This window comes from Gymnoscopelus braueri (assembly GCF_963280865.1).
Source record: "Gymnoscopelus braueri genome assembly, chromosome: 1".
Lineage (NCBI taxonomy): Eukaryota > Metazoa > Chordata > Actinopteri > Myctophiformes > Myctophidae > Gymnoscopelus > Gymnoscopelus braueri.
In genome coordinates this window covers 40,590,535-40,696,794 of record NC_137603.1, presented here as the reverse complement: position 1 = coordinate 40,696,794, position 106,260 = coordinate 40,590,535, and the positions used below count along the sequence as shown (strand labels likewise).

General features: G+C 40.0%; 9 protein-coding genes across 12 annotated transcripts in view; 3 read left to right on the top strand and 6 right to left on the bottom strand.

Annotated features, from left to right (window-relative positions):
- Positions 1-6,933: 6,933 nt before the first annotated feature.
- rasl12 (RAS-like, family 12) lies at positions 6,934-11,245 on the bottom strand. 2 transcript variants are annotated; one of them, XM_080430789.1, is made up of 6 exons: positions 11,050-11,245; positions 10,262-10,375; positions 9,411-9,467; positions 9,213-9,286; positions 8,476-8,666; positions 6,934-8,077 (listed from the first exon to the last, which is right to left on the bottom strand). In XM_080430789.1, the coding sequence occupies exons 2-6, from the start codon at positions 10,365-10,367 to the stop codon at positions 7,735-7,737; spliced, it is 771 nt and encodes a 256-aa protein (XP_080286915.1). In that variant the 5' UTR covers positions 10,368-10,375; positions 11,050-11,245; the 3' UTR covers positions 6,934-7,734. The 2 variants fall into 2 exon arrangements, with proteins under 2 accessions (XP_080286915.1, XP_080286916.1); XM_080430790.1 differs by having other exon boundaries at positions 10,262-10,368.
- A 2,030-nt stretch (positions 11,246-13,275) lies between these two features.
- On the top strand, positions 13,276-15,781 carry kbtbd13a (kelch repeat and BTB domain containing 13a). The gene has a single exon (XM_080430745.1). The coding sequence runs from the start codon at positions 13,428-13,430 to the stop codon at positions 14,943-14,945; it is 1,518 nt and encodes a 505-aa protein (XP_080286871.1). The 5' UTR covers positions 13,276-13,427; the 3' UTR covers positions 14,946-15,781.
- A 691-nt stretch (positions 15,782-16,472) lies between these two features.
- Positions 16,473-22,004, bottom strand: ubap1lb (ubiquitin associated protein 1-like b; the record flags this gene model as incomplete). Its single annotated transcript, XM_080433130.1, has 5 exons — positions 16,473-16,613; positions 16,740-16,841; positions 18,172-18,384; positions 19,725-20,336; positions 21,873-22,004. The coding sequence occupies 5 exons, from the start codon at positions 22,002-22,004 to the stop codon at positions 16,473-16,475; spliced, it is 1,200 nt and encodes a 399-aa protein (XP_080289256.1).
- A 2,597-nt stretch (positions 22,005-24,601) lies between these two features.
- Positions 24,602-29,613, bottom strand: pdcd7 (programmed cell death 7). Its single transcript, XM_080427989.1, has 6 exons — positions 29,390-29,613; positions 27,765-28,960; positions 27,368-27,506; positions 26,097-26,327; positions 25,427-25,514; positions 24,602-25,064 (listed from the first exon to the last, which is right to left on the bottom strand). The coding sequence occupies exons 2-6, from the start codon at positions 28,935-28,937 to the stop codon at positions 24,926-24,928; spliced, it is 1,770 nt and encodes a 589-aa protein (XP_080284115.1). The 5' UTR covers positions 28,938-28,960; positions 29,390-29,613; the 3' UTR covers positions 24,602-24,925.
- A 1,672-nt stretch (positions 29,614-31,285) lies between these two features.
- clpxa (caseinolytic mitochondrial matrix peptidase chaperone subunit Xa) lies at positions 31,286-43,011 on the bottom strand. The gene is made up of 13 exons (XM_080429561.1): positions 42,677-43,011; positions 40,356-40,507; positions 39,925-40,024; positions 39,077-39,231; positions 38,193-38,355; positions 36,233-36,406; positions 34,997-35,161; positions 34,702-34,790; positions 34,067-34,231; positions 33,679-33,966; positions 33,496-33,588; positions 33,298-33,404; positions 31,286-32,958 (listed from the first exon to the last, which is right to left on the bottom strand). The coding sequence occupies exons 1-13, from the start codon at positions 42,738-42,740 to the stop codon at positions 32,868-32,870; spliced, it is 1,806 nt and encodes a 601-aa protein (XP_080285687.1). The 5' UTR covers positions 42,741-43,011; the 3' UTR covers positions 31,286-32,867.
- A 7,670-nt stretch (positions 43,012-50,681) lies between these two features.
- On the top strand, positions 50,682-61,379 carry spg21 (SPG21 abhydrolase domain containing, maspardin). Its single transcript, XM_080431334.1, has 9 exons — positions 50,682-50,795; positions 52,766-52,830; positions 54,236-54,397; positions 57,046-57,126; positions 57,248-57,393; positions 57,530-57,638; positions 58,797-58,904; positions 59,722-59,862; positions 60,692-61,379. Exons 2-9 carry the CDS (start codon positions 52,768-52,770, stop codon positions 60,809-60,811), a joined length of 930 nt encoding a protein of 309 aa, XP_080287460.1. The 5' UTR covers positions 50,682-50,795; positions 52,766-52,767; the 3' UTR covers positions 60,812-61,379.
- Positions 61,380-61,513: 134 nt separating this feature from the next.
- Positions 61,514-76,037, bottom strand: ankdd1a (ankyrin repeat and death domain containing 1A). Of its 2 annotated transcripts, XM_080431318.1 has the most exons (16): positions 75,962-76,037; positions 75,317-75,507; positions 73,918-74,021; positions 73,154-73,252; positions 72,613-72,711; positions 72,218-72,322; positions 68,895-68,993; positions 68,574-68,672; positions 68,236-68,334; positions 67,978-68,076; positions 66,361-66,459; positions 65,841-65,939; positions 65,107-65,202; positions 64,800-65,001; positions 63,911-64,042; positions 61,514-63,718 (listed from the first exon to the last, which is right to left on the bottom strand). In XM_080431318.1, the coding sequence occupies exons 2-16, from the start codon at positions 75,348-75,350 to the stop codon at positions 63,657-63,659; spliced, it is 1,527 nt and encodes a 508-aa protein (XP_080287444.1). In that variant the 5' UTR covers positions 75,351-75,507; positions 75,962-76,037; the 3' UTR covers positions 61,514-63,656. The 2 variants fall into 2 exon arrangements, with proteins under 2 accessions (XP_080287444.1, XP_080287445.1); XM_080431319.1 differs by lacking the exon at positions 68,895-68,993.
- A 4,576-nt stretch (positions 76,038-80,613) lies between these two features.
- plekho2 (pleckstrin homology domain containing, family O member 2) lies at positions 80,614-96,973 on the bottom strand. The gene is made up of 7 exons (XM_080426595.1): positions 96,695-96,973; positions 89,882-90,031; positions 89,243-89,362; positions 85,027-85,131; positions 84,491-84,589; positions 84,036-84,338; positions 80,614-83,652 (listed from the first exon to the last, which is right to left on the bottom strand). Exons 1-7 carry the CDS (start codon positions 96,701-96,703, stop codon positions 82,189-82,191), a joined length of 2,250 nt encoding a protein of 749 aa, XP_080282721.1. The 5' UTR covers positions 96,704-96,973; the 3' UTR covers positions 80,614-82,188.
- A 7,875-nt stretch (positions 96,974-104,848) lies between these two features.
- Positions 104,849-106,260, top strand: part of pcsk6 (proprotein convertase subtilisin/kexin type 6) — a 57,006-nt gene continuing 55,594 nt past the window's right edge. For both annotated transcript variants that reach the window (XM_080428345.1, XM_080428344.1), the window contains exon 1: positions 104,849-105,265. In XM_080428345.1, the coding sequence (XP_080284471.1) occupies positions 105,101-105,265 (165 nt within the window). In that variant the 5' untranslated portion in view covers positions 104,849-105,100. The remainder of the gene's footprint in view (positions 105,266-106,260) is intronic.

Genomic DNA, 106,260 nt, shown 5'->3' with positions numbered 1-106,260 from the left:
TCGCATGCGCATGCGCGCACACACACACACACACGCAAGCGCGTGTGTGTGTGTGTGTGTGTGTGTGTGTGTGTGTGTGTGTGTGTGTGTGTGTGTGTGTGTGTGTGAGAGAGGAAATTAATTTGCATAGTTTGTGAAGTCACATAACCTCTATATTCTTTGTACTGTGTTATCGTCTATGCATGTGCAATTGTATGTAGAAGTTGAATGTGATCCTTTACAAATCTACAAAAACTGATTTATCTGACTAAATTTGAATATATCTGATCTTTGCTTCAGGAAAACTGAGGTCAGACCAAACCTTAATAAATAACTATAAACACAACACTTGAAGAAAAGACACAAAAATAATCTACTCTTTGAAATGATTCAGAGGTTATTAACCTCTCACTTTAAAAGCATACCTGCACCATAAAAATACAATCTCTTTTAACTGGCCAATATTACAACATTCCACATCTGCCAGGTTTTTGACCGATGAGTCACAAACTTTTTTCTGAACAGTCGATGCAATGTCACACCAAGGCTGACTAAACAGTAACCCAGCAACACAGGTCAAAGACCTTGCCATAGCTACAAGAATTGCTTTCCCTTCAAAAAGTACAGTCCAGTAGTGAGTCTCTTTATACCCATTAGTCTCAGTTTAGTAGCCTATAAAGCAGGCTATATTGTGATAGAATAAACAGAAGATGTGAAATAAAAACAGACCTTGCCCTACGTATATTTACAAAGATCCCCCATGTGTGAGACATATGCCTCTGCAATTGTTTCCAGGTGATACTTTCATTTCACAAATGTTTAACCACTTAAGCCCTATATACTTTGTACTAGCACATTTACAAGATCACAACACGATGCAATGTCAGCTTGAGCAATTTTTTATTTTATTTATCTATTTGAATTTGTTTTCTATTCATTTTCATTTATTTATTTCCGCCTATAATGATATGCCAAAAATAGCAACGCCAGGGTTAATGTGGTTAATGACACACACTGTAGAATAATAATGCATGTCTTTGCCAAGTATAGGGAGGTAAATGAAAATGAAACAGTCTCCTCCCACATGAACTTTGGAAAGCTTTCTCAGAGTTACGTATGTGTTTGACAGGTATGGTTATTCTCTTTGCGACTCTGGGTGGTTCTCTCCTCATCGTAATCAGGCAGTAAGAAAGCTCCACATCAGTGAGTAAACCTACTCTACATTGAATTGAATACATTTGAATGACTATTGATTCTTGATGGACAATAGATAAAAAAGTCAAATACAAAGTGTAATGTGATGTTCAAAATTAAAATGTATTGTGCACGCATGTTTTAATATGGTTTACTTACCGTGTTTATTGTAAATCCAATTGTAAAAGATAATATATGATAAAGATAACTTAGTCCATATGAATTCGTTTTTGATTAATTGTTTTTTACTTCTTTTTTTAACTGAGCTCATTGATGATTTGTCGTGGTCATTTTATATAACATAATATCTAACAGCAATCAAATTAGGAATTTTGGGTTAGGGGTTAAGTTTTTGCCTAACAAGTGTGGAAATAGCTCCTTTGTCTCCAATCCTCTTCAGACATGTTGCGTGCCTGGATCTCACTGTTACTCCTCTTGCCAGGTAAAGTACACGCTTCACTCAGATAAACTGAAGCAGATTAATTTACCACTCTCAGTGCTACTACGGTCAGAAGAAAGTCTGAAACATAACTCTCACAATGCTTGCAGGGGCAAGCAGCTTCATGATCTACAACACCCATCACAGCCTGTGCTTGGAGGACTCTTCTGTGTCAGGTTTAGTCCAGCTGAAGAACTGTAACCTGGATTCAGAACTTCAACAGTGGGTCTGGACGACCCAGAGAATGTTGAAATGTGTAAGCACATCCAGGTGCCTGTCAACTCATCACACAGACCACGTCCAATCCATGCCCTGTGATGCACAAGAAGACGGGGTTGAAGGGCTGATTTGGGATTGCGAGGGGGACAGACTCATCAGCCAGAACCGATCTCTGGAACTGTCCACAAATGGGAAGCGTCTGTCTCTGTCCCACAAGAGCAAAGAGACAAAGTGGAGATCTGTGGAGGAGGGAGATATTTGTAAAGAAAATCTCAGTAAGTCAATATGGTTTCTAATTTTGTTATTCCATTCCAATGAATGAATCAACATTTCAGCAGCCTGCAGAACTTTACAGAATTTGTTTTCATTGATGTCCATTTGATTTTGAGATTTGAGACATAAAGGAATGTCCTCAGCAAACATAGTCTATATGTTTGTGGTGACATCAAGCAGTTAAATAGAAATCAGAGAAAGGTTTCTGCACTTTTGGCACTGGCATTTAATATATGGGTATAGACATTTCTGTAGCATGTAAGGTATAAATATATAAAAATCTAATATATACCAGCTTTTGCCTCATGGCATTGACCCCTTAAGCTTAACACCACTGATAACCTTGACCCTGTGAATGATGGAAACATTGTAGCGCTTTTGGTAAAGGTGAAGGTACAGGACCATTTACCTACTGTATGAGTGACAGTGTCCTGTGTTGTAATTTGTCTTGTGTGTGCACTGGCCACGGCCTCTGACAGGATCCAAACGGGCATCCAACGAGCCTGAAGAGTTTGAGGTGAAGACAGCGGAGCAGAGAGCAGGACCTGCAGCCATGACAGACGAGCAGAGAGAGTTTCTCCGCTGGTACTATCGCACTGAAGATCGTAAGTGCTGTTTACTGTCTGCTGTTGTAAATCAAAGGATAGCTTTAGAAATGATCCACTGTCATAACTAAGTTATACACAACAGTGTTCATTTTAGAAAAATAGGCTCTTACAGGATAAAAAATCTAACAATGGTGTGGCTTCCCTGTGTAATCTGTAGCTATGGATAGCTGTTTACTAGTTGTGTAGTCTCACGTTGCCAGACGATCTGGGTTCCCCACCTATACCGATATGTCTGGGAAATCTAAACCCAAGGTAGTTTCTGGAACAGCGGCGAGAATGGCTGCTAACAAATCCACGCCCTCTGCTCAACCCATCATATCATCCCCGTCCCAATATGAAGGACCACCCTAGAGATGTTGGATTTGTTCTGCAATGCAGTTTTTTTTAACTCTATGGTTCAACCAAGTTAATGAAAGTTGAGAGGTTGTCATCAGTCTTTAGCTGAGAGAAGCATTTAGAGACTGACTTATACTAGGTGTGCAGTTTGTGAATGAAGCATCAAAGATGTACTAACTTGAGCATTGTGTGCAAACATTGATCACAATACATTTGGCCATAGTTTGGCCTTAGCTGTATGCACATAGCAGCGTGAGATGAGCTGTGATTGGCATAGCAGCATCATCTGAGCTTTATGGTCTGCTTTGATTGGTCTACTTTTGTGGGGACAGAGATAGCTAGAGAAACAGACAAGACACAAATCCTGTTCTTTTAGTTGGCCCATTTGGCACCATGCAATTAAAAATGTATTGCTCTTTGCACCTATTGCACATTGACCTGGAAGGGGTCTCCATGCACTTTTGTGATCCTTCCCAATGTTTCTTCCTTTCTTTCCCCCAAGCCCTTTGACACTGTAACAGTGATTCAGGGATATACAGTAAAGTTAAGTTTAGTATTGTGTTCTTCTTTTTTTGTTTTTCTTTTTTTGACATAATGTACAAAGAGATTCAATGGATGAAGGCTCAACATTCTGCAGGAGTTTGTTCTCATTTACACAGTCAGTTTTAAGACGGGTGAAAGACCTTTCTTTGGGTGGAACTGAATCACACCCTCCAACTCAAACCATAAAAGGACACATTTATAGAGTAGCATTTTGCTGAGATTCATATGGCAGTAAACTTTTACTCCCTCCAGCTAGTAAAGAATTGCTTAATTGAACACTTGGGTCAGGCTCAAATGTCTTTGATTACCTCATAAATGTCCTGCTGCACTTTTAATTTAAGATGCTATGATAAGATGTACTTCTTCAATGGCATGTGGTCTTCTCCCTGTCATAGCAACCCCATGGAAGTTTGCAATGCTGGCGTTATCCTTTGCTTGCCTCCTCATTGGCTTTCTGCTGCTGGGAATGGGCTCCATGTCCAACAAGTAAGTACTCTCTGTCAGAACAAGTCACACAACATTATATTTTCATAGAAGTAATACATTTATGTTCGAGCTGGAGGATCAGGAGATCAAAATGAATATGACATTTGTTGTCAGTGTTGGGGGTTACACATTACATAACGTCGCTGTCAGGCAGAAACCAGCAATTTCCATTTTTCCTTTTTTATTGAATAATATAGAAATAAATAAATCAGTGCTAACACCCTTTACGCCTGGAGTTTTACAAATATTGAACCAATGAAAAGTATTAAAAGGCGCTTCTGACTAAACCTCCTAACTCCATTGGATCCTCAAACTGTCGGACAAACCATCTAACACCAACTTTGGAGTTAGTTGTTGTCATTGATTAGGATGACGAAGTCTCCACATTAATGGTCAAAAACCTCCAAACTGAGCTGTGTATTTGGTAAAGTGATGATAATATAAGGACACATTCAAGTATCTGACAATGTATTAAGTCACCATACCAACTTTGATGAGGCAGTGTTGTGTCGTTCTAAAACATGTTTTCTTTTTTTTCCTGAAAAGTTTATATTTTAGAGATTTTAGATAAGCAATGTGTTACATAATAACTTTCATGAGTATCAAAGTAATATATTTCTGCTGTTGGGCATAAATCAGCTATGTCCAAAATATCACCTTTTCAGGAAATGAAAAAAAAAAAAAAACACGTTTTTAGAACAACACAATACTGCCTCATCAACGTTGGTATGGTGACTTTATACATTGTCAGATGTAATGTGCCCTTATATTATCATCACTTTACCCAAATACAGCTCAAGTGGAGTTAGGAGGTTTTTGACCATTAATGTGGAATTCGGAATTCCAAAGTCAGACGGAAAAACAACTATCTCCAAAGTTGGAGTTAGGTGGCTTGACCGGCAGTTTTAGAATCCAAGGAGATTTAGTCAGAAGCGCTGTAAAGAGCCATTATGACTTGTTGTTTCTCATTTTGATGAGGTCACTGCAGGACATGGTCAAGGCCAAGGTTGCCAGGGTTACAGGGTGTTTAACCCCAGGCGCAGGTGTTGCCAGTGGCAGAGGCAAACAGCTTTTGACTGTGTCATGGGGGGCTGGTGATCTGTAAGCGTTTGACTGTTTATATATGTTTAATTGATATTGTATGCTGAAGTAACTGACAACTACTAGGCTACAGATAATAGATATAGTTTGTTTTGGATCTCAGTTATTGAGCACACATCAAGAACTTCCTCTGCAACCAGTATTACCTAAGTATATGACTTGGGCAGTACAAGCGCTTTTTAATACTTTTCATTGGTTCAATATTTGTCAAACCCACACACACACAAAGGGTGCAGCACTGATTTATAAAAATAAATAAAAAGAGTTTGGTGGTTTCTGCCCAACAGCGATAATATCATGTTAACTAAAGTGTATAATATTATTAGTTACTATGTAAAGTTATGCAATACAAATACAATCAATTAGCTATTAATTTTTCAAAAGAATATAAACTGCACCTATAGAGGGTGCTGCAGCTTTGGAGTTGTTTTGTGATATTGAAACTTAGGCTGCTAAAAAGCATTTCAATACCAATAACAATTATTGTGGCATTTTTCTCTATTTGCTGTAGTCTACCCTCTTGAGTGTTTTGGGATGTAACACAAAATATAACACATTACTGAACACATAAAGTAATATTGTAACCTCATTACTTTTAATTGAAAGTAATATGAAATAATATACTATATTGCATTTTGAAAGTAACTTCCCCAACACTGTCCCACACCAATTCTGATATACTGTATAACCAGTTCTGTATCCTATTACCTACAGGAACAGAAAGAAGATAGCAAAGTACAAGGCAGCAGCTATATTGGCTCAAAAACCAGAGGCTGAAGAACTACAGGTCATTACAGAGGTTACAGACCACAAAGAGGTCGATGCAGTCAACAGTGCTGAAGCTCAGGCCCCCAGCGCACAAGACATGGAGGTGCAGGAAAATAAGGCATCACTGGTAAACGGGGAGGCTGAGGCATTCAAACCCGGGGACATTGTGGTGACATGGAAGGACGGGAATGTGTCTAACCTCTACTCAGATTCTGCTGCAGAACTGGAGGAAGAACAGATAGAACAGAAGGTGGAGGAAGAAAAAGAGGAGGTGGAGTCAGCAGCTGAGACTGATGCACAGGTTAAAGCAGAATAAACAGGTGGCATTACGGCATGAATGAACAGATAAATACAGATTCTATGGTACTGCTTCTCTGGAAACTCCCCTCATCATGTGTGCCAACTTAAAGGAGTAGTTCACCCAAAACAAATCTTATTTTCTATTAATTACACACCCCATAAAGCCTTGAATTCATGGACATTTTTTTGTTTTTGGGTTAGGTCAATAAGACTCAATGGAGACTCTTTCAGTCTCCAACCAGAGACTCCGCTGGTCATCAAATTATTGGCTTAGGCGACAAAAACAAAAAAAGATCTAAAACAATTCAAGGCTTCATGGAGTGTGTAATTGATAGAAAATAAGTCATTTTGGGGGTGAACTACTCCTTAACTCCTCCCTAATTTATACGCCTGCAGTGTCACTCTCGGATCTGTTCATGTTTGTATGGAAGACTCCTATTCAAAGATACAGAATTGTTAACAAATAACTTCCCCCATTGTGCCAATGCTGTTTCATTTCACTTGTTCATGAAACAGTCATTTATATTTTATTGCTATTTGAGAAACACAATATTACATTAAACCATGTTGTTACAACAACACAAGTTTCACAAAATGTGCAAGAAATGAAACTTAGTTGATGTGTATTGCAATGATCTTTTGTGGTTATTCAGTTCTAGAAGACTAAAAGTATTAATGAACAGGCTTTTTAAAAGATTTGTATCCATCATTCCATATGTTCGTTTATTTTTTTTGTTAAACTGTATACAGAATCAGTATAAAAGAATGTTTAATACCCAAATGGGAATAAACTTAATATCAAGAGATCACTTGTCTGAGATTTTAATTGTGCAATAACTCATGTAGAGTACACTATCATATATTTACTGTATTTAAGAAAATGCAATATATAAAAAGTTATTGTGCATTCTAAGGTAGATGTACTGTATGTTTGTAGTTATTCTAAGAACTCAGCTTTGGTACACTTCACAGAAGTTGCAGTGCTTTTCTTTTAAATGTTGGCTTTACCTAGACACACCACGTTAAGTGTTTTAAAACTACAGTGAATATACTAATACCTGGTGATTGTAATCACTCCAGTGATAAGGGTGATGGCATACTGTATACAGTGTCCCTATAATTTACAGTATATATAGTATGGTATTGTACACTTTAGCAATGCTTTATCAAATACACTTTCAGTGTTCCTCCATCAGAGTAGTATGACTGTTTTTGTTTCGTTTGACCCATTTTTTGTCTTTACCTTTACAGTTCCATTTGTACACTTTCAGAGCTAAAATAAACACTGGATTTTACTGTGCAATCACAGTAGTTTTGGTCCAATTGTAAATACATCTAAAGGCACATCCAAACTTATTCTCAGTCTTTAATGGTGTAGTCCTCCTCGCATCCTGAAACATTTCCTGTAGTTCTTTTGTCTCCTCCTTACGGTCTCACTCAGTCTATTTTTGTTTACATTGTGTTTTGACTTTGTTGGCAAGGGACTAATCAGAAGATCTTAAAACCCTTGAGCAGTGTGAGTGTCGGGGCCCGACGTTTGCTCTGGGCCCTTGAGGACTTAACAGTGACCAGCTTGGCGGTAGTGGGGGCTGGCAGCTCCTTGTAGCATGGCGTGGTGAAGGAAGGAGCTGAGGAGATGCTGATATGGGGTTTGTCCTCGCTGATGTAGAGGGGTCGTAATGGAAGATTCCTCTCTCCTTCTCGCCTTGCCTCCCTTACTGCCTGATGGAAGATGTGCTGCACTGACAGGAAGTCCAGGCAGGCCGACACCTCATAGAACACACAGCCAAAACGAGAGGCGAGGGCCGAGCCGTCTGTCTTGCTCACTTGCCTGAAAAAACATGTGTGAATAGCCTTTCATGCGCAGTAAAAGATTGATGATGAAGAGGTTTCGCCACTTCTTCAGCACACTTTGTACAGACAGTAGTATAATTAAGTAATGGGACATCATAATAATTCATTTGAGCCAAATAGGGTCTGGATCTCTATGTGAAGCTATGGACATGTGTTGAAACGTGCACACACACACACACACACACACACACACACACACACACACACACACACACACACACACACACACACACACACACACACACACACACACACACACACACACACACACACACACACACACACACACACACACACACACACACACACACACACACACACACACACACACACACACACACACACACACACACACACACACACACACACACACACCTGTATCTCTCCATGTCCAGCTTGTTTCCCAGCAGGATGATGGGAGTTTCAGGCTGGAGAGTTCTGGTGTGAAGGGTCACTGTCTCCAGATACTGCTGGCATCCTTCAAAGCTCTGCCTGTTATCTATGCTGTAGACCACCAGGAAAACACTGGCCCAGGACAGGTACCGCTCACTGTTCACAGGACCATGCTGGGATTACAAAGCAAAGACAATGGATGGACTGACTGCAAGGATGGACCGACTGTTCTGACTGCAACTCCCCAATTCTCACGCCCAATTTTCCACCGTAATCTGAAGACTCACCTCCTCAGACTCCACCTCACCCCCTAGCACCTAGTCTCCTATAGTTTCAATGTACAGATTGTTATTTAGATACAACCCGATTGTTTAGAATGCTAAGTTCATGGTTTACCTGGTATCCTAGTTTCTTGAGACTGTTCTCTCTGCATTCTATGTATGTGATTATTTACCTTGCTTACTGTAAGTCGCTCTGGATAAGAGCATCTGCTAAATACCTAAATTGGAAATTGGAAATCGCATCCTAAAGCGGCATCCTAATGCACTGCGTCATCATCGAAAGTAGCTGACCTACAAGCTCACAACGCATCACGAATGTGATACGTTGTGAGCTTGTAACTCTGCTATTTTTGGAGTGTAAATGAGGCATTAGCCAAACGTACCGTCTTTGCCATTATGTTAATGCACTGTCTAAAAAGAATAATTTATCAATCATACCTGGTCAGCAGTGTCCATCACCTTCACCACAATTGGCTGTTGGTCCACAATCTCCTCAGATGAGTAGATATCCTCTAGATGGCAGCCGTATGAAAGCCATATAACAGCAACTTCATTACACGCTCATTGTCATGAATATCCAGTCTCTTTTTCCATAAAATCGAATTGACAATTCATCAAAGACAACAAGAATCTCACCGAGATTGGGGTCATATTCACTGATGAATCGCTTTGTAAGGAACTTTACAGTCAGTGCTGCAGAAGAAGAGAAAGGCTTCCTGTTTAGAACGCTGTCATACAGTGTCCTCAAATGCAGGGTCTCCAGAGAGGCCATGAGAAAACTACTCTCATGTAAACACTCCCAAGACATTTATCATAGGACATTTGTCATCAGATCTCTGACATAACAAATACTAAAAACATAACCAAATCTGGGATATGTATATCTAGTTCAAGGTAGGAACAGGCCTATAAAATGAATTGGAATGATATAATACCAGGTTAATGAAAGAAAAGTGGGAACCAATGGCAGGAATGTATAATCTTAATAGTCAATACAAATTAAACGGGTTGTAAATGTTTGTTTGTTTGTTTATTTGTTTTTGTTAAAAATGTGTTAAGTAGCATACATTGTCATCATAATATTTGTTAAGAGGGGTCTCCCCATCTCTCCTGCTCTTTAGTAAACAACACAAAATACATGTTCATGTTAGGATACCAATTTCTTCGGATCAGGAGAAAGAACTCATACAAGAGACAGGATAAACAAAAAACTGAAAGTAATGGAGGGGGGAGACAAATTTGGAATTTAACCAATATAAAATCTATCTCCTGATTGGATGAAATTTGTGACCCAGCTAAAAAGATATTTTCTGTTTTTAAAGTGCTGGAGAGATGGGGAGACCCTTATTATGTTTTGACATATGACATAACAAAAAAGATCTATCAGAATATAGAGCTTTAACCTTTTAAAACGTTTTGTTTTGACCAAAAATATCACTTTCAGCACCTTCAGCACCAACGTATTGCATATCACAAATAGAACCAACCTGATTTTCCTGAGCCCATCACACCTAGAATCACCACTTTGCACTCAGGCTGGATCCTCTCTGGGACTAAATGACAGGTCTTTGCTTTCCTTAACATCAGAGACATCCTATTGGCTTAGGAGACACACATCAGTTCAATTGAATTCACCACGCTTAACTTCATGTCTGCTTGGCATCTATGTTGGTTCAGTAGACCAGTGGTGTGAAGTAACTGAGTACATTTACTCAAGTACTGTACTCAAGTACAATTTTGAGGTATTTTTACTTTACTGGAGTATTTCCAATTTTCAATACTTGTACTTACTACTCCACTCCACTACATCTCAGAGTCAAATATTGTACTTTTTACTCCACTACAATTATTTAAAAAAAACTTTAGTTACTACTTAATTTGTAGATTTTTATTATAATTACAAAAAATACAGTAACCACTACCTAGCACTTCTTCAGCCCTGGCTATTTCAGCCATTTGAAAATAGCCGACCTACAAGCTCACAATCAACGCATTGTGAGCTTGTAGATCTTTCAAAACATTTGAAAACTTGTGAAATGGGACACTCTGCATAATGAGTACTTTTACTTTTGGTACTTTAAGTACATTTTGATACCAATACTTTTGTACTTTTACGAGTACATTTTTAATTCCCGGCTTTTACTTGTAACAGAGTATTTCTACATTGCAGTAGGTATTGATACTTTCACTTAAGTAAAAAATATTGAGTACCCTTTCCACCACTGAAAGTAAGATAGTAATGAATCTTCACAATGTCGACAAATGATATACGTACAGGTATGTTGAAAGGACGACACAGGTTGGCTGCCCTCAGGACGAAGTCGTGGTCGAGCTGTGAAATATATGATCCGTCAACTCATCTTATCTTAGGCTTCCGAAAATAGAACTATTACAAATCCTGCAGCCACGATCAAGTTAGTCCAGAACAGATGTTCATCATGACGATCCGAGGAGGAAGGAAACAGCTGGAGTTGTGGTGCCCTGGCAGTGACTGAAACACTGAGAGGCTGCAGAGAAACACTGGCTTCTGTTAGCCCAGTGGTTCTCAACATGTGGGTCGGGACCCCCAGGGGAGTCCTCACATGATTTTGGGGGGAGTCCCCAGATGACAGTGAAGTGACAATTTAAGGACCTTTAAGTCCTTTTTTAATACCTAAAAAAAAGAAAGAAAATAAAAAAATACTAATCTTAATTTTAATTTTAATTACATTACTGCATCAAAAGTAATGAACAAACTATATTATAAAAACTGGTCAAACGTTGGCCAAATTGTCAAATAATATAAGAAAGAGGGGAAATTGTGAAAATCGCAGTAGTACAAGCTCACAAGGGAAGGCGTTGTGAGCTTGTAGATCTGCTATTTTCACAAGTTTTATCTGTGGAACCGAGTCAAATGTAATGCCTCAACAACTCTTATACATTCAAGTGCTTAACAGGGTTTGGGGTCACGGCCTGAAAAGGTTGAGAACCACTGCGTAGGCCTAATCTACCACATGATTGATTGGCCATCTCCATTTATGGGAAGGGACATAACTACACATTTTAACTAAACCTTCATCACATCAGTGGTGGAAAAAGTAGGCCTACTCACATTTTGTGAGTATCGATACCACAATGTAGAAATACTCTGTTAAAAGTAAAAGTAAAAAAATTCAAAATTTACTTTTACTTACTAAAAAGTACAAAAGTATCGGTATCAAAATGTACTTAAAGTACCAAAAGTAGAAAGTACTCATTATGTAGAATGTCCCATTTTGCAAGTTTTCAAATGTGTTTGTATGTGTAAAAATCTTTTGAAAATAGCAGATCTACAAGTTCACAATACGTCGCATCGACGCATTGTGAGCTTGTAGATCAGCTATTTTCAAATGGCCAAAATGTATATAGGGCTGAAGTGGTTAATGTATGTTTTGTAATAATAATCCAAATCTACAAAGTAACTTAGTAACTAGTAACTAAGCTTTTCAAAAAATTGTAGTGGAGTCAAAAGTAGCTACAATATTTGTCTCTGAGATGTAGTGGAATAGAAGTAAAAGTACAGAAAATTGGAAATACTTCAGTAAAATGTACTTATTTACTGTACACCATTGCATTTTAGCTAAACCTTCATCACATTCACACGTGGCTGAGTGTAGGCTAAAAGAAACACATACTGTAGCAAATGATGGATCTTAAAAATCTCGACACCTATATTAATATCTGTGGAAAAATAGCCACCCTTTATAACTTGAGTCATATCACTCTTTAAATGCTTATTTGTATTTACTAATGCCAAATATAAATCCCTATTTAATAATTTCACAACTGTAAAATAATAATAATAAATAAAGGGAAATTAGCAGATCTACATGCTCACAACTCCCATGTTCTAGGTTCTAGCTCAATGGTCTATGTGTTGTGAGCTTGTAGAGCTTCTATTTTCACATTTTTGAAAAGCTGTGAAAACATTTTAAAATTACAAAAGGAAAAGAAAACAACATTACATTAAAAATGTTCACCTATAGCCTAAAGACAATCTTTTGGAATCATCATGGAAGCTGTGTTGCTGGTGTGGCTTCACCTTTGTTGGCACCCATGATTGGTTGGTCAGCTGCCATATAACGCCTAAAGATAAGGTTTTAGTCTGTACTGATTGGTCAACTGGTAAAAAAAAATTAAAAAAAGAATAAAAAAGAAAAGCTGATTCATCTCTGATTTAAAAAAGAAGAAGCTTGGCTGTTGAAATATTGAGAACAACCTATTGTTATAGGTCGATATTTTTAGATGTCCAAGGACAAATCCCGGTATTCTCAGCTGGGATTGCACTGGCCACAAACAAAGAGCCATAAATCATCAGCACATTAAGTGTACAATGCCTCCACCCCTGTCATATTCCATCTCCTCTTTCAGTAGTTCAACTCTGGTGTCTGCCTTGACTGCATGTCATCATAATGTACAACTGTGCTATGTATAGACCAGTCTATTCTAGTAGCTGTGAAAACAAATAGAAACAGTCGATACAGTTAAGCCTACATCTGCTCTGAACTGGCAGCATTCAAGCTGGTTGCCAGTGATGCCCGAAGAACATATTATGGATATTTCTAGGATTTAGATTTTCTTCAAGTTATTATTCATCTCTGGGTGTGTTTTGTGTGTGTGTTTGGCTGCATTGTAATGAAGATCTTTGCCTGTGAAGTGATGGAGGTGAGCAGCTGTCCGGGCTCAGAGGCTGGCAGCGAGGATCCGGAGCTCTGCAAGGCACTGAACTCACTAGAGAGGGACAGCCTGAGAGTGAAAGTGGACGATAGCATTTTTGTCGTGGATAAAACCCTCCTCAGTGAAAGCTGCGAGTACTTCCGAGCTCTTTTCCAGTCAGGAATGAAGGAGTGCCACCAAGAGGAGATCCATTTGAGGAGCGTGGGTGCCTTGGGGTTTCTTATTGTGCTCCGTGTTCTGCACGGCGAGCGGCCCATCCTGGGCAGTGACGAGATTGTGCAAGCCATCGAGTGTGCTGCTTTTCTCCAAGTCCAAGCTCTCACAAAGCACCTGATCAACAGCATCAACTCTGACAACTGTCTACTCATGCTCCACACAGCAGCCACCTACGGTGTGTGGGAGCTCTCCCACAATGCTGCTTTATTCGTCAGAGACATGTACTCCGACCTGCAAGAGCATGTTCACGCCTTACCTAGAGAGCTGGTTGAATACATCGAGTCTCTTGCTCCGAGTACCTACATGGCGGTATGTACCCATTCACCGTCCACTGAGAAGTTGAAGGACTGCCAGAGGACAGTGTATTATTTGGATGAGAACGACAGAGAGTGGAAGTCCCTTACCAATCTACCCATGAGCACTAGTACCACCATGGCAGGTGTAACTGTCCATGACAACAAACTCTACATCATTGGTGGGGTCCATGATGTCAGCAAGAAGGTAGTAGAGGGTGGCTTTTGCTATGACCCTGTAAGTAACACTTGGTCCATGATCCCCAGTCCCCAGCAACTACGTTACAATTTCACTCTGATAGGACATGAGGGCTACCTCTATGCCGTAGGAGGGGAGTATGGCAGGAAGGCCATGTCATCTGTAGAGAGGTACAGCGTATCTAAAGCAAACTGGAGCTTTACATCTCATCTCCCCTGCGCGGCAGCGTCGGTGGCCTCTGCTAAAGCCATGAACAGGATCTTTATCTGTCTCTGGAAGGCAAAGGGTGCTACAGAGATTCACGAGTACGTACCCAAAAGAGACCAGTGGGTGTTGGTCACCACACTCATTCGCCAACAAAGCTACGGCCATTGCATGGTGGCCCACAAGGACAATGTGTACGTGATGCGCAATGGACCCTGCGATGACTTCCTGATGTGTGTGATGGACTGCTACAACCTCAGCACTGGCCAGTGGACAGCTGTATCTGGCCAGTATTGCTCTCTGTTCACTGCTGTGGTGCGAGGGGACTCTGTCTTCACCCTCGACCAAATGGTGACCACAGAATACACCATAGATGACTACAAGTGGAAAACCAAGAAACAGATGAAGGGTTTTGGAAGGATTGGATCCATGTACACCTTTCTGATGCGGCTTCCCAAAGCCGCCGTCCCCCGCATGGGAAACATGGAGGCTCTGACTCACAGCCGGAACGTTGCGGACCTTTTCCACTACAGTCCCATATCCTTGAGGCAATGCTTTGACTGAATGTCTGTGAACATGTATACAAACAACCTGTTCCAGTTGGTGCTCTCCCTCTCTCTCTCTCTCCACGAGGAGAGAAAACTATCGCTGAAATAGCAAATGAGTCACTTCAGTTCGTTTTGGAAAAGTGAAACCAGATCTAGCCATCGATACTGGCAATGCAAACCAACCCATGATAACAGGTTCTCTGTGCAAAGCAGACACTGACAGACATATGCACTTTTCCTGTTTTTACAGAAAACAACACTTGTATAACAGCACGCTCCCAGGGGTATTCATTCTGGGAATCAGGGTTAGATAAGGCCAAGATGGTGTTCACTGAGAGGGAAATAAGAAAACTTGTGCATAGCTGTGTTAAGTCTCCCTGGATTGATGTGTTTTTAGATCTCATTTAAAATGGATTGTTAGATGACAAAACACTGCCTTAGGTAACGCAAATGAACATGAATTATTAATGAACCATTTAACGTTCAAACCATGTCTAGTCAGCAGGTGAGTAAAGTTTCCAATTTATCTACTGCTTGCTGCACTCGCTATTTCTCTAACATTGTGTTTGGCTTCATGCAGTAGGTGGGTATAACTATGTTCATTAGCATTGAACTGATGAACAAAAAAGTAAAAAGAAATCCTCCCTAAGCAGAGTGTATTATGTCCATCATCATAGATACACATCTTTAATATATGCCGACTCTTCCCTTTGCTCAGCTCCGATGCTAAGCTCCTGGGACACTGATAGGCTGGTAACAAACCAGTATTGTACAGCCATGTGAAAACTGGCACACATCAACAGAGAAGGCATGGCAAATATGTGCACGAATAAAGTTATGTTATGAAGAGTTGCTGAAAACACAATAAAAACACAACAATCTTTGTATTGTATGTTTAATGAATTTTAGACAATTGCTGTTGATATATGCTATATATATATATATATATATATATATATATATATATATATATATATATATATATATATATATATTTAGAGTCACAATTTATATTCTTATAAATTAGAGTTATAGGCATATTCAGGTAAAAAGTAAAAGAGTTGGCAATGCCAGCCAGCAATTGCCAGATTTCGAAAACATGTGTATACATCATTCATTCACTCACTCACTCAGTAAAAGCGTCCATCAAACACCAGGGAAACATTAAGTGACTTCACATTGAATTAACTATTAGCATATTAAACAATTTAGGTAAAAGGCTCAATAACAAAACGACTGAACCAAAACAAATATATGGGCAAATTACTGAATACAACATCTTAAGTAGATATCCTTATTTAAAAGGCCACAGTCCATACATAAATAAAACTATTAATACTGTTTAGACGTTTTACTGAAATGAATAGGATGCCGTTTCATGGAAGCATGTTGTGTGTGTGTGTGTGTGTGTGTGTGTGTGTGTGTGTGTGTGTGTGTGTGTGTGTGTGTGTGTGTGTGTGTGTGTGTGTGTGTGTGTGTGTGTGTGCGCGCGTGTGCGTGCGTGCGTGTGCGTGTGTGTGTGTGTGTGTGTGTGTGTCCACTGTCATGTTGTAGGCCTATGCATCATCAGTTCCTCCAAGGCTCTCTCACAGTGGTTGTCATGTACAAGCAGGACCTCTTTGATGGCGTTCTGCTGGAATCCCATCTCATTAAACTGCCCGAGCAGATGAAGGAACTCCTTAGCCTGATAATCAACAAGAGAAGCTCATTTCACTCTTCCTCAAGGTCTTCAAAGATTTAGCTTTTTTTTGTTTGAGCAATAAGTATAGTATTATTACACAAGCAGTGTATGTATGACAAGGAGGTTTACCTTGGTTTCACAGTTCTGGAACATCTCCAGGGCCTCCTCTACTTGAGCTTCATCGTAACCCAGCTCACAGAGATGGTCACATGCCACCATGTAACTCAGGATCTGCAGACAAAAACATATCAAACATATTTGAAAACCGCAAAAAAGGGTATTTATTCAATATAGTATAATGTAATTAAATATTCCAAAAAAAAATGACACAGAATACAATGTTTTATGGTCATGATTCACTAGGAGCCTGGGTGGCTTGGTTCCAGGCTTAAAATGATTTATATAAATATTTTCAGAAATCTCTATGGGAGAAATTAATGGGCTTTCCATCTGTAGCACCACAAAATGGCCACCAATGCTATGACCTGAAGAATATGAAGAATTTAATTAAAATAAGTACTGTATAATTTTATTTTACCATACTAATACTTTGTTCATTATCTCAATGTAGTAAATTCAATTATTTAAAAAATGTAGCCAACATGTTGCATGTCTCCACTCCACACACCATTCCATAATTACCCTCCATGCAGCATGCTGTCTATGTGTCTGTGAACAAAATAACTCAAGAATGATGGGGCAGATATTCATGTTACTTGGTGGCAATGATTAGCTGACTTGCGCGAAGAGATTATCATCTTCTGGGTTGAAAAGGTCAAAGATCAAGGTTACAGTCAAGGTCAAGGTCAAAATGACGTGATCGGTTATAATATCTCATTATAATAGGGGGCATTTGCTTACCCCTACCAACCTTCTACCCTGGTTCCATTATGAACCTTATATATACTGGTCTTTGATTGTTTCGGACTCTTGGGAGGAGTGACGTCGGCACAGAGAAACACCTAATACAGAGCAGGCTGTGGAAACTCTGAAGATCTGGTATCTATTTTTGCAATGCTGCTGTGGTGTGGGTTTTTTCCCCCTTCTCACGGGGCAACAGCATCAGATATATTGAGAGCTGAAACCAGATGTTCCATCAGTACATCGCCATGCCAACAGTGAGGTAGAGACCGTCTGCTTCAAGTTAGGAAAGGTGCAAGAAAAAAAAAAAGATTTGGCAGACTGTTGCAAGAATTACATGAGTTCAATTCTATTAGTTGTATGGGGTCACTGCACAAAAATGTTGGCCCTGTCGGAAATTACACAAACGTTGGGCTTTTGGTCCGAGTCAGTGATGGATTGCTGCGATTACATCTTTGAACTTAGTGTACCATTACTATACAAAGGAATAAGATGTCAGACTTTGTTAGTTCTGAATGGGATAACAGAAGAACCAGGAGATAAGAAAGACATTTTGAAGTTTGAACCTGTCTGCAGTCTATTACCACACCAGAGGATTACAGATCTGCTCTCTTGATTCAGAGAAGGTCACTAATAAGTGAATGTGTGAGCTGAGACCAAAGAGACGTTGTGGACAATGCTGTATGTATTTTTAACTGACCTGTTCTGGGGATTGCTGCCCTGTCTTCTGAAGGGCAATGATGGCCGCACGGAGGGGGTACCCTCTATCTGTGATGGCCCTCAACAGCTCTCTTTCCTCTGGGCTCAAAGCAGAGAGCAGTTCCACTGTCGAGTCCAGCATTGGTGTGTGGGAACCCAGGGGTCGTGAGGTCACAGATGGAGGGGGAGGCAAGCATGAATATGGGCTGAGAGACTGTACGGAAAGAAGAGGCCGAAGTCAGCAAATGTCCCTTGTGTATGTATGATTGCGTGTGTAGATTTGTCTTTGCATGTTTGAGAATGTACAGTATAAAGAGAGAGGAAGATAAACAGTAGAGGAGGGTTGTAGAAAGAAATGCAAAGAGAGATGGACAACCCCATGCTGAGAATAGTACGGAAACTAAATATGACTTTGATGCCCAGAGACTGAAACCCTGGCTGACAGTGTGAACATACCAAATGGAATGACATTCATGGCGTATTGCACCTCCAGATGATTAACCTTGAGATGCAGCTTTGCTGAGAAAGACAATTTCAGAGTACTTCCACTTGCTAATCCTGATGAACTTGTAGTATCTTGGCCAGATTCCAGGGCCAGACTCTACGCTAGCTAAGTTTAGACTGCACAATCCCCAGAAACATTTTAGAAATGTGCAGTGAAAGGGGGGGAAAAAAGCTTTGATAGTTAGGATAACTTTTCTCCTCTATTTGAAAAATAGGGGATCTTCAACCATCTTCAACCAAAACACACAATAAATTAAAACAATGCCTCAAATAACAACATGGAATTGAATTACTGAGCAACAAAATCTATGGGAACTTGATCACATGAGGGTTCAGCTAGGAGATGTATGAGGTTACAAGCTCACACACGTTTTGAGCTTGTAGATCGGCTATTTTCTAAAAGTGGTTAATGTATCAGTTAGTGTGTTTTATATCAATAATCTAAATCTGCAAAGTCACTAGTAACTAAAGTTTTTTTTTTATTAAATGTGTGTAGTAAAAAGTACAATATTTGCCTCTGAGAGGTAGTGGAGTAGAAGTATTGAACATTTTAAGTAAGTAACTAACTCAAGTAAAAATTGTCCTGAAGTACAATACTTGAATAAATGTAATTAGTTACTTTCCATCACTGCTTTTGGTGATTAAAATACCTTGCTTGTCTTTACCAGACCTATGTATAGAGCTACAGTACTTATAGTAAGGTCATCCCTCCTTCCCACTAAGAATAAGTGCTCTGGGCTTCAGGCTGGAAAATATCCCGCCTTTGGGAACCAGCCTTTGATTATTTATCCCAAGAGAAAAGGACATTTTTATAGCTAACATATTTCCAGCCATTCCAATAAACACAGCTCAGTTTAGCCTAAATAGTTTGTACTAAATCTTATTTAAAAGAAATAGCCAAAATATAGTTCTTCATTTTCTTTTGTGTGATTAGGCCTACAATCGACTCTAAATAATGACATTGTTATTAGAGAAACTGTTGGTCTTGATATAAAATTCATGAATAATTTTTATGAGGTTTCTCAGGAGGCTTCATCCCTTACCACTTACCAGCTTGTTGTGTTTAATGTCAGGGACCATGTCGACAGTGTTGGCCCTAGTGTTGGGAGGTCTGTGTTTGTGGGACGTGGGAGCCTGCATAGGTTCTGCACGGCTGGTCTTCTTCTGGGTGTCTTCACTAGAAGCCTCCAACCCTGAGAGGGAACACTGACGTAGGTTCTTCCTGCGTTGATGTGGGAGGCTGCTCAGACAAGTGGGTGGGTTTAGCAGGTTCGGGGTGAAGGCTTTCTGTGCTTTTCTTGGGCCTCGCTGACATAAAGTGGGCACAGGGCCTCCACCCAAAGAGGCTTTCACTGGTAAAAATGTTTTTGTTTTCTCTGCAGGGCTGTCTCCTTCATCGTCTGTGTCCGAGATGGTGAAGTTCACGCCAGTGCGCAGGTCTTTCAGGTTGAGACTATGGGATCTCTGTCGAGGGTTGGGCTCCCAGAAGTCTGAATCGTGTCGGCTGGCCAAGCGGCTCTGTTGGGGGCTACTAAACATCATCCAGTAGGGTGGGCAGGATGGCAGTAATTCTGATGGAGAGAGCGGAACAGGAGGCTTAGGCTGGCTGGGGTAGCCACCTTGGAGCCCCGTCAGCACCCACTTCTCCAGACTGAACTCATACTGTACCACAAACATCAAACAAATTATGTGTTAGTACATTTCTTCACTCCATTTCTTCCTCAGCTAATAATAAACTACTTAAACCCTATATACTTCATTGTATAAGCCTCCTTTTAACCCTTCTACCTCTTCCCCCATTTTTGCCAAATGTTCGCCTATTATGACATGCCCAGGCCAGAATAGGGACACTAGGGTTCATGTGGTTAACTTTTCCTTCCTCAACTAATCATTTGCCTCCTTCCTCTTCATTTCTTATCCCCCATTCCTTGATTGATCCTACAAAGCCTTATTTATGAAGTGGAGAACCATAAAAAGGTTATAATTGGGTGGGTTGGAGGAAAAAAGGATGCTCTGACGAAGACTCAATGCCAAAAGACGTTGGTATGTTTTTACTTGTCTGTAAATTAAACACTTCAAAAAGGACAAAGAGATTAGGTGAGTTTTACTTTCTTTTGCCTGTTCTTGGAGCGCTGCCTTTTTCTTCTGAGGATCTCTCTATATGGGTTATAATTGTGTCTTTGCGTATTTCTTATGACTATATGAGGCAAAATTCTAGTGTAGTGTCTCAAGACTCTTGGCTATAGTTTGACAACATTAGCAAGTAAGACAGTTTTTTTCTTTTTGTTTCTAATAAGTCATAAGCAATCCATGTCCAAATATACAGAGGAATGAGTCTGGGCAGTCGCTGAGGAGATCAGAGTTGATTGTTATGATAATCTTAATTACAATCAGACGAGAGAGGTACATTCCAGGATGTTTCACATGCCTCCTTGTAGTCGTTTGATACATTTGATGTAGAAAGAATAGCAAGCAGACATTGACACCTTATTTGTTATGAGTTACAGTAAATGTCAACATATCACGGTCATACTTCATTTCTACAGCATTGTGTAATGCATTTTGAAGGTGGCACAGCAGTGATTAAAGGGAGAGTGTGTGTTGGGTAAACAACAGTGAAATTAGTCTTCTTCTCTATCTTGTCTTTTTTAGTCTTGTTCACTCTATGGCGAGCTGCAGGATAGGGTGAGCTCCTTCAGCCAGAGGCTCACTCTCCCCCCGAACATGCACACTGAGCGGTACAGACTCTCATTCATGCCAACTGCCATCAGACTCTACAATGCTTAAGAACTCTCCCTAAATGCATGTGGTCGACCCTGGTCTATGTTGTGTCCATCTGGTTTGTTGTGTTTTGTTTGTCTGTTGTTAAATTATGTATTGTTACACTGTGCTGCTGTGACACCATCATTTCCCCTTGGGGATTAATAAAGTATTTCTCATCTCATCTCATCTCATCGTTCCTACTTCCTCCACAGTAAAGTCCTGTGTAACTCCAAGAGTGTACAAAGGTAACCAAATGGACTCTCTCTTGGTTACATTTGTACAGTCTCAGACAGACACAGACACACACACACACACACACACACACACACACACACACACACACACACACACACACACACACACACACACACACACACACACACACACACACACACACACACACACACACACACACACACACACACACACACACACCTCTGTTTCTTGCAGCATGGTGAGGTAGTCAGGGACTGTAACATCTGGGGCAGTAATCAGTTTCACTTCTTCCTTGGCTTCTTGTAAATTCCCCAAAGGCATCCTCATAGGGACACAGTCCACATCACTCATTTCACTGCTATAGACAGAGAGGAAGGTAGACAGATTGGGGGTAGTTTGAATAAATAATCTGAGTAAATAAACGGTCTGATATTTTACAATTTAATTAGCATGATAAATGCCACATACAGGGTAGACACTACTGTATTACAGATTTCTAGTTACTTGGTGTGCTTCTTGCTCCTGATACTATGTTAAAACAAATTAAAAAGCCTTCAGACAACCAGACACGAAAGGCAAATATCCACCTAAATTCCCAGAAGGCCTACCCTCTTATACACTTAACCAATATAGAAACAACAATGTTTCTATATTGGTTAAGTGTATTAAACAACTAGAGGGCCAACAGATCTGTCTGCAGGTGGAGGATAAGGGATTATGACACCATGTTTGTTTAGCAGCCAACCTGGTGCCCTTTCCTTATTGGTATCACAAAACATTCAAAACACGCACGCACACACACACACGCGCACACGCACACACGCACACGCGCACACACACACACACACACACACACACACACACACAGAGTAGCTGTTGTGCATATCAGTGGATCCAAACATACATAAGTCTCTGCTTTAAGTCCTCACGTGTGTCTGAGAGTAAACCTCAAGGTAGACAGAAGGTATTATGACGAGGAACATGAATCACTGCTGAGCCTCTTCCATCACCACTGCCCTGGGAAAACTAATCAGGTACTTGCTCCAGAATGGCTTCTCCCATAACACAAGCACACAAACTTCCAAAAAGCCATATGCTTCCATAAGATCATTAAATGGTTTCAAGAACAAGAGTATCATAAAGTACTGGTATGGCGAATAACAGCTTGTTAAAATAAAATACATGCAACTAAGCGTACATATAGTTAGATACTTCAGTTTTCACATAATCTAATTCAAGGCCAGAATATTTTGTGTGATGACAATACAGAAAAACTGCTGTCTACCAACGCAGACCACAAGCAATTTGTCGCTAAAAGGCTTGTGTATAACATAAAAAGGAAAAGCCTGGAGCACACAGAAATGGCAGTCTGGCGCCAAATGGGCTAGCAGTTCCAATGTACACAAGTTACTCTGAAGAAGTTGGCAGTTTTACAGCTATTAAACGTTTTTAACATGATCAGTGTGCTCCAGGTTTTTTCCTTTTGATGCTGACTGTTCCGTGTCTGAGTCACCGACTTTCATCCTTAAAGTGGGATTTTATGTGTGAACTAATATATTATTTATCAATAAATTACTTTATAATAATAGATTAGATAGGAATAGATTGCTGGTCTAGGGACAAGCAGCCTATAGAGAATATCAGGATTCTTTTCTATAGCTAATTAAGTATATTTTGTTCCAGAACAACATATATTTAATTAATTTGAAATAAGTGTGTGATTATTTGACTGTGAAAAGGACATTTAGGTAAAGTCATCAAGAGTACTTTTAGGAACAAAATGTAATATAAAAAAAATTTAATACACTGTAGTGTGTAGACATTTATTTATTTTATTTTGAATGATGTGAAATGACAGTACAAAACTTACAACACAATCTTATCTTTATATTTTCTATAGAGAAGAACCATTGAATGCCATCTATGAAAGCAATAAAGTTCCATACCTGTTTCCTTCGACCATCCTCTTTTCCTATACTTATGTTCTCTGGTATCTTCTTAGGGTGTGTGTCTGTATCGAGACGTCTGAGACTTACTGAAGCTACGAAGACTAATGGTAGAATCAGAAGATGCACCTGATGCACTTAATCCCCCTGAACCAATAAACCACTGACATAACCTACTGACCTCAAAGCGATATACGTACGTGGCTGTCCACACACACCTTTACTGGAGGAGGGGCCCACAATAAGACATTACACACACTCAAAATGTGCAGGTGTGGTCTGAACTGTATAGTAAAAGTTTGTATTGGAATTGAGGCCAAATGTGTTAATAGCTTATAAAATAAATGTAATGTTAGTTTAAAAAAATACTTTTTTTAAATCAGGTGCTTTACTGTTACACAATCTTAAAAGATCTTGAGAGAGGCACATTTGTGGTGATTTCCAAATGTAAACATAAGTCATATCAGGCTTGTGTTGTACCAGACACAGTGACATCAGTAAGTACAGTCTGCTAAGACTTCCATAAGACACTCTGGATACATTTGCAGTAGTAATGGCAGGCAGACCAGATTTCTTTAAGATTTCCTAAACCAAGTAACACTCACCAATTGTGTAGTGTTCTATCCAGCAGTAACCAGTTAGGCAGTTAGGCTGATTATTAATCATTTGACCCAGCAATTCTGTCTTGATGTTTCCAGAGAGCTGCGTAAAACGAATTAGTTTATAATACCTATTTTTACACAATACTTTCTTTCAACTTAGGCCATTATCAATAAATTACTTTAATGATAATAGATTGCTGGTCTAGGGACAAGCAGCCTATAGAGAATATCAGGATTCTTTTCTATAGCTAATTAAGTATATTTGTTTCCATATATTTGTTGCCATTGCAACTTAAACTCCTCTCAACCTGTTTCTGTTTTGAGTGCAGAAATCTAATTGAGTGTCACCTTAACTCTGATATAATGTACGCAAAGTTATTTTTAAAGAAAGTTACTTTATTTTTTTCATTTGTAGAGGACAGGCATCATAGCCTAAGATTGTCATCCCAACAGAAAAATCCCAGACATAAAAAACTACAACAAAAAATGTAAATGACAAAGTGTGATCTCCAGCAACAATCAAAGGGGAATCTATGAAAAAAGGCATTACCCAACCAGTCCAGAGGGCTAGTTGAGTTGGGCATGAGTCATGTGTCAAACTGAACATTAGGGGGAAATGTGTGAGATCCTTTATGCCTTGTCCAGCAGGATATTGTTAGCAGTAGCACATTCTCTCAGTTATCACAACAGTCAAAGACACATCACAGCCTCTATCTGAATAGAGTCAATAAGGCTGACTATTGGCATTGTCTAGGGCTGAAGCCCAGGCCTTGTCTGATGGAGCCTCAGGCAAGACCCATCCCTGGGGAATGGCTGTACCGTCAGGGTGGTCCACAGGAACCAGGAAAACATCCCACTCTCTCCTGGTAGGAATGAGACCAGTGTAATTTGTAAGCAGTATTAACAGAAATGTGAACATTTCATTTTTTTTTTTTTTCAAACTTGATACACAAATTAAAATGTATCAATTGGAAGAGGAACAGTAACTATTATGCCAACAAAGACTTAATGAATAATAAAACCTAAGAATATTAACTAAGCACAATAGTCACTACTAGTCATTAGTGACTAAAATAACTTTCACGGTTATTAGTGGCTCCTGAATTGGCAGCCTCACCAGAGCCACAACCAATTATTATTATTATTATAGGAATTAGTAGTAGTAGTTGTAACGTGTAGTAGTGATGTAAAGGATTAAGCAGGAGAGTGAATATATATACTGTACCTTATCTGCACCAAAGCTGGTAGTGAGTGCTCTGCCTGTGTATAATATTCTCTGAAAGGCTGCAGAAGGTGATCAGCGGGCATCTCATCTAAAAGATCATATGAAAAACAAATAGAGGGAAAATATGTATCTGAATCTGACACACATTTCTATATCCAAAACAATACAAGTAGGTACAAAAACATAATTCCATTGTATTATCTATATCTATCATTGTCTCCGCCAGCCGAAGGCATGGCAGAGACTCTGTCCGTCCGTCCGTCCGTCCGCCTGCCCTCAAATCATGAACGCAGCGTCCGATTGCTGTGTAACTTTGCACACACATTCCCACTAGGCAGAGGAAAAAATGGCACCCTTTACACATTGTTTGATTATAGTACCACCAGCAGGCCAAAAAAAAAATTTCTTCAGATTTTGTCCAAACATCACGCAAATTGCAATAATTTCATCAACATTAATCCCTCAACTTCTACAGATTCCACTCACCTCTATAATGACTGAATTCCAAACATGGCTGGCCCACAATAACCTACCTGACCTGGCAGAGACCTGTGCGCCGAGGAACACTTTTTCTAGTCTAACTATAATATCGTTGATTACATAGTTATATTAAACTGAGACTATGAAGTGAATCCATGACGGAGTCCAATGCCAGTGGCTACCAAATTACCTCCAAACAGCAGGGCCTCTATCTCCCGTTTTTTCTGTAGCTGTCGGTCTCTCTCCTTCTTCAGGCGTTTCTCCAAGTCTTTTTTACGCTCCTCTTCTTGCTCTCCTTCTAGCATGACCCGGAGTGTGTTCTCTTCTGCCCCGTAAACAGCCGTCCTCTTCCTGATCAGAGCTCTCAGTTGCTCTAGCTGTTTGTCAAACACCTGATCGGCCTCCTGCTCTGGGAAGATACCTGCAAAGACACACAAGACCAAACATGAAAGACAAACACCACCACAGTAACAGACTATTTTGTGAAACGATTGAGGTGTCTCATAGGCTACGCCCGAGGCTCAAGGCTCAGGAGTTTTTCCTTGCGGCTGTGAGAGCCCTGAACAAGGACAAGGACAAAAACAAACAATTTAAACAAAATAAAACAACAACTGCATTCAATCTGTACAAATCCAGTGTAGGTGCTCAAAATGTTACTTGCACAAATGTATATATATACATATATAAGTGAAATGGATGTATGCATGTTCTGTCTTCTGTGCATATCGTTTCTAAAGATCCTCCCCCTCCTTATTCTGCACATTGCTGCTAAAGTGAGTTTTTATCCATTTATCATACTGTACAGTAGGTAGAGTTAAAGAGCAACATGTTTATTTATTATAAATATAATACATTAATCATATTCAGAAAATAATATCTATTCTATAATCTTTTTTGGGGCTGTTTTTGCTTTATTTACATGTTTAGAATAGTAGAGCATCAGGAAAGTCAGGGAAGGGAGTTGGAAGGACATGCAATACAGGTCTATTTTAACAAGTGATTCATAGTCTTACTTTACCATGGTTACATGTTGTTGTTGTTTTTTTTGCTGTTACAAAACATTTTTACGATTTAATTGATTAAAAAAATATCGATTATTAATTTGATTTTTTTTAACGATTTGGGGGGAAATAAATACATTTAGTTTCCGTGCTGTGGAAACTAAATGTATTTATTTCCCCCCAAATCGATTTCTTTTTAATTAAAATTGATAATCGTATTTTTTTGCTATTTTCACATGTGCGACACTCTTTTATGATGAAGTATAGAATAGGGCTGTGGTTAATCAGCCTAATCTATTTAGTTGATTATAAAAATTTTCAGAATCATTGATGTATAATAATAAAACAAATTATCAAAGAAAATGCACTTTTCGATTATTCAATTAATCGAAAAAGTTATCAATAGAATAATGGCTAAGAAAATAATAGATAGCTGCAGCCCCAACAGCCTCATTCTCACCTTTCCTGGATGCAGCCTCCTTCCTCAGTTTGCGTAGTTTCTCCAGAGACCTGAGGATATCCAGCATTCTCTTCACATCTGCTTGTTTCTTCAGCACTTCAGAGAGGACAGAATCTGCGGCCAGCTTCAGTTCCTGTTCCTGTTTGACAGAAGTGATGTATATTGTTAGATTCAAGCACAAAACTTCAATGCAGCCTGATCTCTGTCATCCAATACAGCTAGGATTTCGCCAAACTGTTGCATAGAATAGATCATGCAGTGTACTGTACTATGTAGAGTCAGACTGTATGCAAAGTTTCATCATGGTGTGTTTGTGGTGCCATCTACTGATGAAAAGATGTAACATACTGCACAATGGAAAATAAATTCCTTTTAATGTTGTGCCTCATTCACTTACCCTCTTCTTCTCCTCTACTTCCAGAATCTTCTTCAGCCTCCATTTATCTATTGCTGCCTCCTTTTCTGCAATCCGTTCCTCCTCCATCTGTTTTTCTTCTATTCGTTTTAGTTTTTTCCTCCGCTGCCAGGCTCTCTTCTTAGCGATACGGGACAGTTTATTTTTCAATCCATCTAAACATTCAGGGTCATTAACGACTTTCATTTTGTCCTGCAGCTCTCCTTTCAATTTGAGAGCCATTGCGTAAGAGTCTGCCCAAACGCTCTCATTCTCCAAGTTGTGTTTCAGTGTTTCACATGCAAGTGACAGCTTTGAGACAAGTTCAACAGCACCATAGAGTGTGTTCTGTATAAAAGGAACAGATATCTTGGCGCGCGGTTGCTCCGAGTCTGGAATGCTGAAGGTTCTTCCTCTGTTTTGCAAGAAACGCTTGACCCACTGTTCGTCCTGTCTCCTCTGAACAGCTTCTTCGTCCAGAGGCTGTGCTTCTGCTGCCTTAACAAAACTCTGGTTATGGTCTTGACTCCAAGCAGGAAAGGATGGGTTGTCTAGGAGAGGTCCTCTCTCAGCAGGCAAATCTCGGTGAGCATGTTGCCTCAGAGAGTTGCTGTTCGGTTGATACTCACTCTGACCACTTTGTGGTCCAAAGCTGCAGTTTTCCGTTGAATGTTGATCAAATCTTTGGCTATTTGAAGCCCCCGGGTTATTATGTACATCCTGAAACCATGCATTGGATGGGGGGCCAGCCTGTGGCCTGAGGTCTGAGCATGGATGCAGATCTCCTTGATGGAGAGATCTCTGACCTGGGTTCAGCATGGTGGGGGGGAACGGGCCAGGTGGTGGACAGTTGAATGAAGGCGGTGGTATGGAGGGATCGAATCCGCCATAGCCGTGTCCCATGTGAGGTGGGCCACCATAGCCCTCTAATCTGGGTGGTGCTGGTGGGAAGGGCGGTCTGAATCCATAAGGTTGACCGCCATACACTGGACCAGAGGGTGGGGATGGAGCTGTCCACTCATTACTAGGATGATGCTGTGGGGATGGAGCTGTCCACTCATTACTAGGATGATGCTGTGGGGATGGAGCTGTCCACTCATTGCTAGGATGATGCTGCTGCGACGGATCTGGAGCCGGCGGCCAAAATCCAGTGTTACTTGAAGTGTTGCTTTGCATGTTACTTACAGTGTTGCCAGATTCTGCGAAAGAAATAAGCAACCAGGTCTATGAAAACAAGCCCAAAAGAAGCGACTAGGCTACGGCTATTTGAAAATAGCTCGTACGAGCTTGTTGATATGCCATTTCCAAAAATAAGAAAATGATAATCTTTGGGGGGAAAAAAGAAAGTAATTTTGGAACATTTTGGAAACATTTTAACACAAATCCCTGGCACAAAACATTTTCAGATGGAGGGGTCTGTGGACAAATACATATTAGTATGGGGGTCTTGCCATGAAAGCCATTTAAACAAAATTTAAGAAGCAAGCCCCAAATAAGCAACCACACTGTAGAAACAAACCAAAAAAAACGCAACCCGCAACTACCAATTTTAACAAGCAACTTTACAGGAAAAACAAGCCTAAAGTGGCTTATAATAAGCCGACATGGCAACGCTGCATGTTACTTACTGTAGATAAAGACCTTGTTGTGGGGTGACTACACCGGCGGAGAGATCACTAAAGAGGTTGCTGCTACTTTTCCCCTAAAGTAATTTGGAATGTCTCGTTGTTTTCTAAAAACGCACATGTTAATGGCATGTTGTTTATTTTCCACGAAAGCAAATATAAGCAACAATTTGGTGGAAATTGTTCAAATGACGCGCTTGGTTATTAATGCATGTTTACATCTTTCTACAAGGAGACGCCATGTTATCGTGTCGTCACTACCGCCGGAAATACGTTTACTGATTCTTCTTCTTCTTGGGGTTTAACCCAGCGTGATCTAATATGAGAGTGACGACACTAGCGTTGACTCCCAGTGTAAGAATAGAATGCGGAAATGCTCGTTCTATCTCAATAGTATATTTAGTTCCAATGTTTGCGTGTCATAACTCTCTCTCTATGGGTCTGGTTTAACCTCTATGGGTTTAGTTCATAGAGTTAAAAATAATAGAGAGGGCACCGGATATTGCCTCCCATCCACTTGCATTGAGTTGCTCACCCAGCGCATGGGCCGAAATCACCCCTTCTTCCGGGTTCAGGGTTGGAAACCAAGCCCCCAGAACCCAGTGGTTGCATTGAAGCGAATTGGACATGCTGGCCATTTGTAGGTACTGCAGCTTAAACGGACGGGGCCACTGCACAATGTACGAGCGAAAACGGTTTCGACCAATGGGCTCGACTCACGAGCTTGCGCACAAGCTTGCGCACGGGGCCGCGCACCACTGTGACGTAAAACGCGTCACTTCTGTGACGCAGAACGTATCACAGTGGCCCCAAATAGGCTACGCCCATCACACTTTCCAACCCGGAAGAAGGGGTGAATTCGCTTCATGCGCTGGGTGAGCAACTCAATGCAAGTAGATGGGAGGGGATTTCGGGTGCCCTCTCTATTATTTTTAACTCTATGTTGGAAACGTATTGGAAAATGTGATGGGCGCGGCCTATTTGGGTCCTCAGTGACGACACTGGGGCCCATGGGCTCGTTCATATACATTGGCCACACCTGCAATACCTCAAATGGCCAGCATGTCCATTTGGCTTCAATGAAACCACTGGGTTCTGGGGGCTTGGTTTTCCTATGGTTTAGTTTAACACGTGGTTTAAGGGCGGTTGGCAACCATATCATTGGTGCATTACCGCCATCCTCTGTCTGTTCCAGCATGTGGATCAGACCAGTGGTTCCCAAACTTTTTTGCTCGTGACCCAAAAGAGTCTCCTGGGTTCCAAGTACCAAACTAGTGAAAATAGCAGATCTACAAGCTCACAACGCGTTGCAATGCGACAACGCGTTGTGAGCTTGTAGATCCTTCAGGGTATTTTTTTTTTTTTTGAAAAGTCATGGGAGGGCCATAAATAATAGGCCTATATTAACCTCCTGTACCTCCATTTCCCTTAAACTATCCCTCATCACCTGCCTCTCTCTGTCAGTGGTGTAAAAAGTACTCACATTTCTTACTTAAGTAAAACTATCAATACTGCAATGTAGAAATACTCTGTAACAAGTAAAAGTCCGGAATTCAAAATGTACTTGAGTAAAAGTTATCTTCCTCTGGGTTCTGAGTTGACGACCCATTTCTAGTTCCAAATGTCATTGGTGTATCATCATATGTATGGAGTGGCGTTTACGGTCAAATCCTTTACCACCAGACCGCACAAGCACACCCAATGTAATACAAGTGCACAAATCATTCTATACACAGGTGTCTTCTTGTGGTATTGGTGATGGTGTATTACTCTAATTGATGATGTGTGAAGTTTCAGTGTCTAGAAAAGTAATCATTGCAATGAATTCTGAAGAAAGACATCTAAGATTAATGTTCTCAAGGCATTTTATATTAGAAACAGGTATAATAAACCTAGATGCATTGTCCATCTATGAACTGAAGAAAAAAAACTATTATTAAATTAACTATTAATTGACATAATTTCTTTTAGGTAAAGTTTTCAACTTTACCTCAGTTTCAATCAGTCTAAAGGACATGCTTCATGGTTTTTCATTTCATTACATTGGAAATGATTCTTTAATACATTTACTGAGAAAGATCAATGAACACAAATTCTTCATTACCTCAATACTTTTCATAGTTGCTACATGAAAATGTCTCACACAATAACCTTTCCATTATATGACAGTAGCATGGTACTTGGTGTCAATTGCTGAAAATAACATCCAAAAGTAGCAGAAAATTCAGATTGTCTACTAAAACACAGAGGTGAAGACAAAACAAAGATCACTGAGGAAAAGCAGTATTTGTATCAGATATTCAAAACACCCGTTTGTGTCTACTGTAATTGATGATCCTCGGTCTTACTGTATTATCAGTTCATTAAACAGAACACACAATGTTATAAGGTTTTCTTTGTCTAAGTCAATCATGACATTTGCACAATACAGAAACTATACAGTAGTAATGACTTAGTTTGGACCTATAGGTTAGTAAGAAATGTCCCACACATTTTCCAACTGCTGCATTCCAGAGATGTTTACAATCATACTGATCTTTAAGTTTTTGATTGCAAATGCTGGTTACTTTACCTGTACTTTACAGTCAGGGTTTGTTAAATTGGTGGCACTTTTGTTACCGTAAATGAAAGATTATCTACAACTCATATACATAATCAGAATTATCTCCTCCCTGGATGAATTGTCCCTTGTTCAGCAAGATGTGGATTTTGGATAACTGATCAGAACCAAAATATGTTATTTTTGTTTTGCTCAAAACAGAAATAAGATACAATATTTGCGCACACTTTGCCTAAAATGTTTTTGATATCTTTGTAAATCAAATATGGTCAGAATCATACTGTGGCCACGATGCACCAGGTGTATGGTAATAAGCTTGTCATTATAACCCTCGGATGATTAAAAGAAAAAGCATAGCTGACCATCCTTCATCTAATTCTTATACAACACCGTTTATGGCTTTAAAAATGATGAAACATAGCTTCAAGATGCCATATTGCTTGGTATCCAGGATGGAAACAACATCACTTTATGTTAACCCGCTCCATACACGTGTGTGGTATGTAATTTCTGTGAAGAATATTAAAAATCCACCCCTACGCAGCAAAGTGTTTAGAAAATACAAAAAGGTCTTTGTTAATGTTTGTTATTAATAATGATGGCATCAGTGACTCACCATACATAAAGGAATGGTTCCTCTGACAGCATAAAAGACAGTCTACACAAACATGTCAACACATTCTGCAGCCTGACAGGTGAGGCAGGTGCCCGACAGGTGAGAGACTCAATTCTACAATCAAGTGGAAAAATAAGTCTTAAATGGAATAAATGCTCCTTACTGCTATCAGGCCTGGCCTCTGAATTTCAAATTTTGAAAATGGGTCCATAATGATCTGTTTTTCAAATAAAACGTCAATAGCTTAATCAGTAGAAATTCTATGATCAAGGGGAGTATTTTCCCCCAATAAGAACATCCAAGCATCAGTTTTTGGCCACATCCGCCTGCCGTGGCCAACTTTCCTCTTCAATCCCAGAGTCGTACTCTTCTTCCAGAGACTCTTTCACTGGTGCTCTGGAGAATCAAAAAAGTTTTAAGTCTACACATACAACCAATTAATAGGAAAACAAGCACATAATCCAATAAGCTGCGACCAGATCTCAGTTTGCGCTTGAAAATATTGGACTAACGGACCAACTGACCGACAGAGTGTCTTCTAATAGCTGTGTGGTCACGCACAGCCAAATAAGACACTTTTGGGGGAAAAAAACTAAACAAAAACACTAAATAAATAGAGCATGATTTTCAGGTCAATTTATAAAAAAAACTATTTCACATCTTCTTTTATGAAGGTGTGAAGCAATAACTTGACTTATATTTATGTCACTATCAAATGAAAACAAGTATACTTACTTCACGTATCTGGGCAAAGATTTCCCTTTGATAGCGTCTTCGTTCAGTTCTACAGCCATGATGTCGGAGTGTGGCACATCAAACATTGGATCGAGCAGCAGTTTCTCCTGTTTAATACAATCCATTTAATTACACATGGCCTGTGTCTACAGTTAGCATTCATAACCATTCAGAGGGAGAAATAAACGTCTTCCTCACCATGATAGATCTAAGACCACGAGCACCGGTCTTTCTTTCCAAAGCCATCTTTGCAATGGACCTCAAGGCTTCAGCAGTGACAATCAATTCACACTAAAATCAAATACAGGGATACCATATTTAGTGAATGAAGGCATGAGTGTTACTCATGAAGGTATAATTCTCTCAAGTGTGCATGCATACCTTGTCCATACTGAAGAGGGCCTGGTACTGGGGCACCAGAGCATTGCGAGGCTCAGTCAAGATGCGCACCATGGAGTCCTCATCCAGGCTATGAAGGGGCACCACCACAGGCAGACGGCCCACAAACTCTGGGATCATTCCGAACTCTATCAGGTCCCTGGCCTCCACGAGCTTCAGTAGACGGTCCTTCTCCTCAATCTCCTGCACTGCATCCAGCTCTCCGCTGGAGAGGTCTGCAGCAGCCCGGCGGCCCTGGCCCATGCCAGGTGGAGCACCGAACCCCAAGTACTGAAAAAACGAAGATGACGATGTCATACATGCCCATAAACCTGTTATGATACCTCATTAAACGGACAAGAAATAAAACAAATATACTGTATATATTCACCTTTTCATTTTTTCTCCTGCTGATTATCCTGTCCAGTCCGTTAAAGGCCCCAGAAGCTACAAACAGGATGTTCGTAGTGTCTACTTGCACCATCTCTCCCCGCAGCTTCCTGGAGTTCTTCTCAGGAACACTGACAACAGTGCCTTCCAGGAGTTTCAGTAGTCCCTATATTGAAACATGATGGGCATAGATCTTACAAGAAGCCTGTTTCAATAGCTTCACATGCTCTCCATCCAGAGAGAAACGTAATATGTATGAATGATCCAGGAATGTTTGTGAGGACCAGCATGAAATTAACTGTATAGGAGTTGTTCATGCTGGCACATATAATTGGTCCTCACTAATGCTCAATATAATATGTTACAATCTTTTTCTACTCTTTTTTTCTACTGTCTGTGTCTCAGAGGAGGGCTGTGGACAGTTCAGAAACCCGCCTACCAGTGACATCATCGATGGTCAAGGTGTAATTGTCCTGGTGTGTGGTGATCACTTTGTCAAACTATAGCTTGAGAATTTGTCACATTCCCTAACCTTTTCTTGTCTGGATGAGAACTCTCAACATTTCCCATACTGGGGGGCCAGTTTGAATATATGTCACAGCAAAAGAGGAAATGTATTCTAGTGATTATACAGACCTGCTGTACTCCCTCTCCACCTACATCCCTCAACTGGTGAATTCCAGGGACACTGCCAATTTTGTCGACTTCATCCAGAAACACGATACCTGCCAGGAATGAGGATGAACTTCATGAAGTACTTGAAGGTTTTGGGCACACACGCACACACCCACACCCACACACACACACACACACACACACACACAGTTTGAGTGACAATAGTCCCCTATTGTCACTCTGTTTCTATTGGGTTGACACCATGCATCTGAAACCAAAAACAAATCATGTTTGCCTTCAGAATACTGTACTGTACCTTGCTGTGCTTTCTCAACAGAGTAGTTGGCATCTTGGAGGAGTTTCGCAATGACAGATTCAATGTCCTCTCCCACATACCCCGCCTGAGTTAGCGTTGTACAGTCACAGATGGCAAAGGGCACATCTAGGCATTTGGCAAGCGTCTGAGCTATGAGAGTTTTTCCTGCAACATGGATATCATTATAAAGATTAGAGCAGGCCTCCACAGGTGACATCAGTGGAGGACATTACTAACTACATGCCTGCAAGTTTAATTGTGCAATGTGGAGTATAGGCACTGCACCGACCCTTCATAAGGTTACATGGGAGAGCAGGAGCCTGGGGATACTGAATTGAGCAGATTACAGCCGTTATTGCCGGGCTCAGTTCAGGTTTCCGTACCTTTAACCATGAACCCTACCGTCCCTATTCTGAGCCAAACATTCGTCGAAAATAGAAGATCTACAAGCTCGCAACACATTGCTCAAAGCAACCTCCATGCAAGCTTGAGGGTTAGCTGTGGGTTAATAGACCTATATGATAGTATAAACCCTCAGGGGACTGCGGTCAGTTCATTATATGGGGTTTAAGTGGTTAATTACTAGGAATGAGGTATCCACACTCGCTATGGTTTTTAAAACATTTATGTTAATACTGAAGTGACCTGTGAGTGACCAGCTCACATTCAACTTATCCGTGTTCTGTTACCTTTGTTTCAGGCAATGATACCCTGGGTTTCGCAGTTACACCCCAATTTGGGAAGAACGTCAGTTGTGACAGTGTTTTCTAACCCCCTGCCCCCAGATAAACTCTCTATTGTGTACTGTACGAGTGTTGTTTGTGACCTCAAGTGTGCTGCTTAACCAGCTCTCACAACAGGCTTACTGTAAGAGTCACGGGTGATCTGATGATGTCAGACTAGCTGGATTAGATAGGTTCCGTTCTAGGTAGTTGACAACATCAGCTCTTGTATCATTTGAGAAATTAAAGTAAACTTGTCAAACTGATAACTCAGTAGTGATTATTGAGTCTGAACACACTATTGCAATCTGCTGACATGGCATTTACATAACACTTGATATAAATTAGTGATGTCATAAATATGCACAGTTTTGGCAGATAACAAAATAATTGTAGACTAACAGTTCAACTTGTCATTTAATTAGACCATGATACAGTGTCACAGCTCTATATGACAGCTAATATAGGTCTTCTGTATTCACCTTAACCCATGATATTGTTATAACTTCCTCACCTGACCCAGTGGGCCCCAGCAGTACAATGTTGCTCTTCTCTAGTTTAATGTTGACGGGGTGGGAGTCTAGGATCTCTCCCCCTCTCTTCTCCTGGGGGGGCTGCTGGTTTGCCTGCTGTGATGAGGCACCAAGAGCGTTGCCATGGGGATTGAGCCCCGCAATCTGCAGTAGCTCTGTGGATAAACAAAGAGTTGGATTGGTGATCGTCTATTCCACAAACGTCAACATCAGGCAAGTGTTTCAAGGCATAGTATTGAAATGCACGTCAACGTGGGGGGGGGGGGGGGGGTATGACAGTATATAGTAGAGCAAGACAGGAAACAGGGAGACAGAGAGACGGGGTTAGTCAGGATCGGGATTCGAACCCGCAACACGCTGTCAGGCTGCATTAGAGCCTATATATATGTGGTATGCGCCTGGACCACTAGGCTACTCTTAATTAATTTAGATGTATTTGGTGTTTTAACTATAAGCCTAGCATCTGCTTAAATAAAATAGTAAAGCAATATTATCACATGTCAATACATGCTCTGGGATTCTGTAGGTTTGAAGGTAAGGAGGCAGGTTCTCAAGGCAAGGTCTCAAGGCAACCAAAACGTAGCACAGAGTAACTGGAGAACAACATCAAGACTATGCAGGCGGGGTATCTGTGCAATAAATTCAACGTGTCACATTTATTATAATTATTATTAAAATCATTTTAGACTGTCTCACTCCCAGAGAGTATTTTTACTCAATAACTACTGCACCCATCTCCAAGGGAGAATATTAACCTCATGCTATATAGGTTGACCTACTTTTTTGAACCCTATACATAACAAATACCACTTGTTGTCACCAAGTGGTTTCTATAAATAAACGTTTCTTCCAGTCTCAGTGTTTAGTTACATACTGAGTCAATATAACAGGTTACTAGAAAACTGAAATGCCATGGGCTAGATACTGTAGATGTATTGCCGATACATAGTATTTTTCATATTTTTACACAAAGGTTTCACACTTTGTGTACATTAGCGTTAACTAGAGTTAACTATTTTCAAACTAGCGCCAGTGTACGTCCTCAACTACTGAAGCTCATTGTGGTACAGGACTACATGCAGGCGCGTACCGTCATTGGGGCCAACGAGGCCATGGCCCGGTCTGTAAACCCAGCTTGTCCCTGTGTAGGGGCAAGATCCGCCAGGGGAAAAAAACTAAAAAAATCAACATTAGCAGCCCCTCACCCTATTCTGTTGTAGCCGACAACAGAAAGTCGCCTTTGTTTTCAAATGGGGCTCATTTGCATTCGGCCGAATTGTTAATGAGTGGCCATTAAAAAAAAACAGTTTATCCGTCAAACCGGTTTCCTGCCAGGTACACAGTATAAAGAGGGCCCCGAAATAGCTTCACATTTCATTAATGTTGTGAGTAGCAAAAAGGAAACCTTGGCCGTCCTTCTCTGCATTGCGCAGACACGGCCACCTCTCTCCATTCAGAAATGGAATAGAAGAAGAACCGTCGCCCTGAAACACCCTCGCCCCAGGTCTAAACCGGCGGCCTCGGTCCGCGGAAAAAAATGTGGCAGTGTGTTTTGGGACGAGCGTTCCGTTTTCCACCCGGAATGGCTCCGTAATTCTCAATAGACTTATCAGCCGTTGTTGCACGAACCCCCCCCCCCCCGGTTCTGGCCCGGTTCTGACCCGGTCAACGTTAGAATCCATCAAACGCCACTGACTACATGCACAGCATTTTAATCAGGCCGGTGGGCTGATCTTATCTCTTTTCAAGGGGGGACTTTATCCTCTTAAAACATGTTGAACAAATGCCAAATCATCATACTGACAATCAGGATATCTAACAGTGATGATGGTCTAGCATTCAAATCAAATAACTAAAAGTTTGGCTAGCAATACCTTTATAAACAGTGCATACCACCATTTGTTAGATTTTCTGTATGTTTCAAACTTTGTTTATAGTTACCTCGAGGTGTCAAGGAGGCCTGTTTCTCTGTTTCCACCTGTTGCTTGGCACTAGCAGCAGGAAGGTTGTTGTAGATGCGCTTGTAGTGATTGTAAACGGCCACCGCCATTACTTTTTTTGCATAAGACTGCCCGATAATGTATTTATCAAGGTAGGCGTAGATCTGAAAGACAATGTTGGCACACGTTTCAGTTACATCAACTTTCATTGGCGGCAAAAGCACATGGTGATATTCTACTTAGTAAAAGAAGTGTAATCTTAAAGTGATGTTTATCTTTGGTAGAACCTTGGACTATATAGCTATCTGGGGATGATATTAGTTGCCCCTGTGCTCTCTCATCGCACATAAACAAACACGGACAAAGCAGTTTTGAGTGTTGGTACAATGACAACAATGTGCAATTACCAGGAGGTGAAATAGGCGGGCGGCAAAAAATAACAGGACTTGTTTATTTGAAATATTATGTGCTAAAGGTGTCTGGACACATGTTTTCAACATGCAATGAGTGAATGGAGAGAGAAAACAAGAATCTAATAACGCCATTGCCTGCCTGTCCAATCTTGAACTATGACATTGTGTGCACTGCAGTTTGTGAATGAAGCTGCACAAATTACAAAGCGGTTCAGTAGCGAAGCCCCACTACACAGACAAGCTTCTTGAGTGCATGTCCTAGTGTGGCTACAGTCTATGCCTCATTTGGCCAAATGGAAATAGTGGCGTTTATGAATGCTTAACCAATAAGAACAAAAGTTCTTTAAAAGAACATGTTCATGTAACTGTAATTCACTCTTATCTCAATATCACTTCATTACCAAATTACCATGAGGTTGTACATGTTTTTTTCTTCTTTTTAGATCTGTAACATTTTGAGGGGTTTCTGTACCTTTTTGGGAGGAGGAGGTGGTTTTTGCTGAAAGGCAAATTTGACAGCTTCATTTGCTGACTCTTGCTCTTTGTTGAGACTCTTCTTGGAGTCGGTCTCTGACAGCACCACGAAGAAGTGGTGACATTTCTCGCATTTTACAAAACGAGTAGAGGCTAGAGAGAGGGAGAAAATAAATAAATAAATAAAATAAAAAGTTGGTCACAAAAAAAGGAAAGAGGGAGAAATCTAAGGTGTGACTCATTCTGTAGAAAAGCTAGGTTTGGGTGTCCCTGCACACCTGTGACCTATTTATTGACTTAAACATTAAACCACCTGAGCTTTCTTCATGATCTACAGCAATTTGAAAGAAAATATACATAAACAAGATAATTGTATTTTTTGTTTTGTTACCCCCCCCACAAGTATTAACATAATTTGTTATTGGAAAACTAATCAGTTAACTTACTGTACTGTTCTATTATGCTGACTTGCTGATCTATGTTTTGAGCATGTGATTACTAGAATAAATACCAGGGTAATTACATAAGCCAGTTACATTACAATATGCATATGGGAAGTACACCGCTGACCATGCAAAACTGATATGTTACCACAGGGTAAGGCCAGTGTATACTAGTAATGTACTACCAGAGTATAGTAAGTACTGTATTACCAATCACAAAGCAAAGCAGGTCAGAAAGAGGCAGCCATAGAGTATACCCTTACAAAATTTTTCTATGTTTTAAGAGTAAACAGGCAGGCAGCTATTACATTACACTATTACATTATGCTATGTTTAATTGAGAGATGTCCCTTGATACGGCCTCACTCATCCCTTTACCACTAAATGAATGCAAGGCACTCACACACAAAGGTTTCCACACGTATGCAGGCATCTCCACATTTAGGACAGCGAAGCTGGCTGCCACCAGATCCACCTCGTTTTCCTGTCTCACCACCTGCTTTCTGCAATTTGCAAGGAAAGTAAACACGATGCTAGTGTTAATACCTCATCTCAGCTCTCAAATATACAACAGATGAGGGAAAATGTGTATAAAATATTATGGTATGGTATAAGAAAGTAAATATGACTTTAAGGAAAGATTGTTATAAGAATAATGAATATTAGGTCAGATCGGATGTGAGCAATAGGAACAATGTATTGTATGTGTACTACTGTATACTGTATGTGATGAGACAAGTCATGTATCATACATATAAAAACAGAGCAGATCTATAAATATATTTCAGTTCAGTTACATATTGTACATAATATATTTGAAAGAAACAAAAATACCTTGCCACCTTCCCCGCCATCTTTGATTTCTCTTGATGAAAAATATACAGATGTTTCTGAGAATGATCTCACAGGCACTTTTCTGGTCAGCGGTACTTCAGGTTTCCCTGGTCTACTTAAAATGGCCAAATGAAATCGCGAAGAAGAGATACCTGGCAAGAGAATAAAAAATATATACAATCAAACTTTTCATTAACATCAGAGAATGATAAACACCAAGATCAACTGGAAGAGGATTGTGCACCGTAAAAGGCTACAATGTTTGCTTGTTTCCTTTTAGTTCATTTACAGTTACAATTTACAATTTAGGCATTTCGCAGATGCTCTTAATCCAGAGCAATTTACAGTAAGCAGGTAAATATGAGGTCTTAGTAACGTTCACTAACAAACATAAAAACAAACAGCTGAATTAGATAAACTGTCTATTGGTGCAGTCAATCGTTACCTAGGGCTGTCAAGATAATTACATTTTATTTGACGATTAACTGTCATATTAGAAATAATTGCAATTAACAATTTAATTGTGTTTTGGCATTAGACATATACTGTACATAAAATAAAATACATTTCTATTCTGTTTGGCTTTTAGGCTTTGTAAACAAAAATTCCAAAGTGCAGATATGACAAATAATTTAAAATAATTTAAGTCTGACACATTAAATTACTTGGGATGGAAAATAGTGGAAATAGACAATCTAAAAGCCCACAACGCATTGCATCGCGGCGTGTTGTGATCTTGTAGATCTGCTAATTCCACTATTTTTTCAAATAGAACATTTTTCAACATGATACTGATTATTAGAAACGATTACACAAAATAACTGCGATTCACTCAAATAATTGCAATTAGGCGATTATGTAATAATTGTGACAGGTCTAGTTACCACCTATGTAGACCAAGGCCTATAGGGCAGGAGCCTGTTCTCCTGTTTCTGTGGCGTGAACCCCTGGACATGACGCTAGTATGTCGGAGGTACTTAACCCAATCCAACCCTTGGTGCTGAGTGCCAAGGGAGGCATTGGGTCCCATTTTTATAGTCTTTGGTATGATCCGGCCAGGGAATCAAACCCCTGACCTCCCCAGTCTCATGGCGGACACTCTGACCATAAGGCCACTGAGCTGGTTACCACCCATGGTACATTCCTACTACCACAGTAGCACTAATGTGGTTGTTGTTATAATGTATATCCACTCTAATACCAGCATATTAACTGCATTGTGGTTGTTGTTTTAATGTATATCCACTCTAACACCAGCCAATTCCACCTCCTGTGGGAACTGTCTGAACTGTCTGCCCACCCCGTTTACATATCTATAGAACAGAGTGCAACCTGAGTAGCCAGTCCTATTTATTATTACCTAATGTCATGTCAACCTATACTGTACTCATAATGTCTGACTAGACGCCATTCAATGTACTTTTGTTTTTGCTTATCCAGTACCTATAGCCTACTGTTTGCATGCTTGCCCTACTCATATCTGTTTTATTATTTGTACACTTCAACTTAGCCTCAAGATGTATGGTTATTAATTTATACTATATGCTTCTTCATACTAACTCATGAAGCTGGTTGAGAGAATGGCAAGAATGTGCAAAGCTGTCATCAAGGTGCTGGCTTCTTTAAAAGAAGCTGAAATATATTTTGACTTTTAACAACTTTCTCTGTATGCATTATTTCAGTTCTGATGTCCTCATCACTATACTAATATATGCCCCTGCCTGCCACACCATGCCATGTAGGCCAACTTATGTCACTAATGTTACATCAGTGATTACATGTCCTGCATGACTGTCACAAAATCAAACCTCTACTCTATATATACTGTAAATGCCGAATGCATTATTTAATCAATAAAGCAGGGCAGTTCTTGTAAAATAAAACAATGCACATTTTAATGTACTACGAAAACTAAACTATAAATGTATATATTTTATATCAAAATGTTGTGATTTTTTATTTATCATGAGGCTTTGAATATAACCACCAGGAAGTCATCAATGAAGTTCCATATGAGGATGAACTACTTTGGTGTATACTAGTATATGCAGGGTTAAATAACGTTACACTTGTGTAACTCAGGGTCTTGGAGTTCAGAAGTCAATACAACCACATGGGAATAATAACAAATTATGCTTATTACACTATTATTATTAATTATTATAATCATTCTTATTGTTGTCGTTGTCATTATTACAACTATTATGCTAGAATTGACTGTAAACACTTCTAAAGTGGGTGTGTTGTTGTTGAATCGTGGCTTATAGCGATTAGCAGGTACATCATGTCATGATCAGCGTGGATAATGTAAGTCCGCTTACCTTTTTGGGAGGTTGAGAACAGTCTGGTCGCTGTTCTACATGTTGTTCTACATGTGCAGGACATTATTCCTGTGAAATAAAAACAGCTATTATGGCAGAGTATTTGCCTGACTTAGCTATCGTTACAGAACAAAATGTTCTGCTTGCAGGGGGTTCCTCTCTTTAGCGTTATAGTCCCGTCGGGAGAGAGAGGGGCAGGTATTGGGTAGACAAGGGATGGCATAAGCATAAACAACTAGTAAAAGTGTACTATTATATTATAATTATAATATCGTTAGCTAGCTAGCAAGGTGGCTGCTGTGGTCAAGACACTACTAGCATGGTAGCTAGCTGGATCCACCACTCAGCTGCAGCAGCTGACGTTAGATAAGTGCAAGCCCACTCCTCCCACCCCTCGCCCTTCCCTCGCAGCTCGCACCACACAAGCCATGAAGACGGTCATCTGTCATGACCGTCATGGATGAACTTCAAAATAGTGTTTGCACTTTCTCGCTTTTTGGCCCGTACATCTACATAAACGATCAAATGTCAAATATAAAGTGCTTACCCCATGGCCACAGATGTTACAATTACGTACGGGCCCTCAGAAGTACCCGTATGTTCCGTATTGTTCAATAAAAAGCATTTTAATCCAATTGGTGGCTGTTTTCTCATAGAGTTTTAATGTATCAGAGTGCAATACACCTCCCAACCGATAGTTTTGCGTTGTTGAAAGCACAAGGCAAAAACGTGGAGAAAATGGCCACCAATCGGATTAAAATACTTTTTATTGAACAATACGGAAACTATGAGTACTTTTGAGGGCCCGTACATAATTTTAACATCAATGGCCATGGGGTAAGCACTTTATATTTGAAATCTGTACGTTTATGTAGATGTACGGACCAAGAAAAGAGAAAGTGCAAACACTATGTTGAACATCATCCATGACTGTCATATAACATATGACAGTCATATAACAGGTTTAGCAACACACACAAGTTTGTCCTCAACGGAGAACTGTAGGGAGACTTTAAAAGGCCTGATAGTTGCGCGTATAACAGACGTACAAGTTCACTACGCGACGCGCTACAAGGCGTCGTGAGCTTGTAGATCTGCTATTTTCGGCGCGCGACTCTAACGACGAGAATAGCTGTTTAGATACACGCACATAAACAACATTTTTTTTGTGGTCTCTAGTGAACTAGCCATGGTTCACATGACGCTCGTCCGTCACAAGCGCCATGGAACCGTTTGTTCCTGATTATCGATTTTTTTACATTTACAACTCATGTAAAAAAAAACTCTCACATCTACATAAACGTTCAGATTTCAAATATAAAGTGCCGCGGATGTAATAAGTTGAGCCGGCAATGGTCTAAGTACCTGTATATTCCGTATTGTTCAATAAAAAGCGTTTTAATCCGATCGCCGGCCATTTCTCCGAATTTTCTCCGACGCTTTCAACCATGCGACACTGCTGGTTGGGAGGTGTGTTGCACTCTGATACATTACAAAAAAATTATAAAAATAATTAAAAAAATGGCCAATCGGATTACAATGCTTTTTATTGAACAATACGGGAGATACGGGTACTTATCGTGGTCCGGCTCAACTTGTAACATCCGTGGCTCGGGGGTAAGCACTTTATATTTGAAATCTGAACGTTTATGTACATGAGAGTTGTAAATGTCAAAAAATAAAAAACCAGGAACAATCGGTTCCATGACTCTCATGGTATGACACAATCATGTTTCAGGGCTACTAGTGAACATTTTCTACGTTGTTTGAGAACTAATCGAAAACGCATGAATACCAACACATTGCAAAACAGGTTAATTGTCATGTGATAAGCTGCAGTCCCAAAAGTCACTTTGTGTTGCTACTTGCTAACACAGATAGTAATACACAGGACCCCAATAGAAACAAGCCATAGGCTTTCTTGGGTTTCTTTTAGTAGACTAGGTCAGTTTTCCAAAAATCTTAACCCCGAAGGCAAATCGTGTTAATTTATGACACACATGTTTTTTAGGGGTATTAAGGTGTGCTGAATCCAAATCTGCTGTGTGTCAAGCTCAAAAATGGCCGCTAAGCCCTCAAAATGGACCATTTAAAGATGGCGGACACCACTATGCTGAAACATAATAAAACACTATGTTTGATTAAACAAGGTAGAAAATAGGCTGAAATGTGCTTTTTTTATGTTTACATATATGGGGAATACAATGAAATATTCTGATATAAGATCAATTGTGAAGGAACCACTTTTATATAATTTATATTGTGAAAATTGGCCTCTTTGGTAATGAATAATGTTTTTTTCTTTTCCTTTTTTTGGGGTTGTTAATGAATAATTGCTTTAAGATGTATAATTGCCTTAATTTGTGTTTCTGACTTGTATTTGCAGGCAGCAGACACATGGACTTAGTCCCAGTCATCCTCAGTGTTCTGGCAGGTGTTGCCAAGTTTCTTGCAATTACACTTTACATTTAATTCTGTCATAGTGTGCCAGAAGAAGCACATCTGTATCTCGTACTGACACAACTAGTGTTTCCATTTGAGCATGGATGCAATGCAAAATCAGTCGTGTGTCAGCTTCCTCGTGGTCAGCACTTAGAGAAGAGACTTCAAGATCTGGATCCGATGACTTGACAGTGGTCACTTCGGCAAACCCCCCTGATACAATGATGGTTAGATTATTTGGGCTGTGTTTAATCAGATGGTTTGAAAGCAATAGAGCAAGGTCTGCTTTATTTTCCTCAAGTGCCATGAAGCTAGACCAGTCTGGTGGAAGAGGAACGGACTCGTTCTCTATTTTACGACGTATTGGTCGGTGGCGCTGCTTGCGTTTAATCCTTGTGCCTGCTTTTATCGTTAGCTCTTGATACCTGTCAAAGACTACATCAATCCTCTGGCAGTTTTCTCCCATTTTAAAAACAGCTCCAGAAAACATGTTGGCATATTCACCAAATGTTCTAATGCCAGGTTGCTTTCCTAGTGCCATCACGAGTGCTTGGCCATCAATGAGCAGGCAGGCAGCTGGAATCATCAAGTGTAACTTTTGCAGGGGTTTGGACTTGTTCTGTCAGTATGTTTACTAGCACAGATTTGTTTGTGGAATGTAGACTACCATTAGTTGTCGCCAAAGATAGTGGGATGGTCATGAGTTCATGTGTAAGGATGTTTTCAAGGTTTACCTGGCGCCCTGCTCTGTAAGCTGTAATGAGCCTTTGTAGAATGTTCCTATCCACTTTGATAGGGTTTTGCTTGCCCTTGGAAAGTTGCTCAACTTCATATAAAGAGGCAAATGTCTTGGCCTTATTCTTTCGAATAGGTGATTTCAGAACCAGGTGCTGGTCACTATCTGGAGGCTCACATAGACGTTTCTCGACAAAGACTTTCATTTGTGCTTGTCCAAGTTCTTCTGCATTAAGCAGAGATTCCTGAATCTCAGATGTGACTACATCCTTGTTGATCATGTTTTTCAATGTGTCTCCACCATCTTGAAACACACCTTCAATGACACAACTATTCTGCCTTCATCAGAGTCGTCTTTCTCCATTCTTTTTTTTGTGCACTCATTGTGTGTGTACTCATCATCTTCATTGCCTGATGTCATTCCTAGTAAAGCTGTTGTCTGAGAAACTATGTCTGTCCTCAGATTATATGACAATGTCCATCTACTCAGTGCAGACGCTATTCTGGTAATACCTACTAAGCCTCCACTCTTCTTTCCTGTAGCATTTAGCCATTCTGTACTTTGGTCCGCTGATACCTGATTGAAGTGTCGATCAGTGCGTTTTACCACAAAGTTGCCTTCCTGGAACTCAAGGAGGACCTCTGGTGGAAGAACTGACATCTCAGCCAGGTATACAGTACCCCATCTGGCATAGTTAACATGATCATACCTGAAGAAGAATGGCAGCATACGTTTGAATGCATATAGGTGGAGATCCCATAATCCATCACGTTGTGCTCTTGTGAAGCAGAGTAGGATGCTGACCATAGTCATATAGTTCCACCAGAACTCAGCATTTGGGTCATCAACTACAAGAGCTGCAACAAAATCTTTCAAGGGCTGCTGAAATCTGTTGCTATTCAGTTTGTCGATCATCTGGGCAATGTGGTCGGCATCTATGGATGTACAGACATCTGACAGTTCGGCTCTCAGTGTAACATCAATCTCATCCAGATAAGTATAGAGCCGTGGGAGTAATACTTGCCAAAGAGCCTGTAGAGTAATTTTGTGCGCCCTAATGGCACGTGCATACCCCTTTCCTTCCATGACATGTTGTGCAGCATTAGCTCCCAAGAGATCACACCCTACCCATAGCTCACCCAGGCCAGAATCAGCCATGGGTCGTCCTATTATACCAAGAAAGTTCATGGCAATATGAAGGCCTCCGAGGCAAGGTATAAGCACCTCCTTGTATTCCTCTACTGACAACTTCAGCTCCATCAATTTTGGATACAGTGCCTCATCCACAGTCAGAACAACATGCTGCTGTTCCATTGCTTTGGCAACATGGATCACTCGCTTTAAGACTGTGTTCAGTGTATCGAGTTAAGATGCAGGAGCCTGATACAGTAGGTAGGTACCCAACTGTAGTTTTCTCAGGGTTAACTGTGCTTGCCTGTTGGTTGTAAAATGTCCAGGATGGCATAGGTTTGTGAGATGTCCTAGATACGATGAAGGCCAGCAGCATGTGCTTTCTGTGCTGCAGGACATTCTTCAGGTGATTGTGTGAAGCAGTCAGCTGCCATCACACCACCAAACCTGTGTGTGTGTGTGTGTGTGTGTGTGTGTGTGTGTGTGTGTGTGTGTGTGTGTGTGTGTGTGTGTGTGTGTGTGTGTGTGTGTGTGTGTGTGTGTGTGTGTGTGTGTACAGTTGTTTCTCTTTGGAGTGGATAAAGTTGGTTGTAACAATATTCACCAATAAATGACAATTTTCACAATATATGAGTTTTAAGCAGTTTCCTCACACTTGATTTCAAATCAAAATATTTAATTGGATTCCCCATATATGAAAACCTTAATTAAAAAAAAAGAAAAATCAAGTTTCTACCTTGTTTAGTCAAAAAGATGCTTTGTAATATATTACAGCATAGTGGCGGCCGCCATCTTTAAATGGTCCATTTTGAGGGCTTAGCGGCCATTTTTTAGCTTGACACACAGCAGATTTGGATTCAGCACACCTTAATACCCCTAAAAAACATGTGTGTCATAAATTAACACGATTTGCCTTCAGCACTTTAAATAAGCACATTTTCTGAAATCCTGCCTAGTCTATAGCATCCTTTTGTATGAAACTGTACCTCTGTGTTTTGCAAACTGTTAATAAAGTATTCAATCAATCAATCAACAGTGAAGCTCAATTTAATTTCCCTGCAATACTGGCAAATTTACCCAGATTAGAAATTGTTTGATAGTGTTTTCTAACAACTTTAATAATCGTTTTATACAGATTTAATTACGTGACATATAGGAAAATGTACCCTGACAGAACATTTATAATCTGCAGGTTTAACACCTGAGAATCGACATGCTTTATGATCTAGGACAGTGGTTCCCAAATTTTAGCTCGAGACCCAAAAAGCCTAACCTCACTCCGTCAAATGGAAGAAGCTTGCGACACACATTTTGTTTCACAGCGTACTTGCATCTGAGACTCCGGGCGCAGAATCGATGACAGACGGAGTTTCATTTTTTCAAGCTACTAGGCAGGTGATTGGATGATCCCGCCCCTAGCAGCCGCTGATTGGTTCGTATGCGCAGCGGTTCGGGCAGCTTTACTCTGTGAGCAATCCCAGACCCTCCTTCCTGAAACCAAATGCAATGCAATGCATGAGATTTCCGGAGGGAGGGGGTGTTTACCAGGCTACAAAAAGCCCCCCGGGACCCAAACTAGTGAAAGCAGATCTACACGTCGCATCACGAGTTGTGAGCTTGTAGATCTGCTATTTTCACTACTTCTTAAAAGTATTTTCCCCCTTTTTGAAAGAACATCATTTTATGTTTTTAACTTGTGAAAACATTGTGCATTTTGGGTTATTAAAAATGAGTCCGTGACCTACATATGGGACCCGGTCCGGCGGTCCCGACAGACCCACTGTTTGGGAAACAACGCATCTAGGACGAGGTCATAAAGCATGTCGATTCCATCTGTAACCCAGAGAGGGCAGTATTGTGCCAGAAATATGTTTACTAGGTCAGCACACTAAAAATACTGGCAGGAAGAAGAGGAGGAATGTTTGCTAAAGGGTAATATTTTGCCCTGTAAGGATTACTCTAAGGATTCGCCGCCAGTGTTGCCATGTCGGCTTTTTATAAGCGACTTTGTGCTCCTTATTTTTTTTCTTTAAAAATAGGTAGTTACGGGTTGCGATTTTTTGGGCTTGTGTCTAAAGTGTAGTTACTTATTTGGGGCTTGTTTCCTAAATGTTGTTTAAACCAGTGGTTCTCAACCATTTTCATTCTGACCCCCAAATTAATATGTATTTGTCCGCAGACCGCCGTTAAAATGTTTCGAAACTATTCAACATTTTCAAGTCTTCTAATAAAGAAAAACATCACATGGATGCAACTGGGATGTATCATCAGTGTTGTAGCCTGGGGTCATCGGGTGTTTCGGGTCTCGCAACATACAACATACACCCTCGCCCAGGTGACCCAGCCAGGGTTGATCAAGCCCCGACTTACATCCCAGTAGCTACCCACGGTCAGTCCTATAGGGAAAGACAGGGTCCGCTTCTCCGGAAGTACTCTGCCGGGACCCGGGGAGGCTCTGGCACGTGGAGGGACTAGGCTCTGTGGGTTGTCTCCTGGCCGGGCTCCTCCTTCGTCTCACCAGGTCCAGGACCTGAGCGCTGCGCTGCGCCAGATCCGGTGCACCGCCCCGATCCAAACATTTCCTTCTGGCGTGATGGTTCCTTGGGCCGTGGTGGTACTGCAGACTCCACTTGCGGATTGCTTGAATGGCCCTCCTAAAGGCCTCACCGTGGGTTTGTTGGGCTTCTTCCTCACGGAAGACACAGCCTGGGGCGCTAACCCATACTGCTCCCGGGATGCCGTCTACATTCCGGCTGTCAACAGTCTCTCCTGTGGTCACCAAACTATTCCTGGTTGTCACATAGTCTATTCCTATGAGCCACTATAAATAGAATAACTAATAAAGAAAAACATCACATGGATGCAACTGGGACGTATCATCAGTGTTGTAGCCTGGGGTCATCGGGTGTTTCGGGTCTCGCAACATACAACATACACCCTCGCCCAGGTGACCCAGCCAGGGTTGATCAAGCCCTGGCTTACGTCCCAGTAGCTAACCACGGTCAGTCCTATAGGGAAAGACAGGGCCACTCAGTCCGCTTCTCCGGAAGTACTCTGCCGGGACTCGGGGAGGCTCTGGCACGTGGAGGGACTAGGCTCTGTGGGTTTAGCCTGGCGTAGACAGACTATATCACTGCGTGGATATGAGTCTGGTGCTTCTATGAGGAAGTTTTTTTTCCAAGGGGGCGGGATCAAAACAATGACTCTCAACGCAATTGGTTGGACCTACAAACCAACTACCAATTACAGTCTCCCATATTCGAATACTGGGCCCTGATTGGTTACCCACGTCTTCTGGAGCAGGAAATGGATTCTCTATGGAGCGGTGCCAGACCCAAATCCCAGAGTGCAATTTTTTTTTGCACTCGCAGATTCGTCTGGTCCCAGGCTACTGTGGGTTCTCTCCTGGCCGGGCTCATCCTTCGTCTCACCAGGTCCAGGACCTGAGCGCTGCGCCAGATCCGGTCTGTAAGGAGATTCAAGATTCTTAAAGATTTCTTTGGAAAATATCCGATCTACAAGAGAGCTTGTAGATCGGATATTTTCCAAAGGGCTCATGTAGCCTAGTGCCTAGTCCCTTCTTATGGGCTTGTTTTCCTAGAGCTGGTTGCTTGTTTCTCTCGCAAGATCTGGCAACACTGACTGTCTGTCGTTAGCGTACGCAAGGTATTACAAAGTACCTTGTGCGTATTTTTTTGCGGAAGTCTATTGAAAACTCAAGTCATATGATCAGCAGAAGTAGAAATGATACACATTAATGGATAGAAGTGATCGTTGGATACTCTGAATGACAACCAGAAGGAATAAACGGTAAATGTGCTTCGCAATTCAGCTACAATTTGCACTTTATACCATTTCGTGTACTTTCAAACGTCTCAACTAAAATGGTGTACAGGTCGATTTTGTATTATAGTCACGTGTGGGTTTGGCCCCAAAATACACAATCCAACACAGTTAGCCTCAGTGTGTTTAGCCAGGCAGCGTTAGCACCATTTAGACGATCATAACACATCGGAAACAATAACAAACACACAGCTATTGGGGGATAGGCAAGGGATCAGTGTGTTTATGGAGCATCACTAGCATTGGATCAAGACTATCATGGATGTATTTGATCGAGTCTAGCTGTAGACTATAGACGTATTTATGATTCTGACGTTTTCAATCTACGAGAGTTGATGGACACGGGGACTTTCAGTACTATACCCCGTAGACACTCCAAACATGTACAAATTGAAAATAAAGGTGCTTACCCCCACGCCCCAAATGTTAACTCTCGCTACGGGGTAGTAGTTTAATGTAATAATCCATATCTTTCAATAAAGAAGTGTTTTAATGCCGTCTGTGGCCGATTCTGTCGGAAGTTCCCAATGGGTGGTAGTGACGCGCCCATCTGGTGAAACCCGGAATTACACTCAATGTAAACAGGAAGTAAACGAGGGTGAAAAAATGGCGTTCGGCCACAGACGGCATTAAAACACTTCTTTATTGAAAGATATGGATTATTACATTAAACTAGTACCCCGTAGTGAGAGTTAACATTTGGGGCGTGGGGGTAAGCACCTTATTTTCAATTTGTACATGTTTGGAGTGTACATGCAAATGTCAAATACATGCAGTGGTGGAAAAAGTACTCGCATTTTGACTTAAAGGTAGGGTAAGTGATATTTGTTGGTTAAAACAAAAAGTATTTTGTTAAAAGGTTAAAGCACTATATTCTGATAGTAATCATTGCTATAGAGTGTTTGTTCAGTAACAGGAGTCTCCCCGTCTCTCCAGCTCTTTAATAAACAGAAAATACATTTTTCGGTAGGTGTCAAAATCTCAGCCAATCAGGAGAAAGTACCCATTTTTAAGCTTCATTTGTATAGTGTTCCAGTTCCAATTTTGTCAGCTCATTTCTTAGTGTCACCACTTCCAATTTCACTTGTTTAATCTGTATCCTGATTGAGTTCTCTGTCCTGGTTGGATAAAATTGGAAATGAAACTGAAACGAAAATGCATTTTCTGTTTAATAAAGAGGTGGAGAGACAAGGAGACTCCTAATACTGAACAAACACTCTATAGCAATGAGTACTATCAGAATATAGAGCTATTTAACACTTATTTTAACCAAAGCAAATCACTTACCCTACCTTTAAGTAAAAGTATCAATACTGCAATGTAGAAATACTCTGTTACAAGTATAAGTCCGGAGTTAAACATTTACTTGAGTAAAATTACAAAAGTATTGTTATCAAAACATATTTAAAGTTAACCTGACGCTGCCAGATCCAAGAAGCTTGCGTCACACATTTGTTTCACAGCTTATTTACCAAAAGTAGAAATTATTCATTATGCAGAATGTCCCATTTCACACATTTTCAAATGTATACCACTCTTTTGAAAATAGCAGATCTACAAATAAGCTCACAATGGGTCGCATCGCGACGCATTGTGAGATCAGCTATTTTCAAATGGCCGAAGTGGTTAATGTATGTTTTGTAGTAATAATCATAATCTGCAGTAATTTATAACTAAAGTTTTCAAAAAATTGTGGTGGAGTAAAAATTACAGTATTTGCCTCTGAGATGCAGTGGAGTAGAAGTAAAAGTACTGACAATTGGAAATACTCCAGTGAGGTAAAAAATACCTCTAAATTGTACTTAAGTAGTACTTGTACTTAGTAAATGTAATTAGTAAATGCTCTTGATCTAAGGCTATAGCATCATCAGCTAATGTTACTTTAACTTTGTCGTTTTGAAAAAAATCTCACTGTTGTTTTTTTGTGTGTGCTCTAGAAATGGAGGAGATAAAAGTATCTCCTGACTACAACTGGTTCAGAAGTACGGTGCCCCTGAAAAAAGTAAGTATTTAATCTTCTTATGTAACTATTGTGTGCTGGAGCCAACATGTCACCCTGGCTGGCTAAAATTATTATTACATGATGAAATTATTTTTTGTTTGAATTTGGGATAGTTTACATAATTCAACACACAATTTGTTGAGACTAGCTGAATTTTGTTTCAAATAAAGTGTGTGACAGATTTTAATAAGAGGAGAGATTATTTGTGGCAGATTAATAAGGACATGGCCTCACAACACCATATCAAACATGGAGTGTTTGGGAGGGGGTCCATCTGCTAATCGGAAGGTTACCGGTTCACCTCCCAGCCCAGTCTAGTGTCGAGGTGTCACTGAGAGAAACGAGCCCAAAAGAAGCAACTACATCGGCTATTTGAAAATAGCTCACAACGCGTCGCAGCGCGTGTAGATCTGCTATTTTTAAAAAAAATCTTGAAGAAAAATTTGGAATATTCTTGCATGGCATAAAATATTTTAAGATGGGGGCATCCGTGGACAAATGCATATTAATTTGAGGGTCCTTGACTTGAAAGTGTTTGAGAACCACTCGTTTAAACGACATTAGGAAGCTAGCCCAAAATAAGCAACTACACTTAAAAAACAAGCTAAAGGAACGCAACTACAGATATTTACAAGGAACTTTACAGAAAAACAAACCAAAAGTCGCTTATAATAAGCAGACATGGCAAAACTGCCCCTAATTGTTTCCCCCAAAGGTAACTGGAAGACTCTCCCCAAAACACACTCGCCCCCATTTATTTCGCGGACTGCTCGCCCCCAGCGGTTCTTGTATTCTTATATTTGTTATACTGAGGTTAAGGTTAGGAATAAGGCTAGGTTTAGGCATACGGTAGTTTTACTGAGGTTAAGATTAGGGATAAGGTTAGGTTTAGGCATAGTTTTACTGAGGTTAAGATTAGTTATACCTGGTGGCGACCGTTCCGAGGTCGGCGGATTTGACCTGGTGCGAGTGTGTTTTGGGGCGAGTGTTCTTGTATTCCCCCCAAGTGCTCATCATCACCATCCAACAGCCATCAGAGATATGAAGCTCAAAACTGAATTTATCCCATCCATGGGAGTAATAAGGTAATCACATCAAAATTTAATTCATTTAAATCGTTTGGTAATTGTTGCTCCACCATTGCTGGAAAGTAAAGGGTGAGGCAATTTGTCATCTGTCCTTGTTGCTTGCGTAAACCAAATACATCTATGGCGGTTACCATTAATCCACATAACATAACATTTAAAACTGCTTGGGATCTTGAAACTATTAATACTGGGAATCTGACTTGAAGAAAAAATCAAGTCCAGTCAAGTGAATTTATCTCATCCTCCTCCTGCTTCAGAAACATGCATGCTTTGTTCAACACACATGATATGCCCTTCTGTTTTGTCTGTCATCATAGATAATAGTTGATGATGATGACAGCAAGGTGTGGTCCTTATACGACGCGGGGCCGAAGAGCATAAGGTGTCCCATCATCTTCCTCCCACCAGTCAGTGGAACGGCTGAGGTGTTTTTCCAGCAGGTGCTGGCTCTAACAGGCTGGGGTTACAGAGTCATTTCGGTGAGTTCATGGAAAATAACTTCTGGTACAAAATGAGAAAAGTCTTATTTACTTTGAGAGGGAGATGATGATATCTAGCAAATTAATATATCCTAACTAATTCATACACGGGCATGTGCGCACCCAAACTATGTGTAGACTTAGTTTGCAACCACAGATAACAAATGCTAAAATAAACAACATAAATTTGGAAAATGTCAGTCCCTGTATATGCCAATGGCCCATGTTAAATTGACCAACACAAAAAGGAGAAAAATGCATGATGCTGGCTGTGTGCTACTGTGGATTCTTGCCAACAATTGATGAGACTATTTTTAATTAAAGCTAATGTTCTGTACATGAGCAATAGCCCAGACTTGCTGGGTCTGCTCTGCTGCTTACCATGTGTTTAAATCAAAGTCCTTTATAACTTTGCTCTGTTGATCCAGCTCTCTCTCTCTCTGGCACTGGCTAACGTGTGTATGTGCTGTGTGGGGAGCACAGTATTGGAAACACTTACCAATCAATTAACCCTGGCACTACTCAGAGTGTAGAAGAGAGAGTAACGTCACGCTTTGATCTCGCCGCAAAGCGGGCCTCTATGGGCTATAGTTCCAAACATTGGAACTATCTCATTGACATAGACAGAGCACTTCCGCATTCCATTCTTACAATGGGAGTCAACGCTAGTGTCATAACTCTCTTTATGGCTCTGGCACTACTCTCATGAGTTAATGCAGCCACATGCTCCAAATTAATCCTGATTACTATAACATGACCTCACTGAGCAGCAGTGATAAGCAGTGAGGTGTTCACCTCAGCACAGTAGCTTGTTCTCTCCACCCACCCCTCCAATGGCGGGTTCGGAACCAGAGGGGGGGCGGGATCAACCCTAACCGAACATCAAAGGAGTATGATGGTGTCTTATCAATAAGGAACTTTAGGTGGATAAGTGAGTTTGGTGGGTGGATGGATTCATTTGGAGCATGTAGCTGCCTTTACTCTTTAGTCTTAATCGAGTGAGAGTTCTTAAACAGCTTAAATTTGATAAATTGAGTGAAACTGCATATAGCAATGGTCAATGTTCATGAGGAAGTACAGATTGATTGGTCAACCAATCAATTCCCTCTACAATATACACCAAATCTCTACGCTGAAAATGGCTGATCTAGAAGCAACGCGACACGTTGTGAGCTTGTAGCTCAAATGTTCACTCCAGAATAGGGATGCTAGGGTTCATGTGGATAAAAAGTAGTCTAAATTCATATTTAATTAAATAATATATATAGATATATACAGTATACATATTGAATGAGATTACATTTTGTCCTTTAAAGTCTTAAATATACAGTGCCACAATCAGTATCTAAGAAGAAATAGGCCTGTGGCACGCCAACTTTAAAACATTTTTTTGTAAAATAAAATGTTGTGTATGGTAGAGTATGTTAATACAATATAACTTATACAATTGGGGTGGTTGTATTGTGTCTCCCTGCTCTTCTATTGAGACATTCAGATAGTTTCAAAGGTCATTTCTCACCTAGACACAGGATCTGACAAAAAATTTGACCTGATGGTCAAGATTCAATTTATCCCCTGAGCAAGCAGACAGGCTCGTATTAGTTCAATGGTAAACATTCCAGGACTTGCACAGGAAACCCGGTTCAAATCCGGGGTAGAAGAGGAAAGTTACATAGGGTAGCTTTAAGTCATGTGACCGGTGACCGTAAGAGTTCTCAGGGTGGTTCTATGTTACCAGGCAACGTTGAAGGTAACCTAAACAGTTCTTCCAAAGTATTACTATCAGTAGCAGAGATTTGAAGAAAACTTTTAGTTATTTCGGATTCTGTCAAGCGAGGTAAACATTGGTTGAAAAGGGGGTTTCTGTAAATAAGGAAGTACTATAGCAATGGTCGATGGACATCATGCAGAAAGACAGTTGTTGCACAGAGAATATTACGCAACTATATCCAAATCTTTAGTACAGTGAAATAAGAAATAAATGCATGCATTTTACTGTGAACAGAAAGCATACATTTTGTCTGTTTTTTAATTTTTGTTGCAGATCTTTTTTAAGCAAACCAATACATACTTAATTCTAGACCTACATTAACACATTGATTGCCAAGATATTAAACATAGTTTTCTATCCCCGTGCCGGCGTATAATTACCTCAATCCGATGATATTTGAAACGCCGTGGAACCGACATGTGTAAAAAAAAAAACGGAAAAAGTTCCTGTGAGTAGGCGGAAGGATCTGTGTATCCGTGGGAACGACAAGTTTCCAACCGCGATCCGCCATTTTGGAGCTTTGGTCCGCTGAAAACGGGTGGTTTTCAATGGAAAAAAAAGAAACTGAGTTACAGCTGTTTTTCAGATTTTTTGGGGGGAATGACGTCACATCCACATTTTTCTTCTCTGAGACACGATTGATCATTCCAAAGCTGTGTTAGGTCGCCCCTTGTGGAATTTCCCCCCCAAAAATTAAGAACGCATGTATGCGATCTAGGCAATAAAGTGATGGATTTGAAACAACGCATATATGCGATCTAGGCAATCAATGTGTTAAAGTAGCCATATTCTAGACCTACATTAAAGTAGCCATATCCCTGCGTACTTAATGCAAAGCAATTTATTGATCAAATGTTATCTTTCTCCGCTGTCTTAGTTGCAGTACCCTATATATTGGGACCTCTTGGAGTTCTGCGATGGCTTCCGGAAGCTTCTTGATCACTTGCAGCTGGATAAGGTAAGCCTACATGTTATTAAGAATAACAACCAATTTGTTTCTGCCTGGTCTAATACCTTCCTTTGACTCTAAAACCAGTTGTAAGAATGTATTATTTGTGGCTCATTTCTTTTCTGAAAAGGTTCATCTGTTCGGTGCCTCCTTGGGTGGATTCTTGGCCCAGAAGTTCGCAGAGTGCACACACAAGTCCCCAAGGGTTCACTCATTGATACTGTGCAACTCCTTCAGTGATACCTCCATCTTCAACCAGACCTGGACAGCAAACAGGTATTTATTTATCAGTCTATTACATTGCTTTTAATACATGTCAGTGATGCCATCAATTAATACCTTAATGGTCTTCCTTCATGTTTGATTTGTGACTAAACCACAGCATTTTCTTTATCATGCACTACTTCCTTAGTTTTTGGATTATGCCTGCCTTCATGCTAAAGAAAATCGTCCTGGGGAACTTTGCTAAAGGACCTGTAGACCCTAAAATGGCAGATGCAATTGACTTCATGGTTGACAGGGTAAGTGTTATGGGATAAATTCTAACTCAAGAGTGGTGTTCATTTTGAATAATGTGCCCATCCTTCAAGCCTATCACTATGACTTCCATTTATTGTTAGTGGTGGCTAAAATGTGTTTGTTTATATGAAAATTATCAGAGAGCTTCAACATGTGCTTCAACATGTCTTCTGGACAATTCCCTGATTTACTTCAATCAAGCTAGTACATTTTGAAAAACATTTGGAAAAAACATAAAAAATAAAAGATCAAATCTTAGATGATGTTATCTATTAAAGCGCATTTGGTAGAGGTTTGTGTGAATTTGTCTAGTTACCTTGTCATGATGTAACTAGTCTAATTGGTGAGATATCTTGCTCCATTGTGCTATAGATTAGAAATTGATAATTCAACACAAAAAAAACATATAGCATTTTTTAAATTTATGTCAAATTCCTGTTGGATGTTATTATTTGAAGATCCTGATCTGCGGATCCAGTCTGGGTCTTCTTCCTAATATAGATAGCTAAATCAACATTAAGTTTTCTTAAAAAAACTATTCCATACTGGCTTTTGTGATGTTAAACAGTACAGTGCGGCCACTTTTTGTCTTCTGACAATTTACCTTTAGATTTTTCTGCCGTGAGCCAGCACCACTATAAGGATCTGGTGTGCCTAGCATCTTTTTGCACAAACAGTATAGGCAGAATCAGCTTTGTTTGCATTTGTTTATGTGCTAAAAGAATGTAAGTCAAGGAGGAGACTGTTTTTGGATTATCAACTTCTAATCAATGGTGCAACGGAGCAAGTCACCAATTAGACTAGTTGCATTATGACATGGTAACTGCACAATGCAAACCTCTACCATTTGGGCTTTAAGGCTTGCAAACTGGATTTGGCCTGAATTACCCTTGCAGTCAGATAATGAATGGGATTGATAAGAGAATCGGGTGTTTGGCCTTGCTATTTGCAGCATTGTAGTTAGAGGCTTGGTGATAATGGGGTCTGATTTGACTTAGATTATAAATTACCTCACTGTCCCCAAGTACAGTAAATAAAGGTACTGTGCTGTGCTCACATGCAGGCACATGAAAAGATGAACCTAACTCACTCATTCTCCTGTTCATTGAGTGACAAAGCTCTTGTCTCCTTTTATGGGTGTTTCCCCTTGTCTGCTGTAGCTGGAGAGTCTGAACCAAAGTGAGCTGGCCTCCCGGCTGTCTCTCAACTGTCAGAATTCCTACGTAGAGCCACACAAGATAAAGGATGTTGCTGTGACCATTATTGACGTAAGTCTAATAATTATAGTAACCTTGATCTTTGTATTTTTCTCTCCACAATGTTGTGGTTCTGCTAATTCCCCCAATGGACGACATAACGCGGTCCTCGTCCCTGCTAACCGCCACTATTGACCAGGGGAGGGTGTAGACAACTGCATGCCTCTTTCAATACACAGGAGTGACCAGCCAGCCACTTATTTTCTCCTGACAGACCTTTAACTGGTAGAGCACAATGCATGCGGAAGAACACGCCATCTCTCTTAGTTCCACTCCCTGCGCCCTGACTAACCTGTAGGAGTCGCTAGTGCAGCAACAAGGACACAAAACATGGTCAATTGTGTAGTTGGAGAGCCTGGCCATGCCAGAGGCACTGTGAAGGACTTGAGTACTTTTACCCCTGTGAGATAGTAACCTTTTATTAAAATTGCACTTTTCAAAAATAAAATTGACAAAGAATAACAGGGAACTGAAGGCCCAGTTGACTCTCATTCACCAATTGCATTCAAACAAAATGAATGCTGTGGTCTTTTTTAGATCACAGCTCTCAATCTGCTTATCATTCAAGCCACTGCTGCGTTAACTTGAATTCTGGTATTATTCCTACACAGATGTTGTGCAGGTTATTATGTCCGGTTTGAGCTATGATTTTTTTAAATCTATGTATCCGTCTGTCTGTCTAATATATCAATTGTGCGTCTTGTACTTGCATGCCGATCAGATTAAATGTGGAGCATCCTCAGAGCAGAGCCTTTTCTGACAAAGATTCTAAATGCTTTGATACAAATGTCTGCCAGAAGCATTATTTGTGTTTTATGTCTCACTAAAGGTGTTTGATCAGAGTGCACTCTCACTTGAGGCCAAGGAGGAAATGTATAAGCTGTATCCAAATGCCAGACGAGCTCATCTCAAAACAGGTGGAAACTTCCCCTATCTGTGTAGGAGTGCGGAGGTCAATCTCTACATACAAGTAAGGAGGGAGATAACATGCTCTGTTTGGTAAAAAAAGAGGAAGGTGGTAAAAAAATTATAGTGAAAAGAGGAAGCAAGCCTGTTAAAAGTCATTTGAAATGTGACCTTATATGCCAGCTCTGAAATACTTTAGCAGTCTACATTTACTTGTACGTCAGCTTAGGCATTTAAGCCCTACATATTTCATTGTACAACAAATATCCAATGTCAGGGGCGATTCTATGGTCAGACCTTTTGGGGGGGCTCATCCCCTAAGCCACTGTATGATAATGAATACATTACAACATTATTACATACAGTACGTCCTGAGCCCCTGCTGCACCGTTAGAAAGTGAAAGTGTCTCTAAACAAAACTGCACTGATGGGAAATGTTCATGGTTATTATGAACTTATCCATTCCAGACACCAGGGAGAGAAGATGAAAGGGGCTTTTTATTTTGAGTATCAATACAAAACTACAGATGGAAATATATTTAAGCAGGCCGGCTGACCACGTTTGTGTTACAAAAACCTTGTAAAACTGTTCAAAACAGAATAAAAATGAAAGAAACATTTCCTAATGACCAACAACTTCAAACTTGCAGCCATACTGTCAAAGTAGTAGAAAATTGAAATTTAGGGTGATTGAGTACCTCTAAAAACACCACTGGCCGATCTGCAAGCTCACACACGTTGTGAGCTTGTAGATTGGATATCTTCGCAATCTTTTTTTTTAAACTAAAGGGGGGGGGGGGACTGTTAAATGTACCCAAAATAGGGATGTCAGAGTTAATGTGATTAATGATCATGTAACCAGATTCCTTATTTTGTGTATTCTGTATTCTCAGATACATTTACGTCAGTTCCATGGAACAAGGTATGCCGCCATCAACCCTGCCATGATAAGTGCAGAGGAATTGGAGGTGCAGAAGATGAGTGACAGCAGGGATAGTGACGAGGACCAATGAAATTGCTTCTTCTCTGTGTGTTTGGACAAGCAGAACTATGGGCTTTCCCCTCCTCTGGACCAGCAAATGGGAAGATTTTCTCAACCAATAACCACTCACCACAACACACACGTCCTCTTATATAAAGTATTAATTTCAAAAGGACTTTTGCCAGAACGCCACAATGGCAAGTTTTTTTCTATGAAGTTGAATAGTCAATCAACAGGTTCAATTGATTATATTTTTACTTTACAGAAAAAAGCAATATTTTGATAATCACTTGTACATAAAATGTGATTGGCTGCTTTGCTTTACAATTGTATGATGCCATGAACCTTTTGCCTTATGTAATATGAATTTCATGACTTTGATAGATGTTGCACTTTTGAATAGCCTGATTCCCATATTGATTTTGTGTTTTGTTTGTTTGTTTTATGGTTACTACTGCCAACCGTTTACTCTTGGTCAGAAAGGCAGAAAAAGCTTTGCACTGATTACAGAGAAACGTATCTGTTTATGTTCCATGCTATTTACTGTCACATGTCAACCTTTTGATTTGTAATGGAGTAAAATATTGTATTGAATTTCATGGATGATTGCTGTGCATTTGTGTTATTTTCTCTCACATTGTTTGGGTGTGCACCACCCAAACGTTGCTTGATGTTCTTTACTTCCAAATGTTTTAGTAGAGTAGAGGAACACTACAGTACTGCTGAGGGGATCATTAGGGACTCAACAAATTAGGTTATTGATGGGGAAATATTAGAATTAACCCTCCCTGTCAGGTGTTCTTTGTGGTGTTCTCAATAGCTGTGTCACTCACTGAACAGTTGAGAAAATCTCAAGGTCCTGATATATTACTGTAACTCGGAAATCACTGCACATCTGATTGCTGAGCCTCAGTTCACAATCTACATTTCTCTTATTTCATTTCAGACCAGTAGTGGTTGTCCCATAAGTCTGTTGACTGATGTTGATTTTTAAAATAATGTATTATGACTAAATGCAGGTATAGGTTAATGTAGATTATGTTTGATCAATGCTTAGTGTGGGTGGGTTTATTCTGTTGCAGGAATGTTTATAGCCTCATAAACCGTCTAATTCAGTTAAAAATCACTCAAAACTCTGGCCCAAAATACTGTTACATGATATCCAGCAGACTGGTTGTTATAAGGCTTGGAAAGAAATGTATAATTAACTACATTGCAATTTTTTTAAATTCAGTTTTATTGATATTATGTACTTATCAAACCACATTTACAAATAAAAAAAAACATTGCACTTGTTATATCTCTTATCAGTGGTTCAGTGGACACCGGGGGGCCCAAGAGGCAACCCGAAGTAAGTAACTATACAACCTTTTCACACACACACACACACACACCAGGGTTTCTGTGTACATGCATACATCTTCCTCGACATAGTAAGTAAATACCCCACCCCAAGATATCCCTGTGCTTTCTGTAGCCAGGAGGGCTTAGTTTAAAGTTAACCCTAAGAGTAAAAAGCCCTATTGTTACAACCTGGCTCATGGTTTGCAACAAAAGACGGAGACCATGCACAGTTGTCAACAGCTACACAAATATTTGTATAAAAAATCATTAACAAAAAGTGCATGTGAGGTGTGGGTCAGTTAGATCAGGGGTGTTTGCATTTGCATGGATGAGTGGAAAAGGAGGGGTGTTGTAATGTAAACCTAACAAACCAAAATCTACCAAAATATGGAGTGCCTTAGGGCTAGTACACACTGCAGGATATTTGCTGTTTATTAGAGAGGAATTGCACACACAGATTGGGTTGTACTTGTAAATGCAGAAATGTCAAAAACCAAGAACTATCCTGCAGTGTGTGATCCGTTGTCGGCGATCAATCGTATGGTGTGAAAACCCCAACGATAACATAACAGAGGAGCAGAGGAAACAGAGGAGTTTCAAGAAAGAGACTTGTGTGTAGTGTGAAATGCTTAATGATCAGATGACTCCCCGACCACTTTAAAAATCCTAGTGTGTACCTGCCCTTACAGCCTGTGAGGCACGCAGGCATCCATCCATCCACACACACACACACACACACACACACACACACACACACACACACACACACACACACACACACACACACACACACACACACACACACACACACACACACACACAGACATGCGCACAACATGTGTGATTCAAACAACTTGACACACTCTCCCGTTCTACAGTGTAGTGTTATATTAAATCAAGCATTAAATCTAGGTCAGGGAGTTCAAGACGAAAAAGAAAACATAGTTTCCCCTCTTCTTGGTAACGGAGTCTGCAAAGCCCAATAATGGATGTTAGCAACAGAGTGCATTTGTGCATACTAGTACAATACAGTACCTTGTAATACACGGTCTGTTACAAATACAAATACAAAAATCCTTACAAAGCGTTAGATTTTTGTTACTTTGTGTAAATAACATTTCACAGCTGCTGGTACATGCAAAAAAATAAAAGAAAAAATAAATTGTTCAATGTTGTACTCATCCTGTTCATGAAAGGTTGAGGAACACTTGAACAGCAGGTGTTCCAATAATTTGCTGCAATTGTGTGTCTATAAAGCCCTTGAAATGGAGATAGCATTAGTGGACTACCCAAAATAGCTAGGGAGAATATGTAAAAAGCTTTCGCTACTATCACTGTACATTGCAAGCATGGAAACAATTACAACAAAATAATTTCATTATTATAAGATGTATTACAGACTTGCAAAAACTAAGAGTTAGCCCCCCAAGTAGTTAATGCCATTGATTCATATGGTTTTCATTGGCTCAGGTTACGACAGTTGTGAATTGAAATCTTGTATCTGCTGTACTCCCAATTATTCACAGTGTTCTTCACATTGTAGAACATTTTTTGGGAGAGCTGGTGTCTGCATTTGCCTTCTGTCGGATGCTTTCTGGTGGATTTAAGGAAACAAGTAATCATCTATAACACCCATATCTGTACATGCCATATGCTACTTTACACTACAGTACCACATCTAGTTCAGTGAATCCAATTTGCCCAAATGTGCACTAGATAGATGCATGACATAAATGAACAATTACCACAGTCCAGATGAATTCCCAGTGAAGTTCCATACACTCACCTGCCAGGTCTGTTCGTGAGATTTCCACCAGCCCCTCATATAGGCCCTTGATTGGGTTCTCTCCTGCGGTCACCACCCTATGAAGCCAGATTAGTAGCAACCGATGACCATGCTCTTTGAAGCTTTTTGTACCTAGAATACAATGCAAAATGTTCATGTACACAGTACAATATAATGAAATGTTCTAGAGAAAATATTGTTTTGTGACAAAAATGTGGAAATAGTGGCATTTTCATAATTTGTCATGATATCAAATTGCCACAGTATACAAAGGAAAACATGGCAGGAAGGAAGGAAGGAAGGCATGAACGCATGAACGCAAGAATGAATGAACAAATTCAAAGTCAAGTCAGGGGAGGCTATGGGACTGGAATAGTATATCTCTTCTGTCGGGCAGAATATTGTCCAAAATATTAACCTTTAAGGAAATGAAAAAAAAAAACATGTTTTTAGAACAACACAACACTGCCTCGTCAAAGTTGGTATGGTGACTTTATACATTGTCAGATACTTGAATGTGTCCTTATATTATCCTCACTTTACCCAAATACAATACAAGTGGAGTTTGGAGGTTTTTGACCATTAATGTGGAGATTTCTTTTTCCGTCTGACTTCGTCATTCTAATCAATGATGGACAAAAGTAAAAGTTAGGTGGTCTGACCGACAGTTGGAGGATCCAATGGAATTAGGAGGTTTAGTCAGAAGCACTTTTTAATACGTCATTGGTTCAATATTTGTAAAACCCACACACGGACGAAAAGGGTGTTCAATAGCACTGATTTATAAATAAATAAATACAAAGTTGAACATTTTTGATAGCTGGTTTCTGCCCTATAGCGATATGTAGTTTGTGTTTTCAAGAATGTTCAAGTGGTCAGCATAGCTCACCTGTCCACTGTTGTTCAATAGCTCGTATGTGTGCATCGGTGAAGCCCCAGTGTTGTGCGAGGAGCTTCCATTCCCCACGGCACAGGTGCTTAGTGGCCAGACTATACAGGACAGAGCGTAGGTGCTGCGTCTCTGGCTGGTGATCCTGCTTGAAGCTCAGCTGTCTCCCCTCCCATGAGTCCTGCTCACTGGCCATGTGATCCTGGAATAGAGAAGAAAAAGGTGAATGCTTTAATAATCGTCCCCCAGTTTCTTTGAGAGCCTGTATCTGAGACACTGTATGAGGATATAAGATGAGCAAACTTGCCTTTTCCCACTTGTAAAAGCGATCTGCTTTGATGATCATGTCAACCAAGATGATATGGCCGCCTCTTGCTGCGACCTCCAGGCAGGTTTTCCCCTGCTGTATAAGTCAATGCAGTGAGTAAATGCTGGACTGTAATGTTACATCATTCAAAAAGCTTGCATTGTACTGTAAGAAATAAAAACAACATTCAATACACACCACCCGAGTTTCAATAAATTGTGAGTGAGTTAAGGTACTGTATTGTCAAATTTGTATAGCTGTTGTATAGTAAGCTTATGTGATTGTATGTTTTTTATTTTAAACACTACGGTATAATTAAATGGGATAATAACGTATAACTTATTTTTTTCATAGATATATCTTTATTGATCCCGTGAGGGAAATTAAGTTGTCATTTGCAGTACCATGTGTGTGCGTGTACCGTAAGCTTTACTGGAGGTTGTAAAGCTTAGTATACATTAGCAGACTGAGACAACCTTAATCAATAATAGATTTTTTTTAATGTTTTCATGACATCATAAATGGCAACAATGAGGCAAGGATAGGAACTCGCATGCTAAACTCTCCAACCCCTCAAAAAGTGTCATTTTTTGTGATGGGAAGATTAAATCTATAATCTTCTCCAATAATGTGTTCTTTTTGTCTAAACAAATGTGTATTACATGGCTGGAGTGAATGGTGCAGAATGATTAGGGAGATTTTCCTAGCAACTTGAGTTCCAGTGTGTGAGCTACCTTGTCGACCAGTTTGAGATTAACACCAGCAATGAGGATCATCTCTGCCAGGTCCTGGCGGCCGTACTCTGCTGCGATGTGCAAAGCAGTCTGCTGTCTCTGTGTGGGTAGGAATCACGTGACACATGCCAGTCCCTATCAGCTGACTGACCATTGCTCGCCAAAGGCGTCTAGTCACAGTGCCAGAGTAAACTAAAGCCAATTGACATTCATGTCCAAGACTGCTTTTCAAGAATTGTGACACATTAAGAGCTAACATTCTTCACAACTGTAAAGCAGATTTTCTTTAGGTGAAAAACAACATTTCATGCCAATGTACTGTAAATACTGTTTCATTTCCAATCACATTACTAATCATCACGCACAGATAAACCCCATAGCATTACTACTTTCTCCCAAACCAGAGCACTTAGATACTCCACTTGCTGGTCATTTGAAATCAAATGCATTGCATGAAGTAAAGACAGGCAGTGGACCGTGTTACATAAGACATCCCACTGACATGGAAACTTCTACTCACATTGTCAGAGATATCCAGGTCACAGTCTGCATCTATGAGTAACCGTACCAACTCAGAGTGATTGTTGAAGACAGCTATGTGGAGCGGTGCAGTATTTTGCTGTTTAGAAAATGAATCACATTAAACAGGGCACTTGTTATCTGGAAGATCTCATACAGACATATCAAAGCTAATGACAATACAGAGTATTTTAAGCTTTACAGTCCAAACGTCAATCACGTCAATCATATAACTAGCACATCTGCAGTGGTTGGAGGTGGTCTCCCTACTCTCCCATTGAGCCATTTCAATCCTGGTGTCAGGTAGGACACCTACTGGTTCACAAGTGGCGCTGAAGCTCATAAGCACAATAATATCTCCCCTGGCCAGGGGGTGATTCAAAATAAATATTAAAACAATCATCCACTTTTTATTATCTGGCTGCCTATTGATCAGTCCCATCAAGTTTCATGAAAACCCATCTGTTCTCAAGTTGTTTTGCTAACAGACATACACACAAACAGAATAGGAGGACATTTTAGCTAAAACTTTATCCCTGTGTACTGAGTGATCAGTATGTTTATGACTGCACTGACCTGCAATGCATGTTGTTGTTTTTTTGTACGTTTCAACTCATATGAACTTCTACTCTGTTTCCTGGATAGAAAAATAAAAGCCTCTACCTAGCGATAATGTCCAGTAGTTTTCATGTTTTCTGTATTCCTGACAACTTAAACTAAACTGTTGGCTGATAGCTAACAGCCTATACTATCTACAAGCAAAGATACTGGAGGAAGCTACATTAATCAACAACCAACCGGATGTGCCCACAGGATTTTTTATTTTGGTCATCTATCAGCAACACGAACGTGTTTGGATGAAACCGTAGATAACTGCTTGTCATTGGCCCCCTGCACTCAGGTAGGCTACTTGATTTGTCACCTACTGTATCGTTGCGTGTTAATTGTGTTATGTTGAGCTGTGGGTGTTGAGCTATACAGAAACTCATCCTTGGTTAAGAGTTATTAAATAATAATGTGTTTTCTGATACTGATATATTGGCACAATAAATGTAGACCCTGCTTTACTGTAGTGCATCATGCTACCTTCAGAGGAACAACAGAGATGGTAAAACTTGATAGTTTCAGGTCCCACTACATTTCAGTAGATCCTGCAAGTTTGAAATGATTTATAAAAGTGCTGTATAGATGTTTTGATTTTCCCACCAGCTCCTAACAGTGGAATCCATCTATAACCACCACCATCACCAAAGAAGTACAGAGGCTTTACTATTAACATGACCAAGATGAATATGTACTGTATATGCCCCTATTTCCATGGTGTGATGCACAGTATTTCATCATCAGGGTGCACCTATATTGTTGTAAGCTCTACTGTATATGGCTTACAGGAAAACAGCTAAAGTCTCCTTCCAAACTTCATACTTCATACATTTAATAAGGCATAATAATCAGTCATATTAATCTCTGAAAATAGCCGATCCACAAACTCACAACTATGCCAAAGCATAATCAGGTTTAATTGAAGCAAATGCTAATGCTAATGTTCCTGTGATCTCAGTAAATGTTGCCACTACTCTAAACTAGGATGAAATCAGTTACATCACATTCTACTTACAGTGTCTACAGTGTCCGTGTTGATTTCTGCCTCTAGCAGCAAAATGGCTAGTTTGTCAAAGCCATGCTGGGCCACATAATGCAGAGCATTCTTGTTCTTCTGCAGACATTAGCAAAACAATGACATGACAGGTTGCAATCCAAACTCTTCAAAGCGATGAGAAATATTATGCATAATGTTATAGTTATAAATCTCTGTTGCTTGCCTTGAATGGTTATATGTCTATACAATACAGCAGTGTAAATAAACAATCCTTACATTAGTTAATGCATTAACGTTGCAACAGATTTCCACCAGTAGTCTGACACTGTCATAGTGATCTCCTTCAGCTGCAAAGTGCAAAGCTGTGAGTCCATCCTGAAAAATAACAGCAAAGTGAATACTTGGCAGTTTGTTCCAAGTAATAACATTTGAACTACTGTATATACTTTGTGTTATCAATATGTCCTGTTTCAGCTATAATTCTGTCATTTTAGCATTTAACTTTACCTTAATTGTTAAAGAGTGACATGGTCTGGGTTCTATGTATGCACATTGAAAAAACTAAACCTGTCTATAAATGTTAACATGTAGGAACACTAATCCCCTCCACTCACAATATTTCTCTCATCAATGTCTATCCCAGTGTCCACAATCTTTTGCAGTACGTCTGTGTGTCCATACTTTGCTGCCAGATGCAGGGCAGTATTCTCCTCCTGTATCCCAGTTAGAAAGTTAGAAAGATTATATATATATATATATATATATATACCCCACAGGTGTGTGTGTGTGTGTGTGTGTGTGTGTGTGTGTGTGTGTGTGTGTGTGTGTGTGTGTGTGTGTGTGTGTGTGTGTGTGTGTGTGTGTGTGTGTGTGTGTGTGTGTGTATGCGCGCGGTGTGTGTGTGTGTATGTGCTTGTGCGTGGATGCCTCTTTACATTGTCTTTGAGGCCATGTGTACAGCCCATTCCAATAAGAAAATCCGCCACTTCCAGTTGCCCGTGTTCAGCTGCAAGGTGAAACGCTGTCTTCCCCATCTGACCAGAGTGTAACAATTACACAGAAAACATGGTTCACAAAGTGAGTGTTTTGACAGTTCCTATGACAGTTTCTCATCATAACATCTATATTACATGGGATACATATGGTGTACACGTGTCCTATAGCAGTTTTACCAAACATTACGACTCACAACCTAATTTGTGTCATCATTAGTATCGCGAGCCAGAATGTTGAATTTTGAAATGCTTACAGTATATACAGTAGCATTCGGAGATTGTGGAATAGTTGTCTGGCTACGTGAGACTGTCATCATGGACCTTTCCTACAATTTTCTTTTCCCAAAAGGTTTTTGATAAAAAATAATAATAATAATTCGTCAGATATTCAGAAAAAGAATTTTCCAAAATAGTGAAAATAGCTGAGCTATTTTCATCATGTTTTAACTGATTCATTTATTATGTATTTTTGATTGGTCCTGTGGAGGCACCAAAGAAGTTGGGAACCCCTGTCCCTTGGGAAATTAATACAGACCAGTTATCTTACTCGGGCCTCAGAATCATAATATGTAATAATATGAGAGAGAATATTAGGAGAGTATGGTTCACATAAGAGGGTTTCCATTCCGAAATCTTTTAGAAAAGACTTGTAGACTTGTAGAATTATCTATGACTACATCTTCAAACAAATGTCAATATTTAATATTTAGTAGACAGATCACATCTTATTTATTTATTTTTCTACTGTACTTTGTTTCCTCTGGCTCAGTATTAGTGTGTACAAAGGGCGTGTCATGCTTCATATCTCCATAAAGTACACATTGTTGCTGTCTAGTGGAAACCTTGTACTGTATATCCAAAACAGTTGGATGTGTTTTACAGGTCTGTTGGGTCATGGTGTCCTTCCAGAGTCAATCACCTCTGTACAATTAATGCCTGTCCTTAAAGACAAGGCAGGTAAACTAAACAGCATTGATAACTATAGACCTATCGCTCTGGCCAGCATCCTCTCCAAAGTTTTGGAAAGAATCATGCTTGTGCGCCTTGAAATGTTTGTCTTGACTGCAGATAACCAGTATGGATTTAAAAGAAACATGGCACAGACTTAAAGAATTGATTGCCAGCTACAGTAGCCATAATTCCACTTATGCTTTATTGATGCATCTCGAGCTTTTGACAGGATTAACCACTACAAACTGTTTCAGAAGTTGCTTGATAGAGGCATACCTAAACATATTGTGCGTATACTGTTTTTTTTGTATGCAAATCAGAAAATGCAGGTTAAATGGGGTAATGTTACATCTGCCCATTTTTCTGTTGTCAATGGTGTACGACAAGGGGGGATTTTGTCTCCCGTTTTATTCAACGTTTACATGAATGATCTATCCATTGAATTAAGTGCAATATTATAGGTAACTCTATCATCAATCACCTTATGTACGCTGATGACCTGGTCGTTTTAAGTCCACACAGTTGAGGGTTACAGCAGCTATTGAAAGTTTGCTCAAATTATGGCAATGATCATGACATAATTCATAATTCAAACAAGAGTAGTGTCATGATAGTGAGAAGCCTTGAGGACAAGAAATTGGCTTTCCCAGCCTTTCACCTATGTGACAGTCGTCTATCTGTGTGCCAGGAAATCAAGTACCTTGGCCACATTTTTACTGACAATCTCCATGATGATAGAGATATCTTTAGGCAGTGCCGCATACTTTATGCCCAGGCCAATATGCTGCTTCGCAGGTTCAGTATGTGTTCTGATCCTGTCAAGTGTGCACTTTTTAAAGCATTTTGCACTCCCATACATATTTACGTATACAGCTTTCCTGTGGTGCACATACAAGAAGGGTAGCATGTGGAGGCTTAAGGTGGCATACAATGATGCCCTGAGGATACTACTTACTTTTAACAGTGAAAATAGCCAAGCTCACAACGCATTGCAACATCTGCTATTTTCACTACTTTTGTGCAACACTCTTACATGATGACTGAATGAATTAGCAAAAAAAACATAAAAAGTTTCAACATCAACATACAAGGTTTCTGCCAGACAGCGACGACATTATATTGTCCTTGTGTTTGGGGAGTTGGGGAGGAAGAGTTTCCTATAACAGAGACTTAAAGAAGTCCTGTTTTTCCTACTTTATCGGTAGGAGTAATTATCATTACTTCATGGTGCTAAGTCCATTAAAGGTATAATGACATTCATGTTTACACCACATTCAGAGTCTTTGTCCTGGTCCTTCAAACGTGTACAAAACGTTTTAACTGAAAATTCCCCACAGGGGCGAGGAGGAGAGTGGGCGGGATTAATCGACTGTGACCTCACTGTCGAAGGGCCAAGCTCAGATTACTTTTCAGCCTAATTATTCAGAAAACCCCAGACCACAGAAAATCCACTGAATGTTCAAAGTTCAGATTTTTTGGGTGTAATTGAGGTCATAAAACCCCCAAAAAAACATTTTAAAAAAAAAATGTGAAAATGAATGTCATCGAACCTTTAATGCTCTCTATATCAGGGTTTCCCAAACATTTCCATGCCAAGGACCCCCAAATAGCCATCACTACTGGTTGCGAACCCCCTATTACAAAATGGCTTAAAAACAAACAAACTAGAATATTGTGAAAATGTACAAGCTTGTAGATAGTCTATATTTAGCTATTTTGGAAGATTTACACATTTTTTGAATATTTTTGTGGATTTCTGGATTCTGGAATTAATGACACCAGGTTGAAAGTGGTTAATAATAATTATTATTTAAAAATAAATTATTAGTAATAATACTAATTATTATTATGATGTGTTTTTTCGTTTTTCGTCCCCGTCCCCGTCCCCCCTGGCGCCCGACACTTTGAAATCCTGTGCTCTATATAGGCAACCAATGGAAAGCCACACTGAGTGTCCAGATGGCACAGAGGTAAAAGCACTTGCCCTCCGGCTTGGCCGGGTGCTTCAATGAACACAATGTCAGTGTTTGAGAGTGGGAAGCCGGCAGGGGATTGTGTCCTTGTCACTGCACTATCTCCTGGTGAAACTCCTCACTGTCAGGTGAGAAGAAGCGACTGGCGACTTCATGTGTATCATTGGAGGCATGCAATGCGGTGGTCCTTCCCATGGATAACAGTGGGGGTTGACAGCGACTTGGGGAACACAGTACACATGGGGAATTGGCAATGACTACATTTGGGAGATGACAATTTGACAATAGAGCATTGATCCATTAACTCCACCCTCCAGTGTGTGTGTGGCAGACAGTCACCTTGTCTACTCTGTCTATGTGAATATCCTCCAGATCCTCCATGATGAACTCCAGCACTCTAATGTGGCCTCGCTGGGCAGCACAATGCAGCATGCTCAGACCATTCTGTTACACACAGACACACACACACACACACACACACACCACACACCACACACCCCACACACACACACACACACACACACACACACACACACACACACACACACACACACACACACACACACACACACACACACACACACACACACACACACACACACACACACACACACACACACACACACACACGGTTAAAATGTTAGTGATTAGAATTTTTTTTCAATACACAATAGATATAATCAAGCCAATAATGCAGTAACTCTATTGGAATGGTGCTGGGTGGCAGATCTTACTTTGTTTTCACAGCTGAGCTGTGCACCACAGGACACGAGAATCTGCAGGATCTTTAGGTGACCAAACCAGGATGCTAGAAGCAGCGCATTCATTCCAAACTGTGTGGGAAATGGTGAATTCAAACATGTGTATGAATCTCATATGTATAGGCTACATAATGTAACCTGTTAAACAAAACCGGTTTCAATTCTAAATTAAAACAGACACAGTGCACAACAATGGGAGTTACACAGGCTACAACAGGCAGACAAAATATGAAGGCACTCAAACAATATCTACTAGTGCAGTGTCCTGGGGCCTCTAATCCAGCGGAGCTTTCTTGCTGCCTGGTGTGCAGGCCGCACGCACGCACGCATGTGTGTGTGTGTGTGTGTGTGTGTGTGTGTGTGTGTGTGTGTGTGTGTGTGTGTGTGTGTGTGTGTGTGTGTGTGTGTGTGTGTGTGTGTGTGTGTGTGTGTGTGTGTGTGTGTGTGTGTGTGTATGTGTACGTGTACGTGTACGTGTATGTGTGCGTGTGCGTGCGTGTGTGAGAGAGCATACACTGTCCCCTTCATCCACATCTGTGTCATGGTCCAGGAGAAAACGAAGTGCATGTACATTCCCAGCTCCAGCTGCCCAGTGCAGAGCCTTACGATCTATCTGAGAGTGAGAGACAGACAGACAGACAGACAGACAGACAGACAGACAGACAGACAGACAGACAGACAGACAGACAGACAGACAGACAGACAGACAGACAGACAGACAGACAGACAGACAGACAGACAGACAGACAAACAGTTAACAAGGGACTCCAGGCTCTTATTAGTTTGTCCGAGGGAAGCGACACTGATGCCAGGGCTTTCAACACAACCATGGACTTTCTGGAGTCATATCCTGTTCCCAGGGACAAAATGGAGTGTTTCCTTTGCTCAATCAGTAACAAAAGCAATGCTGGCTGGCAGGGTATTTTCAATGATGCACTGAGGTAGACTGATGCTTGTGTGTGTGTGTGTGTGTGTGTGTGTGTGTGTGTGTGTGTGTGTGTGTGTGTGTGTGTGTGTGTGTGTGTGTGTGTGTGTGTGTGTGTGTGTGTGTGCGCGCGCGTGTGCGTGCACAGACAATAGAGTATGTCTATGTTCTCCAATGAACAGAGTGCCATGATAGTCATCAGTGCATCAATTCATAAAAAACTAAATGAAAATATATAAAAACATAATAAAGGCTTATGATGAGAAAACAACTTAAATCCATCAAGTGCCTAAGAATATTTTCGGGGGGGAAAAAGTCTAGTCTATTGTGTATCTTCACGCTCAGAAACTCACTTTATTTTTTGCTTTGACATCCACGCCCTTCTTCATCAACTCTTGCATTTTGTGTACATCGTCCCTCTTTGCCGCATCATGGAAGTCCTTCTCTGACCGAAGCACTGGAGATTGTCAGACAGAGAGCATGGGTCAGTCCCTGCTGAATGGAACCAGAGTCATAGCCCCCTACTTCAGTGGTTCCCAAACTGGGGGTCGGGGCCCCCAGGGGGGTCCCCAAATAATTTTGGGGGGTCCCCAGATGATTAGCTTAATGTGCAACATTGTTTTTTCACTCAACAGTAAACAAACCAACATACAGTATAAGTGTATACAGGGTATCTGCACAGTTCTAAAGTTGTAATGTAGGCTAATGACTTATTAATGATGATTAATGACTTAGGCTACTAATGACGATTTAAGAGATTTTTAATACCAAATTGGCTAAATTGTTAAATATTATGTAAGAAAGAGGCAAACATTGTGAAAATAGCCGATCTACAAGCTCACAATGCCTCGCATTTGAGGCGTTGCGAGCTGGTAGATTGGCTATTTTCACAATATTTATCAATGGAACCAAGTCAAACTAAATTCCAAATGCTTGTCACGGTGGGGGGTCCCCAGCTCAAAGATGATTATTTTGGGGGGTCAAGGCACTGAAAAGTTTAGGAACCCTTGCCCTACTACAGCGGTTCTCAAAATGTTTAATTTCAAGGACCCCCTGGAGTGTACAAATGAAACCAAATAATTTGGTTCCATTTGTACACTTCAACAGACTCAAGGAATCATGGGCTGGGCTCCATGGACAAAGTACCATTACCACTTTATTGCCTCTACTTTATTGATTCACATTATTTTTTTATTGTAGTTTTATATCATAAAATATAATCTGCCACCTGCTTTCCCCTGCGACTACTGAACTGGCCTTATTGTTTGCTGATGATGTTGTCTCAACCCGACAAGTTTAACCTGCTCAAGGCTATTATGCTAAATTAAGCCTGATACTGTCATGCCGATTTAATCTCCATGAACAGCTATTCAGCTCACTTGGTAAAGCTTACAGAGTATTTCTTATAATAATAGTAAAGCTATGATTAGCTCTGCCTTTTAATTAGCCGAGCCCTAGTCTAATTGATTTAATTAACTTGACTGAAGGTAACCAAATCAATATTTTGCTCACAGGAGTCACAGAAAGCATTATTTTATTTTTTTTACATATAGGAAAGGTTTTCTAAATTCCTCCATGAAAATAGAACAGAACATTTCTGCAATAAGATCATTATGTCACGCCTATTTGATAAAAGAAAGAAAATCACTACAATATTATTTATACTGTAGTCTAACTAACGGATCTATCGCGCTGAGCCGTTCAGTTCAGAACAGTAGGCTAGACATTTAGAAGAAAACGCAAATCACTTACAGATATCGTCTTCCGACGCCAGATCGTCCTCCATTCTGTCAGTGTTTTAAAGCAGACACCAGGTCGTTCATATTGGCGTGTATCACATTTCATCTGGATGTTTAATTATTCTTCGCAAACAGTCATTCGGATCGCACATCCGGGTGAGTTGCTTCTGACTCCAGTCCTGAGACGGTCCAGCCCACATTCATCTCGAATGTAGGGCAAATATATGACAGAGAGAGAGAGAGAGAGAGAGAGAGAGAGAGAGAGAGAGAGAGAGAGAGAGAGAGAGATATTAATGATGATAGACTGTCATCATCATAGTATAGCACCAGCATCTTATGGTAGAGTGCGTATTAGCCCAATCTATCTGTCAAACGTGTATGTGTTCTGATTTTAATAATCCCTGGAGGGAAATGCAAGTGGCTAGCCTCAACAAAGTTGAGACAAAATTTGTTTCGATTATATCAGTGGGTGTGGGCTATGCCTATATATCTGAACAATGTGTAGGCTCTAGCCTTGGATCAAGACTATCACAGATGTATTTTATCGAGTCTGACTTTTACTTTCGTATCTATGATAGTCTTGGCCTGGGCTTCACCACTGGACATCCGCGCGGAAAGCCCGTACTTCTCCACAAAAAACATATTAAGTGCTGCTGACCCTGTAGCCCCGGATATTAACTCAGCATTCGGAACCCGTGTGCACTGTATTAGTCCGTATATTTTAATAGATATGTGTTTTAATCCCGTCTGTGTCGGATTCTGCGGAAGTTCCCTGTAATTCCTCAATGAGCGGTAGTGACGGCGCGCATCCGATGAAAACCGGAATTACACTCAATGTAAACAGGAAATAAACGAGGGGGGTAAAAATGGCGTTCAGGTACAGACAGGTATTAAAACACATATCTATTGAAAAATATGGACTAATACAGTGCACAAAGACTCCGAATGCTGAGTTAACATTTGGGGCCACTGGGTAAGCATCGTATATTTTGCATTTGTATATGTTTGGAGAAATACGGGATTTACTGGTGAAAGTCCAGGAAGCACTGGGGGGTGCTAGCCAAGGGGGAGATATTAGGCTTTTGGTCAAGAGGCTCTGAGCCACTAGATACAGTCTATCACCAATGAACTTAATGAATGAATATGTACAGCCCATTAACAATGAGTGTATGAATGAGTGAGTAGCCTATCTATCAACACTGTCATACCAACAATGAATGAACGAATACACTGTATGTAGTATCAGCAATAAACATGAATGCAGTCTATCTACAGTCTATCAACAATGAATGCATGTATGAATATATGTACTATCTATCAAAAATGAATATATGTATATATATTAATATACAGTCAACAATCACAATCAGCAAGGAATATGAATGAATGAATACATTGAATATATCGTCAGTGTCCAGCCGGGACCAGCTAACTCCTTTTTCAGTTTTTTTTTTTTTTTTCATAAATCAACGCTATTGAACCCCCTCTACATCTGTGTAATTTTTTTTTAAATAATAACATATGAAAAGTATTAAAAAGCGCCTCTGACGAAAACTCCTAACTCCATTGGACCCTCAAACTGTCCGTCAAAAACAAACAACTCCCCCCTCCTCTCAGGCTCTCGAGAAGCTCTGCTCTGTATGAGGCAGACAGGGAGAAGATTTTTCAATGCTTTTGGGAGAACATAAACTGGGAAGAGAAGAGAATGTATGTGCAAGGTTTGATAGATGTCACCCCAGTAAAGAGGAGAAGGGTGTCTTCACAAAGGTCATCTGCTCGTGTTTTCTTTTTAAATGTTAATGGACAGAGAATGAGTGTGTGCAGGAGTTTGTTTCAAACATCTCCAAGAGCTCAAGGAGATCATGCCAAAAGACTTTCACAGCTTTTATGACAATCTAAAGCACTAAGAAACACCCACCACACACACGCAACACACAACACACAACAGTGTGATAATAAAATGTTGATAGGTATATGATAGGTAAATTCAACTGTGGTTGTTATTGTTAGTGCAGTAGGCTACAGATTTGATAGGCTAAAGCTTCTATTTTTCATGAATGTATTTTGTATTTATATGCCATTTTTTTTTTGTTGGTGTGCCATGATCGCTTTTGTTAAATACATGATTGAGTATTGAGGCAGAATTGTTGGTTGCACTCAACTGTAGAAGAACAACAGTGGCAACAGTTAGATCCATGGTTGTTTACAATGCATGTTAAAATAAAAGTTGTTTAAGTACAGAATTCAGCTTGATCTATAGTATATGAGGATGGCGCTCACCATAAATAGCTGATCTCCAAGCTCACAATGCATTGTGATGTGTTGTGAGCTTTGAGATCCATTGCCAGCTGTTCTTATCAATGATGGACAAAACCTCCTAACTCCACTTGCACTGGATTTGGGTAAAGTGGTGATAATATAATGACACATGCAAGTATCTGATAATATATAAAGTCACAATACCAAGTTTGATGAGGCAGTATTGCTTTGTTTAAAAAATATAAGGTTTTCTTCATTTTCTGAAAAATTGATATTTTGTTTTTAATTTCCTGAACAATTACCATTTTGGATTTAGCTGGTTCCGGCCGAACAGCAGAGATATACTGTCTATCGACCATAACATATTAATTAATTAATAAAGACTATGAACAATTTGCATGTATGAATATAATGTACAGTCTGTCAACAGTTTTCCTAAAACGCATATTGTCAATGTTAAGCAATATAGTAGGCTACTAATAGCAGTAGTAGGCCTAGTATTAATAGTATTAGTAATAGCAGCCTAGTGGTAGTAATAATTGTAATTGAAGTAATTTAGTACTTGAAAAAGCAGTATTATTGACATGTATGGCTGGTATTACAAATAATTCCAAATTAGTATTGGCTATAGGTCTACGTAAAAATACTATATGTCCATTAGGTACAGTAATATCTTTACGTTTACAGAGATGGTAGGCATGGTGGATTTTGTCCATGCACATAATAACTTAACTACTACTTTCAACTTAAGATGGACATTTTTCAGATGCTGATTAGATTGTAATGGTGGCATAAAAGATTCATCTATTCTAGAGACTGGACCAGAGCCTATAGAGCAGCGATTCTCAACCTTTTCAAGCCGTGACCCCCAAAATAATCATATTTGAACTGGGGACCCCCAAAATAATCATATTTGAACTAGGGACCCCCACCCTGACAAGCACTTGGAATTGTAGGAGTTGAGGCATTACATTTACTTTGACTCGGTTCTACAGATAAATATAGTGAAAATAGCTACAAGCGAGGCGTTGTGAGCTTGTAGATCGTCTATTTCCCCCCCAAAATCCTCTTATATTATTTGACAATTTGGCCAATGTTTGACCAGTTTTTATAGTTTAGTTTGTTGATTACTTTTGATGCAGTAATGGGTAAAAGATAGTAAAGGTTTATTAAAAAAGTATTTAAAAAGTCCATAAATTGTCACTTTACTGTCATTTGGGGACCCCAAAAAAAATCATGCAGGTTGAGAACCACTGGCCTAGAGCACTGCTCCACAAGAGGGAGCCCTACTCAAACATGCAAATTATACAGCAGCCTCACAGTCAACCAGATAGACTTAACAGGAGCAGACAGTGGAACTATCTGCCTGGTGGCTATTACACACCAAAACTCTCAGTGTTCATTTAACTCTGAGAGTGTACAAATTGAACCATGAAGATTATATAAGAATGAAGGTACAGTGGACTCGAAATGGCATTGACTTGGTGATGAAACACTTTCAAGTTTCAAGTTTCCTATATCTTGTTTAAAAACACAGCGTCAAGCCACATTAAAAAATCATAGTGTTGTGGGTGTATAGTTTTAAAGGGCACGTTGCTATGGGCACTAAAATGTTTCAGGTCCAGATTAAAAGTAAAAAATATATACAGCTCATTTGTTTTAGGAGGGAAGTCAAGAAGAAAACTAAATATACTTTACATAGTTTGTCCTAACATAAAACATATTGTCAACATTTAAGGCTATAGTTGTACAAAGTTTCTTCTCTGGATTTGAAGAAGTTAAATTCAACTTTGTCACCTCCCCTCCTCCCTCTGTGGGTGGGCCAGTCACACCAGTAACTGTTAACCATAATGTGTCACAGACTGCAGCCATATGTATTTCTGTAGACAGTGTTGTAGACTAACAAATTACAAGAACAGAAACCAGGTTGTACCACAAAGTCCATTGTGGTTTTTCTTATGCATTTAATATACTTCATTGTAAGACTGTGTCACATGATGCAAAGCACTTCTAGATGTGCACATTTTTATAATGCTTTGGGGAAATAAATAAATAATTATTATTTAAAGTAGCCTACAGTTATATTTTGTTGAAATCATAAAAAACCTAAACGGTAAATGATCAGTTACTACTTCTCCAAATATAACCTCTGGTGGAAGCAGCTAGAACCCGTAAGGTATGTGGGCAGTGAATCAGTTCCCCAAAATCATTAGACCAAGTCTATGCCCAATGCATTGTGCTTTGTTTGTTCTGGGACATGAGGAACGCTGTTGGATTTACCACCACATAATTGGTGTTACAGTAGAGGTTCCCCAAAGTCATACCTTGTTCCATGATTCTTCTGCTTCATCAACGTTAAATATCACCAAAACATTTAAGAGATGCATGGTGGGTAAAGGTTTTGGAATCTGCATTCCCATCACCTCAAGCTCACACCCTGTAGGCCTACTTACTTTGGGGTCTGTGTACAGACTTCTGTTTATCGAAGACAAGTGTTTATTAAGGCTTCCTGAAGAAAGACGAGTGGTCGAACCAGGATATGACATCACTGCTTGAAGCAGATGAAGCAAACATGACCAAGATAACCATGTCCCTGATCATGTACAGTATTACTCAGAATCCATCGGGATACAGCAAAGACATGTGTTCAGTGCTATTTGTCAAATATGCATGTGTGCAACAGACAGACAGACAGACAGACAGACACACACACACACACACACACACACAATGTAGTAAAGATTAAGGATTCATACAGTACAGCATGTCCTTTTCTGGAAGAAAACCACTCAAAATGCCTCAGTTTTATATAAAATAGTTATACTCTTTAATATCTTAATTAACTTTCACCTTCAAATACAGTGATGATATTGATGCAGGGAAGCAGCTTTAAAGGTGATAGTCACGCTCACTTCAGGGGATTTGATTGGATTTTGAATCCTTTATTAAAAAAAGGTAATGAATGTAGATCAATTAATTCCCCTGAAATAGACAAGATTAAACAGTGAAATCTGTTGTACAAAATTACTTGATCCAAAAGGCTGGCACGAATTCGTTGGCAACATTTATTTAAGGATGGTTTTACATTTACAACGATTTGTTAGAATGTATAAAACATTTTTTACTGCAAATGCGCATTAGTTGAATTAGTAAGTACATTTATACAGACATACAGTATATTACAAAAATAAAATACAAAACACATTTGCAATGTTGCAAGAGTTATAAGCATTTAGCTGTTTGATAGATTCTACATTAGTTTAAGGTTAGTTTCCTTTTCATATTGGCTGGCCCAATTACAAAGAATATGAAAATTAATAACTTAATATTTATTAAAAGTGTGTTATTTACAATTTCGTACTCACCAAAATGTATTCACAATAGATTACTGAACAGGTACAGTATCTACAGTATGTACTAGAGGATGAAGAAGTTATGTAAGTGCATATCTTTGCTTTGGGCATAGTAACAGTAAATTCTAATGTTATATTTGGACTATTTAACAAGTTACACAAATATGTGCATGGTTAAAATTTATTTTACTAATGTAAACCCCACAAGCAAGATTTGTTTATACTAGATAGTATTTCACAGACAAGCAATATTTGCTTATACTGTACTGTGCATGGATAAAGAACACTATAATTAGGTAGTACCATGTTCAAGGCATACAAACTGGGCCAGTTCTTTTTGTATTGACCAATACAATTCTATCAAAGAGTAAAACATTCTAGTAAAAAAACATAAACAAAGATAAAACAAGTGAGCGTGTAGCTCAACATGTAAAATGGAAATGTAAGGGGAGTGGTTAGAGTCTGGAAGTTTTGATTTCCTGTTTGTGATATTAATAAGCAAAGAGGGCGAGGCCACTTGTTGATCAAACTATCATTTGTATAGGTGGGGGGTACGGTGTCAGGTGGGCTCTGTGTTCTGTGATATCGACATGCACCATTTGAAAGGCATTATTAGGACACAAAGACAGATTTTCTTTTTACCCAAAACGAATTCTCTCACCTTAGTTTTCTTTTTCTTTGCAATAAAGACATAAACATCCTGAAAAAAAGTCATTATGGGAAAATCCTGAGATATATTTTTCTTCTTTCATGAACAATGTTTCATGTCCCTTAGCATTGACTGTGTGCCATAACATGATGGCAAAAATCCCTTTTGAAACCATGTGACGATCATGTGAGAACTTGGATTAAGTATTACAATGGCTGATTAATTTGGTAAGCAGTTAATTTGGTTATTAGTAAGCTGTTAATCACATTCTCCGACTCACTGTATAGCTGATTAACTGTCAATTTGCGTTCAAGTAATTATCATAGGAAATTATCAATGTGGAATGTGAGAAAATGCATTTACAGCAGAACAGCATAGCCTAATTTATAATTATACTGAAAGTAAAATGCAACACAGTTTTTGCTTGAAAATCCGTTTTTTTGGTGAGCAACACTGTCGTGTGATGAAGTATAAATTAGGCTTAAGCATGACCTTCAGGGAAAGTAGGAAGTAATTGCACTTAGTTAATTATGCACAAGCAGTTGCATGTGCTATGGTCATTCTGCCTGATTGCTTCCATCAGTCACAATGAGTCAGTTCTTTTCCTTTTATCATGATTAACAATCACCAACTTTGCCTCTTGCTTGGACTCTGCACCTGCTTTGACTCCTTCAGAATTTTCGCTTCACTGAGGAACTTATCTGCCTTCTTCAGCTTCTCCATGGCCTTGGTCAGCAGTTCCTCTGGCGTGCCTTCCCCCTGCGACTGGGACACTCTCCTCAGGAGCTCCTTTGTCTTTTCAATCTCTAGAGCCACTTCACTCTCAAGGTCCATTGCATTATTACTAGGGGCAGTGGTCCCTTTGCCCGAAGCCATATCTATGATTGGCTGCTTCCTCGTATCGATGCCTGAAGACTCAGACAACAGATCTCCCACAGAGGCAGACCTGGTCTTTGCGGGGGGTTTGAGGGGAATAGGAGGACGAGAGGCCGCCTGGCCGATATGCTCCTGGGTAAAGATGGAGTGCAGCTTGGAGCTGACCTTAGGGGTCTCAATGTCATCTTCGCTCACATCCAAAACATCCAGACCAGCCTTGAGTCCTCTTTGCGCAGCAGTTAAAGTGTCCCCGCTCTCCGACACCTCGCTGTCATCATCTGAGTGCTGGCCGCTGTCCACAGACTTCTCCTCCTCCCTCTCTATCTTCTCCGCATGCAGGCAAGAGGGCAGTGTGCTGAGGCTAGGGGGGTCACCGCTTGGGTCCTTCAGAGAGAGAAACACTGTTGGAAGGTCACTCTTAGGCTCCGCATCGGGAGAACTGACCGAGTCATCTGATGCTGTTTGTGGTGAAGCCACAGTGTTGTTCGTCTCTTGAGGCACAGTAGCGGCCATCTTGTTTTTTTCAACAGGCTGGGCTTTGGGCTCAGCAGGAACCACTGCCTTGGGAGGAGGATGTTTCACAGGCTTTTTCTTCAGGATCGGAGGGCCAGGGCTCTTTTTGGTTAGCTCCAGCGTCGGAATCGTGGGGGTCAGTTGACAGGATTTTTCAGCTGCGTTGCTAGTGGCAGACTCTTTAGGTGAAGGCTCACACACCTTCGGATCCGCTGCTGCCGTAGTGGTGCTTTCTGCGGAGTCTGTTACCAAACACTCCACTTTGACGGCAGGGAGAGCTTCTTTAGACACAATGGAGGACGATGAGTCCATCTCAGTCTCTGACTCAGATACACTGCTTTCCTTTATGTCAATTGCTTCCTCATTTTCCTTCTTATCTTCACCTCCCTTCTTGTTGTCCTCAACACTCGTGCCATCCAGCTCCTCAGACTGTGTAACCTCTTCACTTGGCTCTGTGGTCGGCGTTGGTGGCTTCTTGTCTTTGGATGGTGGGGTGGGAGGTCTGGGCTCTGGGCTGGACCTTGAGGCTTCTGTCAGGTTGTCGTTTGAGCTGCTAATGGATTTGGGCTTGCTTGGAGAAGTTCCAGCTTCAGAGCTGTTTTCTAGGTCACTTTCAGGGCTGGCCTCCATGGCAGGTTCTTCAGCGGGTGGAACACTGGGCTTGGCTTCTTTAGACGGGGGCAAGGGCGGCATCAGTACCTTCAAAACAATGAAATAGTTTGTTATGCACCAAATTGCAAACATCGTGAAAATGAAATATGCACATCGGTAGTGGGTACTGTGCCGAGCATGCACCCACTGCTGATGCAGAGCATGATTTGGAAGTAGAACATACTGTATGACAATGTTTAGATTTTGTATGTTTTATCAGACATAGGCTTGCGAGCCAGCCTCTCTGTTTCACTACACATTCATATCAGACCTGAGGAACTTCCACCATGGATCAGAATATTGTCATGTCTGATCAATAAAGAAGTCTAAATTGGCTAAGCATCGGTTTAAGCACATTGCAAACATGTCACACAAACACCAGACATGCAAAATCATTCGGATAATCAAGAAAACCATAGTGCTACACAGACCTTCTCAGAGCTATCCTCCTGGGTCGGTTCCTCCTCAGGTGTGGTCAGAGGTTTGGTCTCTTTAGAGGGGGGCATGGGAGGTTTAAGGATCTTCTTCTCAGCTGGAGGCTCCTTGTCAGTACTCATGTCTAATGGCTCCTCCTCCTGTATCACATTGCTGATTTTAGACGGTGGCATGGGGGGCATTATCACCTCCTTAGGGATCTCTGTGGCAGCATTATCATGTTGGGTCCCATTGGGCATGATGGCATCTGGAAGATCAAGGTCCAAACGCAGGATGCCATCGGATGACAGATCGGCCACCTAGAGAGAAAATAAATCCTTGTTAATTCAGCATCTTGAGTTGACTCAACTTTTACTTGCTGTAACTTAAGTTGGAACATATGCAATATCCCATATAAATAGTATATCATTACACGTACAGTACACAGGCACACAATAAAACACACACATACCTCTTTCATGTGTATTCTGGTCGGTGGCCTCCTGTTACGGTTTGGCTTGACTCTTGTTTGTGTCACATGGTTTAAATTATTGCCTTCATCTACCTTCACCTGTGAAATAATAAGGGTTATTCATTCTCTCTTCCAGTAACCCCACATGATGCTTTTATTCACTGCCTCTACATAGTCCATTTATTCAGCAATAGTATGACTCATAAGGGCCATCCACACAAGAATGATAACTATAAAGATAATGATGTGAGCATCCACACTGATGAACAAAAATGTTCTGTTAACATAGTGAACGTGAGTGATGTGTTGAACATGATGCTTCTCGAGGATTTTTGATTAGCTGTCAGTGATTCTATCGTTCATCAAATTGCTGAATGATCCAAACATGTGTTACGATTTTTAAAACAATATATTTATATAAGCGTCTGATTCATCCTAAAGGGTTTTATTTTCTAATAATGTCTGCCTCACTGTATACATTACTGTATCCCTTACTTATTCCTTGGATAGAAAAGCAGTGCTACACAGGCTATTACCTCATCAAAGATTTTATTCTTTGCTCTGTTGATGCCTTCAGTGAGAGCCTTGATCCAAGCCTCCTTGTCCTCTGGAGTCTGAGCTAGGAACTTTACATCATGAACCTGTCAGACAAAAAAATAAGACCTCATTTATGTACAGATAGATAACAGACTTCTCAAGTGTTTGACTACAGTTATCATGAATTAAATGTACTATACTCATTACTCATTAATCATGATATCACTTTGATTTGATTAAAACTAAATTCTCTCACACTTAATTTGATTAATTATAAACTGGATAAATGTTCCCACACAATTGTAAAGTAAAAGTACTGTATGAAAAAAACTGAAGGTAAGTTAAGTGACGCATACTGTATATGAGATGTGTTATCTCATACAGTATACATAATATTATGATATTTTCCACTATGGCACACATGGCAGAGTAGATTGCATACAACATGTATTCAGAACATGGGGCGACCTGATAGCCAAATGGTTAGAGTGCATAAAAAGCCTCCAAAATATCTAAAATAAACAAACAGACATGTATACATGCAGGACACAGACTGCAACTGATATTGCAATACGCTGCCGTTATTTTGCTGCACTGTCTTGCTGACTATACCGGCACCATCATCATTATCAACGTACAGCACAATAATAGAGTCTAAGCACAGCAGTCATTTAAATTGATTTTCTTCAGTGAGGATAGTAATACTTTAAGAAGGATAATACCAAAAATACAAAAACGTGATAATTGAGGCCCTTGGGCAAATACTGTAGGATATTGCATATAGTACTCGCAATTAACTTCCTTTGTAACACTGTGCTTCGATTAAAAAAAAAAAATGTCTGGAACTGTGGCAAAGCTGACATTTTGAAAAATATGGCAGTTCTTGAACATGCCTCGGTCAAGTCTTTGTATGTTTGACGTCCCTTTTAGTGTGGCTGAGCCAGAGCTAAACCGGGTTACTGTGGAGAAAAGCTAGAGCCAGCCAAGTAGCTCTTAACATCCTGGTCATATACACTCCAGCTATTCACCCTGAACAAGAACTGCAACACAAACCACTAACAAGAGTTCAGAAGTGTGGTACTGCATTTCAGCCTATAGCTTATGGCTTTTTGCCACCATCTTTGAATGTAAAGAAATGGGTACAAAAAGGATAGCAAAAAAAAGTACAATAAAGTACAAAATACAGTTAATAGTGAGATAATAATGACTAACTAACTAGTCATAATGGGAGACTTGTATTCAATAGCCTAATTAAATGTTATTGGTTACATTTGTACAACTGTGCATACCAGTACACTAGACTTCCTACTGTATATTTTAATGACTCAGCTCGGAGGGACAATGTAAAAATGCAGCTAGCACTTTAAATAGATGCGGTGTCAGGTGACCTAACCACTGCCAAACACAGAAATAAAATGTGTCTTAGACCTAAGACCTAAAACCAATTTGTTCTGAGTCAGAATGCTGGTGTCTGCAACAATAAATGCTTAGTTCACAGGCCCACAAGAGGAAACTGGAGAGCAGAAGAAAACAAGCATGTGCATCCTGGAATATGTTTATCCAAAAGGACGACACAGCCACTAGCCACACTGACAGTGTCTCGATTAGTTTAACAATAACAAATGTTGTTGCTGTTGGGAAGAAACCTTGTATGTCCAAAACCGTTACTTTTCAGGAAATGGAAAAAAATTGCCTGGATCCAATGTAGTTGTTATTTAGTCCCAATCTCTTGTTAATAATTTTCATTGGTTTCAATATTTATAAAACCCACAGACACACTTAACCACTTTCATTGTCACTTTCAAAATATTTCAAAAACAGTGAAAATAGCAGATCTAAAGGCTCGCAACGTTGTGAGCTTGTAGATCGGCTATTTATGCTATTTATGCGTGACACTTGTATGACGAAGTAGGGCATTTACAAATAAAATATAAAAAGTTGAAATATGGAGATACAAGGTTTGTGCCTGACGGCAACAAAATATGCAATGTACAACCTAAAGGATCTGTTTAGCTTATTTTACCACAATTAACAATGTCGTCATCGTCTGACCTTTAAAGTGCCCATCAAAACATCACTAAACTCCAGTTTGTGCATGCCAGAGCCAAAGACTCCCTGAAATTTCTAGTGTTTAAACCTCTGTAAAAACATCACTGTGTACAGTAAGGTTCGAAAGGTCTTCCAATACACTGAGGGCTGCAGGCAGTGCTAAAATAACGTAGTACACACGTGTGTGTGACTCATTCCCCTGCCTGGTCACTGTGTTAAGGGAAAGAGGGGAAAAAATGACACAGTTGCACGTGCACTTATGCATGGTACGATGTGTATGCGCACAGGCAGAGAGACACACACACACACACACACACACACACACACACACACACACACACACACACACACACACACACACACACACACACACACACACACACACACACACACACACACACACACACACACACACACACACACACACACACACACACACACACACACACACACACACACACACACACACACACAAGGTATTCAGCTGCTGGCTCTGCATACCCTTCCCCTCCCTCTGCTGACATCTGCTTAAGTTGCGACGTTGCCCAATACTTTAGTCTCGTCATCTGTTTGTAATACAGCATATTTCACTGCTTTGGTATCTTCCACAGAGTGTCTTTCCAAATCCTTTCCATTGTCCCTGATGTGCACAAACGGGACCTTGATTCCGAAACAGACCATGGAATAGTTTTGTCTTAGACAGACAACACAAATTACATATTGGACATATTCCAAAATAGTTATAATATTTTCTGCAGGAGTCTTGGAAATGGGATTTTTTTCTTTTCACAAAGAACTCACATAGAATCCTGAATCTCATTCAAAAGGTCACTGAAGCTCTAAGTATCTCAAAACAATCAGCAGATGCTTTAGGCATTATGTACAATAGTCGCAGGGCAGCCACAATCAGGGAATGATCATAGCTGCTCCTGGCCTTGATGCAGCCATTTTTGCTGAGACTGCTGAGAGATGCTGAAGCTAAGACAGACCACCATCCCATATCCAATAGGTCCACAGCCGGGATCACATGGGAGCTAAGACAGACCACCATCCCATATCCGATGAACTGTATGTCCACAGCCCAGATCACATGGTCTAACCTAGAGCAGATGGTAGATCTCTGATACTCTGTATAAATACTAGAGATCGAAAAGGCCTGTATAGTGTCCAAAACTGTACTGAAAGGAAATCATTTATGGTGGAATTGTAAGTCTTACATTCAACATTCTTTTTTTGTATCTCCGTTTTAACACGGTCACTGACCAACAACAGTTGTTGTTCAAACAACAACATTTTGAAACTCTATGATTTCATGCAGCATTTGGCATTTCAATAATTTTAAGAGTGTTGTTTTTACTGTATTGATAATAGGGTTGGGTATATACTATGTAATATATATTAGTTGAACTGTGAAGAAATTATGAAAATATTGTAATAAGACGGTTTATCTGTATACAGTAAAGTCACAACAGTGACTCACAACAAGACCATAAAACTTCATATATTAGATCTTTAACAAAATATCTGACATACGGTGCAAGTTGTCAGTCAAAGGTCAAGGTTGGCAATGAGCCACGTGGCTCAACTATGGATACCTCTTGTTTTCCCTTATTCATGTTTTAGCTACCTGGCTGTGAGAGTCCAGTCCTTACTGCCTTTGACCAAGTTAGCCGCCAAGGAGCTAAAGTTATGAATGTAGGCTATAGCTTTTGGTCCCTTTTGATGGTCATTGGTCAGCACAGCCAACACAGATTCAAAGGGGAGTTGATAACCTTAAACGACAATATGTTCTATGGCATAAGATCTTTGTTACTAAACTCAAGAAAAACTGCCTAAAAAGTTAATTAAATAGAGGCAAAATGGCCTCACCATAAAGGTTTATTGTCACAGCACACACAACATTTATAACTAATTGTCGATGATGTCACAATGATGACGTCAGTCATCTGAAATTTGGGCTCGGTTTCAGTCCGATCAGAGACCGCTGGTTTTAATGATAAAATAAAGAAATTCAAAAAGTATTTGATCGGTCCAGTGATTTGTGAGATTAGCTACGGACAAATGGACACGCATGCACACACGCATGCACACACGCATGCACACACGCACACAGAACCTATTTGGGCTCCTAAAAAGAAGAACAAACGCTAGATCATTTTTGCTCACCTTGTTCCCGGCTTTGGGGGCTCTTATCAAACCCAGTCTGTTCTTCCTAAAGGGACCTTTTAATTCAATGCATCTATCATAGTTCTCCAGGTCCTGTCTCTCTAAGCAGGTCTTCAGATCCTACAGAAGACAAGAGGTTTACATTAAAAGAAGAATTAGCAGAAGCAATCCATTCCCAGCGGCACAATGTGTTATATCTGCATAATTATGTTTGCCGATACTGATGAATTGGTGATAGAAAGAAAATTTAGATATACAGCAGTAATACCCAGGGATCATTATTAAGGAGGAATAGGACAATGACACATGGACTTTACATTTTCTGAAACAACTCACACAGGTAAATTACATTACTAAGGGTAGTTATGAAAGCAACTAATCTAAATGTGAGAATCTTCTTATGTTTAATGAAGGAGCAGTCTAGTCTAAAGCTCTGTCACACAATGGTGTCGCTTGTAAATAATAACTGCATTGTGTTGTTGGCTTGAAAATACGTTATTTTCAAAGACAAGAGATCGTAAACTAGGCTTAATTCATACAGACTGCCATTTCTTCCTCTTCTTGTTTTTGTAGATTTGTGGAGTGCTGTAATATGCTTTGCATTACAAGAACTAGAACAAGTAAGAACTGGTACTACACCTCATTTTCATACACCACAACCTCCGTCTTCTCCACATGGATGAAGCGCTCCTTATAGTTGCCAATGAATCTCCCAGTGGACTTCTTTAGCCAGCCTGCTTTACCCAAGAACTTTGGCTCTTTAGTTGGGACCGTGTCCTCTTTTGCACCCTGTAGTGAAGTGGAGAGAGGGAGGAAGGAAATCAACGTCACACAGACACACACAACTGCAGGGGACTGGAACAGTACAGAAGTTGTATTTCAGTTATGTGCATACTAATGTGCATATAGCCGTGCAAAATACTGCTGTGCCGTGAGAAAGGGAAGTTGGTTAATATTGGTATTCATGTTAACGGAGAATTCCGGACTACGTTTTTCTTACCTTTTATATGATATTATTATATCCTAGGACGAGTGGTACAGTAGAAAAAAAAACTCCATCCCGAGTCCACCGCAGCTAAAAACCCTGAGCGTGCGGTCCATGCGCTAGATCGCATATTTGTATCGCAATTTTATTTATATTTCTTTGTTCATATCTGACTTTCCTAATGACAGAAACCTCGCCACAGTGTTTGTGTGAGACGCGCCCCTCCGGAAGTCTCGCAAGACGAGATTTCGCCCGGGATCAGCTTTTGCCCGTGATCACACTATGGCTGTCCATTTGGGACAAAAACACTGTGGTCGAGATAGGAACAAAATAGTATATATAAAATCGCGATAAAAATACGCGATCTAGCGCACGGACCGTCCGCTCAGGTTTTTAGCTGCTGGTGGACTCGGGATGGAGTTATGAATTTTTTCTACAGTACCACCCGTCCTATAATAATATCATATAAAAGGTAAGAAAAAGTAGTGCGGAATTCTCCTTTAAAATGGAAGGGCATGCTGTTGAAAGAGAATGTCGTTTTAAAAATGCATATTTTATTACATTTATTTGGTCTAGTACAGGTCAGTCTACACAGTATGTCAACATTAGGAAACCTCCCCAAAGGCTAGAAATCAATACAACTGACTTGAACCTGTGAAGTGAACAAGACATAAAATGAGAAACTGTTTAATTCAAAGCTGAGACCGTTATACTCAAAGTAACTGTATGCTGTAGTATTATTGTTATACATGTGGATCAAATAAATGTATTGTTGTCCCTGAGAGTGCTCGGTCTCATCTCTATTGACAGTTTTCTCAAATAATTGTCCATGAAGCTACATGTAAGCATAGGTGGGTATTCCTGCTGGGCATGGCTTACTGTCGCACCACCTCCTATTTTCTCTAGTTATTTGTTGTTGTTTTTCTTACACAAGTTTTGCCTACTAGAGATTCGAGCCGCTTTGTGGCCCTCACACCTATGTCTACGAACTCCATATATGGAGCTGACTGATTTGTTTGTGCCTGATGCCATGACCACACATTGAGGTCAGACAACACACGCCATATGGCTATTGCTGAATCATAGTGACATGTGCGTTACGACGTGGTCCGGTCGTCCGTCCAGTCCTCCCATTAGCCAATTTTAATATAGGATAATATAGGGGGAAATATATATATATATATTTTAATTAATTTTTAATGTTTTGATAATAAATCGGTAAAATCAGGCAAAAATAAGAATTAAATAACATAACCCTAACCTAACCCTAAAACCGAAATAAAGTAGCCAAAAACAGAAAAAAACGTAGCAGAATTTGCCCAGAAACCGAATTAAAGTGGTTAAAATGTTTCGATAACCCCTTTAATGTCGGCTTTCTAAGAAAAATACAATGGGGAGCTAAAAATCTGCATAAAAAATGTGTCTTTGCATGAAGAGTGTGAAAGTATGCCCAGGGGTTTTATTGTTGCAGCACAGAAACTGTGTTGGAGAAATAGGGCTGTAGCATCTTGACAAGAGACATTCTCTATTTCTATTTCAACATCCGTTTTCTAGTGTCTTGGCTTAACCACATGAACCGTAGCATCCCTATTCTGGGTATGTCTTAATAGTCGAACATTCAGAACATTCATCGAAAATACCGCACTGCTGTACCGCACTGTTGTCAGAGGACTGAGCCAGAAGGCAAAACTCCATCTACCGGTCAATCTTCGTCCCCAGTACCCACTCTCACCTATCGTCCTGAAATGACCGAAAGAACAACCGATGACCGAAAGAACAAGATCGCGGATACATGAGTTTTCTCAGGAGGGTGCCTGGCATCTCCCTTAGGGACAGAGTAGAAGCTCAGTCACCCGAGAGAGACTCTGAGAGCCATTGCACCATTACATGGAAAGGAGCCAATTAAGGAGATGTCTCCCTCCGAAGGTCCTATGCGAACGTTACACTGAGAGGAGGCCACGGGGTACACCAAGGACCAGATGGAGGGATTATATACCTTCATGCCTGGGGATCCCCCAGTTGGAAGTGGCTACAAATGTGGCCCTGGAAAGGGAAGTCTGGGATTCTCTGCTCAAACCTCTGCAACCAGACTCTGGATAAGCAGATGAAGATGAATGGATTCATCGAAAATGGCAGATCTACAAGCTCATGTTGTGACATGACTAAAACAAAAGACTCTGCAAAAGAAGCCCAAACACATCCACAAACAAATGAAACCGTCATATTCAAAGAGAAAATGAGAACCTCTGAAAAATATTTGCATGGTACACAATCCACACTACAAACAACAAAATCCAGACCGTTAATTTAACTGTGCAATAACAAGTAATGATACTGTACATACAAGAGAGAAAAAATATTAATTGTTATGTAGCCTTTGGGCCTATTAACTACTACTTTAGCTACAGCCCAGGCATAGCAGACAACTATATAATGGTTGGATGGCAATGAATGACGAGCAGCAGGAACCACCTCTGTTACTCTTAGAGTTAAATGAATACTCAGCAATTCAGAATGAAGATCCCAGCACCTTTTTTGGTAGTGAATAAAACACTGACACATAAAGGTGTGTGCAAAGTTCCCAGCCTCTCTATTTCTATGGGAGGAAATTCCTCAGGATATCTTTTTTAGAGGGTCATCCAACTGTTTTTCCACACACACTTTCACTTTGACATTGAAAAGTGGGCTTCGGTAAACACATCAACACAGTGGTGCAGCTGTGAGGAAAGGAGAGCCAGCGAGAGGAAAGATGATGTAAACAAGTACAAGAGAGAAAACCTGAAAAGATAAATGAACCTCAGTAGTTGTCAGAAGAAGGAGGAAAACACAAACAAGCCATGGGTAAACAAATATTAAAGGTAAAGAAGAGTAAGAGACTGGGACAATGTCAACAAGCCAAGTGAGAAACAGTTCTCCAGGGATAGGAAGGACGAAAATGCAGTTACACACACTTCTGCAGAACACTGTGCAATCCAGGAAACAGCCCCATGGGAAGTATACTTTAGAAAACACTGATGGACCACCCCGCCATTTGGTTTAGTTTTAGATTTAATTTTCGTTTTACGAATTGGCTAGTTAATTAGTTTTCAGATATTATGAGGAAACTGTAAAAGGTAGTCTGAAAGAATACATGATGACATCAGATGTGATGGTGAAAAAAAAAAAACTATACGATGATCTTACATGCGATTCTTTTGTTTTAGTTTTTTGACATTGTTCATTTCAGTTTTATATAGCGTTTTAACTTTTTAACTAGTTTTTATTAACACTTTTTTCCCCTTTTAGATTTAGTGTTAAATGTAGTTAACTATGATAATCTCTCTCTCTCTCTGATGGGAGAAAGAGGAATGCTTCGACATAGTGTGTGTCTGGGTGTGGTGCTGAAAAATCCTCATAACAGATTGGCAGGGAGAGGCTGCAATGACTTAAAGCATATTTGGCTTTCAGTATGCCTTAAACTACATAGGTCTGCACTGTAATGTCAGACATTTTATTTCTTGCTGCCAAACTTTACGTGCTGGTAAGCTATGGGCTCCAAATTTGGACTTGCACAGGAAGTTAGCCTGCTCTGCACTTTACTGTAGCTATGACTAAACTGCTGCAGTCAAACAAAGGAAATTACTTGTGGGTAATCTATTAATGGTCTCATCTGTGGTGTGTAACAATTGTGAACATTCATGCAGGTCATCTCTGATGCTGTTGCACGCAAAAGCATGCAGATTAATAATAAAAGAATGGCGAGGAAAGTATGCATGCTAATGAATTGGTGACTGTGTGACAAACAATGACTCATGAAATACAGAAGGTCTATATCTTCTTTGTACTCTACAGTAACACCAACTGGTTGAATGAATGAATCCCATTTTGCGAGGTGCATTTCTTGTGCACAGTATAATCAGTGCCTTTCAAGGCCTTTAAAGGGAAAGGAAGAAGTGGACAGGGGTTTTCTGCAAGACAACACCTATAATGGACATGTGTTCCGTATAAAGTCTTAGGTCAGGGAGCAGGGCGTAGAGAGCATCTGGGATTCATTGGGTTTCATGCTGACCTGCCCAGATTCAACTCACCACAAGACCTCAGTGGCTTCATTTGAGCACATTTTGTAGGACACCTTGACCTCACTTCCCACGTTAGAAAGTGCTAAACGGGGAACAGAGGCTGGTCGAGACAGGAAAAGAAGAGAAATAAGTAACAGAATAAGGCTAGGAAGCAGAGGTCTCAAATTCTTATTAGGCCAATGGTCTCTAGCTGAAAATAAGCATGCTGCTTGTATCTGTTACTGTCTTTATGTCTTGCCTTCTAGAGACACACAGACCCCCCCGCCCTCCCAGAGACACATTCATTCACCCCCAATAATGTGCTGGTTTTCTCTTTCTCACACAAAAGCACTCTCCCAGAGAGCTTCTCAACACTGCTTCAGTTGGAACTCTCAGTTTCATACACACGGCCATTGTGGGGAGCACAGCCTGGTTCGGTGATTGTCAGAGAGGGTTAATTGTTTTGTGTCTGACAGATAATGTGCCAGTCTGTTTTCCCTGGTGTGTATGGGTCATGCAGACACGTCACACTATGCACTCTGGGTCACTGGAATGGCAATGAAAGGATGACTCAGAGAGCAGAGACAAAAGCGATTATACTGGAGTGGTCTCAGTAGCTGAAAGAGAAAAGACGCAAACATGTTGCACAATAAAAAATAAAGATGGCAAATCGTCCGAAATGACAGAAAGATATAATAGCTGGCGGCAGCCTGAGCAATGGGCACTGGGCAGTGAGCCAGGTTAGTGGGTGTCACTCACAGCCAAACACTTTCCACCCAAAACACCCGTTTGTTCCCCAAGATTCAACTTTGCAGTGGAAAAACAAATGCTGACTCAATATAAGCCTAAACAGTGTTACCCTTACCACAGAGAAAATCTGAGCTTTCCTTATGGGGCCCCATCTTATTTACAAATGATTATAGGCTGAGGGTCAGATGCATCCTTGTCCACTCCTCTAGCCTATAAAATATTAAATTATTCTGGTCTAAAAGTTGGGTGGATGGGTGGGTGAGCCATGGGATAGTAATAACATAACTTTGTAATGATAGCGAAACACATGTAATTTAATACCGTCATGAGTACAAATGTTACAATAAAAGGGCGTGGTGATGCAATCCGCGAGCACACATGTTAATGTAGGTTTCTGCTTTCTGCCTAACTTCCTCTTTCTTCTTAAGTCATGCTTCCTGTAAAGCTCACCTTATAAAGAAAGGCATGACATTCTAGGTGCTCATCATCCGAAACAAGATCAATATGGTTGCTTTGAATCATTATGCACTGTTGATAAGGTCAGAAGGTGGACTATAGGACTAGGTGAAACTAAGACTTCAGTCTTCAGCAACAAAAATGTGCAAAGTGCAAGTGAATTCTAGGTCAACAAACGTTTCAGTCACATCATTTCATCAGTGCTCTAACAAGTCTTTATGAAGAAGATCTTGTTATTTCCACATAGGCTAAGCTTGTTAAACTTCTGGTTTGAGGCATGAGTTTTTCTTATGAGGAACTAGGAACTATAGCATTGGTTCTCAGAGTAGTTAATATAGCATCACAGTCATTTTAACCACTTGATCCATTTATATGTTGGCTATTCAAAAATAGCAGATCTACAGCTCGTCACTTCGTGCCGCGCTGCGAGCTTGTACATCTGCTATCTATTTGAAAATATTTGAAAAAACATTGAAAATGTTTGAACAGAGAATTTTCTAACACAAATCTTCTCTTATGAGGGTCCCTGGCACAAAACAGATGGGGGTTCCGCAGCCAAATATCATATCAATTTGGGGGTCCTTGACATGAAAAGGTTTGAGAACCACTGGTCTAATAGCAGTGGTTCTCAAAGTGGGTTCCAGGGACTCTCAGGGTTCCTTGAGGGGGTTCTAAAAATGACCCTTACAAGTCTGTAACTCTGACAGACCCTGACGGGTCCATTTGGTTCCATTTGTATACTCTCAGAGTTAAGGGGGGTCCTTGAAATGTAAACGTTTGAGAACCACTGGTCTATAGGCATATGTGCATCAAGTCAAGGCCACTTGATGCAGCAGGTTGGCTGCAGGTTGGCAGGTGCGCTTGTTGCCAACTGATGTTGACATCAAGTCACTGTAGTGAGTAGGCTAAGTAGTATAGTATGGTGACGAAACCCCATTAGGACCCACTTTCACGGCACACTGAAATTATATTTAGTACACAAATAAATAAATAAACAAAACAAAACAAGTAACACAACGTGGAGGGAAATTGCCACTTTACTTTAGATTTCCCTATAGGCCTGTAATGTAATGTCAGTTAAGCAGTTGAATCGGTGCTATATTAGTAATATTACGACCAACAAAGTTTTCATTGTCTGCGGGTAAAGAATCCGACTCAATATAACAACGCAATACACATGAATCGCACTCATTGCGATTCCCTCAAACAAATGCAACTACTTACATCTTCCATGGTACTGGGCTGCCTTCAGAACCGTTATGTGTGAGCAGTGAAAACACGACGTCACTCCTATCCTTGTTGCCAATAAGTATCTAGTTGTCGTCGCCTGGTCGTCGGCCGTCGATACATTTCCAACATGACACGTAAATGAAGTAAAAGAAGGAACTGTGATAGTGGTGTTTTGACGCTAACAGCGTGACTGACTCTTTTCCTCTTTTGCTGCAGGCGAGAAAAAAAAACAAAAAAGTTCGCGAAGAAAAAAAAAGTTTGGTTTCCGGTATAAGTCCCTAAATGTCTTAGACACTTGAATAGAAGAGCCTGTTGAATGAGTGAGACTCACTCATGTGCTCGCTCTCTCTCTCTCTCTCTCTCTCTCTCTCTGTGTGTGTGTGTGTGTGTGTGTGTGTGTGTGTGTGTGTGTGTGTGTGTGTGCGCGCGCGCGTGCGTGCAGTGGTGGAAAAAGTACTGCAATTTTGTTTAGTAAAAGTATCAATACTTTAAAAGAAATACTCTGTTACAAGTAAAAGTCCGGTATTAAAAATGTACTTGAGTAAAAGAACAAAAGTATTGGCATCAAAATGGACTTAAAGTACCAAAAGAAGAAAGTACTCATTGTGCAGAATGTCCCATTTCGTAAAAGTTTTTGTAATTTTTTTTTGAAAATAGCAGATACAAGCTGAGCTTGTAGATCGGCTATTTTCAAATGGCCAAAATGTACATATAGGGCTGAAGAAAATGTATGTTTTTTAATAATAATCTACAATAATCTACAAATAACTGTAACTAAAGTTTTCAAATAATTGTGGAGTAAAAAGTACACTATTTGTCTCTGAGATGTAGTAGTAGAAGTAAAAGTACTGAAAATTGGAAATACTCCAGTAAAGTAAAAAAAAAAACCTCAAAATTGTACTTAAGTACAGTACTTGAGTAAATGTACTTAGTTACTTTACACCACTGCATGAGTGCATGCATGCATCAACGTAAGAAAGACGAATTAAAATGAAAACAAACATATTTAAGCTGTATGTTTGTTTTATTCATACTGTAGACTCAGCATGCTGGTCTAAGGCTGCATGTGCAGCTGAAATTGATCTGTTATTGAAGTCTGTCTGCATGTAGCTTTGGTAGATTGAAAGTGCTTATTATTTTTTATTTTCTTAGATGGCATAATTAAGTCCATATTAACACAAAGTACACCAAACTACATTTCAGGGAAAACTGACAGAAAAAAAATATTTTCTCTCTCTCTCTCTCTCTCTATCTATCTATCTATCTCTCTCTCTCTCTCTCTCTCTCTCTCTCTCTCTCTCTCTCTCTCTCTCTCTCTCTCTCTCTCTATATATATATATATATATATATATATATATGTATATATATATATATATATATATATATATATATATATATATATATATATATATATTTATATTGTGATCATGTTGTGATCATTTCCATAATTATGATATATCAGTTACCCTGAGGCACCACCCACAGGGCATTCTTAGGAACTGCACCTGAGTCCTCCATGAGTGTCCGTTCATGCTCAGAGACGGGAGCACAACATGGGGCAACTTGCAAGATTGTTATTGTTCTCCCTATACTCCCTGACTAATTTAGGCCATTGGAAGTATGGAAGTGGTCAACCCATCATGTACAATTGCTACACATTTTTCTGAAGTGACCTGTTGTACGCTGTAGTGTTTTCCAGGTTATAGAAAGAAAGATGGTCAATATTGGCATCTTTAATGATAACAGGATGCCTGTCCCTTCCCTCAAACACCCTGGCCAATGCTCCTAGACTATTCTCCCTCCAGGCTCCCAAGCTGTGGCATGACCTCTGACCTCAGAACTGCAGACTCACTCATTGTCCACCACAGTCTGAAAACTCTCCAGACTCCACTGTAGCACTCCAGCATGCTGCTACTATGCAGTTATATGTTTCTTAGATAGACATACTCTTTGCTTGTACACAGATGCTAAGAATGTTTGACAGAAGATACATTTTATGATTACCTAGTTACTTCGCAGCACTTAATTTAATAGTTTTTCTTCACTCTACATATATGACCATTTATCCTGTAATTTGTTGACTATAGGGTTAATTTACTCTGATCCTACACTTGTAAGTCACTTTGGATAAGGAGGGGTCTTCAACCTTTTCAGGCCAGGGACCCCCAAACTGATGGGGTGATGGAGCAGGGACCCCCTACCTCGTAGGGTAGGGGGTAGGCCACCACATATATCGTGTATGTATAAAATTGTGTTTTATATGTATAAACATGAACAAATGGTTGCCTGGAGCCTGCTCCTACCCACAGGTTGTCCCAGTAGGTGTGCAAAAGACCTTTTCTTCCTCTACAAAATATGTATAGCCTAAACATACCATGTTATTGTGCATTCAATACTAAGCTATTAAAATATGTCATGTTATGTTTAAAGACATATTGACATTTTTGAAAAAAAAATTAACAAAAAGTTTTTATTTTTTATCAAACAACAATTTCGCGGACCCCCTGCAGTACCTCCGCGGACCCCCTAGGGGTCGCGGACCCCCTGTTGAAGACCTCTGGAAGAGCATCTGCTAAATTCCTAAATACATATATCCTGCTCTCTCTCATTACAATGAGCTGCAGTTACACACACACGCACGCGAGCACACGCGCGCATGCACACACACACACACACACACACACACACACACACACACACACACACACACACACACACACACACACACACACACACACACACACACACCATTTGTTTTTTTCACCCACATGTCTCAAAAACACTGAGGAAGGTCTGGCCTTGTTCCCTTCTGCTGCTGTGTGTTATTAAACATTTTACATATTTATTTGCAAGTGCAGATGACTTAAGTAGCATTTTGGCAGTCCTTAATGTGCATTTTAGCTTGGCACGGTGGCACCCATCTGAAGACTTTAAAGTTGAGCATGCAAGTTCCCTTGTTTCCTGGCTGTCAGTAGGGCAAAACAAAACAGCTTAGCCTTGAATGAGTGCCGGGCGCCGTGGTTGGCTTCGGGGTGCACTTGCCTGTGTTGTACTGAATATTTTCCCTCCCTGACAGGGCACTGTTTCTGTTGTGTCCAGACTAGAGACACTCCTATATACACTAAGTACAAATGGGCAATATAATGCTGCAGCCTCCTTGTTAAGCTATATGCTTCCTTGAAGTAACAGTTAGTCTGTTCTATTGTGGAATCGCTGTTGAGTGGCAGGTGGAATGCTGTTCATTGATATAGCTTGACAGTCAATAATGTAGCAGAATAGCCTTAGCCTGAGATAATAGCCTGAAGCCTATTATCTCCCTTGTTCAGTGAGGAATTCCCTGCTGACCAAGGGTCAGTGGAGTAGGCTGTTCTTTCTGAGAAGGCTCTGGTCCTTCGGTGTGTGCAACAAGGCTGATGTTCTATAAGTCTGTAATGTAATGGCTAGTGCCCTCTTCTTTGTATTTGCCTGCTCGGGGGCCACAACAGTGTTGGGATACATACATGGTGAGGAAGGCTGTCTCCGTTGCCATTGGCCTGTCCTTTGTACCGGTACCCATGAGGATATACAATGAGAGGCACACAATGGTCACACTGCTCGGTCAATAGCCTTATAACTCTGGGGTAACATCAGTAAAATTACTATACGGACTGACATACTGCATGGAGACTGTAATACCACCAGTGTAACACCATACTGTTGACACTGTAATGACTGTATTGATAGATATCGGTGTATTCTGATGATGTTGTAACAACACAATATTTGTGTGTATTGTAGACGGTCGTATACTGTTGTTCATTGCTGATGAGTTTTTTAGTTATGCTGTTTCTCCTTTTTGGTCCTATATTGTGTAGTTACTCTTAACTGTATCTTACTCTTAACTGCTGGGCTGCCTCTGGTGACTTCTGGGTAGGTCTTTAGAGGAATGGTGAATGGGTTTGAATCCAATTCATGACCTATATGTTGCATGACATCCCTATGCTCCAAACCCATTTTCTAGTTTAAAGTATTCCTAAATAATATAATAATAATAATATATAATATATCCATCTAGATAATCATCTTAATGTCAGTCATTGCAAAAGTATACAGTAAATGGAATATACAGGCAACTCAACGAGAAAGAGGAATTTGAGTTCTATGAATTTAACAGGAAAGTTCCTATTATGCTTAAAGTTGTGTATTTTGTTAGCAATCATAGGATTATTTGGTGGATAAAAACAAGTATCCCTGGAGGATGCCTGTATTCATGTGAAGATTGCTTTGGTGAATAAAAGAAAGTAAAGTACAGTTGTCTTTGAAGGAATCCTTCTGTAAACTGAACTCAGCTTTTTCTTATTGACCTCGATTGCAGATTACTCTTCTTCTTTTACACTTCTATTTCAACTTTATATGGCAGAAGTAGACACGGAATATCAACCAGACACTCTGAATGCACTATCGTTGTGCTCCCGTACTTTTGACCGTTTCCATGGAGATTCCCAGGCAACCTCTCTGAGGCGGAGCCCCTCTAGAGCCAACAGATTTCAGCCACCTTGGAGAGAGCCTCTCAAAAGCCCTTCTGTTTCTAAACAGTGTTTGTAGGCTTACCCATTCTGACACACCACAAATAAGTTTAAAGACTGAGATCTCATTGAATGATTCAGTTAGTAAAGTCACAGCTGCCAGATAAATAGGTAGTACGCATGCAGCATGTGGTATGCATGTGCATGTCAAATGCATGCTGTCTGCATGCGTATGTAATCACCATTTGTTTGTGTGTTTAGTATTCTGAATTATTTTATTGTTCAAATCATTTGATTACTTTTCCTTTATTTTGAGAAGCTTGAGCACACCGCAGATATAGCCTGTAGAAGGGGTTGTTCAGGAACAGACCTCAACAAACATCTATTTTATTACCTAATTCATCTTGCCTGTGTTATTTATCATTGATTGACCTTGTGTGATACTTCTCATTGATTTAGCTTGTGCAGTACATTAATTACTTGCATTTGGCTTTCGAGTGGAATGAGAGGTCGGACAGCTTATTGCACCTTCATTAGGCCATGTATGGAATTACAGTCCATTGTAAAGTCTACAAGTCAATTAAGGATAATATCAGGGTCAGGGGCTGTTGTAGGCATCATCATCATAGGGGAAATTATATCCACATATCCACAGATATCCAAATGCAAACAACCACCACCTTCTCCATGAATGTAACTCATAATTTGTTTGCTGTAATATATAATTGTATCAATGTCAATAACGTAAATATTTCAATGCATTACAAATAGTATTACAAGTAGTAATAATTGATCTCAAAAGTCAAAACACAATAAAATGTTATAATCTGCAAACTTCCTCTTTGCTGACATCATGGTAAGTTACCATCATCAACAATCAGCTCTTACTGATCCCACACAATGGAGATATGAATAAAATATGTTAATACTGTTGAATCTACTCTACTCTGGTAGGTGTGTTGCTTTGTTCACTTTAACCTCCCCAAATGTTTTGAACACAAGATGGCAGCAGTGTCATGACAAGCCAATGATTTGTAACTTGAACAGTGTGTTGTTCAAATGTGTCTCCTTTCAGACAGGCTTTTTGTTGAATACTTGCTTATTACTTTCTTTCTTTTTAATGAAGAACACATGGGGTTGGAAAGGCAATGTACAGTGTCTGTGTGAGATTTTAGATGAAACAATAAATACAAAAATAAAGAAATCATAAATGTTTCCATATAATGTCCAAAATGTAAACAAATAGTAGAAATAGCCAATCTGATTCATTGTCTATTTTCCACTATCTTTGAAATATGGCTTAAGTTCATAATGTATTTTTGTAAGTTTAGGTCCTGCGGTGACCTAAATAGTTAAGTCTACCTAATTTTTTTGTCTATTTTTGAAAATATAATATATATAATCTTCACAAACCTTCTCTTATATGCTACAAAATATTTTCAGGTGTGGAGTCCATGGCCAAATTCAATTTGGGGGCACTTGACACGAAAATGTTTGAGAACCACTGCCATACACAGCATATTTGTTCACACTGGCTCACCAGCTAGACATAAAAAGCCTCAGACCGTTTGTAGAATTAGCTGATTTATTGGTCAGTGACACATACCCACCTGAGAACTTCAAACATAGCCCTGCCAGTTTGCCAACACAGCGGGGCATTAGCCAGGGCAGAGACCTGCCAAACAGTATGCAATTGGTCTCTGTAAGGTCTCTGTGCATGTGCTTACACACACACACACACACACACACACACACACACACACACACACACACACACGCGCGCACGCGCGCACACACACACACACACACACACACACACACACACACACACACACACACACACACACACACACACACACACACACACACACACACGCACACACACGGCAGCTGTATGAATTGTTGAGATTAGGAATGAATGACTATATAAAACAGACAAGATCAAGTCCCTTTAGAAACATAAACCACAAGGCATATACTCACTATAAACCACAAAGCATATACTCACTATAGCATTCAGAAATGTTCTTATCAGAATTGTTTTGTTTTTACTTTATCTACATAGGAGAGTGAGACAGGAAACTGAGGGCAGAGGAAAGACATGCAACACATGGCTCTGGCTAGAATCAAGCTGGAGACATTGGTTGGCACACTAACCAGGCAGTCACCCACCAGAATGTATGTTTAACCACTTCAACCAGCATCTGTATTGTGGGGAAAGCTTTTGCAGAAAATAGCAGAAAACCTAAAGACACTAGTATAAAGCCCTGAGGGACTCCAGTCAACCCTATGGTTTAAGTCGGGGGTTTTCAACTGATTGTGAACCCGGGACCACCACCCTGACTAAGAATCAACCTGGGGACCACTGTTGTGTTGGGTGGGGATATGAGCTAAGATTAGTGCTTTGCTAACACTTGCTACTGTATGCATGCATCCCATGATACATCCCACTGTTTCTCAACCAGTGGTCCATGGACCACCTGTTGAAAACCCCTGGTTTAAGTGGTTAATATGGTTTTATCATAACCTCAAGCCCAACCACTTTTATATCAGGGCTGATGCATGTAACCTTGCACCAGATGCTCAAAATATAATGGACTCATTATAATGTGTGTAAAAGTCAACCCATAAGGGTTTTATTAAAACTCAATAAAATGTGTTGTCAGAAAGAGTCTCAAAGTGATAGGGTGTGGTGGTGAAATATGTTTAAATTTGTCTGAAATATATTTCATTGCTATTGTAGCCATATGGTGCTGTAAAAATTCACAATCATGATTTTGAGAAAACTATTCCCAGGGCCATTTGACCATTTGGCCATTGACCCTATCTGTCTTGCATCAGACCCCAGCACCCCACCCCTACCCTCCCTCACCCCACAACAAGTTTTGTTCTTATCATTTATTAACTTTATTTATTAGTCTGTTCTCCACTAGTCTACACTGAAAAATCAGCAGCAGGGGACACTTAGGCTACATAATAAAATAAATTTCCCATGGATTGCTGGTTTGGTCTGGAGGACCCTGAATCATTCTTTGTTAAATGATGAAGCCAAATTCAGGTCACACTGTCACAGTGACTCCCGTGCAGTGGTGTCAAGTAACTAAGTACATCATACTCAAGTACTGTACATAAGTTACATTTTGAGGTATTTTTTTTTACTTTACTTGAGTATTTCCAATTTCCAATTACTTCTACACCATTACATCTCAGAGGCAAATATTGTACTTTTACCCCACTACAATTATTTGAACTTTAGATACTAGTTTTTGCGTCTTTCTTATATCATTTGACAATTTGGCCAATGTTTGGCCAGTTTTATAGCATAGTTTGTTGATTACTTTTGATGCAGTAATGGTCTTTTTCTTTTGTTTTTAAAAGTATTAAAAAGGTCTTAAGAGTCCTTAAATTGTCACTTACAGCACCTGGTAATATTGTTTCGTAAGGTGCTTTATAAATAAAATGTCCTTACTTACTTCACTGTCATCTGGGGACCCCTCCCCAAATCATGTGGGGTCCCGACCCACAGGTTGAGAACCACTGTCCTAGAAGGAGAGTGGCTGGAGAGGCGTGAACAAGCACTGATCTGATCCCCCATCAGAGGCTTTGATCTGCGGACTCACTCTGTACTGTCTGTGGACTCGCTCATGGTCGCTACATAACGCAGAAGAACTGAACACCTCGGCGGAATGATGATGGAACATGTTTTCCAACTTTTTATGAAATGAATCGCATGCATTCAGCTAGACAGAGGATTTTTACTGGTGGCGATCAGACAAAACGATGGGACAAAACAAACAGCATTATCCTCGTGAAGTGTTGGCTGGAATATTACTGACTTTAGGCTAATTGAGATTTTAAATTCAACACTTTTTCGACAACTTTCAAAACAATCAAAATGCGCTTATTTTTGGTCCATGTGTTAATGTTATCAGTCATAGAGAGCTGTCAGTCACTGCCCTCTCGGGGTGTCTATACCAACCACTGGGCAGTGCGGATCACTGGGGGTCACGGAGAAGCGGACAGACTGGCCGCTAAATATGGATATAGTAACTTCGGACAGGTAATGGTTCTTAATGGTATCCCATTAAGTGTATTTATTAAATATGGATATAATAACTTGGGACACGTAATGGTTCTTATATCCCATTAAGTGTATTTATTAAATATGGATATAATAACTTGGTACAGGTAATGGGTCTTATCCAATTAAGTGTATTTCTGTTTAAATATGGATGTAATAACTTGGGACAGGTAATGGTTCTTGGTATCCCATTATAAGTGTATTTCTGTTTAAAATTAGGGTAAGTTCCCCCTACATATGTAAAATGTTGGTCACTTTTTGTGAATATTGATAGGTGGGCACTAGGGACATCTGGGCACCTCGATGTAAAATTGGCTATTTTGTCCAAAATGTTAAAGAATAAAATATTTGAAAAATGGTAAAGTAAGTGAAGTAAAGTATACATGATTAGAACATGCTTAAACATTCGACAATTAGGGTCTAATATTTCTACAATTGCTACAAATGGCTACAAAACCTGTATATTCAGTCATTTTGGGGCATAAACAAGAAGTTGAAGGATAGAATTAAGTCTGATAATGATGTACCATGCATGTTCACATCATGTATACTTTACATGACTTATTATTATTATTATTATTATTATTATTATTATTATTATTATTATTATTATTATTATTATTATTATGTACCGTGCATGTTCACATCATGTATATTATTATCATTATTATTATTATTATTATTATTATTATTATTATTATTATTATTATTATTATTATAATGATGTACTGTGCATGTTCACATCATGTATACTTTACATTACTTAACACCATATTTCTAATATTATATTTTTTTAAAACATTTTTGACAAAATAGCCAATTTTACATCGAGGTGCCCAGATGTCCCTAGTGCCCACCTATCCTGTATCCGATTGTAGGATAATATGACCAACTTGAGAGACTTTAGCCAGGCAAGTATATGTAAGTATGTTGGAAATTAGTCTATAGGCTAATTGGAAATGATAGGCTATGTT

What these genes read in the sequence shown, in the direction of transcription:
- pdcd7 (XM_080427989.1), bottom strand. Translation starts at nt 28,937, where the DNA reads ATGCAAAGCAACACTTCAAGTAACACTGGATTTTGGCCGCCGGCTCCA. An exon ending in AAGTAGAGGAGAAGAAGAGG is followed by an intron (nt 27,507 to 27,764) that starts GTAAGTGAATGA and finishes TCTGTCAAACAG; the next exon opens with GAACAGGAACTGAAGCTGGC. An exon ending in AGAGGCCCTGCTGTTTGGAG is followed by an intron (nt 25,515 to 26,096) that starts GTAATTTGGTAG and finishes ATGATCTTTTAG; the next exon opens with ATGAGATGCCCGCTGATCAC.
- clpxa (XM_080429561.1), bottom strand. Translation starts at nt 42,740, where the DNA reads ATGTCCTGCACATGTAGAACAACATGTAGAACAGCGACCAGACTGTTC. An exon ending in ATGGCGGGGAAGGTGGCAAG is followed by an intron (nt 40,025 to 40,355) that starts GTATTTTTGTTT and finishes TGCAAATTGCAG; the next exon opens with AAAGCAGGTGGTGAGACAGG. An exon ending in CCCTCTTCAGTATGGACAAG is followed by an intron (nt 33,589 to 33,678) that starts GTATGCATGCAC and finishes ATTTGATTTTAG; the next exon opens with TGTGAATTGATTGTCACTGC.
- rasl12 (XM_080430789.1), bottom strand. Translation starts at nt 10,367, where the DNA reads ATGTCTCTGATGTTAAGGAAAGCAAAGACCTGTCATTTAGTCCCAGAG. An exon ending in TGAATATGACCCCAATCTCG is followed by an intron (nt 9,287 to 9,410) that starts GTGAGATTCTTG and finishes GCTGCCATCTAG; the next exon opens with AGGATATCTACTCATCTGAG. An exon ending in TGATGGACACTGCTGACCAG is followed by an intron (nt 8,667 to 9,212) that starts GTATGATTGATA and finishes TTGTAATCCCAG; the next exon opens with CATGGTCCTGTGAACAGTGA.
- plekho2 (XM_080426595.1), bottom strand. An exon ending in TTGTGGTGTATGAAAATGAG is followed by an intron (nt 89,363 to 89,881) that starts GTGTAGTACCAG and finishes TGTCTTCTGTAG; the next exon opens with GATCTGAAGACCTGCTTAGA. An exon ending in CCAGAATACACATGAAAGAG is followed by an intron (nt 84,339 to 84,490) that starts GTATGTGTGTGT and finishes TTTTCTCTCTAG; the next exon opens with GTGGCCGATCTGTCATCCGA.
- kbtbd13a (XM_080430745.1), top strand. Translation starts at nt 13,428, where the DNA reads ATGAAGATCTTTGCCTGTGAAGTGATGGAGGTGAGCAGCTGTCCGGGC.
- ankdd1a (XM_080431318.1), bottom strand. Translation starts at nt 75,350, where the DNA reads ATGGAGGACGATCTGGCGTCGGAAGACGATATCT. An exon ending in GGCGTCGGAAGACGATATCT is followed by an intron (nt 74,022 to 75,316) that starts GTAAGTGATTTG and finishes GACAATCTCCAG; the next exon opens with TGCTTCGGTCAGAGAAGGAC. An exon ending in ACATAGACAGAGTAGACAAG is followed by an intron (nt 68,994 to 72,217) that starts GTGACTGTCTGC and finishes CACTCTGGTCAG; the next exon opens with ATGGGGAAGACAGCGTTTCA.
- spg21 (XM_080431334.1), top strand. Translation starts at nt 52,768, where the DNA reads ATGGAGGAGATAAAAGTATCTCCTGACTACAACTGGTTCAGAAGTACG. An exon ending in TTGCTGTGACCATTATTGAC is followed by an intron (nt 58,905 to 59,721) that starts GTAAGTCTAATA and finishes GTCTCACTAAAG; the next exon opens with GTGTTTGATCAGAGTGCACT. An exon ending in AGGTCAATCTCTACATACAA is followed by an intron (nt 59,863 to 60,691) that starts GTAAGGAGGGAG and finishes CTGTATTCTCAG; the next exon opens with ATACATTTACGTCAGTTCCA.